The sequence below is a fragment of the Drosophila innubila genome (assembly GCF_004354385.1).
Source record: "Drosophila innubila isolate TH190305 chromosome 3R unlocalized genomic scaffold, UK_Dinn_1.0 2_E_3R, whole genome shotgun sequence".
NCBI lineage: Eukaryota > Metazoa > Arthropoda > Insecta > Diptera > Drosophilidae > Drosophila > Drosophila innubila.
This window is the reverse complement of record NW_022995380.1, coordinates 32447525-32591703: the sequence shown is the minus strand read 5'-3', so window position 1 is coordinate 32591703 and position 144179 is coordinate 32447525. Positions and strand designations below refer to the sequence as shown.

At 34.8% G+C, this 144179-nt stretch overlaps 11 protein-coding genes and 1 long non-coding RNA gene across 13 annotated transcripts; 8 read left to right on the top strand and 4 right to left on the bottom strand.

The window, feature by feature from the left end:
* The first annotated feature begins 32132 nt into the window (after window positions 1–32132).
* LOC117790570 (Down syndrome cell adhesion molecule-like protein Dscam2) lies at window positions 32133–53872 on the top strand. Its single transcript, XM_034630052.1, has 32 exons — window positions 32133–32339; window positions 32895–33037; window positions 33220–33381; window positions 33728–33877; window positions 33936–34056; window positions 34333–34450; window positions 34604–34827; window positions 40035–40162; window positions 40344–40444; window positions 40594–40798; window positions 43154–43285; window positions 43700–43849; window positions 43916–44061; window positions 44163–44298; window positions 44600–44719; window positions 44895–45047; window positions 45189–45708; window positions 46758–46968; window positions 47036–47291; window positions 47442–47585; window positions 47748–48056; window positions 48182–48337; window positions 48535–48714; window positions 48995–49369; window positions 49530–49655; window positions 50232–50547; window positions 50726–50889; window positions 50966–51214; window positions 51579–51800; window positions 52251–52446; window positions 53178–53423; window positions 53546–53872. The coding sequence occupies exons 1-32, from the start codon at window positions 32146–32148 to the stop codon at window positions 53583–53585; spliced, it is 6093 nt and encodes a 2030-aa protein (XP_034485943.1). The 5' UTR covers window positions 32133–32145; the 3' UTR covers window positions 53586–53872.
* Window positions 53873–67585: 13713 nt separating this feature from the next.
* Window positions 67586–68058, top strand: LOC117791504. The gene has a single exon (XM_034631282.1). The coding sequence runs from the start codon at window positions 67604–67606 to the stop codon at window positions 67910–67912; it is 309 nt and encodes a 102-aa protein (XP_034487173.1). The 5' UTR covers window positions 67586–67603; the 3' UTR covers window positions 67913–68058.
* Window positions 68059–73442: 5384 nt separating this feature from the next.
* LOC117792288 (eclosion hormone) lies at window positions 73443–75604 on the top strand. Its single transcript, XM_034632352.1, has 3 exons — window positions 73443–73517; window positions 75017–75129; window positions 75195–75604. The coding sequence occupies exons 1-3, from the start codon at window positions 73510–73512 to the stop codon at window positions 75377–75379; spliced, it is 306 nt and encodes a 101-aa protein (XP_034488243.1). The 5' UTR covers window positions 73443–73509; the 3' UTR covers window positions 75380–75604.
* Window positions 75605–75611: 7 nt separating this feature from the next.
* LOC117792287 (peroxidase) lies at window positions 75612–88687 on the bottom strand. The gene is made up of 10 exons (XM_034632351.1): window positions 88165–88687; window positions 83763–83921; window positions 81254–81336; window positions 79968–80058; window positions 78284–78672; window positions 78042–78215; window positions 76760–77690; window positions 76417–76695; window positions 76255–76351; window positions 75612–76042 (listed from the first exon to the last, which is right to left on the bottom strand). Exons 1-10 carry the CDS (start codon window positions 88173–88175, stop codon window positions 75995–75997), a joined length of 2262 nt encoding a protein of 753 aa, XP_034488242.1. The 5' UTR covers window positions 88176–88687; the 3' UTR covers window positions 75612–75994.
* Window positions 81546–83288, top strand: LOC117791989 (bifunctional arginine demethylase and lysyl-hydroxylase psr-1). The gene is made up of 5 exons (XM_034631939.1): window positions 81546–81737; window positions 82290–82481; window positions 82534–82845; window positions 82905–83034; window positions 83099–83288. Exons 1-5 carry the CDS (start codon window positions 81546–81548, stop codon window positions 83182–83184), a joined length of 912 nt encoding a protein of 303 aa, XP_034487830.1. The 3' UTR covers window positions 83185–83288.
* Window positions 88688–98826: 10139 nt separating the features above from the next.
* LOC117791311 lies at window positions 98827–99708 on the top strand. Its single transcript, XM_034631026.1, has 3 exons — window positions 98827–98913; window positions 99103–99228; window positions 99292–99708. Exons 1-3 carry the CDS (start codon window positions 98859–98861, stop codon window positions 99360–99362), a joined length of 252 nt encoding a protein of 83 aa, XP_034486917.1. The 5' UTR covers window positions 98827–98858; the 3' UTR covers window positions 99363–99708.
* A 1431-nt stretch (window positions 99709–101139) lies between these two features.
* On the top strand, window positions 101140–106715 carry LOC117791825 (leucine-rich repeat protein soc-2 homolog). The gene is made up of 3 exons (XM_034631719.1): window positions 101140–101292; window positions 103877–104402; window positions 104896–106715. Exons 2-3 carry the CDS (start codon window positions 104015–104017, stop codon window positions 106338–106340), a joined length of 1833 nt encoding a protein of 610 aa, XP_034487610.1. The 5' UTR covers window positions 101140–101292; window positions 103877–104014; the 3' UTR covers window positions 106341–106715.
* Window positions 106716–108869: 2154 nt separating this feature from the next.
* Window positions 108870–110613, top strand: LOC117792086 (protein CREG1). Its single transcript, XM_034632048.1, has 4 exons — window positions 108870–109105; window positions 109837–110271; window positions 110336–110417; window positions 110474–110613. The coding sequence occupies exons 1-4, from the start codon at window positions 109088–109090 to the stop codon at window positions 110581–110583; spliced, it is 645 nt and encodes a 214-aa protein (XP_034487939.1). The 5' UTR covers window positions 108870–109087; the 3' UTR covers window positions 110584–110613.
* Window positions 110614–110810: 197 nt separating this feature from the next.
* Window positions 110811–112121, bottom strand: LOC117792181 (protein phosphatase 1 regulatory subunit 7). The gene has a single exon (XM_034632205.1). The coding sequence runs from the start codon at window positions 112016–112018 to the stop codon at window positions 111014–111016; it is 1005 nt and encodes a 334-aa protein (XP_034488096.1). The 5' UTR covers window positions 112019–112121; the 3' UTR covers window positions 110811–111013.
* Window positions 112122–112493: 372 nt separating this feature from the next.
* LOC117792593 (transcription factor IIIB 90 kDa subunit) lies at window positions 112494–130916 on the top strand. The gene is made up of 7 exons (XM_034632794.1): window positions 112494–112737; window positions 112801–113169; window positions 113236–113340; window positions 128877–129026; window positions 129256–129482; window positions 129558–130476; window positions 130537–130916. The coding sequence occupies exons 1-7, from the start codon at window positions 112665–112667 to the stop codon at window positions 130692–130694; spliced, it is 2001 nt and encodes a 666-aa protein (XP_034488685.1). The 5' UTR covers window positions 112494–112664; the 3' UTR covers window positions 130695–130916.
* LOC117792591 (BTB/POZ domain-containing protein 6-B) lies at window positions 114247–122111 on the bottom strand. Of its 2 annotated transcripts, none has more exons than XM_034632791.1 (5): window positions 121718–122111; window positions 117244–117750; window positions 116646–116799; window positions 115899–116573; window positions 114247–115834 (listed from the first exon to the last, which is right to left on the bottom strand). In XM_034632791.1, the coding sequence occupies exons 1-5, from the start codon at window positions 122070–122072 to the stop codon at window positions 115282–115284; spliced, it is 2244 nt and encodes a 747-aa protein (XP_034488682.1). In that variant the 5' UTR covers window positions 122073–122111; the 3' UTR covers window positions 114247–115281. The 2 variants fall into 2 exon arrangements, with proteins under 2 accessions (XP_034488682.1, XP_034488683.1); XM_034632792.1 differs by lacking the exon at window positions 121718–122111 and adding an exon at window positions 119830–120131.
* Window positions 122397–126191, bottom strand: LOC117792598. Its single transcript, XR_004618188.1, has 2 exons — window positions 126108–126191; window positions 122397–122438 (listed from the first exon to the last, which is right to left on the bottom strand). It is a non-coding gene; the product is annotated as an uncharacterized LOC117792598 (long non-coding RNA).
* Window positions 130917–144179: the final 13263 nt, after the last annotated feature.

The following is a 144179-nucleotide window of genomic DNA, read 5'->3' as shown; positions in this document are numbered from 1 at the left end:
GTCTATTGACTTTTCATCCAGGAGCACTGTCTTATCAACATCTGCAGCAAAGGCAATTTAGCCCGTGATCAAAGAGTCTACCGACTTATCGTCCAAGCTTACTTTAGGTAATTGGCTTGTTTGGTTTTTAGGAGCTCTGTCTTGTTAGCATGTGCAGCCTAAGCAAATAGGTCTATCATCATAGAGTTTATAGATTTATAAACTAACCGAAGTACAATAACTAATTTTATTACTGGGAGCCCTGTCTTATTCTCCATGTGCAGTCTAGGTAAATTAGTTTATCGCCAAGGGGTCTTTTGACTTACCGTCCAAACCTACGCTAGGTAACTGATACGAATTGAAAAAGTAATGGCACGCATACCTAAGATACCATGCAATAATGCTACTTACAAAGCCTGGGCAACATGGCCCTTCACCAATGAGTTAACTGACTTACTGCCACCTACGATAGACAAATAAATTTATTTGAACTGCTCAAATGGAAGGCAATGCCTTATATCCTAAGACAATGTAATCTCCTCGACGCCTTAAGCATTGCGTGGACCCCACCGTGGGCGCAAGCGATGATTCTGATTCAAAACATACCGCTCTTATGGTACGCCATTTGGTATGTTATTGTTTCGCCTCGATTATATGTGATATTGCAACAGGCTATCACATATTGTTAAAAAAAAAAAAAAAAAAATAGTCCACGAAGAAGAAGAAGAACGCAGCAATTACACACACAATATGCCGCCACTGGTGAACTATGTGGCGTCCACGGCGGCAGAATATGCACCTGACGCACCTGCTGAAAGAGAATTTACACAAAAGAATCATTCATTTAGTTTCTTTAAAATATGTTTTATTAACATTACTTACCACCTTGAAAAAATTTTGTTAGTCATCCAGCGTGTATGTTTTCCATTTGCGGCTCGTATGCCAGCATTTTAATTTTATTATTTTATGCCCTGTATAATCTGAAAAGAAGCAAATATTAGTGAATTTGTATAGAGGAAATAATTGTTAATTTTACTGCTCATACTTACATTTTAGGACCCATTTTAATATTTTTAATTGCAAAATAGTCTCCTGACTTTACAATTTGTTGCCATTAATTTCTGAAAATGAAAAAAGAATAAGAAGAAGAATATAAATACATGCACATACCACATATGTATGTATGCATGTATAGCATCATTGCCATTCCAGCAAATATTTTACTTACCCTTGTCTTTGTATAAATGTTAATGTAAATGTTTTATTTGTCCATTCGTCTAAAAAATGCGATGTATCTTTCCCTGTTTTAATTCTGTTAAATAAATTAAATTAATGTTTACAATAAGTAACTTTAAGATAGTTACAGTAGGTGAACACTTTCAATCCGTACTCACCATAGGCAAACGCCTCACGCTCTGCTCTCATCTCACACACATGTACGCACTCACGCTCTCACACTTTTAAAAAAAAAAAAAAAAAAAAAAAAAAAAAAAACTATATTTTTACTGTTACAATATTTATACACGTTACTTAAAAAAATAAGCAAAGGGTATATTTTGTTCGTTGGAATGTATAACAGGAGAAGGAGGCATCTCCGACCCTATAAAGTATATATATTCTTGATCAGCATCAACAGCCGAGTCAATATAGCCATGTGTGTCTGTCCGTCTGTTCGTCCGTCCGTCCGTATGAATAAAAGGAACTCAGAGACTATAAGAGATGGAGATACCAAACTTTCACTACAGACTTCTATATACATCACGCAGATCAAGATTGTTTCAAATTGAAGACACGCCCTCCATCCCGCAAATAGCGAAAGGCCGTTCGCTAGATTCGAAAGATCGGACAAGTAGAACAGTAGTATTAACGTGCCAAAGTTCTTAAGTAAAAGTGTTGTGGGTTATTATTGTATATTGTGGCGGTAACCAAAGAGATTTAAAAGTTGTCCTAAAATCTTTGTATTAGGTTTCAACTAAGTCACAACAGCAACACAATATGGCATTCAAACCTTTTATCATTCTTTGCCCTTAAAATTCTCAACTATTTCTAGTCACGCAATGATGACTTTAAGTTTAAATTGTTTCAACAAGCAGAAACGGTACTGAGGATGAAAAATTAACATCTCTTGAAATCATGCTCCTTGCATTTATGCAAGTAGTGTGTTACTTCCACTTCATATTAGACATCTGCATGAATGCATCCAAATGGCCAAAAGAATCATTCATTATAAAAACCTGTACACCTTTTTTGTGCACAGTTTAAATGGGTGTGAGTGAGTGTTGTATAAATTGTCTGTATCGACAGCTGGTCGTCTCACTCACTCCCTTGCTGTACAGCAGTTAATGAGTACACTAAAACAAGTGTGTTTTTGTTACTGCACACTATTTTGTGCAGTAAACTCACTGTACAGTGAGTTGTTATTGATGACGCTTCAAACAAAATTTCTATGTTCGAGTGCAAAAACATTATTTTGTAAATGATAGTCAGAAAATCAGATTGTCTTATCCAAGAAAAATATAGTCAATATAGTTTTTATTTTTATAAATTTATTTCTAAAAATGAATCATTGTACAAAACGTTTATATTCGAGTGCAAAACCATTATCTTATTGACTAAATCATCATTGGTTGCAATTTTGCAGCGCTTATTATTAATAAGGTTTTTAGCAACCGAAAAGGCTCTTTCGGATGCTGCGCTACTCGCTGGAACGGCTAAAATTTTGCAGGCAACCTTAAAAGTTGGGGAATTGTTGTTTATTGTTTGCCCACCAATTCAGTACATTAAAGTCTGCACTATAAAGAATTTGGACATTTTGAAATGTTCTGTTTCATTGCCTATTATAGAATATGTATTGTTTTCTGTAGGCTGTGCATAGTCAGCGAAAATATCATCTATTTCGGGGTTGCACGGAATATCATTTGGTTCAGTGTTGTTTTTTAAAAACGAATCTATCATAATTTTTTCTAGACCTTTTAATGTTTCTTCCTTCTCTAATTCCGAAAATTGCGATAGCTTATTTGTGGGCGGAAACAAAAAAAAGGGCAATGTTATGAAAATTTTTAAATTACTCTGAACTATATTAATTAAACTTGACCTAAGAGCAAGCTTGCATTTTTTTACAATATCCACATCGTTACCATTAGGCGCGGATATTTTTTTTAACTTATTGATGTGAATAACAAGGTGTAATGTTGGATAGTTTACCCTCAAGCTTCTTTGAACACTCTTCAAAAGGAGCCAGAAGGTTTGCCAATGCGCTTACATCATTTAAATTAATTTCCTGAATTCTAATAATTTCATTTTTTTCAACTAATATGTTGGATAATTCCATCCAGTTCAACTCGATGGATTTAAACAGGTGGAATATCGTATTCCAACGTGTTGGGCAGTAGCTCTTTAAGGTGGTTTTTAAAAAGAAATTTTGACCAGACTTCTTAAAATACTTTACGAGTTTGCTGCAACGAATCACCATCTTCTCAATTCTGGCACCGCATCCACAGCTGCCAATTACATTGTGAATTAAATGATTGACACAGTTTAAAGTGTTTAGTCCACTAAATGCAGCCTTTATGTTAGCGCCTCGGTCGGTGACTATTATGGGTTCATCCATTAGCAAATCACACCCGAAGTCACGTAGAATGTTTTCAATTTTGCCTTTGATTCTGTCACCTACAAAGTTTTGGTTTTAAAAATTTATTCCCAAATAATCAATAAAATTTCATAGTTCTTACCGGTACAGGATTTTCCTTCCATTGATTTAACTGCAAGCAAGCGATTTTAAGGGTTCCTTCTGCGACGTAGTGTATCGTCAACGATATGTATGAAATTTTGTAGAAGTCGTCTGTCCATATGTCTGATGTTATGCCGTATCCGAATTTCGTGCCATCCACTATTTCTTTTTTTATTTCGTTAAAATGAAATTCGTAGAGAGCTCCGATGTTCCGTGAAATTGTTGTGGGATGTGGCAATAACGATTCTACATTAATATTTTCCCCGAACTTCGCACCAACAGATATAAAAAATTGGGCCATATTTTTGAGTCCTGAGTCGGCAATAATGTTGAAAGATCGCCCATTCTTAATTGTCCATTCAGTTGCAAGCTTAATGCACATTTTTTTGTTTCCACATCTGCATCAACTTCAGGATGGCTGCGCTTACGTGTATTCGCCATTAGGTAGCATTTGTGCTTCACTAAATTCGATGTGCTCTTATCAAATTTATAAACATTTTGCATGTATTGCACACCACTACATCAGGGTTCTCTATGCCGGCCTCATCGACTTTTCGAGAAAAGTGCCCCAAACTTTGCTCCGGCCTCGATTAGAGATGGCTTGAGTTCATCTTGCCAATAATTTTGCTTTTATGTTAGCTGCGTACTGCTTAAAAAGTGTCACCGCATTTGAGCTATCCAACGATGAACACTGGTTTAACATTAACAATTATGATGAAATACTTGAACCAAGTTGATAGCGATACATATGTATATACTATAACATACATACACTACCTTGCAAAAGACACTTACAAAGACAAAACATACATATATACATTACCTTGCAAAAGACAATTACAAAGGCGAAACGAACACAAATTTCTAGTAAAATAACACATTTTTTAATAAATCAACATGAATAAGTAATATATAATTTTATTTTGACAAAAACTTACACTTTCATTAGCATTTATTGCGCTTGGGTCGTTCTCTTTACCATCCATGTCTACGTCTTGCAAAATCTTAAAGTCAACTGTACCGTTGTAAGACACTACACTCATATTTGTATATGATGTACAACGTGTAGAAACAGAGACAAATATTGCACTCATCACGAAGTGTACTACATTTCTACTGCTCTCACCTAGAGAGAACAGTATAATGTTGTCCGATTCTTCACACTGGAAAATACTGCACAGCAAAAAATGAGTAGTATTTTAACAACACTATACTACTGTACCGTACTATGGTGTAGAAAATGAATGCATTCATGCAGATGTCTACTTCATATCGACAGTACATTTTTTCTAATAAAAAAATTTGTTTACAATACTTTTATATATATTTATATTAAGTAACGGGTATCCTACTGTTGGGATCTCGACTGTAGCCTTTCCGACTTGTTTTTAGTTCAGCTTTTCTCTAAGTAATAGTTTGTCTATATTTATTGCTATTAACCACAATACTTATCTTATTTGCGAATGAACGATTTTTAGCTAGCTTACAACTAAATTTCCAGCCACTTTTAACACACTCCTATTAGTATAGTCTGCTCTTTCTGCATTTCCAATATTAGAATATTTTTAAACTCTAATAGACCTTTCTTTTAGTGTCTTCTGCGCTCTTTTGGTTAGTCTGATTAGCTTATTAATATTATTTTTAGTTCAGCTTTTCTCTAAGTTATAGTTTGTCTTCAATTACTGCTATTAATCACAATACTTATCTTTTATATGCGAATGAATGATTTTAGCTAGCTTACAACTAAATTTCTAGCCACTATTAACACATTTCTACCTGTATAGTCTGCTCTTTCTGCATTTTTAGAATACTCCTAACACTAATAGATACTACTTTAGGGTTTTCTGCGCTTTCTGGTTAGTCTTGATTCCTAATATTATATTTTCAGCTTTTCTGTAAGTTATAGTTTGATATTAATTCGTAAGTGATTGATCTTTAATTGGTTTGCAGCTAGTTATCTTGCCAATACATCTATTAATTAAATAGCTTATTCTCTGCTGACCCTCATGCACATATGCTAGTCAAGGTTGTTTATGATGTATTCCATTTTGCTAGTGTACCACAGGCATTCCTTAGGCTGATCAACCAATCCTTAGCGTTGACCAACTATGAGTTGGCTGCAATTGTTGGCTTAATTCGTGCTTGCTGTCATTGATGGCTTGTTTCTTTTGAATGATTGTTTAAACTAAAGCAAGTGCTCGCCTTGGCAAAACAACCTAAGCAACGGGTGGTCTCCATGTAGCGCAAGCGATGTATCTGATCCAAAGCATACCCGACCTTTTCCTTGGTCCTCCTACTTGTATGCTTTGTTTCGCAATGTTTATATGTATCAATGCAATAGGCTGGTGCATATTGAGAACCCTATCCTCATGTATCTTAAGTTAATATTTGCTTTGGTTACGTCTGGGTTATCAGTCATACACAGTCTTGCTATCCCTTATTCTCTTTCAGCTTCTAATCATCTAAATCTTCATTTCTTGATCTGATTGGGTTTTTCTGGGTTTTCCCGATCCTTGCAATAAATGTTGGATCAATAGTTAATCCTCATCCCCACATTAGTTACTTTTCAATGTTCACAACATTCTAAAATTATACTACTAACTATTCTTTAATTGAATAAATTTGGCTCTAAGTTAATAAATTAACATACAAAATACTGTGTTTATTTTAATCGTTAATATTAAGTGGCGAAAAAGGTCTTATTGTGCCGGGCCTGGCAGTGGCACTTCCAAGCTTCTTGATTTTGACAGACCTTCAATGGCTGTAATTGTTTTGTGCTGGGGCTTGGGCTGGAGCTGAGCTGAGACTTCTGTTGACATTGCATTTCATTTTACTTGATCGCTTTTAAATTGTACTTCTTTCTGCTTGAGCTTAAATACTATTTAATGATTTGATGCTTTGGTTTGATCGGCCTGCTTGTGGTTACACTATTGCTGTATCCTGTTAATGCAGTCTATTCACTTTGTAGCAATGCGTGCCTGTAGATTACTAACACCCTGCTTTCTTTATCTAGGACAGCGCAATGCCTAATTACATTGGTAGTCATTAGTGATTTCTGACTTCTTCTTCGTTAAGTATGATTTGTAGGGTAGTACATGTGTAAGTACCCTTATCTTGCAACAGGTCCATCTTCAAAGAGTCTTTTGACTTTCTGTTCTAACTAACATTAGGTAACTGGCTTCTGGGAGCTCTGCCTTGTTAGCCTTGGCAAATGGGCCCATCATCAGTGTGTCTATTGACTTTCTGTCTAAGCCTACTTTAGGTAATTGGCTTGATTGGTTTTCTGGGAGCTCTGTCTTGTTAGCATGCGCAGCATAGGCAAATAGGTCCATCATCAGAGAAACTATTGACCTTTCACCCAGGAGCTCTGTCTTAAAACATACTTTGCAAAGGCTAATATGCCCATCATCAAAGAGTCTACTGACTTATCGTTCAAGCTTAATTTAGGTAATTGGCTTGTTTGGCTACTAGGAGCTCTGTCTTGTTAGCATGTGCAGCCTAGGCAAATAGGTCTATCTTCAGAGAGTCTATTGACTTTTCATCCAGGAGCACTGTCTTATCAACATATGCAGCAAAGGCGAATAGGCCCGTCATCAAAGAGTCTACTGACTTACCGTCCAAGCTTACTTTAGGTAATTGGCTTGTTTGGTTACTAGGAGCTCTGTCTCGTTAGCATGTGCTGCCTAGGCAAATAGGTCCATCATCAGAGAGTCTATTGACTTTTCATCCAGGAGCACTGTCTTATCAACATATGCAACAAAGGCGAAAAGGCCCGTCATCAAAGAGTCTACTGACTTACCGTCCAAGCTTACTTTAGGTTACTGGCTTGTTTGGTTACTAGGAGCTCTGTCTCGTTAGCATGTGCTGCCTAGGCAAATAGGTCCATCATCAGAGAGTCTATTGACTTTTCATCCAGGAGCACTGTCTTATCAACATCTGCAGCAAAGGCGAATAGGCCCGTGATCAAAGAGTCTACCGACTTATCGTCCAAACTTACTCTAGGTAATTGGCTTGTTTGGTTATTAGGAGCTCTGTCTCGTTAGCATGTGCAGCCCAGCGAATAGGTCCATCATCATAGAGTCTATTGACTTTTCATCCAGGAGCACTGTCTTATCAACATCTGCAGCAAAGGCAATTAAGCCCGTGATCAAAGAGTCTACCGACTTATCGTCCAAACTTACTTTAGGTAATTGGCTTGTTTGGTTATTAGGAGCTCTGTCTTGTTAGCATGTGCAGCCTAAGCAAATAGGTCCATCATCATAGAGTTTATAGATTTATAAACTAACCGAAGTACAAGAACTAATTTTATTACTGGGAGCCCTGTCTTATTCTCATGTGCAGTCTAGGTAAATTAGTTTATCGCCAAAGGGTCTTTTGACTTACCGTCCAAACCTACGCTAGGTAACTGATACGAACTGAAAAAGTAATGGCACGCATACCTAAGATACCATGCAATAATGCTACTTATAAAGCCTGGGCAACATGGCCCTTCACCAATGAGTTAACTGACTTACTGCCACCTACGATAGACAAATAAATTTATTTGAACTGATCAAATGGAAGGCAATGCCTTACATATCCTAAGACAATGTAATCTCCTCGACGCCTTAAGCATTGCGTGGACCCCACCGTGGGCGCAAGCGATGATTCTGATCCAAAACATACCGCTCTTATGGTACGCCATTTGGTATGTTATTGTTTCGCCTCGATTATATGTGATATTGCAACAGGCTATCACATATTGTTAAAAAAAAAAAAAAAAAATTTTACTTGATCGCTTTTAAATTGTACTTCTTTCTGCTTGAGCTTAAATACTATTTAATGATTTGATGCTTTGGTTTGATCGGCCTGCTTGTGGTTACACTATTGCTGTATCCTGTTAATGCAGTCTATTCAATACTTTGTAGCAATGCGTGCCTGTAGATTACTAACACCCTGCTTTCTTTATCTAGGACAGCGCAATGCCTAATTACATTGGTAGTCATTAGTGATTTCTGACTTCTTCTTCGTTAAGTATGATTTGTAGGGTAGTACATGTGTAAGTACCCTTACCTTGCAACAGGTCCATCTTCAAAGAGTCTTTTGACTTTCTGTTCTAACTAACATTAGGTAACTGGCTTCTGGGAGCTCTGCCTTGTTAGCCTTTGCAAATGGGCCCATCATCAGTGTGTCTATTGACTTTCTGTCTAAGCCTACTTTAGGTAATTGGCTTGATTGGTTTTCTGGGAGCTCGGTCTTGTTAGCATGCGCAGCATAGGCAAATAGGTCCATCATCAGAGAAACTATTGACCTTTCACCCAGGAGCTCTGTCTTAAAACATACTTTGCAAAGGCTAATATGCCCATCATCAAAGAGTCTACTGACTTATCGTTCAAGCTTACTTTAGGTAATTGGCTTGTTTGGCTACTAGGAGCTCTGTCTTGTTAGCATGTGCAGCCTAGGCAAATAGGTCTATCTTCAGAGAGTCTATTGACTTTTCATCCAGGAGCACTGTCTTATCAACATATGCAGCAAAGGCGAATAGGCCCGTCATCAAAGAGTCTACTGACTTACCGTCCAAGCTTACTTTAGGTAATTGGCTTGTTTGGTTACTAGGAGCTCTGTCTCGTTAGCATGTGCTGCCTAGGCAAATAGGCCCATCATCAGAGAGTCTATTGACTTTTCATCCTGGAGCACTGTCTTATCAACATCTGCAGCAAAGGCGAATAGGCGTGATCAAAGAGTCTACCGACTTATCGTCCAAGCTTACTTTAGGTAATTGGCTTGTTTGGTTACTAGGAGCTCTGTCTCGTTAGCATGTGCTGCCTAGGCAAATAGGTCCATCATCAGAGAGTCTATTGACTTTTCATCCAGGAGCACTGTCTTATCAACATATGCAACAAAGGCGAATAGGCCCGTCATCAAAGAGTCTACTGACTTACCGTCCAAGCTTACTTTAGGTAACTGGCTTGTTTGGTTACTAGGAGCTCTGTCTCGTTAGCATGTGCTGCCTAGGCAAATAGGTCCATCATCAGAGAGTCTATTGACTTTTCATCCAGGAGCACTGTCTTATCAACATTTGCAGCAAAGGCGAATAGGCCCGTGATCAAAGAGTCTACCGACTTATCGTCCAAACTTACTCTAGGTAATTGGCTTGTTTGGTTATTAGGAGCTCTGTCTCGTTAGCATGTGCAGCCTAAGCGAATAGGTCCATCATCATAGAGTCTATTGACTTTTCATCCAGGAGCACTGTCTTATCAACATCTGCAGCAAAGGCAATTAAGCCCGTGATCAAAGAGTCTACCGACTTATCGTCCAAACTTACTTTAGGTAATTGGCTTGTTTGGTTATTAGGAGCTCTGTCTTGTTAGCATGTGCAGCCTAAGCAAATAGGTCCATCATCATAGAGTTTATAGATTTATAAACTAACCGAAGTACAAGAACTAATTTTATTACTGGGAGCCCTGTCTTATTCTCATGTGCAGTCTAGGTAAATTAGTTTATCGCCAAAGGGTCTTTGACTTACCGTCCAAACCTACGCTAGGTAACTGATACGAACTGAAAAGTAATGGCACGCATACCTAAGATACTATGCAATAATGCTACTTATAAAGCCTGGGCAACATGGCCTTCACCAATGAGTTAACTGACTTACTGCCACCTACGATAGACAAATAAATTTATTTGAACTGATCAAATGGAAGGCAATGCCTTACATATCCTAAGACAATGTAATCTCCTCGACGCCTTAAGCATTGCGTGGACCCCACCGTGGGCGCAAGCGATGATTCTGATTCAAAACATACCGCTCTTATGGTACGCCATTTGGTATGTTATTGTTTCGCCTCGATTATATGTGATATTGCAACAGGCTATCACATATTGTTAAAAAAAAAAAAAAAAAAATATATCTCATGTGTGTATATCCACTTATGCATGGATGTAGACGTTCATACTCAAAATTGTGCTCCAGTCCAGTCCAGTCTATATATATATATATCTATTTATTTTATATAATTTTTTATATACATACATACATATGCCCATGATGCTCAGTATAGTAAATTTCATTCAAAAATAATTGCCTACTTCTTTGTGCTGTCAAACGTTAAAATTGGTCAAGTCAAGTCAAGTCAAGTCAAGTCAAGTCAAGTCAAGTCAAGTCAAGTCAAGTCAAGTCAAGTCAAGTCAAGTCAAATCAAATTGAATAGTGTTTCCCCCTCACTTTCTTATAATGGCCAATAACAACAACAATAACAATAAGAAGAAGAAGAAGAAGAATAATCAACAATCAAAACAAGTCGCTCAAAACGCAAATGCGAACAACAATAGTAATGCTGGCGGCAGCGGTGGCAGCGCTGTCAGCGGCTATATTGGCAATGTTGGGTTAGATGACTGTAGCGATACAGGTAGCAACGGCAGCGGCGGCGGCGGCGGCGGCTGCTGTGAGTCGGACGATGTCTCTGATGTCTCTGTTGTATCATCATCATCATCGGCAGCATCAGAGATACTTCGCAATCTATCGCCAATGAATCAAAATGCTGTCCACAAGCTCATCAATCTATTGCAGAATAGTGAGTCTGAGGATGAGGCAAACGCCATAATTGAGCTACTCGATAGCAACTCTCACTCTCAATCGCAATCGCAATCGCAATCGGTGAAAAGATCGATTGCTAACACTGGCGCCGGTTTTGTTTCAAAATGTGAAACAAATTCGAATTCAATGTCCATGCCTATGGACGATGATGATGCGGATGCTACTCAAATCACACAAGCTAATCAATTATTAAACACTCAAACCGATCAAATTGATCATCAAACTCAAACTTTAAATCAAACTATTGATTATGCTTCCAATTTGTGTGGCATCTCTAACATCAATTCAAATTCTGACGACGCCGCTGTCGCCGTCGTTGCCGTTCTCCCGTCGGCAAATTGCAATTCGTCAAACCGAATATTAGCTGCACCAGCACCAGCACCAGCAGCTACTACTACAACAATAACAACAACAATAACAACAACAACAACAACAATGACAGCCGCAACTGTAGCAGGTAGTCAAAATACATTTGCTGTTTTGCCGTCGGCAAAGCGTCAAAAATTCACCAAGTCACTTTCGCTCACACTTTCAGGCAATCATAGCGGCAGTGGTGGTAATGGTACTACTACTACTACTACTACTGCTACTACTAACGCCAACACCGATGAACGTGATGCCAATATGGGCGTTACTCATGTCACATTTGGCGAATTGAATAGCCAACAGAGTTCGGCATATTCAACAGCCTCGACAGCATCCACATTCAATTACATTGGAAACTCGCTGCCGTCGATGCCGCAGTCTCAAATATTAACTGCCCCTACCCCTGCCCCTGCCCCTGTCCCTGTCCCTGTCTCTGTCTCTGCCTCCGTTCCTATTGCTATTGGTAGCGGTAGCGGTTGCAATGGCAGTGATGGTCATCACCATCAGGGCTATAAGACAATTGTTTCAAAATTCAAGCAATCATTTCCCGATCAACAAGATCTGAGCGATACACGTCGCATCAATACGCGTGCGGTGACTCGCTCAAAGTCAAACAGTTCGCGTACCGAACAATTGGACGCCTCTAGACGTTTATCGATAGGAACAAAACGATCGAACCGCATACTTGACACTGATACAGCAACCACAACTACGACTGGTAATGACGATGACGATGACACCGACTACGTCATCGATGTTGATGATGATGATAATGATGAAGACGACTCTGATACCGATTCAAATTCGAATCGCCTACCTGCCGCCCCTGTTATCAGGACCAATGCCATACTTGGTCTTAGCGGCAACAACAATAATAACACCAGCAACACCAGCAACACTCGGTCTAAAAACACTACCAATAATAATACTCATACTAGTACAGGTACAGGTACAGGTAGAGGTACAGGCACAGGCACCGATGCCGATGCAATCAGTGTCACAAATCGGGCCAATCAACCAAAATCACCACAAATATGGATTGTGTACAAGGGTGATTTTATGCAATTGACAGGGAGAATCAATCAATCGATTGATCGCAACACGTATGTGATTAAAATTGGTGGCCCACACTTGATACGCTTCACACCGCAGTCTCCCGCAATCTATCGCTCTCTAATACAGCTCTTTGAACGGGAGCAACTTGAATACCACACATATCAGCCGAAAATTGAGCGCTCAATTCGTGTTGCCATCAGGGGCATACACTGTTCCACACCGGCCGACAATGTCAAGGGTGAATTGTTGAAATTAGGCTTTGCGGTGCGCAGTGTACACTTGCCGGTGTACAAAAATACCAGCGGCACTGGCACCTACACACCAAACCTATACTTTATTGAACTCGAGCCGAATGCCATTAATAATGGCAAGATATTTGAATTGAAAACACTGTGCCATTACTCGATTCGTGTCGAATGGCGACACAGGAGCGAGTCGATGGTACAGTGTCGACGCTGTCAAAAATTCAATCACACAGCAAACTATTGCCATCGCACACCGGTATGCGTCAAATGCGGCCTCGCCCATTTGACCAAAGAGTGCACAAAGGGGCGTGAAACGGCTGCCAAATGTGGCAATTGCAATGGGGATCATACGGCCAATTATCGCGGTTGCCCATATCTCATCAAACTGTTGCGAACCAAACAGCCCACATTGAATTCTAATTCAAACTCAAATCCACAACAACAGCAGCAGCAGCAACAGCGACAGGCAAATGCGCAGTCGCAGCCGCAGCCGCAGCAGCTACAACAACAGCTAACAAAAATCAACCCTCAAACTCGGACACAGCCCATGTCCCGCACACACAAGAAACAACAACAGAGACACACGCACGTCACCACACAATTACCAACACCAACACCGATAACAACAACGAGTATGACACCGACGCTGACTGAAAGACAAACACAATCGTCATCGTTTAGTCAACTGGCTTCGATAGCTCGCATTTTAAAAAGCCATTCAGAAGTCATTGCTGAGATGCAAAAGCAAATGCATGAAATATTTAAAATAATTTCTCCTCAATCTGCCGCTGTTGTCACAGCAACTGCAACTGCAACAGCAACTTCAACAACAACAACACGAACAAATATGGCTCCTGCCGCCGCTGCCGCTAGCCTTTCTTATGCATCCGTTGCAGCCATTGGCTCAACGCCCATATAGGAAATAATATACAAAAAACTCAAATCAACTCACATAGCTTATTCTTCTTCTTCTTCTTCTCCTCCCTTCTTCAATATCCATATTCATATATGAAAGCAAACAAGCACAAGTTGATAAGTAAATGTAATGCGCTCTTTGCACAAATAACAGGAATTTTTTCCCATTACCAAAATTTGAATTAACTTAGGTAGACAAAAAATCTCAGTATGAAACACTGTATAACCATTCACTCTCTTCTCTATTCCATAAAAGACAAGAAGATCTCTCTCTATTCTCCCTTCATCTTCCTCCCCCCCCTCGTTGCCGGCTTAACAACATGGCCTACAAGCGACTACAGCAGCGACGACGACAACAACAGCAGCAGCAGCGACTCATTCGCCGCCGATGCCATCGTCCATCTACACAGCTCATCCTTCAAGCAATATCAAAGTCCATCATCGGTCTACGCAATATTGCCGCCAATTTAAGCTTCACCATCACACGCGTCACAGTGGCCCGTCGCCGCCGCCGCTGCCGGCAGCAGCAGCAGCAGCATGTAGCATCGTCATCGCCGACGCTTAACAAACGAATCTCAAAGCGCACCATGAGATACAATTTTACACGCCGCATTCATGTCCATCGCCGCACACTCGTATTGGACCGAAGTACAACTGGCAACAACAACAACAACAACAACAACAGCAACAGCAACAACAGCAACAATAACAATAACACCTACAATTACATTTATCACACACATCTCAGCGGTGGCAATGGAAACGTATTTGCCATACAATATAATGCCATCCGTCGCCGTCATCGTCATCTGCGCATTCTGCGTCCCATACAACAACACCTGGCCGTCGTCATCATTGAAGCCATATACCGGCCATACAAGATCGTAACCACGATACGTCATCCACATGTGCCGAGCATCATTGCCGTCATGATATACTCATCAACCACTGGACTTGTCACCACATGCGTCTTCAATGTCCAGCAACCGGACTTGATAAATCTCAATGAATTTCCAACTCGCATTGAATGAGAAATTAATCAATTTTCTATTATCACCCATAGAGAACACACACACACACACACACACGCATGCACACATTCAGACTGCCGAGCATCGAACGAGCAAGCAAGCGTCCGTCCGTTTGTACGGGCCGTCTTCAGCCGACATAACCGCCGCCGCTGCCGTTCGCTGTCCCATTCACCACACACACCCGCATACCTGCACATATACACAATAACACATCGCCCGGCCAGCGCATCGTCTGGTCTGCACATCGCATCGCCCGGCCAGCGCATCGCCTGGCCATCTCAACACACTCATACCTGCACATCGCATCGCCCGGCCAGCGCATCGCCTGGCCACTTCAACACACTCATACCTGCACATCGCATCGCCCGGCCAGCGCATCGCCTGGCCATCTCAACACACTCATACCTGCACATCGCATCGCCCGGCCAGCGCATCGCCTGGCCATCTCAACACACTCATACCTGCACATCGCATCGCATCACAGCACACAACACAACACACACATCATAACAGCACACCGATTCGACTCCTGACCTGACCTGCACAATACATTCTGCACTCTATTCACCCAGCATCCCAGCCACACTGAGAGGGCCGAGATGCAATTGATCAAAACAAATGTTTTTGTTTTCTCTCCACGCTGTATTTCTTTGGACATTGGAGCAGCGTGGAATCTAAAAAACATACATTTCCACAAACAAGAAGATACTCTCAGAGGACCGTAATACTCCCCGATAATCACAATTGTTGGCTCAAGGCGCCCCCCGTCCACCATCATATATGTGGACATAATCCAGCATCAATATTGCGCCGAAGCTACACTAACAAAAATCTAATAATTCTATGAGCAATTTGCAATGTCCAATAATCAAATGCTCGCAATTATTGGAAACTCAAAAAACAAATCCCCGGCTATGCTTAGCGCCGCCTTAACATTAACTAGGCTACAAAAGCGGCATAGCTAAAAAGAGAAATTACTAGGAGCTCTGTCTCGTTAGCATGTGCTGCCTAGGCAAATAGGTCCATCATCAGAGAGTCTATTGACTTTTCATCCAGGAGCACTGTCTTATCAACATATGCAACAAATTCTAATAGGCCCGTCATCAAAGAGTCTACTGACTTACCGTCCAAGCTTACTTTAGGTAATTGGCTTGTTTGGTTACTAGGAGCTCTGTCTCGTTAGCACGTGCTGCCTAGGCAAATAGGTCTATCATCAGAGAGTCTATTGACTTTTCATCCAGGAGCACTGTCTTATCAACATCTGCAGCAAAGGCGAATAGGCCCGTGATCAAAGAGTCTACCGACTTATCGTCCAAACTTACTCTAGGTAATTGGCTTGTTTGGTTATTAGGAGCTCTGTCTCGTTAGCATGTGCAGCCTAAGCGAATAGGTCCATCATCATAGAGTCTATTGACTTTTCATCCAGGAGCACTGTCTTATCAACATCTGCAGCAAAGGCAATTAAGCCCGTGATCAAAGAGTCTACCGACTTATCGTCCAAACTTACTTTAGGTAATTGGCTTGTTTGGTTATTAGAGCTCTGTCTTGTAAGCATGTGCAGCCTAAGCAAATAGGTCCATCATCATAGAGTTTATAGATTTATAAACTAACCGAAGTACAAGAACTAATTTTATTACTGGGAGCCCTGTCTTATTCTCATGTGCAGTCTAGGTAAATTAGTTTATCGCCAAAGGGTCTTTTGACTTACCGTCCAAACCTACGCTAGGTAACTGATACGAACTGAAAAAGTAATGGCACGCATACCTAAGATACCATGCAATAATGCTACTTACAAAGCCTGGGCAACATGGCCCTTCACCAATGAGTTAACTGACTTACTGCCACCTACGATAGACAAATAAATTTATTTGAACTGATCAAATGGAAGGCAATGCCTTACATATCCTAGGACAATGTAATCTCCTCGACGCCTTAAGCATTGCGTGGACCCCACCGTGGCGCAAGCGATGATTCTGATTCAAAACATACCGCTCTTATGGTACGCCATTTGGTATGTTATTGTTTCGCCTCGATTATATGTGATATTGCAACAGGCTATCACATATTGTTAAAAAAAAAAAAAAAAAAAAGGCGAATAGGCCCGTGATCAAAGAGTCTACCGACTTATCGTCCAAACTTACTCTAGGTAATTGGCTTGTTTGGTTATTAGGAGCTCTGTCTCGTTAGCATGTGCAGCCTAAGCGAATAGATCCATCATCATAGAGTCTATTGACTTTTCATCCAGGAGCACTGTCTTATCAACATCTGCAGCAAAGGCAATTAAGCCCGTGATCAAAGAGTCTACCGACTTATCGTCCAAACTTACTTTAGGTAATTGGCTTGTTTGGTTATTAGGAGCTCTGTCTTGTTAGCATGTGCAGCCTAAGCAAATAGGTCCATCATCATAGAGTTTATAGATTTATAAACTAACCGAAGTACAAGAACTAATTTTATTACTGGGAGCCCTGTCTTATTCTCATGTGCAGTCTAGGTAAATTAGTTTGTCGCCAAAGGGTCTTTTGACTTACCGTCCAAACCTACGCTAGGTAACTGATACGAACTGAAAAAGTAATGGCACGCATACCTAAGATACCATGCAATAATGCTACTTACAAAGCCTGGGCAACATGGCCCTTCACCAATGAGTTAACTGACTTACTGCCACCTACGATAGACAAATAAATTTATTTGAACTGATCAAATGGAAGGCAATGCCTTACATATCCTAAGACAATGTAATCTCCTCGACGCCTTAAGCATTGCGTGGACCCCACCGTGGGCGCAAGCGATGATTCTGATTCAAAACATACCGCTCTTATGGTACGCCATTTGGTATGTTATTGTTTCGCCTCGATTATATGTGATATTGCAACAGGCTATCACATATTGTTAAAAAAAAAAAAAAAAAAAGCAGCAACAACAACAACAACAATAACAGCAGCAGCAGCAGCAGCAACAACATGAGCAACAACAAAATGTTGATATGCAAGTTGATGCTGTTGCTGAGCTGCCCTCAACACAACTCTAATTTTGTCATTCAAAATGAAAAGATCACTTTGCTAACTGAACTCTTGATTAAAGAGCAAAATCATAGCCTAGAATTGAGGCAACAAATGTCACAAATGCGATTACTGGTTGATAAACTAGTAGTTGACAGCAACAACAAGTCGCATTAAACACTGTTTTTGACTTTTATGCACGTTTGCCAATTTAAAATTCTATTTTTTACCCTTATCATAACGTAAAATTTTTTTTCCATTTTCCATATCGATAAATGAATGGATTTTTTTTTTACTCAATTATAAAGTGCTATAAAGCACAATATTAATTATTTATTATTTTTATTATTTTTTATCATTTTTTATTATATTATCATTTTATTATTTTTCATCATTTTACTATTTTAAACAAAATGCATTCTTCAAATGCAAGTACATTTTTTACAAATATATGCCATTAATGGCACACACACACACATACACACACAAACACACACACATACACACGCTCCTGTCAACCAGCCAGCCAGCCAGTCAGCCAGCCAGCCAGCCAGCCAGTTGCGCAATCCGTGCGCCTGTCTTTTTTGTATTTTTCTAAAAATGCAAATTCTTCAATGTGCTGGCCCACACACAGACACACACACGAGCTGTTCTTCTCCTGCCCGCCAGCCGGCATCGATTTTTCATCAATGCGCTGGCGCACTCAACAACTCAACAACTCATCATCGTTTTGTCATCGCTCGTCGTTTGTTTGTTTGCTTGCTTGTTTGTTTGCTGTTTTGCTGGCCAGCTCTGAATTCGATTCGTCTGGTTTCTTCAGCTTCTTCAACGTCAATCATCGAACAACATACATCGAACATCGTGCGGCGACACTTTCTACCGGACTCGACACCTGCCAGCCAGCTTTTTAATTTGTGCTGGCACACTCTACAAATATTTCAATTTGAATGTGTGTTAATTTCTGCCTGCCAGCCCGGCCAGCAGGAAATTGTATACAAATGTTACAATCGTGCCCTCAATATGTGCTGGCACACACACACACACACAAACACACAAGCGTCACACCGAACACAATGTTCAACTTCATCACCCGGCAGCCAGCCAGACATATATATTATGATGTGTCTTCAATGTGCTGGCGCAATCAATCAGTACTTGATAGTACTCGAAGGTATTTGTACCTTGTCCAGTTCCCGTCAGCCAGTCGGCAGAGATTTGCACTCAACATGTTGCAAAATCTCTCTACATCAATGTGCTGGCGCACTCTACATAGTAACAACAACATCAACAATATCAACAACATCAACAACAACAACAACAACAACAGCAGTGATCAACACAGTGATCAATACAATGATCGATGTGCCTGCCTGCCAGCCGGCCATTTTTGTTAACATCAATGTGCTGGCCCACACACACACACACACACACACACACACACAGACGTTCGACCATCGCTCGTTTCTCGCCAGCCAGTCGTCCGTCTGCCTGTTCGCTCGTTCGCCCGTTTCGCCCGCTGCTGCCGCCATTATCGTCGTCGTCGTCATCATCGTCGTCGTCGTCCTTGTCGTCATCGCCAGCCAGCCAATCGTACGCCTGTTGCGTCCATGTGCTGGCGCACTCAACGTCTTCAACGTCTTCAACGTCGTCGTCGTCGTCGTCGTAGCAGCGGCAGCATTCAAACAGCAGCAACAGCAAACAACAACAGCAGCAGCAGCAATCAACAACAATCAAAACAGCAGAATCAGCTAGCAACGTTTCGAAAACCGCCAACTTTCAGTTTGCTTTGTAGCTCAAGTATCAAATGACTTGAGCGACAAACTTGAAACGGTTGGCGCCATCGCTCGCCCAATGTCGTCCAACAAGCAGCGCCATCCATCCAGCTAATGCAGTTCAAACTGCTTTACACTTTCAAGCAGTGCTTGTATATTTTAATGCATGCAAGCAGTTTTTTACTTCTATTAAAAACTACAACACACACAATTCAAAACACAAAACAATTAAAATTATTTGTTAAATCACACACACACACACACACACTTGCACACACATTTTATATATATATTTTTAAGTATTCACACACTCAAAAAACACACACACACACACTTTATATTTTTTAAGTATTTTTAATACACACACACACAAACAAACAAACAAAAAACAACACACACATTCAACAACATGACTGAAAAAAAAAAAAAAAATGTCATATTATTACACCAATTTTTAAGTACACATAATCACAACACATATTTGAAATTTTTAAATCCCCCTTTTTTATAAAATGGCCAATCCATTTGGTTTGCCCGTGTCAAACAATAGTGAGGGAAGGCACAATGGGCAAAAAATAACAACACTAAACCAAATGCGTAATATAATATAATATTCCCATTTTTATTTGTAAATTTTTTAATTTATTTATTTAACAATAATATCCAAACTAGCCAAATGGTTTCGTTTGCCGGTCTCTGCAAATCTCAATTGCACACCGCAGAGTCTGCCTTGCATTTTCGGCGGCTCTGCATCTATTGGTTGCAAATTGTTTGCAGAGGCTCGCAAATTGAACCATGGCTACAATGCCACTCCCCCCCCCTACACACACCCATCATAATAATAAACAATTTAGTTTTTAAGTACAAATTCCCTCCAGTCAATTAATGACACCATTCAATAACTGCTGGCTTATGGTAAATATAATACATATAAATTTACTGATGCCGCACACTACACAAAATTCAAGTGAATTTTTTCAGCGTTTGACCCAGGTATGCAGGCTGTGGTGGGGAATTTTCTAGATTTTTTTTACAAACAAACTAACAAACAAAACAAAAAACAAACAATACAAAAACAATTTGCAATTTACAATTGAAATTTGCGGATGCTCGATGGCGATTGATGAGTGGGTGCATTTATTGGCCCAGCCCACTCAAATAATAATTGCGTCTTTTCGGGCTTCCGTATCAAACACACACACACATTTTAAAACTACTAATCACAAATTAGTACATGCCCTTCATATTTTGTTTGTGTTTTCTATTAAATCCCCTGCCCCCCCTCTATGCTTGCAGTTTCTTTGGTTCAAACCGATGCTGAGGGAATTCAAATTAATACTTGAATATCCAAACGCAACCATTTCTCCATTTTTCTTTCCATTTTTGTAATAAGCTAAGGCTAATTTGATCAAGTGGTCATATTTCTTAATAATAATTAAAAAATATTCTATTGTAAATTACACACACACACACACAGAAAATGCACGGCACAAATGTATTGCATACATTGTAGAGCCAAAATTGAAAATAATATGTAATGTAATTTATAAATGTAAAATGTATGTATATATAAACTATAATTTTTTAATTGTTTTTTACCCTAAACTATATGTACAATTACACAAATAAGAATAATATTGTTAATCCTAAATACAAATAAGAAAATGACACACACACACACACAAATTGATAATTATGGAAATTGAAAATAATAATAAAGAACATCACGCACGCACACACAGTGCGCTGATGTGGAGATATATAGATATGGAGAAAAAAGACACACACACGTGTACACACACAAATTGTAATTATGGAAATTGAAAATAAAAAGAACATCACGCACACACAGTGCGATGATTGAGAGATATATATATGGAGAAAATAAAAAAATAGCGTTAAAGAAGTTTATTTAAGAAATATAAAATAAGTTCTCCTCTTTTTCACGCTTCAATTCCGCGAGCGAAACGAGCCGGGGGTTGGTGAGTTGGTGAATAAATTAGTTTGCATCCCACGCTGCAATGCATCGATAGACTGGTTTGGTATTTTCCCGATAGATGGCGTGTTGCCAGACCGCCACACAAACTTGAAAATAGCGCCATCACTCGTCCGTCAACAGACAAGCAACGACACCCAATGGACCAAAGTGCGGATGTTGAGCGAGCATGTCGCAAAATGTTCGAAAATGAGCTTAGAATCGGGCATAAGTTTCGGCCCACGGCACGACAGAAAATGTAATGACAACAATTGTTGTTGTTGTTATGTTTTTGGTTGTGTCTTCCATTGTGTTGCGTTCTCTATGCAGTTCTACATTTGTGTATCTAGTGGCCCAGCCCACTCGAGTTGCAATTGAAATCTGAAACTAAAAACACACTCATCACAACCATTTTCTCCTTTATTTAGTTGTTCATTTATTGTTATCTAATATATATAAATTTTCTTTTTACTTGAAATTAACTAGTCACTTAAACTTAATTGTTTTTTATGCTTACATTGTGCATGCCACTAAGTTGGCTTAAAAAATCGCTGTAAAAAAATAGTGAGAAAATTAATTAATTCTTGTTAAATTTCAATTATAATTATACATACATATATAAGAAATATAAGCTTCACATATAGAAATCGAAATCGAAAATTACGATCAATTCCAAAAATACTTCATCAAGAAACTATGGGTCTAAAATGAATTCCTAGGTCCGCTCTGAAGCATAAAGATTTTACTATGAGGTATATTAATAAAATGAGTTGATTTATTAAAAAAAAAAAATTACCATATTTTCTAATAATATTGGGCATAATTATGATTCAGTTGCTTTAGACAAAATTTATTATTTTTTTTTATAATTTACAAACAATAGTGATTAAAATTAAACTTGTCGGAAAGGCTATAGTCGAGACAGGAACCAGGAATTGAAACCGCAATCGAAACCGTAACCTTTAACCGGTATTATGTTCTCTGGGCTATTCAATGTTCTCTTATGAACACAAAGGAAAAGTTTCGCGTACGCACATAGTATACATACAATAGCATACATAGATTAAAATTCAAATATATATAAAAATGTATCAATCTTGTCAGTGTTCCACACTTTGATTCACTTCTTAGATTGTCGTAGGTCAGGGTTTCAGCTTTTGATTGCTGTCAATGACGTTGGCAGCGATGTTCGCTGCTGGCGTCGAAAGAGCGCGCAAGCGCTTTGTCAGAGAACTGTCAGAGAACTGTATACAGATGCAACACGTGCTATTGCAATTGCCGTGAATTTAAATAAATTGCAAAGAGTGTAACATTTTTGTAGTTTCATGCGTATATATATCAGAGATAGCAGAGGGGATGAAGCTCCTTTGACAATAGTGGTAGTAGTGCTATGAGCGTCAATGTTGGAGGAATTGTTTTGAAATTAAGTAACAACTCAGATCGTTGCATTCCCAAAAATTATATAATTTGTATTCCTTGGTACTTTTTTCACGAATTGTGTCATGCACTATAGGTGTGGTACATTCTTTTGAACATGTCAATGAGCTGCGTCGATTTTGCTAGATTACTCATCCATTACTAAATAAAACATTGCTGTTTTTGAGACATATCAACTAACTTCAAAGACTGTGGTATTTTTTAATGAAAATTTGGTTATATAAGCCTATGAGATCATAAAGCTTCTGTTAAAATGATCAGACCAAAATCAAATAGTCAATCTTTTTGTAAATATATTTCTAACCAACTCTTAATTTTCCTTAATTTTTAGGCCCCGTACTTAAAAAAATGTACAGGGGTCTATTGGGTTTGATTTAACGAATATTTGCGTAACAGGCAGAAGGAGGCGTGGCAGACCCTATAAAGTGTATATATTCTTGATCAGCATCAATAGCCAAGTCAATAGCAAAGCAATATCCGTCTGTCCGTCTGTCTGTCTGTCTGGCGTGGCAGACCCTATAAAGTGTATATATTCTTGATCAGCATCAATAGCCAAGTCAATAGCAAAGCAATATCCGTCTGTCTGCCTGTCTGTCTGAGAGATAGAGACACCAAACTTGGTATGTAGGTTTCTCTATATTGCAAGCAGATCAAGTTTATTTTAAAATTCGGCCACGCCCCCTTTATCGCCCACAAATCGAAAAAAAAATTTCATATCCAAATTGTAAGAACAATTTAAAAGCTAGTGACACCAAATGTCATGTTGGAATGTAGAATCTTCAATACTGCAGGCAGATCAAGTTTGTTTCTTTTTTTAATCGGACCACTATACTATATAGCGCCCATAGGAACAATCGGTCGATAATCAAGTTTAGGTATGAAAAACTTTTTTGTTTAATGAGATATTGTAACCAAACTAATGCAATAAGCATATAACTTGGTTCTATATATCCTGTCCAAAGTTGGTTCAAATCGGACCACTATATCATATAGCTGTCATAGGACCGATCGGGCGTAAATCAAGTCTTAGTAAGAAACACTTTTTTTGTTTTATGAGATATCGTAACCAAACTGATATTCTATGCATTAAACTTGGTTTTATATGTCCTGTCCAAAGTTGGTTCGAATCGGACCACTATATCATATAGCTGTCCTAGGACCGATCGGGTAAAATCAAGTCTTGGTATGAACAACTTTTTTGTTTGATAAGATATCGTAACCAAACTAATAGAATATTCTTTAAACTTGATTTTTTATATCCTGTCTAAAGTTGGTTTGAATCGGACCACTATATCATATAGCTGTCATAGGACCGATCGGGCGTAAATCAAGTCTTAGTATGCAAATCTTTTATGTTTTATGAGACATCGTAACCAATCCGATAGAATATACATTTAAGTTAACTAAATATTTTGTACGGGGTCTCCGACAGTCGAGTATGCTCGACTGTAGCACCGGCCCACTAGTTAATACTCAAAGCGTTTGAAGTAAACGCGGAGTGTATATGCAACAATAAAGAAGTAACAGTTACTACACTCAGACATGTATGTCAAAGAGAACGAAAGGTAATAAGAGAATTTGAAAAGCCTTTCGTTCATATTGCTGCTGGCAGCGCAGCATGCGGTGTTCAATAATAGCACAACTTTTGGATACAGTAGCAGCACTGCCAACGAAGTGGTCGCCGAAGGGCAGCAGTCGACGAAGATAATCCTAAACGACAGACGCTGACGTTGACGTCGTTGTCGACGCAGCTGCTCAGTCTGTCTGAAATTGAGGATGCGACGCTGGCAGTATAGGACATAGCAGCGAGCTATTTTAAAGCTCAGTCATTGCCGGCGTTTCGAATTGTTTGGACGTGTTAAACGGGCAAAATTATAAGGCTTGTGTGTTATTGACATTGAGAGTATTAGGATTAGTTAAGCACATATGCACACAATCATTCACACACACACATATAAATGAACTGCCTAATGGTCAGCCTATGTGTGCGACTGCGTGATTTAGGCACTATTTTGGGATTTAATGAAAAAAATCATTAATGGATGCTAACAATTTTGACGCTTTGGGGCTGGAAAGGTTCCATTGGTGATAGTGGCCAGACCAAAATGAACGAGTGTGTATGTGTGAGTGCTAGCATTTGTAGCATTATGCTCGTCTGTGTTTTGGGTATAGTATATACTAAAGCCCAAAACTATGCAGAAGCATTTCATGTGCTGACATTTGTCACACACATCCCTTATGTGTATTTCGGGCCGCATTTTGTTCTTATCGTGGGTTTGACTGACTTTACGGGTTATTTGTCTTAACGAATGTGCTCATAAAAAATGTAACAAAAGTGGACTTTTCTGGTCTCCAATCGATCCGTTTTAGCGCTAGACACTATAACTACACACTAAAGAAAAAATAAATAAATAATGAAATGATTTGGGCGCTTAGCACACCAACAAAATCTGCAACCGTCTAAGAAGTTCGTTCTAAAAAGTAGTTTCTCAATAAAGTGACAATTGATTAAAAAAAATACCTTAGTGTTTATGAAAAGAATAAAATATAAATAAGGGAGAAAAAAAACAACTGTAACAACTATGACACATTGATTACTTAATTACAATAATGAAAGTTATCGGTTGTAAAATTAAAAAGAGAAGATAAAAAACGTATGATTTGAGTTAAAACATTTATGGTGTCGGGCCGAAAAACTTGCAATATAACAATCGTAGTGAAATAAAATAGAGTAGGCTGTCGAAATAGAGTGCAAAACAATTTAACAGAGCCACAGATTATAGACTTCCGTTTGGGCAATATTTGTAAATGATTATATTTATAAAAGTTGTGGATTTTATAAGTTGATAATTTTTTTTGCAATTTGTTGAATGTATTTACAGTCTGTGGAATACGTTTTGTTTCCTCTAATCAATTTTGCGCGTAAAGTTGTTTGAGTAATTGTGCGTACTGCCAAATATAATAAAAGGATTTTGGGATTAAACACCTTCAGTTGACACCGGCCATGTTATTTTTCCGAAAATATCGAGGTAAAGTTATTGAATTTTGTTAATTACAAAGTGAATACATCGTATTAAAAAGTGAAAAAAAATGTATGTAGCAGGCATATGGAGGCTTCTCCGATCACATAAACATTACATTTTTATTATCTGTATTAACAGCTTAGCGAAATTATACGCGTTTGCTTGTCTGTCTATTTGTTATTCTTATTCTAATTAGTTTCGTTCGATTTTAGTAAATTTTTAATACAAAAAACGTAATCAATTTGAATATAATATACTTTAATTTAAGAAAATAACTACTCAAAACAAAGTTAATTGGAATACCACAAAAAAACCTCTACACGAGGTAAAAGTCTAGTGACGAAAGCAATTTCTAGCCCCAAAATTTCTGATATCCAATTGTGTGACGAACAAAATTCAGTTTAATCTAAAAATATTAAATAAAAATATAAATTAATAAAAAACTAGTCGGCCGGTGCTACAGTCGCGCATACTCGACTGTCGGAGACCCCGTACTTACTATGGCAAAAACTAATAATTGAAAAAATTAAAAAATATTTAGTTAACTTAAATGCATATTCTAACATATTGGTTACAATGTCTCATAAAACATAAAAGATTTTCATACAAAGACTTGATTTTCGCCCGATCGGTCCTATGACAGCTATATGATATAGTGGTCCGATTTGAATTAACTTTGGACAGGATATATAAAACCAAGTCATATGCTTATTGTATCAGTTTGCTTTAAATGTCTCATAAAACAAAAAAGTTTTTCATACTAAAACTTGATTTTTGACCGATTGTTCCTATAGGCGCTATATAATATAGTGGTCCGATTCAAAAAAGAAACAAACTTGATCTGCCTGCAGTATTGAGGATTCTACATTCCAACATGACATTTCGTGTCACTAGCTTTTATAATGTTCTTATAATTTGGATATGAAATATTTTTTTTCGATTTGTGGGCGAATTTTGAAGCAAACTTGATCTGCTTGCAATATAGAGGAACCTACATACCAAGTTTGGTGTCTCTATCTCTTATAGTCTCTGAGATCTAGGCGCTCATACAGATGGACAGACAGACAGACGAACAGACGGACATTGCTTTATCGACTCGGCTGTTGATGCTGATCAAGAATATATATACATTATAGAGTCTGCCACGCCTCCTTCTGAATGTTACGCACATATTCGTTAAAACAAACCCAATAAACCCCTGTACTTTTTTTAAGTACGGGGTCTAAAAATCGAAAATTGGCATTGTGCACTGTGCGCATAAAAATTATTTTATTGCCCAGTGCCGAATGCCAATTTTCGCTTTTTTTTATTAATTTATATTTTTATTTAATATTTTTAGATTAAACTGAATTTTGTTCGTTTTTTTCAGAAATTTTGGGGATGGAAATTGCTTTTGTCACTAGACTTTTACCTCGTGTAGAGGGTTTTTTTTTGTGGGATATCAGAAATTTTTGCAATTGCTTTTGCTTTTGACATTGTAACTTTATCATTATTGCAGGCAGATAGTTAAATATATAAATTACGTTGTTGAATTTCTTTCATAGTTAAAAAATTTTTATCTTTAATTATAAAGAAAACTATATGAAAAAGTGGTTCCATTAGAACCAGCTTTGGTCAGGATTTTTAAAACTAACTTAAATGCATATGCTATCAATTTGGTTAAAATATTTTATTAAACAAAAAAGTTTTTACATACTAAAACTTAACATTGACCCGATCGGTCCTAAGACAGCTATATGAATTAGTGGTCCGATTTGAACCAACTTTGGTCAGGATATATAAAACCAAGTTAAGTGCATATTGTATCAGTTTGGTTGAGGTATCTCATAAAACCAAGCTGTATTTACTGCTAGTCGCCTTTCGCACCCTTCGTGCTGCTTTCGTCACTAGCGCGAACTGCCGTCCGCAGTGATAGTAAAAGCATAGAGTTTATGTAGTTAATTCTAATATTTCGTAATAATATTTAATTTAAATATTATTCATATATATTTTAGGTTTCAAGTTACTTGTTTAACAAAGTTTGAACCGCTCAATGAGGAAATAACTTTTGATTTTGTAGCATGCGAATGATTTTGTTATTGCAAATATCTAAATAACGAAGAGCTATCCAAATCAACCGTAGCACCAATTATAGTGCTCATCAATAGCTATAATAAACAATGCATACATTAGGTAACGGGTATAATTAAAAAAACACAACATTTTTTTAAACATATTTCTGTAATATTTCACTTAGGGTATTCACATAACAATGTAATTAGTAAACTTACTAGACCAAAATAATGAACAGCCCTTTTTAAGGTGCAAAGCTTTATATTTATTGGAAAAAATTTTTAGATTTTTAAATAATTTAATTTTGAGGTAATATTTTAAGGTCGCTTATCGACAGACGTTTCCAGCAAAGTCTTACACTTTGTGTCGCTTTGCAAGATTTTTCAGCTACTTTTTTTTAGAATCTCGCATTAATATTGTTGTTCATAAGTGTACGCGAATGTAGTTAGTTACATGTGGATAGTTGTTTAAATAATCCATAATTGAGTTGAATCATTTGATCAGGATAAACAAGAAAAATAATTTCGATAATCATAGGTCTCGGCTATTGGCTGGAGTGAACTAATTAAGACATTTTTAAAGGCTATGCACCCGTGTAACTAGATAAATTTGTATTTGCTTGACACTTCGCCTATGTCTGCGACAGTTGCCGCAACAAAACATTTATGTCAGCTTTACATTAACTGAAACCAACAGAAACAATAACTTTCTGAAGGCTTATCAACAATACACAGAGAGATAAAAAATTAAAAAAGAAAGACAGGAAGACCGGTGGTTTGTCAATGTGACAATGAAGCACCATGAACCATTGACTTCCTGGAGTCTGACATTGCTGCAACAACAATAGAAAATTTTCATAGCTTAGAAAAATACGTGCCATCATTATATTGCTGTTATACTACAATTTTCTTTACACAATTGCTTTGGACTGACTTTAAGTAGAAAGAATGGTTCCCAAACATTTGTAGGCACACTTTAAATGTTGCTGCCTTACAACTCGATGAAATAACCAGAAATATATCCTTACTGCTTATACGGGTGGCGATGAAAAACGTAATTATGTGGCTTTTCACCTCTTCATATCCGCTAACCGTCAACTGCCACCTGCCATTAGGCTTGATCCCGTTTCTGGCTCTTATCATTGTTTCACTAGCCACTTTTGTGCAAAAAGCTGCACTTAATGAGTACGCTGTCGTTCGTCCTATGTCAGTAGCGGATGCTCTTTGACGGGCGACTCGAATCATTGTGCTGTGAGTTAGCCAGAGAGTTACACTTTAGCCTACGTGTGTGTGAAAATGGATTGTTTTGCTTAAAAGTTTCGTGTGAAAAGCGGGAAAGCCAAACAGGAAATTGTCGGTTCTTTGCTGAAAAATACCTTTAAACTCTTGTTCGAAATACATGTGTTACACTGAAAGATACCATCAGAGTATACAAAAAGTTTTGCCGTTTAATTTAGGTTCACGAAGATTTTAGAGCCTTGCTAATACGAGGAGTCACACCCTCGTATGGTGTTATGTTTTGCTTTCGACTATTATGTTGAAAAATTATATTATATGAAAAATAATCAACTCAGATGCTAAATATTACAACGATCCAATTCCTCAGCACAAAAGATGAAAAATGTTCGTTGCGCCTCAGCAGGAAGCTACGGCGGATGCATAAGCGTTTAGCAACAGCCATGGCCAATACTTAAGTACTCATGGTATCTCCCTGCACTTGCAGATTACTTTGAAAGAAAATGTAACTGGGCTGCGTAGCTTTGTGTGTTACCATTTGGTGCTGTTCACTGTGTCATATTGCGCTTAAAGCTATATATGTATAATATGTGTATTAAGACTTTAGGGAAATACAACTTAAAGCTGCTTAAACGGAGTACTTCGCATACATTTTACGAACTCGCCATGGTATTACCAAGAATCGCAACTAACAATTATTTTAATTATTAAACTTTATTTTAACTTTCTTTTTGATAAATTTATGAAATAATTTAATTCAATAATTAAATTTTCATTTTTAGTTGACATTGGTCGCATTCACCAGAAATCATGCTTCCTGATCATGTATCACACAAATTTTATGCTAGTGATACTTCCTGGTGAACGCTTTAATACTTATTTCTGCCAACACCTGATAATCGAATTATCGATGATAAAAGTTGTGAACAGCGCAGATAGGAAATTAAAGTAAAACTATCTAATAAATTAAAATAAATTATATGTTATTGAAAAATTGCTGCTGCTATTGCACATTGATAACAAAGGAAACTTTCGATAAGCATTTCATGTATTTCGCTAAGAAAATCTGACGGGAGCTGAAAAGTAGCACAAAATAGCAGCCTTTTTTTATGATACATGCATACCTGATACATAAAATTTGGTATCATGATACGGTACCAGAAGTATCATAGGTATCACAAAAATTATCAGGGACCAAACCTGCCTGGTGAATGCGACCAATGATTTTGCAACTATTATTTTAAGCTTTAAAGTAAAAATAAAAAATATGCAAATTATCTTTAAATAAAATGAAGATAACAAACCTTCCGATTTAAGGCAATTATATTGTGAGTGCAACTCAATAACTAATATCAGTTTTAGTGTGAAATTCATTGATAAATGAATGCTTGCGAGAGCAAAGGATATGACATATATATTCAAAATTGTCAGCCAACAACTCTCGTCTATTAAAAATCAGGAGCAGTTACAAGGGACACACAGAAGTGTGGAGCTTAACAACTCATTAAAAATTAAAGGCAAACAATAGTACATACACGTATACTCGTACATAGACGAAAACGGACTGGTTCACACACACTTTTTGTGAAGACGACACCATCTAAGTGCTAAGTAAAGAAGCAAAACGCTTCCAGCAAATTTTCAATAAAACACAGTAAAATAAACAAATCATTTAAAATTCTCAATTAAATGCAAAGAACACGTGAGAGTCACATGAAACAGAGCAAGTTCTGTATTCAGTGTTGTCCTCGGTGAAAAGGTGTCAAGTTGTAAATATGAAAGGATTCTAAAGTGTCCTTATGCTTCTTCACAATTGGTATGGTGTCGATTCTTTACTGAGTTGAATTATGAGGTTTGTTTAGGCTCTGTGTATGATGTACCTGCATAAAGAGGCCCTCAGTTGGTATATAAAAATATTTGTGACTCTTGTTGGGGCTTATACCTTGGTAGACAGGCCGTCGAACTTGCCGACTTTGAATAATATTTATAATGAGTCGTTTATCATTGCCGTGAGTACGTGATGTACCATCGAATTGAATGAGAATAATTTTATGAATTTCATCGGCTCGTTAAGAAAGTACTAATGAAGCTAGTCTGCAGACAAATTTTTTAAAATTTAAGCTATGTTTTAATCTGACCGATCTGAAATCGCAGTGCACAATAAACTGAATGAGTTTAGCAAGCTAATTGCTATTATTATAAAGAACATCAATAAATTGAAAATTAATCATTTTGAAATAAAATGTCTTATACAGCTGGATAACTACGGAGTGTAACAACAAAATCTAGAAATACTAGGATTTTACTTGCAAATATACAGTACATATTCATAAATGGAATCGCTTATACCACATATATACAACGAAATGGGCTTAATAGTGATTCGATTTAGCCAAAAAGGTTGGTAAATTATTGCAGTTCTCTGTTATTTTGACTAAATCAGCTGTTGTTATTGTTGCTGTCATTCTTCAAAATTAGTATCTTTGAGAAGCAACGAGAACAGAGTTGACAAACTGTCGATGATAAGTAAAATACTTACCAATGCATTAGTAATAACCATATGAATTAAAACTTCATTTAATCTAAATTGATTGATTGTTACTAAGAAAACTCACCATTTGAAATAACAATTAAATAATTTGCCTATATTTGCATTGAATAATACAAATGTATTCCATATATTTTCTCTATGCAGTCAATAATGTTGTACATTCAATATTACATCTACGTGTATTGACTATTGCTATTTATGTGATGTTGCTATCTTTGACCGGCGAGGCAACAGGCGTATTACGTGTGCCCTCCTTTCTTCAGGAGCCCCCTCCTCACTTGTTATTTGGCAACGACACAGGTGCACAAGTAAGTTGTATGGCACATGGCAGTCCGCCGCCTGTGGTTACCTGGGTCTTGCGAGACGGCACCGTGGCAACGCAGGTACCCGGACTAAGGTAAGTTTTTAGGGTTTCGACAACAGTGCGTATGCGTTACAACAAGCTTTTGTTAATATGTAAGAGCTACAGTAAGCTGGTGTAAATATGCAGCAGAAGTCTCTGACGACTAGTTAGTGAAGTACACAATTCTGTAAGTGATTACAGGCAAATTAATTTTGGGTAGTACTATTATCATACTGGCAATTCACTTACTTATTCAATCTACGGCATGTGTTATTTTATGCTTGATTTAATGTACTTCTTTTACACGAACTAAAAGCATAAAATAAATAAAAATAATTAAACATTGATTTCAACTAAAAATTAAAATAAAATTTATTTAAAAATTTAAATTAAAAGTGAAAACATAAAAATCAAAGTAAAGTAGTAATGGTACTCTAAAGCAGTTATCAATTAAACAAAATACCGAGAATCGGGAATCAGTCAGGAATTTCTCGAAAGGTATCGGGAAAGTTAGGATAATGAGTACATTATTTACACGTAGTTTAGCCTGCTATTTCAGAAAACATGAAAAATAAAATGTTTTTAAGCAATACAATACCGTATTTTCAGAAAAATGTCTGGAAACGGTACATTACATTTTCCACCATTTTTGGCGCAGTATTATCGAACGGATGTACACGAGGCAACATACCGTTGTCGGGCTAGTAATGAGGCTGGAACAATATTAAGTCGAAATGTACAGGTGCAAGCAGGTAAGCAAGAAAGTAAAGTAGGTGACATTGTGAAAAATTGAAGTTGGCCAGCATCTAGACCTAACCAAAATAAAAGTCAAAATTTTTGTTCAATACATCATGATTATTAACAAGAAAACGAAAGGACTTAGATATATGTTATTTATTTAACCTTTTTTTCATGTATTTCTTACTTTTTGCAGTGTTGCGTCGTCAGTTTCACGTACATGTGGAAAATACTGAAGTTTATTTGGGAAATTCGGCATTGATTAAGTGCGCCATACCGGAATATGTGCGACCTTATGTGCGTGTGGCCAGTTGGCATCGTGGCGAGGACATACTGCTACCAGAGTCATCGGATGTTGGTAAGTGTGGCCACAATTTAATTCATGCAGTCGTACACTTACATATGTCAGTCCTGTAGTGTACTTGTGTGGGTGTTTATCCATTTTCAGAAATTTATTTATATATATTCGATCTGTTGTTGGTCTTGCTTTTACTTCTTGTTTTGTTCCTTTTGTAGTAGAATGAGTCCTTAGGGATGTTCTGTTGCTACTATTGCTGGTAGCGTTGACATTTATTGCAAAACGTTACGAGCACGCAGTGAGAACCTTGATTTTATTTTTTTCCTGTGGTTTTCTCTTTTTACTTTGTTGGTTGTGTTGTTCGCAATTTTATAAACTAGGACTCCTGGCATTGGTTTTATTGCAGCGGGTCGCTACGTGGTTCTGGCTACCACCGGAGATCTGTATTTTCGTTCTGTGCACTCCGAAGATGGCCTGGTAAAATTCAACTGTCTTGTTACTAATACTCTGAATGGGGACCGACAACGTAGTGATGAGTTCACGCTGCAGGTGAAACGTAAGTTGAAATATTGGGAGCGATGGAACTATTCACTTAATAACATTAATCATTACAGAGCTGACCAAGAAAATGGCTCCGCGAAGCAGTCAAAAACCAGTAATGGAAATTGAAGTGGAACGTGGTAACGATGTGCATTTGCCTTGCAATATTCAGGGCAATCCATTTCCCATATTCACGTGAGTACTATTGCCGTCACTGACGAGAACAGAGTTATAAAACGGGCAATGCCACAGGATAATTATGATTAATTTTTATTTATGTATCACTGTCCTTCTGTCCGCCTGTCTGTCCATCCGTATGAACAAAAGGATCTCAATGACTATAAGAGATAGAGATACCAAACTTTCACTCACAGACTTCTTTATACCCCACGCAGATCAAGATTGTTTCAAATTTATAAATACATTTAAAATATATTTAATGCTCAAATTTACAATAAACTTTAATTGCAGCTGGTATCGCGTTTCAGACTCTGCAGCGCTTTATCCTATACCATCGTCTCAACGGTTGATAATCTCGCGAACGTTGTTATTTATTAAAAATACTGACGAGCATGATGCAGGCAAATGGGTAAGTTTACCCTACACTTTAAAATTGATTTTCTCTCAGTAGCATTGTATTTTGCACGTACTTATACTTGCTATGTACTTTATGATTTTGATACATAATATATAAGTATTCTAACAGGTAAAAATACATTTTTGACTTGCAAATTCTTTGCAGGTTTGCCAGGCATCCAACCAGTTTGGGGAGCAGCGTATTGAAATTCGGCTCAGTGTAACTACGTTTGTTTCTGTGCACATACTGCCGCAGGTACAAATTGTCAATTCAGGCGGAACGGCAATTTTCAATTGCTCGACAACTGGCTCGACGACCGATGTCATTGGCTGGTTGCACAATGGCATACCGCTGCAAGCAAAAAATTCACTCGGCACCGGTCGAGAAAAGTAAGTACAAAATCGAAGACTTTTTCAAACATTATCTTTTTATAAGGATTACAAAGCCAAGTAGAAAAATTTGGATGGGGACTGCAATGTTCCTGTTTTAAAACACAGTCGAAATAACTAAACTGTGAGAGATCTCGTAATTATTGTGTAAATCAGAAAGAGGAAGCAGTTGTTAAAATGTAATAACGTTACAGAATGTTTGTTGTGGTTTTGGCGCTTTTTAGACCCCCTACATAAAAAAGTACAGGGTCTATTGGGTTTGTTTTAACGAATATGTGCGTAACAGGCAGAAGAAGGCGTGGCAGACCCTATAAAGTGTATATATTCTTGATCAGCATCAATAGCCAAGTGACACCAAATTTGGTCTGTAGATTCCTTAATATTGCAGGCAGATCAAGTTTGTTTCTTTTTTAAATCGGGCCACTATACCATATAGCGCCCATAGGAACAATCGGTCGAAAATCAAGTTCTAGTATGAAAAACTTTTTTTTCCAATGAGATATTGTAACCAAACTGATGCAATATGCATATAACTTGGTTTTATATATATTGTCCAAAGTTGGTTCAAATCGGACTACTATATCATATAGCGCCCCTAGGAACAATCGCTCGAAAATCAAGTCTTAGTATGAAAATCTTTTATGTTTTATGAGACATCGTAACCAATCTAATAAAATATACATTTAAGTAATCTAAATATTTTTTAATTTTTTTCATTATTAGTTTTTGCCATAGTAAGTACGGGGTCTCCGACAGTCGAGTATACTCGATTGTAGCACCGGCCTTATAGTTTTTCTAAATTTTAGTGTGAAAATCAATTGTTTTTATGAACCTTTTATCAGGCATAGCACATTTTGTGCATGGTATGTTTTAATCGACAAGTAGTAATGTAGTTAAATTGCAGACGTATATATATGTATGCACACGAATTTAATACTTACACTAGAATGTATTTGAATCAAGCTGTGAAACTGAGGACGTACACATGGCTCACTTGAATAGATCGAAACATCTTGATAATTTCATACAAATTACATAAAATCAGCATAATGCCCCTGTAAACAACCAAGTTCTCAATATATTCTGTATGCTGAATATATATGTACATATGTATAATAACAAGGTATGTACATATATCCATTGGTGCTGAAATACAAATTTGCTAGCCCCAAAAACAAATAGCTTGTTGGAGTAAACATCATTTAAGTTTTAAGTTTAAATATTTTAAGTTTAAATATTTTTTAATTTTTTTCATTATTAGTTTTTGCCATAGTAAGTACGGGGTCTCCGACAGTCGAGTATACTCGATTGTAGCACCGGCCTTATAGTTTTTCTAAATTTTAGTGTGAAAATCAATTGTTTTTATGAACCTTTTATCAGGCATAGCACATTTTGTGCAGGGTATGTTTTAATCGACAAGTAGTAATGTAGTTAAATTGCAGACGTATATATATGTATGCACACGAATTTAATACTTACACTAGAATGTATTTGAATCAAGCTGTGAAACTGAGGACGTACACATGGCTCACTTGAATAAATCGAAACATCTTGATAATTTCATACAAATTACATAAAATCAGCATAATGCCCTGTAAACAACCAAGTTCTCAATATATTCTGTATGCTGAATATATATGTACATATGTATAATAACAAGGTATGTACATATATCCATTGGTGCTGAAATACAAATTTGCTAGCCCCAAAAAACAAATAGCTTGTTGGAGTAAACATCATTTAAGTTTTAAGTTTAAATATTTTAAGTTTAAATATTTTTTAATTTTTTCATTATTAGTTTTTTGCCATAGTAAGTACGGGTCTCCGACAGTCGAGTATACTCGATTGTAGCACCGGCCTTATAGTTTTTCTAAATTTTAGTGTGAAAATCAATTGTTTTTATGAACCTTTTATCAGGCATAGCACATTTTGTGCAGGGTATGTTTTAATCGACAAGTAGTAATGTAGTTAAATTGCAGACGTATATATATATGCACACGAATTTAATACTTACACTAGAATGTATTTGAATCAAGCTGTGAAACTGAGGACGTACACATGGCTCACTTGAATAAATCGAAACATCTTGATAATTTCATACAAATTACATAAAATCAGCATAATGCCCCTGTAAACAACCAAGTTCTCAATATATTCTGTATGCTGAATATATATGTACATATGTATAATAACAAGGTATGTACATATATCCATTGGTGCTGAAATACAAATTTGCTAGCCCCAAAAACAAATAGCTTGTTGGAGTAAACATCATTTAAGTTTATGTATCTTTATGTTGTGTTTGCATGCGAGCTGTCCAGCTGTTGCCTTAGGAGATTCTCCAGAGCAGTGGTCAAGCAGGACACACGGAGTGTGAGAAAAGATAGAGAGAGAATATGGGAAATTCGGACATACGAGTAGCGAAACAGACGAGTCCTGGCAAATCAGCATAACAAATCAAGCAGAATTTTGTATGCTTATGTTAATAAAGTGAAATACAAATTTAGCCTGATTAAACCGATGCACACAAATAAGCCGTTTGTATGTATGCAGATGGCAAAACTATTTTAAATTTAACTAGTCGGCCGGTGCTACAGTCCAGCATACTCGACTCGGAGACCCCGTACTTACTATCCAAAAGCAGCCACTTCTAAAAATTAAATAATATTTAAGATAAACTTAAATTCTTATATATAAGCCTACATACAAGTAAATCCTTAACAGAGATTAAATTAAAACTACATGTTCAATGTTGTATTAAATTGAAAAATTGAAGCTCAAAATTTAATTAAATAATATATTTGAATCAAAAAAAGTTAACAGATAAGTTTCTTAAAAACATAAATTTACATAGTAAACTTATAAAACATTCAATTTACATAGAATTTTAGCATAACATTTATATAAATGTCAATACAAAATAATTTAAATAAAATGATTAAGCATGTATTCAAAATAATATGTCAATATAACATTTATAAATAATAAATTTAAAAAAAAATTTTAAATTAAATAATAATTTTAAAAAAATTTAAAAACAGCTAAGAAATCAGATGAAAAAAAGTTGTCCCCGGCGGGAATCGAACCCGCAACAAAAATCCAAAAAAAATTTAAATGACAGAGGCTTAACATCTTAAGCCACACTTGCACATATCATATCAAGTTATTGAAGACAAGGGGGCTCCGCCCCCTGCTCGCTTCGCTCACCAACCCCCGGCTCGCTTCCCTTGCGGAATTGAAGTGTGAAAAAAAGAGCACTTCTTTTATTTTTCTTGAATAAACTTCTTTAATGCAAAACTAAATTACTGTACTATTTCAAAATTTCGGACACTTGTTAATTTGAACAACCTAATAATTCGGACACTCAATTTTTAATCTATAAAATATTCTGTAACCCGTGCACCGCACTTATTGGTTTATACTGAAATCCAATCACATTAACGTGTTTGTACGTAAAAAAACAATATAGGTAAGAATAATTTGTGCAAATGATGGCATTAAAGCTGAAGTTTCAGCCATTTAAGAGCAAAGGGTCGTTATTTCTAACATTAGGTTTAATCGGCACGTTTTTATCAGTTTATTATTATTTTTTACTCCTGATAGATCAGTACCTGCTAAATGACATGATACCTTCTTTTACAAATCAGACTACTACGTTTTTTACTGTTCGTACGATGCAATTATTGTCAGTTATCAGTTATTTGAAATAGATTTGAAATGTTTTGTTGTTGGAAATTTCATGCCAAATGCTATAAGTAGCAACAAATGTATATTATATAATATAAATTTGTAAAAAGAAACGAATAATTGTATGCACGCGGCTTGATTTTTCAAAAAACTTCGATATTTGGCGTGCAAAAGCGAATCTGTGAGTTTGGTTAAGAAATTTAAAAAATTAAAAAAGTTTTTTATATTAAAGGTTAATTTGAAACCGATGTTCATATGGAAGCTATATTATATAGTCATCCGATTTAGACCAAATTTGAACAGGGTGTAACATTTAGTAAAAAAGTCATATTCTGTGAGTTCGGTTGAGATAGCTCAAAAAACAAAAATAATTTTCGTACTATGAGTTCATTTCTATCCAATTGTTCTAATGGCAGCTATATGATATAGTTACCCGATGTTCGGCAAATTTGGTCAGGGTGTAACAGGCAGTCTCAAATACACAATCTGTGAGTTTGGTTGAGATAACTCGAAAAACAAAAAAGCTAAGCTAAAAAAGCTAACTAAAGTTGAATCTGAACCCGATTGTTCTTATTGCAGCTATATGATATAGTAACCCGATTTTGACCAAATTGTGAAATATCCTGAAATTTAAATATATGTTAATAAAATGAAATTAAACTAGTGGGCCGGTGCTACAGTCGAGCCTACTCGACTGTCGGAGACCCCGTACTTTCTATGGCAAAAACTAATAATGGAAAAAATTAAAAAATATTTAGTTAACTTAAATGTATATTCTATCAGATTGGTTACGATGTCTCATAAAACATAAAAGACTTTCATACTAAGACTTGATTTTCGCCCGATCGGTCCTATGACAGCTATATGATATAGTGATCTGATTTGAACCAACTTTGGACAGGATATATAAAACCAAGTTATATGCTTATTGCATTAGTTTGGTTACAATATTTCATACTTAAACTTGATTTTCGACCCATCGTTCCTATGGGCGCTATATAATATAGTGGTCCGATTAAAAAAAGGAAACAAACTTGATCTGCCTGCAGTATTGAGGAATCTACATACCAAATTTGGTGTCACTAGCTTTTAAATTGTTCTTATAATTTGGATATGAATTTTTTTTCGATTTGTAGGCGATAAAGGAGGCGTGGCCGAATTTTAAAATAAACTTGATCTGCTTGCAATATAGAGGAACCTACATACCAAGTTTGGTGTCTCTAGCTCTTATAGTCTCTGAGATCTAGGTGTTCATATAGATGTCAGGACGTCAGGACAGACGGACATTGTCATATCGACTCGACTATTGATGATGATCAAGAATATATATACTTTATAGGGTCTGCCACGCCTTCTTCTGCCTGTTACTCACATTATCCCTAAAACAAACTTAATAGATCCCTGTTCTTTTTTTAAGTACCTTATGTAAAGAATTTTCGTACCCATTCCCAGTAATTTTAGAATCAGGGTTCTTTAAACTTCTTTTAGTAGTTTATTAAAGAAGTTTTATCATTTGCCAGCATACGATTCCTATCAAAGAGTTCATTACTGGTACAAAATGTTGGACGACGCGATCGCGGTGTTTATCAATGTCTCGTGGAGAACCAACGAGCGAGTGCGCAGGCCATGGCTGAGCTAAAGTTGGGCGGTAAGTTTCAAAGGACATACAGTGGCTCACAGTTTATTTTACCCACTACTCTGAAATATTCCAAATTCTAAGTGAATTAAGCAATAAAAACAAAACAACTTAAATATAGTGTGTCAAATAAGCTGTGAGCCAATGTAAGTATGTGTGAATGCCTTTAATAAGACACCTATGCGCATTGCAGACACTGTGCCTGAATTGATTTACACATTTATTGAGCAGAATGTGCGCCCGGGCCCATTAATATCGCTTAAGTGTTCCGCTAACGGCTCACCGTCGCCACAAGTAAGTTGAAATCCTTTTACGCTCTGAATATGCATTTTCATGACTTAAATTATTCAATATAAGGGAATGTGACCTTTTAATTTATGTTCAGATAAATGACTGATTATGCTCTTAAGAGCTCTTTATTGATTATGCATTTCTCATTGCAGTTCGCTTGGCTTCTGGACTCGCAGCCCATTATGGATGTGTCCCTGCATCATCGCTTTGCTATTGGACAATTTGTCGACATGACTGGTGATGTAATAAGTTATTTAAACATTTCACATGTGCGCCCAGACGATGGCGGTCTTTATAGGTGTGTTGCAAGCAATTCGATGGGCCACATTGAGCATTCGGCCAGGTTGAATGTTTATGGTAAGTTTTACAATTTTACGCGTCAAATTTTGTTTGACAATGCAAAGACTGATTTTTATTGTTCTTGAAATTTAGTGGGTATTTATAAGATAACTAAAATCCCATAAAGTCCGGTTTACGAAAAAATGTGATGTGACAAAAATATTCGGGAATCAAACTGAAACAAATGTAGGTAAAAAGGTTCTATTTCAGTTTATTTCTTTCGGTTCCGGTATCAGTACCGGTACGTAACGGTACAGAAAATCAATTTTGAATATTTTAAAATTTTAAGATGTCTTTTTATTATAAATAAACGAAATAAACAAACCTAGGGCAAACAATTTTTTTTGATTAATTAAAAAATATTTGAATGCAGAATGTATTTAGAGGGCAAATCATGATCAAAATGACATTCCGCTTGAAAATGGGTTCAGTTTTGCTTAAGTTATGACAGTTTGAAGTCAAAGTTTTTATCCAATTATTTAAAAATTTTTTATAAAAAAATTAAAGGTTTCAGAATCAAGTTTAAAGTGTTGTTTTATACTAATTACGATAAAAAGAGTTGATTAAAAGTGAAAACTTGAGATTTAAAATTTCGAGCTTTCAAAATTTCAAAGAGAAAATCGAATTTTAGTCGAAAATAATTAAATTTTCTAAATGAGCTAAAATTGAATACAGAATGAATTTAGAGGCCAAATCGTGATCAAAATGACAGTTAGAAGTTGAACAACTCTTTGACCTAGCAACTTTACCACAACCGTATCGGTTCAAACGTTTCGGTATTCGGTTCTTGACAGAGAATTTTCATTCGGTTACGGTTTCAGTTCCGGTACTAAAAATGAAACGAATAGTTTCGGTAATCGGTTCCGTCTCAGCAAGACGATTTATTCATGCTCTAATTTAAATTTGGTGAATACTTGCTCATACTATATGGATGGGCAGCCTTCCGACAGCCTATGACTATGCCATTGATTGAGCGTAAGAACCATATTTTTACTTCTACACGTGTATACAGACATATAGACGTTATACAACATTAATATCTGTCAAGCCATTATTAAACCCCGTACTTAAAAAAAGCACAGGGGCTTATTAAGTTTGTTTTAAGGAATATGTGCGTAACAGTCAGAAGGAGGCGTGGCAGACCCTATAAAGTATATATATTCTTGATCAGCATCAATAGCGATATAGTAATGTCCGTCTGTCTGTCCGTCTGTATGAGCGCCTAGATCTCAGAGACTATAAGAGCTAGAGACACCAAACTTGGTATGTAGGTTCCTCTATATTGCAAGCAGATCAAGTTTGTTTCAGAACTCGGCCTCTCGGCCCATTTTATCGACATAGAAAATTTCATATCCAATTTAAAAGCTAGTGACACCAAACTTGGTATGTAGATTCCTCTATATTGCAGACAGATCAAGCTTGTTTCTTTTTCGATCGAACCACTGTATCATATAGTGCCCATAGGAACAAACTTGGTATGTAGATTCCTCTATATTGCAGACAGATCAAGCTTGTTTCTTTTTCGATCGAACCACTGTATCATATAGTGCCCATAGGAACAATTGGGCGAAAATCAAGTCTTTGTATGAAAAACTTTTTTTTATGAGATATCATAACCAAATTTATAGAGTATGCACTTAAGTTAGTCTTATACATCCTTACCAAAGTTGGTTTAAGTCGGACCCCGATTTCATATAGCTGGCATAGGACCAGTCGGGCGAAGATCAAGTCTTAGTATGAAATTTTTTTTTGTTTTTTAAGATATTGTAACCAAACTGATATAATATGCATTTGACTTAGTTTTATGTATCCTGACCAAAGTTGGTTCAAATATATTATATAGCTGTCATAGCAATATTGATCGGGCGAAAATCAAGTCTTAGTATGAAAATCTTTTATTTTTTATGAGACGTCGTAACCAATCTGATAGAATACGCATTTAATTTTTTCCATTCTTATCTTTTGCCATAGTAAATACGGGGTCTCCGACAGTCGAGTATGCTCGACTGTAGCACCGGCCCACTAGTTATTCAGAAGGTTTGTCAGAAACCATTGGAAAAGGATGTTTTATTTTGAATATTACAATTTGCACAACGAGTTTATTAATGCAGCACCCGCGCATAATTAGGGTCGTCCTCCCATATAATTGCATTTTGCAAATAACTTTGTAAATTATTATTTTTCCACAAACTGTGAAATATAACCCAGTAAATATATGTAAGTTCTTTATCAGAATTACCTTGTTCGCTTGTTTGTCGGTCTTTCTGTCTGTCTTGTCTTGTCTCACAGTTTTAAGTCTAAGTGAGGTTGCCGAAAAAGTGTTTCAAAATGTTGTTTTTGGAATTGCTTATTTGTATGATATATATTTTGTAGGACCTCCGTATGTACGAGCCCTTGGAGCCGTAAAAGCCGTTGCCGGCGAAGACATAATTATGCGATGTCCATTCGCAGGCTACCCTATTGAACAAATTCGTTGGGAAAAGACGCATCAGGAGCTAACAACAAGTAAGTCCCTATGAATGCAAGCCATATATCGCAAATAATTATTATTTCAATTGTTCAAATTAATTTTACCTCTCTTTTTCGGTAATATTATGAAGAAATAATTATATTTCAATTTCATTATTAAAAATCATAGCATAATAATAATCAATTAATACAAATTATTTTTCAATTTATTTAATAAAATTTAAAATTTTCCTAATAATAAAAATCTTTTGCACCAAGTGGTGTACTTACTTACTAGTCCATATAAGCATAATAATAATTAAAAAATAACTTTAACTTTGGATTTTTACAATAAAATCAAAAATACGAGTTGTGTTTTAACTATATAAAACTTGAAATATAATAATTTTCTTTAATTTGAATAATTAAACTTAATATTTTGAATTAATTGTCAATATTCCTATGATTCAGGCCAACACTATAATCTGGCTTCAGTGCATGAGGGCGGGCAACTTGTCATTAAGAATGTAGAGCCTAGTCGAGATCAGGGCATCTACACGTGCATTGTGCGCAGCCGAGCTGGTGAAGAAGCACGCCGGGATGTGCAATTGAATGTCAACAGTGAGTTCATCTAGTTTCAACTGGATATCGTAAAAATATCTGCAATTTGGACTAATCGCATTTCAGGTCCCCCAGTCATTGAGCCTTTTAAGTTTCCAAAAAACCTTCAGGAAGGCGGTCGCGCTCAAATTACATGCGCGGTATCGTCGGGTGACATGCCAATCTACTTCAGCTGGAAAAAAGATGAACATACTCTACCTAGTAGCCTGCAAGTGAGTGCCAGTCCAGAGATACCGAGCTTTCGTTGTAGTTCGCATAATTTTCATTGTTAATGGGAATGCCGAAACTTCTGTGTTTGTTTTTTATTTTCAAGATAAATGAAAAGAAAGAAGAATTTTATTCGCTGTTAGTGTTCAAGGATATCAGCGCCAGACACAGTGGCAAATACACGTGTTACGCCAGCAATGCCGCAGCTAAGGTGAACTATACAGCGGACCTACAAGTGAGGGGTAAGTCGGCTTAGCCATCGAAATTTGATTAGAAGTTGATAAAAGTGTTGGATACCCAATCTGCTGGATCACTTATTTGGTATCTGGTGTACATATTTAAATAAATCACGCAGTATTAGTATTCCGGATGCGCCAGCAGTTAACCTTTTTCGAGGCCACACAAAAACACAAGAGCACAAAAGCCCAATAACCCATACACAAACACATTTGTACACAGTGCACAGCGAGTTGTAAATTTTTCAGTTTACTTAGCGCGCTTTCATTTGTTTCATTTTGTATGCAACTCCTTTTCACGTTTCAGTGGCACCACGTTGGAGCCATGAGCCCATGGATACTTCCATTATGTTGGGCAACACAATATCGATAAATTGTGAGGCGGAAGGATATCCGATTCCAACTATTACTTGGTTTAAAGGACAGGGTAAGTTTGCCAATTTGATGTCCAGCAGCTTTGTCTCGAAGCCAACGGCCTTAGTTCATTTATATTGGATGAGTTAAGCGTGTAGGCTCAACCGGAGTCAAGCACTGGATTATTAATAAGCTGAGTTGGATTTAAATTTGAGTAGCAATTAGTTAAATGAGTGAGTCTCCTACAGGCAAAGCCTTCAAGGACTTCAAATCATTGAGTATGCGTAATCACTCGCTTCTACTGAACCTGGCTACAGATAATGATGAAGGCTACTACATGTGCCAAGCGACCAACGAAATTGGGACTGGGCTAAAGAAGATAATACGCATTCATGTGAATGGTAATTGAAACTACATGGTTAACTCTATTATTATTTTTATTACATAGAAATGTAAATTTTTAATTTGAATTTTAACTGGTTTCCTCGTAGCTGTATTTAAATTTTCTTTAACGCTTAGTTTATAAATTATTTTCTGTACAGAACCAGCGCGATTTGAGCAGTCCGAACGAAATGTTAGCTCGCGTCGTAACGACCCAATAACATTGGACTGTCGGGCAAAGGGAGACGAGCCCATCAGCATTGTCTGGACTCATAACAATGGACGCGTTGATCTTAATAACTTTCGTTATAGCATTGCTGAGATGAAAAACGAGAGAGGTGTGGATTCGCAGCTGACTATTGCACACTCAGAACGCCATGATTCGGGCGCTTATCGCTGTTCAGCGGAAAATCCGTACGGACGTGCCGAGCAAATAATTTTTCTCGCCGTTCAAGAGCGACCTGATACACCGTCTAATTTAGAGGTTTTCGAAGTAGGTTCGCGCACCGTTAAACTCAGCTGGAGGCGTCCCTTCGATGGTAATTCGCCAGTGCTCAGTTATTTGGTACAGTATCAGCCGCTCAAGTATATGCAGTCACTCGCGGTAGGATCCGCAGGTAGGAACTGGAATACTAACAATGTCATCAATGTCACTCTGCCTTCAACGAGCATTAGTCGCAGGTATGTTTTATTTTCATGGCTGAAAACGGATCGTCAAACGAATATCGTATATATTTTTAAGAATTACAAAACCAAAGAACAAAAACTAAAAATAAAATTATATTAGAGTAAGAAAAGGAGGAAAAGAAAGGATCCATAAATTAATAAATTAAATTAATATAATAAAAATTAGGAAAAGTCATAATAAGGAATAATAAGAGGAATAAATTAGGCAACGTTGCAAACTGGTTCTAAACCGAATCTCGTAGAACTGGACGGTTCGGGTTTTTAAACAGCCTCAACCGGATCATGAACGGAACCCTTGAAATTATTTAATTTGCGAGCCCGAACCTAAACCGAACCGCTTTCTAGAACTAAAGGTTCCTCTCGAAAAAAAAAATTACATTTATGGTTTTCTAATATTACCGAATTATTTGAGACTTCGGATTAAAATAAGTCATATTTAACTCTTCAAATAAATTCAAATTATTAACAAAATTTGATTTCTATAAAAAAAATTTAATTAGTTAAAAATTTTGAGAAAAATGTTTTACGATACAAATATTTTGTTGTATGAAATTAAACCAAGGTTCGAACCCAAACCTTGGGTTCAGGGGGTATATTAACCAATTCGCGAACCAAACCGATGTCTTGCTCTATGGTGTGAGCCGCCGAACCGAACCTTTAACAAAATTTTGGAGGTTTACAGCCTTGAAATTAGGAAATATTAGTTAGGAAAACACAATTGGAAAATTGTGAATTGTGAAAATTGAAAAGATTTATTGAATTTTTACACAAGGTACACAGTATTTATATGCAAACCAATTTTCCTCATATTTATTTTTTAATAAGGTGTTTTCTAATTTTTATCTATCCAAATGTTTATTTCCCAGTAACAGAATTCTGAATTTTGGTGACCAAATATTTATTTCCAAGTAAAATGCTTCCTAGTTTTGTGTTCGCAATTTTAATCTATTAATTTGGTCATTCGTTTAAGGAATTGCTGGAAACTTAATGGTTGGGCTTAGTTACAATCTACTAATCTCGCAATATTTCTATGCTTTCAATAGTTATGATAGTGATCTACGCGAAAATGCTATTGTGGCAGGCCTCTCCCCAGCCACGACTTTTCTTATACGCATGCAGGCCATCAACGAGATAGAACGTAGCGCCTATACGGATGCGATTGTACTGAAAACACAGGAGGAGGCGCCCACAGAGGCTCCATCTAATGTACAGGTGCAAACTGGGGGGGAAAGCGAGTTGATTATAATCTGGCAGGTTGGTGCAATTAAATAATCTGAGAGAGCCGAAACTCTTCAGGAAATGTATCTGTAATCGCTTACAGATACCGCCCCGCAAATCGTGGAACGGAGAGCTTATTGGTTACACTATTAATTGCAGCGAAGAGAAGCAAAATATTAATTATATAAGCGTGGTGAATAATTCCCTGAAGTCAGTAATTGTCAACGGTTGGGCCACCACTAAAGCCACTCTGCGTGGTCTGCGAAAGTACACACGCTATGCAGTCACTGTACAGGCTCTTAACAGTTTTGGCTCTGGGCCCTGGAGCGCAACCATCTTGGGCACTACCGCAGAAGGTGGTAAGTATTTTGTTTTTTATTTAAAATAATCAAATAAGAGCATTATGGCAAATATTTGCTAAAAATTGTTCATCACCCATTTTTAATGAAAGAAAAAAAAACATTTGGTTTCTATATCTATTTTGTTCGTTACCGATTTAATATTTGCAGTGCCAGAGGCTGCTCCGCAAAATGTAACCTGCTCTGCATTATCATCGCAAAGTCTAAAGATATCATGGTTGGAGCCTCCTCTGCAACTCCATGGTGGCATCATACAGGGCTATAAAATTTTATATCGTCCAATAAAGCATCAAAGTAAGTATAATCTAATACTGTTTTTATTTCATTTTTTAATTTACTTAAATTATAACTCTAACTTGTGAATATTATTTATCTAACAATATTTGAAAGTAGTTCGCTGAAATTAACATTTAAGCTAAAGTTAGATCGAATTGTTTTTCTGTTACAATTTCGCAGTTGACTTCCCTACCAAAATGGAAATTAAACGCACATCAAACCTTGAAACTTATCTGCACACACTACTCAAGGCCACAAACTATTCAATTCGTGCTCTGGCTTACACATCTACAGGCGATGGCCTAGCGAGTCAGCCATTGTTTTGTCAAACCGACGACGATGTGCCGGATGCTCCTGCTGCTATTAAAGCTGCTGCCTTAACAGCCGATTCAATTTTAATTTCATGGCTGCCGCCAAAGAATCGCAATGGAATTATATCTCATTACACTGTGTATGCAAGAGAGGTGGGTCGCAAGGGACAAACAAAAAGTGAGTAGCAAATCTGAATATCATGACAGAAAAGCTTATATCTATGATTGTGTTTTTAAATGTTTTGCTGACCTTTAGATATAAGTATCTAATTATTTCCATTATTTGCACAACCATGTAAATAGCCCACTTGGTGCGAGTGGACGAGCACGGCTATCCGGTCACATTTGAAGCGCGCAGTCTTGCCGAGAATCAAATGTACGAGTTTTGGGTCTCCGCATCCACTTCGGTGGGCGAGGGTGAGCCTACATCTGTGGTCGCTCAGGCCACAAATACACGAGGTAGGTGGTGCTGCACTTTAAATCTGTTCAATAATTTGTATATTTGTAGTTGTATTAAAGAATATTGCCAATTTATTATAATTTTGATTTATATAAGTTTTAGCATTTAGTTGGGGATTGCTGACCAAATTAACCGTAAAATCCTCAACAGCCTTTTGTTTAACTAACTGGTTGAAATGGTTGTTTGTTTACTATAGCACCTGCACGCATTGCCTCATTTGGTCAAGTGGTGCATAAAGCGGTCGGCACAAGGCTCGTGCTTGAGTGCATGGCTGTTGGCAACCCTACGCCGCGTGCACGGTGGTTAACCCGTGATCGCCCTGTTACTTTCAGTCCATTTTATGAGGTCACCAATGAGGGCAATTTGAAAATACACCGTAAGTACATAGATTAAAATGTAAATTGAGCAGGGATCACAAAAAAATTATTTTAATTCGATTTTTTAATTAATTAATTATTAAAAATATCGATAAAATTGTTAAAAATCTTAAATTTCAATTTTTATTTATGTATCATAACATTAGTCTTATATTTAATTTTTCAAATGCAAATCAAAAATAAAAATTCTTTTTAAGTTTTTGTAATAAAAACGAAAAATATAGTATGTATAAAAATAAATTATTATAATTATTTTTTGTCGCTGCCCGTGCTTCTAAGGCGTTGAAGACAGTCTGTCCGGAAATTATTCGTGCACGGCGAACAATCTATTTGGTGGTGATGAAATACAATATCAGATGATTGCTATGAAGCCCCCCAGTGCACCACAAATCATCGTGCAGTACGCTTCCGCTGACAGCATTCGTGTCAGTTGGGATGCGCCGGAGGATGGTGGCGCACCGCTGCAGGGTTATACGGTTTCGTATCACGCATCCGGCGATAGTTGGGTACAGACTGAGCTGCTGCCGGAGAATAACGCTTACACTATAACTGGCTTGAAATGTGGAAATCAGTACATTATAAAAATGTCGGCTTATAATATGGTTGCCACTGGTGCGTCCAGCGAGGAAATTAATGTCTGGACTAAAGGAAAAGGTATATCTTCATGGATTTACATGTTTACACTTGCACGAACGAACAGTTTAAAGGCATTAAATTTTCAACTAACTTTCAAAATATTTCGCAATGAAACGAAGCGACATTCTGAAGATCTTCTACCTAACTTAATATTTATTTTCATTTCCATTATACACAGCATCCCAAGCACCAAACGGCAATGAGCTAATTGCCACAAATTCAACGTGCATAAATTTAAAGTTGTCTTCTTGGCACAATGGCGGTTGTGCCATACATCATTTCTCCATTGAGCACCGTCCACTAGGTTTGTTAACATTATACAATAATTATTTCAGGGGCGGCGTTATAGTCCTCTCTTGTTTTACCAACTATTCGCCTTATATATTTTATTATTGTAAACGTATGTATAAATAAAAAAATTTATGTGACTCTTTTGTTTACATGGGATTTTGAAATCTAACCGTTAAAAGCTTCAGTTTAGTTTATCAAGTATTTGTATTTATGGTTTATAAAAAACATATATAAGATTATTCACAGAAATTACAATTTACATGTATTTGAATTGAAAAAAATATTAAATGTAACATAAAATATGAGATTTTAAGATTCTGGCTTATGCTTTAATAACAATATTAATAAATAGAGCCATAAATTACCCCAATTATCGATTACTACTTTGTACATTTAAATTGGATATTTAAAAAATGTAAGCAGTTTACCACTTTAATATACATTTACCCTTACAATTATTTAACAATGTCAATAAGTAATACAATTTTTTTTGACTCAATACATATTTTGTCAAACCATATACAATATGATACTTTCCTTTTGACCGAAAAAAATGATTTTATTTTGCTGATTTTCTTTTGAATCCCAGGCGACATACGCTGGACAGTTGTTACATCGGATATTTCCAACGCTGAGGAAAATCGTGAAAATTTAATATTTTGTGACTTTCTGCCAGCTAAGTGGTATCAGCTGCGCATCTCGGCTACCAACGATGCCGGAAAAACCACGGAGCATTATCATTTCAGTACAACGAGCATTGATGGCATCACAATTTCACCACCTCCTGTGATTGCTTCGGAATACGATTTGATGGACAATCTGATAAATGCAACAAATCCAACGAACGGTGATTGGTTGGCAACGTTTATCGTTATTGTTATAATCACAGTAACCATAATAACTATGTAAGTACTATTTTATTGAGTAAAGTTGTTAGGTGCTAATCAGAACCAAAGCATTTATTAACTTGAATGTACTTTACGTTATCCAGATATCAGGGGATAAAAAGCGACAAAACCTAAATTTTATTTTCTTTAGCGCAATGGCTAAATAATGGTTTCATTGATTTGGATTTTCTTGCAGCGCACTAACTATTAAGCACCGCAGTACACTCTGTGGCCCTATAGCTGAGGGGTATGAGTCTCGAGCGATACCCAGTGATTACAAAGAGGAGCAAGAAAATCGTCGCAACCAGCAGGTTTACAGCGCCTCTCCGGTTAAAACAGTGGACAAAGGTAACGAGTCGGGTGAGTGTCGTTATTAGACTTAGAGCATGTTCAGCTGCAGGTCCAACAATTAAACGTCAATTTGTGACTTACTCAGAAATGTACGAGATTTCGCCATACGCAACGTTTAGCGTGAATGGTGGAAGGACTGGCGCACCGGCGAAGACACCAACACGTGGTCTGGCGGGACAAACGCCACATGACTACACCATGCAATTCAAAACATTTGGCCACCCAGAAGGGGAGAATCTCAATGCAACGGCCTACCCGCTGCTACCCAACGCGAGCTTTGGACATGTGGTGGAAAGGCCAAGTTGGTACAAGCAGCGCAATTATAATACCGAAGGTAAGATGTTTTATGTTTTTATACAAAAATTGAGAAATAAAAAACATTTAAATAATGAAAATTAACGATTAAAATTTATTATTACTAAAATTAAGAAATAAGAAACATTTAAATAATAAATATTAAAAATAAAAGTTATTTTTCAATTTAATTATGGCTATATGTGTCCTAAAAGAGCATGTGATGTATCATATGAAAGGTATTAAGTCACAAATGGTGAATTTTATTACATTTTCAAAGTACAAATTAGAGTTATTTTAAGAATTTTAATTAAAGTTTAAATTGTATTATTTTTTTATAATTTTATCGATCAAGAGTCTTACAATTAATTTTATTAATTAAAGTATTCATTTTTTATCTTAAGATGAATCTACCCTGAGCAAATCTATGACCATTGTAGCTGGTTCGCAGTGTGGTCATTCGAAAAAATCAAGCGTGGGCCGCCACACTAAAATCGGTAGTGCTGGAGTGGTGGCCGATTCTGAGTCTGACACGAGCATAAGCCCCAACACGGAATTCTCGAACATGCCTACCTATCGAGTTCCTTGCAAATCTACTCGAGGAAGTGATGGACGCGTTGTTGTTGGTGTGTATTCTAAATAGAGATTAGAGCCATTATTAGAACCGTAATCCTTAACCGGTATTAACTGATTAATATTGGTAACCGTAAATAAGACCCTAGCCGGAAAAAAAAACGTAATATCCGATTATTAACCGATTTTTGTTTCGGTTCAATAAAGCATTTATTACAATTACACTTTAACGTCTAATAATCGTTATAAAATCATATTTATTTTATTAGATGAATCTTTTTTAATATAAAAGAACACTTTTTTTATGTACCGAAATCATACCAAAATATACAAAATACTGTTAACCGTTACGAAACCGATATACAAAGATCTTGCATAACCGATAGACCGAAACCAAAGCATAACCAAACCCCTTACTGAAACCGATACTCGTTTCGGCTTAAAGGCTGATCCTAAACATAATTTTGATATCTCAATCTGCGGCAATGACTGCTTTCTTTCAGAAATGTTTCAGCCCGATTCAAGCACAGAATCGAATAATGATCAGTTATCGCCGGCTTTGGAGCGAAGACTAAATACACCGCGACACGTTGGTATGGCAGTAGTGAGTAGGAGCGCCGTACAACGCAGCCGGAAGAATGCATCACAGCTAGGCAACCAAACGTTGGAGCGACGAAAGTGCCCTGATAGTAACAACAGGTAGTTCAGGTACCTAAACCCTAACCAATCCGAATTGAAAATAAAAAAAAAAAAAAAAAATACAAGTTGAATTTAGCAATTAAAAACTATGGGGGTGCGACAGGGATCCTAACCTACAAAATCATATACATTTTTGTTTCACTAAATAAAAGATTTAATTCTAAAACAAAGAAAAGATTTAAAAGAACATTAATTTCATATATTTTGTTGCGACAGAGATCTAAACCAACAAAATCTTATACATTTTTGGCTCAAGAATCAAGAACATTAATTTCATATATTTTGTTGCGACAGAGATCTAAACCAACAAAATCCTATACATTTTTGGCTCACTGAAAAAAAGATCAAATTCTAAAATCAACAATATTCATTTCATATATTTTGTTAAAATAGGACCACTTTAAACTGTACTAGAAAAATAAATCTAAAAAAAAACTAAGTTCTTTATATAAGAATAAAACTCATGAATTGATAGAAAATTTTAATTATATTATATTTTTATGTGAGAAAATTAGTTGCACTTTTATAAAAGAGTACTTGGGTTCAGGGTAGCCTACTGTCGAGCGTGCTTGACTGTAGCCGCACCTCACCGCGAGCGAAGCGAGCTGGGGGCGGAGCCCTCCTTTTTTTTAGTTGGTTTGATGACTGTGGCACCCCTTTTATATTAAGTTATTAAATATATTGCTAATTACTTCAACTTGATAAACACTATTTTCTATTGGCCTTTACAGTGTAGGCAGTGGAGGAGCGACCACAGCATCGTTGGACGCTTCAATAGCCCCTATAACGATCGGCGATTTGATAGGCGGTTTTCGACCACCGGTTGCATTTAATGATGCACGCGAATTTGGTGACCAGGTTGAGTCTGAACGAGAGCAACGCGCTTTGGACTTAGAAGTGCAACGCGTGATGGAAAATACCAGCGAGGCTCAGCTAGCGAAAATGGATCGTGAAGAACTTACATCACTATTAGCAAGGTAAGTTAACCTTACATATAATATCGCTACCTTCAGTGGTTGACTGAAATATGTTGCATGGCTGTAGTGTCTACCAACCTTGAGCCTTGAACCGCAAAAACTAAACAGCCTGCGACCTCTAGATATCACGAGAAGAAGGAACAGGAGTTCCGCAAAACGTAAATTTAAAGACTGGGCAGTTGCAAATACCACAGATCATTACATCGATACCGATACAATTACACACTCAACTGTGGCATTTAAATGCATTTACTTAATCATTAGTCATTAGAATCTTGCTAATACAAATTAAAGACTATGCAAATCTGAATGTAAACTAATTGACTATATAAGTATAAGTTCGCTCACTGCGGTAATATTTTAAAGTTGTAAGTGATTTTTGTACATCCTTTTAACGTCTGCTTTTTTGATAAACATAGATTATTTAAATAAGACTTTAACAAAAAGTAACGGTGTTTAATTTACATAAAATATAATATTAATCAAATTTATATAAAATACCCTATCCGATTTGAAGGTATGTTTGTACTTTATCTAAATTAGTATGTATTTATATACTTGTGTGCATAAACAAATAGAATGAAAATATATATAAATGAAATAAAGAAAAGAGAATGATTTAATAAATATAAAATGGAGTTGAATAGTAAACTTTTCACTTCAAAACGACTAGACCAATTTATATAATTGTTCAATATATTTGTGACACTCCAGGTAAGGTTTTTCTTACTCATTGTGTTAAAATGGTTTTAATTCAACTGCAATTTATTTTGCAAGTTAGTTACCTGACAAGATGAGATGCATGGAATCCCTACCAGTATTCTCTAGTTACCGAAAATTTCAAAATCGATGTAATGTATACACTTGACCTGAAGTGTATATATATATACATATATTTGTGTGCATGTGTGTGTATGAGTGTATAAGAAAATCTCTATGTATATGCTTGCCATGATTCTCGACGGCAGCACTTATACAAATGCCCATGATTGCCGGCTAAAATCGATTTCAATTAGCTAAAGCTGCTGACTGTTTGTCTATACAAATGAGCTTTGAGTGTCGTAGGGATAAAGTCCGTTGCAACAACAATAAAACAGTAACAGTAGGTGCAGTAGCCACATTGACAATGACAACAATGTCATTTAAATTCATAACCTGAAAATGCTGAATGTTAGCTGTACATATGTCACGATTGCTCAAATTTACTTGTAATGCAGATACATATATACACTCAGAAAAATATGCCATTCCAAAATTAGATACGACCGTACTTGAATTTATACCGTTTCGTTCTTAAAAATTTAAGATTGCTGTGCACTAAAAATCATGAATTAAGTATGAATCGATCATTAATTTGGAAATCTGACTTCACATTCCTATGGCAGCTATCCGAAATAGTAATCCGATTTTATCCAAACTTAGTCAGAATATACAAGACCGTGAAAAATATATAATCCGTGAGTCTCGTAAATATGCCTCCAGAAACAACTGAGTTATTTGTAATAAGCTAGTTTAAGATTTTTTTGTACCTAAAATAGTTTTTTTCAAGATTGAGAGGAAGTTAAAAATAAAAACGTTTCGTACTAAAAACAAGTACGTTTTGGGATATTTCTTTTTCATTGTCGCACCTTAGAATTCTCAACTGGTTATAGCGACGCAAATATAATTTACCTTAAGTAAATTGAATTAATTGCAGATGATATGACCAAAAATTATTTTAGTGTAGTTATATATTCTCAATCACCTTTTGAGTGCGATTCCTTGCAATATTAATCAATGTATTTTCATAGCAAGAACACTTGAAATCGAAAACAAATATATGTGTGTTTGCCTGTCTCTTGGTTCCGTGACAAATCAAACAGCAAATTCAGCAAAATGAGGCAACTTTAGATGACGCAGTCTTGGCAAATAGCCGCCGCCTAAGCCATTTGATATTCATATACACGAGCTCATACATATATACCTACATACATTAATACACACATACATATATACAAACACTTATGTATGTGTATACGCATATACACAGATGGTATTAAGTTAGAGTGTACACTCAGAAAAAAAATATTTTAACCTTGAAATTTAAGAATGTCGCCTTTGAATTGTTCTTTTATAATAAAAAATATATTGCTTTAATATACGTATGAGGCTAATCCTTTCTGAAATGTTAAATATAATTTTTCTGATTTAAAGGGCTTCGGATCCATAACAATCGAAACTTAATTTCTAAAATCCAGAAATTAAAATAAACGTGGTAAATATTTCTAAGTCTTAGAAATTTTACTACAGAAGAATTAGAAAATATTTTCTTATTGTTACCGTTACCCTCTATACTTGAGAAAACACTTTTATTGGAAAGCAAAATCAATGTATTCTTTAGAAAAAAAGACGTTTATTCATATTTTTGAAATTATACTTCTAAAAAAACGCTTTTTAGGGCAATTTTTTCTATAAATTAGAAATATGTAAATATATATTTTTCTTATTATTATTAAAACAAAAGCGAATTTTAAAGCGAGGGTAATATTTTTTCTGAGTGTAGGACAGTTGTGAATGCAACAGCCAGTTCGGGGTGGCCTTTACGTACATTATAAAGACATGGTATAAATAAAAAATATAAAGAAGTGTTGCAAATTCAAACAGTCAAGCAACCCCCACCCCACACCCCCGACCCGCTCACTAGTCAGCCAAGTGCTATTCATGAGGGACTCACTTAAATAAAGTGCTTTTGCATTGCATAGGGTGATAGGGAGTGAATACAACCCGCAATGTGATTCTGGCAATTGCAATTGCAGTGTCTGCTTGCCTAAAGCTGAGCGTCGTAATTATTTGAATTACCACAAGTTCAACTCACACATAAGGTGGTGTAAAATGTACGGTATTTGTATCTTAATAAGTTACGCAAATCCCATACAAATATTTTGAAAGCTTTTTTGGCAGAGTTAATCATCCGATTTGCTTATTTCCGTACCATTGAAAGGATATAAAGAAATGCAATAGTGTCACCAAAGTTTTCCTCTATAAACGTTGTTTTAAAAAGAACAATCAGAGTTAAAGCATATTAAAGCGAATGTCATCCGGGTGGTCGATTTTAAGAAAATCAAACACAACTGTACTCCGAACATGCACATAGCAGCACTCAGCACAATCATAGTATAGATACTGTAAAAAAAACAACAAAAGAAACAAAACAAAACAAGAGAAGAAACAAGGACAAAGTGATGAAATAGACACACCAACATATCTTGAATGGGACTTTTTACACTTGACTGCTTTTGCAATGTGTATCGCATTATACCGGAATCGGAAATTTGTAGTCGGACTGGGCACAGCTACTTGCTTTGTTCAATGAATGAACAGTTTCCCCCGTTGCCTCATATTAAAGAAGAGAACGACTGAATAACTATTCGATATACCCAATATTAATGTGGAAGTTATGCAATGTAATAGAAGCTCTATCATTATGTCTTTCTTTTTTACTACGCATACAATAAGTACAATAAATACTTATATTAGGCATATTAAAACGTACTTCACATGTAGCTTTACTTATCTCGCTTCTTATTGATAATTTTGGTATCAATCGCAACAACAGTTGTCAAAGGATACTTTTGGATATATAGACTCTTTTATTTGCCTGGCCAAATGAAAGCGCTTGAAGCATTGCAAACCAGCAAGAGGCGTGTGTGTGTAACGTTCGTCTGGATTTATTTATTTACTCTAATTAAACAAACTGCGCATTCTATGGGGCGGTTGAAGTACGGACGTATATGGGTCGATATCGCATGTAATTTGCTCAGTTAGATAGTAAACTTTCTAATGGGAATCATTAAGAAAATGTATCAATCTTAAATTCCCTGTATTGTATGGACGAATATTAAAGCGAGCCTCTTTGCCAGTTAGAATTTGAATTGGCTTCAATCAAATCAGTGCATTTAAATGGCATTAACATCCGCGGATCTACATTAAATAACGTCATTTGCACCGCAAGGCACAAGAGGGACCAACCTGGATAAACTCATAAGAACACTACACTGACAGAAAAAAACTAATAGTATTAAAAAATACAACTAGATTTGATGTTTTATGTGAGATTTAAATGGGTAACATGTTAAATTAAAATATAATAACTTAACATAATGATTCCTAAAATGTAAAGCTAATATGTAAATTTATAGTAAAACCAAAGAGTTTAATGTTTCATGAATTTATGTAGTCATGAATAAATACGTAGTTAAAAAAATATTATATTTAAATATTATAATACTTAAATTAAATATGTAAGCATAAACTAATTAAATTGAATATGGAAATTTAATATGACATTTTTTTGAGTGCTTACTTTAAGCATACCAAAATCATATTTAACGCTAAATGGTATAGCAAAAATAAAATTAAATAAAAGTGTAAAAGTTAAAATCAGTTTTCTTGGTTTTGTTGCTGGAAAGGACTATCGCTGATGCTGTAACTAAATATAAAATGATAAGACGCCCAAATTGTCATATACACGTATACCTCAATATAGTTTTGTTGTCACAGCCATAAGCAAAATGTCACTTAATCACTTAATTTATGATAGAGCACTGAGGTGACTGTTGTGAGCAGCTATGTTATATACTCATAATATCATAAAGCAATATTGATGTTAGAATATGCTCTGCACGAAAAGATTGCTACTTAACAGTAGAAGCATTTTAAGTTGCCGGCGGAGCACATACTAAGCTTCATTTAGTAAATTGATGCATTGATTGATGCATGTACTCGTGTGTCTACCCGCATTCACACATACATACAAGTATATGCAACTCGAAATGGTTTGAAAGAGCCGCAACCGAATAAAATTCAATCTTTGCAATTCTCTTCTTGTATTTTATGATGGATGAATCCGCAAATACAAGTGCACCACTGCTACACCGACTGAGATTGGAACTCCGACCCATCTTCTACTTCAAACTTCTCCTGTTAGTTCGACTGGGACTCAAAAAGCACTCAGCTAACAACAGTAGCTCGTACGTAACTCCGGAAATGGCAAAAGACATGGCAGTTAGCTCAGCAGACGTATAGCCCCTGCCCTTATAGCCTGCCCCTTATAGCCTGCTTCACTCACCTCCGCTTCAGCCTCAAGCGGAGCCATTTGCCCTGTGCACTGCATCAGCATCAACATCAGCACATTATTGGATGATTTATTGACGTCGATATGCTTAGTTGAACAGCACACAGCGACAGTGAAAAGAGAGCTGCAATTTTTGGTATCTGCGTGTGTGTGCGTTAATATACACCAACCAACGCACACGCACCAGTGCTGCCATAGCGGCCTTTTCCCGGACAGATTTGTCCCTATTTAAAATGAATTTGCCTAAATTTTTCTGAAACATCCCCTATCCGGAAATCTGTCCTTTTTAATTTCTGTTTTACTTTTAAATATTCACCTAAAATATATATTTTATATTAAAAAAAAAATAAGTGAGTGGCATACATGTTAAAGTTGACTCGATTTACTTGTAAACGAATAAAAAAAAGTTTTCCCAAATTTCGGGAATCGTGATTTAACACTTGCAGTAACGAATATTATAAATATCCGTTGTCAATTTATCTTTTTTTTTATGTCTATTTACAAGTTTTTAAAAGTATCGAAAAAAAATTAAATCATATATTTTCTTTGTTCTGGGTTCTTACTCTTTGTTTTTATTTTTTAGCATAGCATAGCATTGTCAAAAATTGACAATATCGCGGCAAAAACAGCAACAACACAAAAACTTAAGCATGGTATTATTCGTGTGTACCTAAAAACTATGAAAAAATTTAAATTTTGAGATTTGTCCTGGTTTTCTGTCCTTTTTTAAAATATTTGTCCTAATTTTGTCCTTTTTCCGGAGTCCGTCTATCCTGTTTTTCTTATCGACTTATGGCAGCACTGACACGCACACACTGACATACGAATAGAGACACGCGAGTACGAAAAACTGCAGAATATGTTAATGTTGCTTGATTTGAATATGCCACTTTTGAGATAAGACACGCGTATAGATTACGTGGATTGCATTTTGGAGATGGCAAAGCTCAAATCATTGGATTATGAACAGAATTTGCGTGGAATTGTGACGCAAATTATATTTAAATCACTGCGAACGGTAGATCGCGCTAGTGACGAAAGCAGCACGAAGGGTGCGAAAGGCGACTAGAAATATATACAGCTAATTTGGAAAATTTGCTATGACTGTCCGACCAGATCGAGTTATATACCGATCAAAAGGTTTAGTCCTAACTTACAAAATGGCATACTAAAACTTTTTCTAATTCACCTGGGTCACCTGTAATTGAATTTATCTTTGCATTACTCTTGGCCAACTAATATATTTTTCAGTGGGCTTAGCTCGATGTTTACTTGAAAGTTTTCATTGCAATGAATATAAGTAGAGCCCCAACATCAATTAATCAACAAGGTAATTTATTTCTGATAGCATTTCAAAGAGGAAATCAATACGAAACAAATATAGGTTACTGTTTCGGTTCCGGTACGTAAAAAAAAACTATTTTGGTAAGAAGTTATATTTCAGTTTTTTTGAATTTTCGAAATTTTTAAAGGTCTGAGATTTATGTTTAAAGTGTTGTTTTATACTAACTACGATATAAGGAGTTTATTATAAGTGAAAACTTAAGATTTAAAATTTTGAATTTTCGAAATTTCAAAGGGGGGACCCTTAGCATCGAAATCAATGTCTAGTAGAATCTTGAGCAATATTTTTTTTTTTTTGAATTTAAAAAAATTTAAATGCAGAATGTATTTAGAGGCCAAATCATGATCAAAATGGCATTCCGCTTAAAAATCGGTTCAGTTTTGATCAAGTTATGACAGTTCGAAGTTGGTCAGACTGCGGATTTAGCCACTTTACAAGTCCAAATTTTTGTTCAATTTCACATGATTTTTTACAAAAAAATGAAAGGTCTCAGAATCAAGTTTAAAGTATTGTTTTATACTAATTACGATATGAGGAGTTGATAAAATGTAAAAACTTGAGATTTAAAATTTGGAATTTTCGAAATTTCAAAGGGGGGACCCTTAGCTTCGAAATCAATGTCTAGTAGAATCTAAAGAAAAATATTTTTTTTTTTTTAATTTCATAAAATTTAAATGCAGAATGAATTAAAATGCCAAATAATGATCAAGATGGAATTCCGCTTAACAATCGCTTTAGTTTTGATCAAGTTATGACAGTTTGAAGTTGGTCAGACAGCGAATTTAGCCACTTTACAAGTCCAAATTTTTGTTCAATTTCACATGATTTTTAACAAAAAAATGAAAGGTCTCAGAATCAAGTTTAAAGTGTTGTTTTATACTAATTACCATATAAGGAGTTGATTATAAGTGAAAACTTGAGATTTAAAATTTTGAATTTTGGAAATTTCAGAGGGGGGACCCTTAGCTTCGAAATCAATATCTAGTAGAATCTAGAGGAAAATATTTTTTTTTTAGAATAAAAAAAAAAATTAAATGCAGAATGTATTTAGAGGCCAAATCATGATCAAAATGGCATTCCGCTTAAAAATCGGTTCAGTTTTGATCAAGTTATGACAGTTTGAAGTTGGTCAGACTGCGAATTTAGCCACTTTACAAGTCCAAATTTTTGTTCAATTTCACATGATTTTTAACAAAAAAATGAAAGGTCTCAGAATCAAGTTTAAAGTGTTGTTTTATACTAATTACGATATAAGGAGTTGATTATAAGTGAAAACTTGAGATTTAAAATTTGGAATTTTCGAAATTTCAAAGGGGACCCTTAGCTCGAAATCAATATCTAGTAGAATCTAAAGAAAAATATTTTTTTTTTTTAATTTAATAAAATTTAAATGCAGAATGAAATAAAATGCCAAATAATGATCAAAATGGAACTCCGTTTTAAAATCGGTTTAGTTTTGATCAAGTTATGACAGTTTGAAGTTGGTCAGACTGCGAATTTAGCCACTTTACAAGTCCAAATTTTTGTTCAATTTCACATGATTTTTTACAAAAAAATGAAAGGTCTCAGAATCAAGTTTAAAGTGTTGTTTTATACTAATTATGATATAAGGAGTTGATTATAAGTGAAAACTTGAGATTCAAAATTTTGAATTTTCGAAATTTCAAAGGGGGGACCCTTAGCTTCGAAATCAATATCTAGTAGAATCTAGAGGAAAATATTTTTTTTTTAGAATTTAAAAAAAATTTAATGCAGAATGTATTTAGAGGCCAAATCATGATCAAAATGGCATTCCGCTTAAAAATCGGTTCAGTTTTGATCAAGTTATGACAGTTTGAAGTTGGTCAGACTGCGAATTTAGCCACTTTACAAGTCAAATTTTGTTCAATTTCACATGATTTTTAACAAAAAATGAAAGGTCTCAGAATCAAGTTTAAAGTGTTGTTTTATACTAATTACGATATAAGGAGTTGATAAAAGTAAAACTTGAGATTTAAAATTTTGAATTTTCGAAATTTCAAAGGGGACCCTTAGCATCGAAATCAATATCTAGTAGAATCGAAAGAAAATATTTTTTTTTAAATTTAATAAAATTTAAATGCAGAATGAATTAAAATGCCAAATAATGATCAAAATGAATTCCGTTTAAAATCGGTTTAGTTTTGATCAAGTTATGACAGTTTGAAGTTGGTCAGACTGCGAATTTAGCCACTTTACAAGTCAAATTTTTGTTCAATTTCACATGATTTTTTACAAAAAATGAAAGGTCTCAGAATCAAGTTTAAAGTGTTGTTTTATACTAATTACGATATAAGGAGTTGATTAAAGTGAAAACTTGAGATTTAAAATTTTGAATTTTGAAATTTCAAAGGGGACCCTTAGCATCGAAATCAATATCTAGTAGAATCTAAAGAAAAATATTTTTTTTTTAAATTTAATAAAATTTAAATGCAGAATGAATTAAAATGCCAAATAATGATCAAAATGGAACCCCGTTTAAAAATCGGTTTAGTTTTGATCAAGTTATGACAGTTTGAAGTTGGTCAGACTGCGGATTTAGCCACTTTACAAGTCCAAAATTTTGTTTAATTTCACATGATTTTTTCCAAAAATTGAAAAATTGAAAATCGAAATTTCAAAGGGGGGACCCTAAGCTTCGAAATCAATGTCTAGTAGAATCTAAAGAAAAATATTTTTTTTTTTAATTTAATAAAATTTAAATGCAGAATAAATTAAAATGCCAAATAATGATCAAAATGAATTCCGTTTAAAATCGGTTTAGTTTTGATCAAGTTATGACAGTTTGAAGTTGGTCAGACTGCGAATTTAGCCACTTTACAAGTCCAAATTTTTTCAATTTCACATGATTTTTTACAAAAAAATGAAAGGTCTCAGAATCAAGTTTAAAGTGTTGTTTTATACTAATTACGATATGAGGAGTTGATAAAATGTAAAACTTGAGATTTAAAATTTTGAATTTTCGAAATTTCAAAGGGGACCCTTAGCATCGAAATCAATGTCTAGTAGAATCTAAAGAAAATATTTTTTTTTAAATTTAATAAAATTTAAATGCAGAATGAATTAAAATGCCAAATAATGATCAAAATGAACCGTTTAAAAATCGGTTTAGTTTTGATCAAGTTATGACAGTTTGAAGTTGGTCAGACTGCGAATTTAGCCACTTTACAAGTCAAATTTTTTTCAATTTCACATGATTTTTACAAAAAATGAAAGGTCTCAGAATCAAGTTTAAAGTGTTGTTTTATACTAATTATGATATAAGGAGTTGATTATAAGTGAAAACTTGAGATTTAAAATTTTGAATTTTCGAAATTTCAAAGGGGGGACCCTAAGCTTCGAAATCAATGTCTAGTAGAATCTAAAGAAAAATATTTTTTTTTTTTAATTTAATAAAATTTAAATGCAGAATAAATTAAAATGCCAAATAATGATCAAAATGGAACTCCGTTTTAAAATCGGTTTAGTTTTGATCAAGTTATGACAGTTTGAAGTTGGTCAAACTGCGAATTTAGCCACTTTACAAGTCCAAATTTTTGTTCAATTTCACATGATTTTTTACAAAAAAATGAAAGGTCTCAGAATCAAGTTTAAAGTGTTGTTTTATACTAATTACGATATAAGGAGTTGATTATAAGTGAAAACTTGAGATTTAAAATTTTGAATTTTGGAAATTTCAAAGGGGGGACCCTTAGCTTCGAAATCAATGTCTAGTAGAATCTAAAGAAAAATATTTTTTTTTTTAAATTTAATAAAATTTAAATGCAGAATGAATTAAAATGCCAAATAATGATCAAAATGGAACCCCGTTTAAAAATCGGTTTAGTTTTGATCAAGTTATGACAGTTTGAAGTTGGTCAGACTGCGGATTTAGCCACTTTACAAGTCCAAATTTTTGTTTAATTTCACATGATTTTTTCCAAAATTGAAAAATTGAAAATCGAAATTTCAAAGGGGGGACCCTAAGCTTCGAAATCAATGTCTAGTAGAATCTAAAGAAAAATATTTTTTTTTTTAATTTAATAAAATTTAAATGCAGAATAAATTAAAATGCCAAATAATGATCAAAATGGAACTCCGTTTTAAAATCGGTTTAGTTTTGATCAAGTTATGACAGTTTGAAGTTGGTCAGACTGCGAATTTAGCCACTTTACAAGTCCAAATTTTTGTTCAATTTCACATGATTTTTTACAAAAAACTGAAAGGTCTCAGAATCAAGTTTAAAGTGTTGTTTTATACTAATTACGATATAAGGAGTTGATTATAAGTGAAAACTTGAGATTTAAAATTTTCAATTTTGGAAATTTCAAAGGGGGGACCCTTAGCTTCGAAATCAATGTCTAGTAGAATCTAAGAAAATATTTTTTTTTTAAATTTAATAAAATTTAAATGCAGAATGAATTAAAATGCCAAATAATGATCAAAATGGAACCCCGTTTAAAAATCGGTTTAGTTTTGATCAAGTTATGACAGTTTGAAGTTGGTCAGACTGCGGATTTAGCCACTTTACAAGTCCCAATTTTTTTTCAATTTCACTTGATTTTTTACAAAAAAATGAAAGGTCTCAGAATCAAGTTTAAAGTATTGTTTTATACTAATTACGATATGAGGAGTTGATAAAATGTAAAAACTTGAGATTTAAAATTTTGAATTTTCGAAATTTCAAAGGGGGGACCCTTAGCTTCGAAATCAATGTCTAGTAGAATCTAAAGAAAAATATTTTTTTTTTTAAATTTAATAAAATTTAAATGCAGAATGAATTAAAATGCCAAATAATGATCAAAATGGAACCCCGTTTAAAAATCGGTTTAGTTTTGATCAAGTTATGACAGTTTGAAGTTGGTCAGACTGCGGATTTAGCCACTTTACAAGTCCAAAATTTTGTTTAATTTCACATGATTTTTCCAAAATTGAAAAATTGAAAATCGAAATTTCAAAGGGGGGAACCTAAGCTTCGAAATCAATGTCTAGTAGAATCTAAAGAAAAATATTTTTTTTTTAATTTAATAAAATTTAAATGCAGAATAAATTAAAATGCCAAATAATGATCAAAATGGAACTCCGTTTTAAAATCGGTTTAGTTTTGATCAAGTTATGACAGTTTGAAGTTGGTCAGACTGCGAATTTAGCCACTTTACAAGTCCCAATTTTTTTTCAATTTCACTTGATTTTTTACAAAAAAATGAAAGGTCTCAGAATCAAGTTTAAAGTATTGTTTTATACTAATTACGATATGAGGAGTTGATAAAATGTAAAAACTTGAGATTTAAAATTTTGAATTTTGGAAATTTCGAAGGGGGGACCCTTAGCTTCGAAATCAATGTCTAGTAGAATCTAAAGAAAAATATTTTTTTTTAAATTTAATAAAATTTAAATGCAGAATGAATTAAAATGCCAAATCATGATCAAAATGGAATTCCGCTTAACAATCGCTTTAGTTTTGATCAAGTTATGACAGTTTGAAGTTGGTCAGACTGCGAATTTAGCCACTTTACAAGTCCAAATTTTTGTTCAATTTCACTTGATTTTTTACAAAAAAATTAAAGGTCTCAGAATCAAGTTTAAAGTGTTGTTTTATACTAATTACGATACAAGGAGTTGATTATAAGTGAAAACTTGAGATCTAAAATTTTGAATTTTCGAAATTTCAAAGGGGGGACCCTTTGCATCGAAATCAATATCTAGTAGAATCTAGAGGAAAATATTTTTTTTTTAGAATTTAAAAAAAATTAAATGCAGAATGTATTTAGAGGCCAAATCATGATCAAAATGGCATTCCGCTTAACAATCGGTTTAGCTTTGATCAAGTTATGACAGTTTGAAGTTGGTCAGACTGCGAATTTAGCCACTTTACAAGTCCAAATTTTTGTTCAATTTCACATGATTTTTTACAAAAAAATGAAAGGTCTCAGAATCAAGTTTAAAGTGTTGTTTTATACTAATTACGATATAAGGAGTTGATTATAAGTGAAAACTTCAGATTTAAAATTTTGAATTTTCGAAATTTCAAAGGGGGGACCCTTAGCATCGAAATCAATATCTAGTAGAATCTAGAGGAAAATATTTGTTTTTAAGAATTTAATAAAATTTACATGCAGAATGAATTAAAATGCCAAATATTGATTAAAATGACATTCCGCTTAAAAATCGGTTCAGTTTTGATCAAGTTATGACAGTTGGAAGTTGGACAACTCTTTAACCTAGCAACTTTACCACAACCGTACCGGTACAAACGGTTCTTGACAGAGAATTTTCATTCGGTTTCAGTTCCGGTACTTAAAATGAAACGGTTAGTTTCGGTACCGGTACCGGTTCCGGTGTTATTCACTGATTTCAACTGTTGTATGGTCAAGGGCGTGGCCAGGCACGGCATCGGGCAGCTGCCATCGACAGCCTACAAAATGAAGAAAAATATATAGAATATTTTTAAGTAATTTATTTCAAGGGCAAAAATTAAAATAATGTGAATATAACCTTCAGCTAAACGATAAGCTGAGAACTGTTTTCAACAATATGCTAAGAAACTATAAGCAGAATTGATTTCTAAATGGGTGCTTCTGGCTTTTATTTACTCTAAACTCCTTTTGATATAAAACTTTATGTAAATAGGGTATAATAATACGTTTTAATTGGCAAGTAATTAATAACATAGAGCAACGAAAACGGTCTTGCATGGAATACATTTTAAAATCACATCAAACAGTTGTTGTTTGTGTCTTAATGTGATTATATATAAGTGAATGCAGATACAAATTAAGGTAACTCAGGGTCGGGGTCAGAGTATCTCGTAATCGACAAAATTTCTCTTCATCGTGTTGCTTATAAACGGATATTTAAAGCAGCTATTTGAGATAAAACTTCTAGTATGTATAATATATTCAGAGTCTTTATAATTAGTCAGCCAAGTATAAAAGGGATAAGCAAGGGTGTTTCTGCTAAAAAGCGTTTAATATCGGACAGTTTAACGAACTGTTCATAAAAAATTTTGAATGAGGGAATTTGTGCACGCATAAAAGGAGGCTTGATAGACCCCATAAAATGTATATATTCTTATTTAGAAGAACATCAAGCGATATCCTTTTGTTTCTATGCAAACTGGTCGCAGGGCTCTACAAGGTCAAACTTTTATAAACGTTCTTATCATTAAGCTTAATTTGTCAACTAGGTAACCTACAGTTTATTACACAATCAGAATGAACACCAAAACCAAAATGAAATAACACAAAATGCAATTTATTTTAGTACAAAATATTATCATTTTTAATTTATCTTCAATCAGAAAAAGAAAACTAATTTATTTACAAAAAAAAAAACCGTTAGCTAGTTAAGTATTTATATCTTTGTTGTTTTTGGAGGTATCTTAACAAAACTCACAGTTTTTTATATCCATGGTATTATGTATACTGACTATGCTTAAAATTGAACTATTGGTTTAGATAGTTCTTATAAGAATCGACAGTCATAATTTTCATCAAATCGATTATACTTAATTTAAGATTTTGGTACACAGCAATCTTAAAATATTTAGAGAAAGAAAACGGTTTTAATTCAAGCACGGTTGTATCTCATTTTGGGTTGGCATATTTTTCTGAGCGTAGTTAATTGAGTAAAACAGCATTAAAGTTTTTAGTGTCAAATTAGTTAAGGATGACACATTCGGTTCACATTTCTTAGTATATTCACATTATTTTATTTCATATACTTATGGCGTTAATCTACTATGATCAAACCATCAAAGGTTCCTATGAGCTTGTAATGGCTGGCCTTAGCGAATCCTCAAGTGCTATCTCAATTCATGAACTGGGTAATTATGTATCCCATCAAACACAATTTCCACGCAGCGTGTGCTACAAAATAATCAAGGAAGTCCTAGATAAGGGCTTGACATGCAAATCTATAAGACAAGTGGGCGATCTTTATATTACAGTACCGACTGAGCTCTTACCCAATGCGAAGACCAAAGAACAATCAAGATTTAAGAACGTGAAAAATTTAAACCAAAACAAGAATTAAATTTAAAATAAGATAAATAGTTGCAGATAATCGAACCAATGCGATGCTAAGCGTAGCAAAGTCAACAACCGACAGAAATAATTTACTTAAAACTCTATAATCATTTTAAGTATGAGTCAAAAGTGCTGCACAAACATTTTATAAAAATTAAAAGTTATCTAAGCTATGGCGATAAGCCATCCAGACTTCCAAAAAGAAGAGCAAAATTAAACCGATGCTGTTACTTCAGAGAAGTCTGCCAATCAGAAAGTTAGTGAGTGAGACAAATGTCAGGCTCCCTTTGTCTGCCTGCTTAACACTTTGTCGTGGCAATTGACATCGTGTCTCCCTTTGTGACAGTCAAATGTGCTCCCCTCAAGAAGAATTTTCAAGTACCTTGCATTTACAATGAATCATTGACTTTATGCAAGGGCGTAGGCAGGGGGGTGCAGGGGGTGCTAACAAACTTTTAATTTTCTCTCTAAATTGAAAGCAATGGTTTCTTTTTTTCAGGAACACCAACAATTGCTTTTCGGTTGCTTTATCGCTGCTATAAATTTGTAGAGCACACCTGATAGTCATTTTTATTTTATATGAAAATCAATTTTATTTTATTCAATAAATTTGGGGCATAGAATATTGCTTTTTCTATGCTTTTTTAAGAAAATTTTTAGAACATGCCTGAATGCTCTTTTAAGATTATGTATTGTAAGTGCGCACATAAAACTACTCTCCGAAAAAGTCCTAACTTATATAGTTTTGCAAAAAATTCACGACTACTCATTACTAATGATAGTTGAATTTTGAAATAATTATATGGCAGTCGACTTCCGTGACTTCGGAAATACATATTGTATATCAAAAATATGAAATCACTGACATTTTGTAAGCTCCGAAAATATCAAATTCTTTAAATCATTTTATTAAAAAATCTCTAAAGATTTTTGGTGTGTTTAATTTAACTTATGCTTTGCAATAAATCTCTCCATCACATTGTCGGAGTAAGGTCATGTAGTGTGCATCGTGAATGTATAATTCGCATTACATATACAGTGCATTTTACCGAAGTACTGAGTCTACAGGTTTTAAGATAGATTTGAGACCAAAAATCTGCATAACATTAGAACAATTAAAGTCACGAATGTAGACAGTGCTGGGACACACAGCTATAATCATTAAGGTAACTTTAAGCTTAGTTGCTTTAAGATTGCCATCTTCAGCCAGGACTGGTCAACGCCAGGAATGCTCTGCTATAACAGATGCTCTCGACAATAGCATATTAAGGCGTAAGGTAAGTGAAAACTCGAATAAAAAGTATGCAGCTCAGCTCAGGGAAACTTTTACAAAGCAATTTCAAGACTACTTTTGACCAATGCGAGCAGTAAATATCACAAGCGGCGAAAATGGCAACACCTAACAATAAAGCAGCTGTGGCCGTGAGTCGAAATTGATGTCGGACTGCTATTAAAAATAAAATATAGGATACAAATACAAAAATTTAGCTGCCTATAGTTGCTGAGATTGACGTGATTAAACTGACAGACAAGTTGATGCTGTTGATACACTTAATATTATATTTTTGTTCTTAAATACTTAAGATAGAAAAAAATGCCGGCTTTGATTTTATAATTGGTTTATTTTTGTTTTTTTTTTGTTATATAAACATGTCAGAAAAAGGCTTGGTATTTTTAAAAAATAATCCTCTTTAATTCGTTTTTTCTTGGTGAGAGTGTGATTTGAGCCTTCGCTTTTTTTTTAACTGAAGCGGCGACCCTAACCAGAGCGCCATGGGAACATGATACATTTTACATGAAAATATAACATATTTAATTAATAAAGATATTAGATAATTTTAGTATCAGATTTGTATTTTTATATTTTTTTAAGTATTTTGGTCTTAACATAAGCTAATTTTAAGAACACAATATGTAATTGTTTTCAGTGTACTAATCAAGAACATATATAATTTATAGGGTGTGTTTCGCCTCCTTCGCTGTGTTACATGTATATAATTTAATAGGGTATAAATAAGAAGCATTATGCAAAGGATGTAAAAGGATTGACAGTTCTGAGACAGACATTTACATAGCCTCACAGATGGGTTGGCATTAACTCACAAACAGAAAACAACTCACAAAGCACCTGCACCCTCAACGGGTGCCTTAACACAATGCCGCTACTTAAGTTGTTCTACGTGCACGAAGGACACACTCGCAAATAACTGCGGGGTAGCTTTTAATTATCTCGTTATTTTTTAATTGCCGGCATTTCAATGATTTCATGTTGAGTAAGTATTTAGAGCTGACAGTCCAACCTCCGTTCACACAACAAGTTGTCCTTATGTAATACAATTTATAATATACCCCTTTGTTTTGAAATTAGACCCATATTTAAAAGCAATCAGATAATGTGAATCTAATAAAAATGTTAATCAAGACTGTTAAAACTCCATTCAATTCTAAGTTCGCAACGATTTTCTCGACTACAAGCAAGGACAAGTATGTTTTTTTTTTCATCTGTAGCCAATTCACAATTTTATTTTTCCAGCTATGAATAAAAATTCTATATCATTATAATTTAATTTTTATTTTGTAATTGTATTTTAACTTAAATAGATTATTAAATTTTTCCCATCAGTCGACTGCTTTAAGTCGGCTTTAAATAAGTTCATATATAAAGAAAATAAATATATAAATAAATTATAAACTACTTAGATTAATTTTTCTTTAACTCCATTTTTAATATCATTCATTCAGTTTTTGTCCCATGATTAGAGCCGTTTCGAGAGGGGCAAGGGGGGCAACCGCCCCGGGCGCTAAGATATTAGGGGCGCCGATATTTCAAAAAGAGTTTGAACTAAAAAAAATTTGAGGGGTTGAGCCTGAAATTAAATAAATCAGACAACGAAAGGTGCGAAAACAATTTTAATATGTGGCTACAGATGATAGCAAAAACATACCAGAAATTGCTACATTTCGAATTCCATTTTTAGAATCAATCGACCCCATCATTTAGAAACTAAAATTGAGATTTGATGCACTTTTTATTGTTTCTGATGATTTTAATTAATAAACAGGACTTTAACACTAAATCCAAATTGGACAGTGAGCTTGAAAAGCATACAATGAATTTGACAACGATTTTTTAACGATTCACATCACATCAGCATTAGCACATCGTTTATTTAGCAAACTTCAAATAAATTTCAACCACTTACGATCATCAATTGGACAAGATAACTTAGCAGTCTCCGTTTGCTATCAATCGAATATCTTCAAATATGGGTAAAGTAATTTATGATTTTGCTTTCATAAAATCTAACAATTAATACCTCAATTTGAGGGACCTTAAACCAATTTTACAATTTTAGAAATAACAAACTGTTATAAAAATTAAAGTTTAAAATTCTTATTTTTATAATTTATTTTTAAAGTATGTATTCAGGATGTTACTGTTAAATTCAGACAATATGCGGATGAAATGGCAACGACTCAGCATTTAAAAAGTCAAAGAAATCTAAAATATTTGATTTAACTATCGAGCCAATTATCATGTTATAAGTTTTCATTGCAGTAACATTTAATTAATTTTAGTAAACATTTTTGACAGTGGGGTTGTCAATTTAATATGTTTTTAAAGGAATTATCTTTGTTTTGTTTATTTGCTTAAAAAATGTGTTGCTAATAAGAATTGTAGGGGGTGGAGGGGGCGCCGACAAAATCTTTTCCCCAGGAGCAACTTTTCGTCGCAACGGCGCTGCCTATGATTGTTCATTCGATTGAGTCCCATTATATTAAGTTATCGTCAGTTTTGATGTAAAACAGTTCCAAATCAAAGAAATAGGTGGCGTATTTGTGTTTTGCAATACAGACTAATTGCGGACCAAGTTCGTGGCGCCACCTAGCGGAGATTTAAAGTGATTTCTGTTCTACTAGCAGAGTTGTCGCATTACAAATAATCGAATCGGCTCAAGCAGTGCACAGCAAAAACAAAGCAGTTCTTGCAAGCAGTTTTTTTTTAATTTAACCATAATTCAAACGAAAGAATTATCAACCTCTTGGTAACATTTTGTAATTTTTAAGTGTTTTCCATTTTATTATATATAGACAATAAATAAATAAAATAAGATAAGTGACACCTCGGTGAGTCCAATCTGACAATCCCAATAAAAATATTTCTTATCTATTTGAAGACAGTTTTTTTATATGTATAACAAATTAATTAGAATACTACAAGTGTTAGGGCATTAATGTTTCAGTACCCCGTAAAAATCAAAACATTACTTTTAAAATCAAACACACTGAACAAAACGTAAACTCTTTGAAATAATAATAATTTATTTATAGAGTTTTATTCCAAACTTCAACATAAGTTTGCATGTAAATATTTATTTAATATTTAAATAACAATAAAATAATAATTAAAATATATAATAATAAATAATAACCAACGAAAAAATCTCCATTACTTAATAATAATAACTTGTGAGATAAACAATTGGCATTTAGTTTCTAGGTCCGTTGAAATCAAAGTAGTTATTATGCCCTATAATAAATTATTACCCTTCTGGACATATCAAATTCTAAAACTATATAAATTAAATGACGAAGGAGACTCAATGGAGGGATGCACACAAGACAGGATCGCGTGGAGCCTATATGCCTATAAGCCAACCCTATGAGCTTGGCAAGTTTCTTATTTTGGCCCTGTGAAATAAGGTCCCAATGAAATTATGACCAGAAAAAAAATGAAATAAGGCCCCAAAAAATTATACAGGAAACAACAACAACGATCTTTAATAAAATTTGGGGTGTTATTATGAAATAGGACCCCAAAATAAGAAATGAAATACGGCCCCCAAACTAATATTTGGAGTCCAATATATTTTTTTATTTGGAATTATAGTTAAATGTTGTTTTATACCAAAAGTTTCTAAATAAAAAAATGGCTCCAAATAGAGGAGAGAAGTCACACGGAGCTAATTCAGGTGGAATAAGCTGACTGCGGGACAATATTGATCAAGCTTTTTGTCAAAATGGCCACTAAAAACATGGGAAGGATGAGAGGGCCTTTTCTCATTCTTGAAATTTAGGTATTATTTGATTATGAAATAATTCCCCAAATTTGGGGCCTCATTTCATTTCTTCTTTTGGGGCCTCAATTCCTTGGGGCATTATTTCCTCCAGCCTCTTATTTCCTGCTTTATTTCACATATTTGTTTAACCCGTAGTCACTTCCACAGTTTCACGAAAGAAACGCAATTAAACTTGATAAGTAACATCAAGCTGGTAACCGCTGTGAAAGCCACTCAAGAAAAGTGACAGCGGAAGTAAGTTTCTGATTCTGTTTCTGTTTCTGCTTACGTGCAAGCTAATATTCAATTATGTGTTTGTTACTGAGATAAAGTGATTAATTTGCGCACAACAAACAAACAAATCCAATGAGCCCCTGACAACAACTGTCAAGTTATACGAGTAAATATAAATACACCAAGATCTTTGCTTTCCAACAACAGTCGCACTAGAACCAGTTTTCAGCAAACAAAACCATCGTCAACGTTCGAAATTCACCAACAAATTCACGCCCACGATTCAGCGAAGCCGCATCCAGCTTTTTTAATGAACCGGTGAGTCTCAAGTACTGCTTATGTACATACGTCACCAAATTAATTAGACATAAGCAACTGTCGGTTCAGTTCAGTTCAGGTGTCACGCCCACAAAATGACAGAGTGACGTATAAACTGCGTTTAACACTTAAATTACTCATATGTCTGGCGCGTGTTTTCGATTCGCTTGAATAACGTATAATTTATTTGAAATGAAATTAACATAAATATAAATTTTCCCACGATTTACAAACTGATTAATAAATATATAATTATTACTGTTTTTATTTCTGAGCACAAACTGAATAAATTTATTTTTAAAAGTGTGCTCAAAACAAAGGGATGCTACCGCCGACACGGTGTATATTATAGTATAGTATTTAAAGCGTAAATTGGTGATTGGTGATTGGTGATAAACCAGTCTCTGCCTGTGACAGTAGCGTGTCCGGTTGGGACAAAAGAATTTCACGCATTTTTATTGGAGTGTAACTTATTATTATTGTCTTGTCTGCTTCTCTGGACTCGTCCAACCAACTTAATTCTACGTTGTATAATTTTAGCTGCAGTTACAGCCCCACTAATTAATGAACGATCAAGCGACCAATAACTTGGCTGTATTAAATTTGCATTAATTACAATTTTAGCGCATGACATCGGTTACAACTCGGCTGAGTACTTTTCCTTGATACTTCCTGCTATTACTTTCCGTACGATTTTCTTAAAAATGTGTATCAGCTTTCTTTCTAAAAGTGGGGGTTTTGTTGATATTAAAGACTCTTAAAAAGAAAGAACTCTCAATCTTTTAAAAACTAAAATGATAAGTATTAATAGTTGTATTTGCGGAAAATCCAATTTATTAGATGTATATTTTTAAATAAGTTCTGAATATGAAAATAGTTATTATTACGATGGAATATCTCCTTTAAAATAAAAATAATTTTGCACCAATAATTTTAATTTTTTTATTATGTTATTATTGTCCAATTTATTCTGACACTTTGATAGTCGACTTTGTTTGTCGTTTATCATAAATATTTATAAGTATACGCTCGTATGTAACAAGGATTTTTTACATTAAAAAAAACCAAAGTAACTAGATTTTATATAATACTTTAAAATCCTTGTTGAGCTATTACAAATAATCTGTTCTAAATAGAAAAGTAATTAACATACGAGAGAGCAAAACAAATTACCACTTTTTTGTATTTAAATTAACGTTTTATTTTATTTTTTTAATTTTATCTGACGCACTCTCGGACTATCTGAGACCGGCTTAAAGCGCTCTTTCAGCTGTTGTCGCTGTCGCTATTTCAGACTTCTTGACTTTGTTAAGCTTTCGCACATACGTTTGGGTCGACTATAAAATAAAAAGACAAACGAGAGCTTAATTATTTCAATATAGCACTTGGCACTTAACGGTCGCAAACTGAGCATTGCTATTTTACATAACTTCCAATTCCAATTTATTAAGAGGTCATATAACATTCATCAGTTTGATATATATTTTGATAATTATCAGTATGTGCACCAATAAGAACCTAATGATGCTTATCATTGCAATGACAACACTATTTTGCCTGCTACAGCTTGGGGATACCCTCCCTTCCATTGGACACTACGGCAAAAGATTCGGTAAGCCTAGACACAACATCAGCAATTAGCAATTAGTTTTCATTTTATTCCTATCTGATTTTTAGATCCAATGAGCGGAATTGATTACATACAGATTTGCCTCAACAACTGTGCTCAGTGCAAGAAAATGTTTGGGGATTACTTTCAGGGCCAGACGTGTGCCGAATCTTGCCTTAAGTTCAAAGGCAAAGCCATACCAGACTGTGAAGACATTGGATCCATAGCTCCGTTTCTCAATGCACTTGAATAGACGCATTTAATATACGTTCGCATTAGTATAAATCGCTTATCGAACGATTTGGTGATGACCATGGTACCCTGAAACTGGATAGCTCTAAATAATTTTATAACTTGAACTACTTATCCAAAGATTCAAATCTTTGATATGTTTAGCCTAATATTACCAAAGAAATTCTTATTATTAAACAATTTTATACTAATAACTAAAGAATAAACACAAGCAATTAAATCGTTATCGACTTTTTCAATTTTATTTAAATGGTAAATATTTTGCATTTATAAAACCTACAGCAAAATATAATTAATGATTACATAAGGCCTTCGGTGTTTTGAATGACCTTCATTAACTTATCCTGTATTTTTGCTATATTAAAAAAATACATATATACAGAAATTATGGATAATGCATGAAAATGTTGGAAATATCTAATTAAAATGGCAGTGTGAAATTAAAACTGACTGTTTTCAGAATCATTTTTACAGCAGAAATTTTGTGGTAGCGATGTGAGACTAGAAGTAGATTAAAGAGACTAAATGGCAAAGAATAATAGAATGGATATGGAAAAGTATGAATAAGAATTTCAAATTTGTGCGGTGTGCATAAAAATAATTCAGCATATGAACATTACTTCCTGAAGTTAAGAATTGTGTCGGGGATTTCGTTAATGTAGTTCTGAAAATAAAAAAAATACACATACATATTTTGTTTACAACGAAATTAAACAAGTATAAAAGCTAAAATCGAGGTGCTCGACTGTAAGATACCCAGTACTCAAATATTCGCAAATTATTCAAAATTATTATACGGACGAACAGACATTTTAACAAATTCAAAAGCCTCTGTACCCTTTGGGCACTGGACTATAATTTCCGAGTTTTACTTACATATACAGACGGGTCCAAGCCGTGACTGCCAAAGTCTGCCCACTTGCTTAGATCAATGGAGGGTATAATGCCGCTCTTGCATGGCACGCGTGGATTGCTATTAGAAAAATGTAATAAAATTAATAATAATAATCAAATGTTAGACAAAAGAATTTGATTTACATTTCATGATCCGGCAAGACCATGGGGTAGATCTGCACTGTATCAATTAAATCGGTATTATCGCAAATTAAACGTGAAAGCTTCGCTTTGCGTATCTCCTGCAGCTGTTCGGGTGTAAATGACGAAGGCTGATTCGGTAATTCATACCAGAAGCGGTCGCCGCGACGTAAGTAACTCATCTGTGTGGCAATAATACAGGCAAAAGTTGGTCCCAACATGGAACCAGGTAATGATTTTTCAGACACACCGCCAGACCACAAATCAATGTCAGCAGGATTTCTAAAAATGTCAAAAGTTTAGTGAAGAAAATATTGGGTTTCATTCCTTTCCAGTCCGTACTTACTCAAATATGCTGCCATAGCGTAAAACGGTTTCATTCGGCATGGAGCCATACATTTCATCCCATGTGCTTGAGGTTGGCAATCCGCAGAACTTACGGAACTCCATATAGCCGGGTATGCCAAACTCACGGCCACGCTGCATATTGAATGACACCAAGTCCATGCCGAAGCGTGCACCCTCCTTCTTAAAAAGATGATTGGTAACTTCCTGGGTAATCGAGTCGTCCATGGCTTGTGCCACCTGATTCATTAGACCCATAAAGTATTCATCCAGCACCCCAGCTCGATACAAGTCATAAGGACGACGGATTAGATCTGATAAACGCTTGGACGCAATAAATTTGTGGGCCTTAGACCATCGCTCTACCGCAGTGGGCAGTAGAGAATGGCCAAAGCGAAAGGCGGCGCCAGCAAAGGAGTCAATTATGCCAGGATTCACATTTTGGTCATAGCCATCCCAGTAACCATCTTTTTGCAATACCAAACCAAACTTCTCCATTACTTCTTTACCTAGGAGTATAGGCAGAAACTCATTGAATGTTACGTGCTGGACTATGGCAATATTAATTCGTCGCGCTTCCTGGAAAAGCGTCTCGTCATCCCAGTGTTGGTTAACGTGTGCCAGTCCCGTTGCGAGTCGATTGTGCTCTCGTGCCATCAATGTGTGCATACACGTCAATACAAGTTGTTCGTTAACGCGAATCTCACCGCCCTCAAAGCAGTACATGCTTTTATTGGGTCGCGTGCAGCCCTCGTCGGGTATATCTAGTTTAAGTGGTAGTAAATCCTTTAGACCATATTCTTGAAATACGGGATTCATTCGCATCAGACCGCCATATCCAGTTCGCAATTTGCGTGCAAAAGATTCTTTTACACCATAAACGGTGTTGGCATCAATAACACCAGTCAAGGTGTTGAACTGCTGTCGGGAACCTGGAATGGAATAAGGCACATTATCAAGATCACATAGGCTACTGGTGATGGAAAATTAAATAAATATATTATTACATTAAATTGTTTTGTGAAAAGCAGGGACTGCAAATAATAGTTATTTTAATTATTAAAATTAGTTTTAGCTCTGTTTTTCGGTAAAATCATGAAATAATAATTAAATTTCCACTTTTATTTAATAATCATTGTATAACTCTTATTTTCAATTATTAAAATATTTGAACCAAGTGATGTACTTCCAAAATCTAAAAACGTATACGATGTGTGGCTCACAACCTTTTATGTGATACATCACGTTATAGCTTTTGTATAAAAATTTAAGGTTTTACTTACCCAGGCGACAGCCAGGTCGGGGCGATGGAAACCCCCGCACGAAATCTATGCACTTAACATTAAATAAGCGATAAAAGTAATCATCGTCCGGGATGCGTATCTCATTGCAATATGGATGCTTTTGGTGTAGTGCACGCTTACAGCACTCTTCCGGATCATTTCTATTGACAGGATCTGCGTTAAGAGTGATTTAATATTTTAAGTTGCTCGAATTATGAATATAATATTGCTGTGCAACCTACCCAGTGGCGTGCCCGTCAGTGTAAAGTCGTGATCCATGAACTGTCCCCAAGCAATGACCATAACCGTGCCTGCGTGATCGTGATATCCATCATCCGGATGCATTGTACGCGAAACCACGCGAGAAAAGGGCAAATCCCGGCCAGTTACCGAAATGCGGGGTGCGTTGATGCCATCTGCATAGAGCGGACCGATGAGGCGTTGGAAAGGAGAATTCGCAGCGCCCCAGGTGGGATGATCAATGTTATTACAAAGGCCGTCAAAGCGCCGATATTTTCCCGGTCGACACTCAACGCCCGCAAAGAACGGGGGACAGACCTCACGAATAAGCGTTTTAGAAGTGTCAATTGTAGGCAATCCCTTCTCGATTTCCTCATAAGATAAGCCGTACCTGAAAATAAATTTTAAATTAATTAATTTAATGAGAGTGTCAGATATAACTTAATTTATACATTTAGCGTTATTTTGTAAGATTAATGAAAAGTATTAAGAAACTAAAGATTTATAGTCATTAAATTAAATTAATTAAAATTCCATTACTTTCACTAGCGGCTACTAAAGATTTATCTAAAAGAAAAATGTTAAAGTAATCAATATTTACATCAACTTTTAAATAAGCTACAAATTTTACATTTCTCCCATTCTCCCAACTTAAGAGGTTTTTAGGGAATCGATCTTGTGAGTTTCTTCTTAAAAATCTGCATTGTATTGAAAAGCCATAATCACAAGATTATACAACTTTAATTGCATTGTCGACAATCTTCTAAACAAACTTGTATTTGTTTTGCCATTGGTGTCGGATGAGCTGATCGCAATGGAAGAGGAAGTCATGTATGCTGCCGAAGACCCAAGCTGCGATTGTAATTGCAAAATTTACTATGATCCACACACAGCCTTGCCAACCTGCTTACCGCCAAAAAACTAGTACTATTCGAAACTACAAAACTTGTAATACTCTTTTATATTTTCAGCTGCATTCTTAACATATCCAGTACCCATTTAAAATTGTCTATAAAATTATTTTAATACAATTGACATCTATCCACATAAGGTGCAAATAATGTTGGTTTGCACTTTCGTTTATAAAACTATAGTATACCAACTTATGTTTGTCATCCTTCAAGTAAATATCTGATTTAAATATTTAAGACCAGTGAATAGTGTATTTTATTTTCGAGCACACTCGACTTGCGCAGCCTTACTTGTTAAGTTTTAGTGTGCAGTAGTTACACACTATATGTACACTATCTCTGCCATCCCGAAAGTTGCTTCATTGCATAATTCATGTTTATTTACATTTAACGCAGCGAGTACAACAAATACAACAGTACTAACAAATGTATGTATGTACGTAGACAAGAAAAAATGCAGTTGCACCAGTTGGTCGTTGTAGATTCGGATACACTGTCTGATGCTGGGCTAAACGCAACAGGGTTCAAGTGACTACCATCTCAGACAAAGTAGTCGACAAAAAACTTCATACTGCATTTGTCAATTCCAGTTCAATGTATATTGGCAGTCGCAAAAGTCTGTTAAGAACCTTGAGACCAGTCTCAAAATAATACATTTGACAGCACGATTTAAGTGCCATGCCAAACAATACTTGGAAATCAGTTAAAAGGACTATGGGCGTGACAACATAACTTTCAAATTCGTCTATCGTTCATTAGCGATGCATTTACTTACGTGCGTGCCAACTGAATGGAAATGTCGAGCAAAAGTTCGCCAACAGTGGCCAACTCCTCAGGCTTCCAGTCAGACTTTGGTTGGGCCACATCTGTAGGGGAGAACCAAATATGTTAACTATTGATAGTACTTTCAAAAACTTCACTTCTCAGAAATTTCAAACTGCCATAACTTTGTCAAATCTTAACCGATTTTCTTGCGAAATATCAATTTTATCTTATTTGATTCTGCATCAAAATTTAAATACATAATTTTTTGGCGTTACTGTCCATATTTTCATGCTTTCGGCCACCGCCCACTTTTCCATAACTTCCCGTTGACACTTCTCAGAACTTTCAACTAGCATAGCTTTGTCAAATCTCAATCGATTTCCTTGCGGAATATCAATTTTATCATTATTTGGTCCCTATTTTTATTCTGAATCAAAATTGGAACAATCAATATTTCTTCCTTCACTGTCTATTTTTCCCATAGTTCGATCACTGCCCCTCTCTCCATACTCTTCCCTTGACACTTTTTCATCATCTTCAAATTTTCTTAACTTTGTCAAATCTCAACCAATTTTCTCGGGGAATATAAATTTTATCAGTAATAGGTCCCTTTTTTTATTCTGCATCAAAATTGGAAAATTCAATTTTTATTCCTTCACTGTCTATTTTTCCCATAGTTCGATCACTATCCATCTCTCCATACTCTCCACTTGTCACTTTTTCACCAGCTTCAAACTTTCATAACTTTGTCAAATCTCAACCGATTTCCATGGGGAATATCCGCTATTTTCATTCTGCATCAAAATTGGAAAATTAAATTTTTCTTCCTTTACTGTCTATTTATTCCATTCGATCACTGCCCCATACTCTTCCCTTGATACTTTTCACCAACTTCAAACTTTTATAACTTTGTCAAATCTCAAGCGATTTCCATGGGGAATACAAATTTTGTCATTATTTTCATTCTACATCAAAACTGGAAAATATAATTTTATTGACGACCACTGTCCATTTTCTCCATACCTTCCTTTTGACACCAGTCACAACATTCAATCTGCCATGTCTTTATCAAATCTGAACCAATTTTCTCGCGAAATATCAATTTTACCTTGTTTTGACCTGTGAGTTGATTGTGCATCCATTTTGGAAAATATAATATTTTTACCCTTACTGTCCATTTTCTCCATACTTTCCCATTTGCAAACTGCCATAAATTTGTCAAATCCTTACTGATTTCTTTTGACCTTTTATTTTGTTCTGCATAAATATTGAAAAATATAATTTCTTTTTACTTACGTATACGCTTGCGTGCGTCCATGTAAGCCGTATTGATGGCATCATAGGTAATGCAAGTGCCCGCACCACCGCTATATGGATTCCTGCAAGACATAGATAAGGATATTTATTGGTAATAGCAATTTGTTCCTTTCACATGCTAACCATGTACCATCTGCAGCTGCCACACAGCTTGCGCACTGTCAGATAATCACATTATTGACAGTCTAACGCATTAAGCAGTGAGTTACTTCGAAATCGTCATGCTGGTAGCTTTTTTGCTCAGTTCGATACAAGACTTGGCCGTAGCAACATGGAGAAGGCACGTCACAGGCTGAATAAAATTTTAAGGCAACACAAACGAACTTCGTTGAGTGCAACAATTCAGGAGATGAGACACAGAAACTGTGGGACTTCAAGCCTGATAAAGGTGGCTAAAAGTATTTGGTGGTTCAGTCTAGCCCTATATTTGCTGAACTACTACCACACTGAGTTGCAGGGGCAGGTGAGAAAAATCAGCAAAAAAACATGTAAAACAGAAGATTGCGTAGTATTTAAATATGAAAATATTTAATTAGAGATTCATAAAATTTTTTCATATAAGAGCAGAAATCTTCATAAAAAACATAAACGATAACTAATATTTTTATGTTTGTATTTAAAAAATGAAAAATAAAAGCTATTTTTTAAATTTGTATTTTGGTTATATTTGTCCTGTGATGTATCATATAAAAGGTATTAAGTCACTTATCGTGAATGCTTTAAGATATTTAAAGTTCCCCACTTGGTTCAAAAGATTTTTACATTTACTTTTTATTTATAAAGTTATTTTTAATTTTTATTACAATAATTAAGAAATAATTTTTAATTTGGTTTACTCTTTTCAAAATTGACACATAGAGTTACATAATGATTAAAAAATAAAAATTGAGATTTAATAATTGAATTAAATTATATCATAATTGTATCGAAAAGAGAGCTAAAACTTATTTTAATAATTAAAAAAAAATTATTGCTTGCGATCCCTGCTATAATATGTTACATTCCTCATTCGTAGCGTTGCGCTCTGTCAGTGTCACGATCTTTAAGTTACTTGTTTCGCCCGCCGGAGCGATGTGATTTTTGTTCCAATGTAAAAAGTGTGCCACATCTTAGGGACCTTAGTCCAGCTAAGTTTGAAGCTGATTATGCGTACAGTGGTGCCCCTGTTATTGTCAGTGATGCAACGCAAAACTGGACAGCGACAAAAGTGGGTATAACTTTATTTAACGAAAATACATTCTAACGTTAATTAAGTTTAGATTTTTAGCTACTGGTACTTTCAAAATGCTTACCGTAAAGCTAAGCGCAAGCAACGATTAAGCCGATGTCAGTTTTTGCCCTACAAAACAGGATTCCAGGACATCTACGAGGCCCTGGACATGCCACAAGACCGTGTCGAGTTAGTGGAGGGTGAAGCTCCTTGGTACTTTGGCTGGAGCAATTGCCATGCTGAGATAGCCGAGGAATTTCGAAAACATTATGACAGACCCTATTTTCTTCCCAATAACTCCGAGAACAAAGCTATTGACTGGATTTTCATAGGAACATCAGGAATGGGCGCTCAAATGCATGTAGGTGTAACATTTTCAATTAAAAACAAAAGCAGTACTAAATATCTTGTAACAAACAGATTGATAATGTTCGATTACCCTCTTGGCAAGCTCAACTGGCAGGAAGCAAGCGCTGGTTGCTGGTACCACCACCCGAGTGCTACTTTCAGTGCCGTCGCTTCGAAGTGACTGTGCGACAGGGCGATATCAGTATGCTTAGATGAAACAATATACTTAGTACTTAGAATGCAATCTAGCTTTTATCATCTTTCAGTTAATCTGGATACTAACAGATGGTACCATCAAACCTTTGTACAACCTGGGGCAGTCAGTATCACTATAGGCGCCGAATATGACTAACTCCGATCGAATATAAAAATTAACGAACTATATAAAAATACCTTAAGTAATTTGTAAAATTGGTGAAACCCGTGTCCAATTAAAGTACGGTGAAAAAAAATAAATGTCCGCAGTTTTACCAATTTGTGCACAATGGAAAATTTAAAATGCAACAGAAATAAATGAATGCCTCAAATAGATTTTACAAAATCTCACCATAAAATCGCTCTAAAACAGTCGATTTTCTCACTAAATTTTAGTAAATTGCCCTAAAAACCCCAAAGGTATATTTTAGTTTTTTTAAAAGTATAAGTTTTTAGTATACCTAACCCTGAACATTTTTGTTTTGGGTAATACTTTTTATGTTTAAGAACAATATTTTTCCAAATTAAAATCTATTCTAAATTTTACAACAGTTATATTTTTATGACGTTTTTCTTAAATAGAGAAAATACCTTTTCTGAGACAAAAAATTTTATTTTGATGATGGTGCTGTTAATAATTAGCACTTAGCCATTACAACAGCAGTGACACGTCAAATTAAATTTTAAGACAAAAAGTTAGCTGTCAACTCGTTGCCGTTAGTACGTCATACTTACAACATTCCGCGAAACAAATTCACATTGTAGTCGTAGACTGAGGAACGACCCGGTCCAGCCAGCAACAGGGCACAGTCTGATCCATGTGGAGACTGTAGTTGCTGTCCAAAATGATGATACTGTGCAGCAACAGCGGTCAAGAAGCCCAGAAATAATATTCTGTAAACAAAAATAAGGTTTATTTTACTTTTATCATATATATTCTTATGTCAATTGTTATGCATGAGTATCTGTCCGGAGAGCCCTGCAACTAGACTATATTAACCACAGCAGAAACATATATATAATTACTTTATTTAAGTTATATTGTATTTGGCTTGTTATAGCTGAGAGAATTACGTACCCTGTTTTTAATCAAGTAACTTTGCGTTAACGGGTATTAAGTTAAATGTTTGACAATAGGACAGTGTTATTACTATACTATATATTTTACAGCTATAAGAAAACGTTATTATTAATTATTTCACAGCTATAAGAAAACATATTTTCTGTCAATTGTAAAAGACTTATTATTAGTATTGGCATTGATTGTAAATACTGACAGATGCCACATCAGTGAAAGTAGTTTATTTGTATAGCTTTGCCAGGTAATTGTGTTGCTTTGAGTATTTTATGGAAGAGCTGCAGATCACCCTATGCCGCTTTTATATAGACAAAATTGGCGTACTTAAATCCTTTCACTTTCAATTATACATTCAATTTTTAAGTCTTTCATTTCATTTTCAAGTGAAACGTGGTACTACGAAGATATAACGATTTCATCTCTTTTTGCCGGTTTCTCTTGTAATTTAAGAAGGAAGTAGGGCTGCAGCAAATTTTCGTTAATGACACACTCCGAATCACACTCTTGAAAAAAGATAATACTATCTGAAAACTATTCGTGCCCTTAGTGATTATATAATTTTTTGAATTACGAACCACTTTCACAAAACGCATTTGAAAGAAACACAAATCAAATTGGTTCAAGGTTGCTCATAAATATGTCTCAATGAGTTGCTTGTTCGAACCACTTGCTTTTTCTTTATGTTGTCCAGCCGAATTAATTAGAATGCAGCAAAAGACAGACACCTACGCAGTCACGCCTGTTACTCGAACTGGCCTATACTCTGAGACTTGATTGCATGCATTGAGGCATTGAGGCAGCATTCGACCAGCAAACCCAGACCACTGGGTAAGTCAATTAATTGTTGCTCGCCTTCGGGGCGACAGCTTTTATGAAAGGCGCTCACGCATAGTCAAAAATACCCAACGTCCTCCGGGCTTAAAGCGAAACAAAAAATACATTTTTGTACATTCACGCAACGTTTAATTTTACACCTGCCTGAAAAAGTCAATTATATTTGGTTGGTGTCCGCAGCTAACAGTTTTTATACAACGCACAACTTCAACTTATATAACAATCCTTCCATTTTTCAATAGTAATCTGCATTTATTTAACTCAGCCGCCGTTGAAACTACACTCTTGATCAGACTCGAGCCTATTTGAAATGTATATCTTCAAACCTAAAAATATGTCTGAGACAGAAGTCAGTTGTAAAGCGAAGAACATCCATCCGTAAGTGCTAATTGAAATTTTATGTCAGGCTAGATATCGATATTTCAGAAATCAAATATTTGAATTTTAGAGCACTCCACTAATGAATATGTTTTCACCATACCAGCTATAATATAATAAGCCTTAGTTACGTTGTGGCTTCCATTGTTGTGGCATGATGTTTGCATGATGCCCATCGTAATCTCAATCTCAGCTAGTATTCATAAAAGACTCATATCGTCTAGGCCCTGGGGTGAGCCAAGCACATAGGGTTTTTGTTAAGCTTTGATTTTTCCATTTTGTTGTGATGTTTCTGCTTGCAACATATCGCAGTATTGTCTTTATAGTTTTATGTAGATACATTACTACATAGCAATTTCAATTCAAGTGACGGTGTTGAAATGAGCACATTTTACCGTGATGAATAACTTTTACTTAAAAAGACTCAACTGATGTGTACATTTAATCAATGCTCTAAACTCCGTAATATGTTGAAACATTTTTTTTTGGTTTCTTAAATTATTTATCATTAATTAATTTTAAAAATTTAGTAAATATTATACGTAAAACTTAAATCTTATGATTTATATTCACGCACCTGATAAGCGAATTAAAGAGATCAGCTGCACAATTCATATTCAACTCTCACGGTTCACTTACAAATATAAATAACATTTATTTGACACATATATTTGGAGCGATTTTTTAACTGTGATGAGGATTTCAGGTAATTTTGTTTAATGCGGTATTACAAAGCATCATCAGTAACAAATAGTTTGATGCCAAAAATGAAATAATTCAGTCTGTAAATCAAAAGTAAATGTGGGACCAGACCAACATTCACTTTGAAAATCGAAAAGTCAAGATAGTACTCAAAGCACGTCAATGTCAGGCAAACAAGCAATTCGCTCCAATATATCTGCATTGAAGAAAAAATCACATGATTTGAGTTCCATGCGAATTTAGATGCTGCCGATAGGCAGTGAATTGGAATTATTCGAGTAACTGTTGCGAAACTTATATGCAAAAAGTAAAAAAGGAATAATTTCAAAAACAGTTTCCAATGCTACAATGTCTATTGTTGTTGTACTTGTATTCAGCACGTTAAAATTGGAAAAGTATTGATGTCCAACTAATGTATTGGACATACTCATTATTAATACCTCTATCGACATTTAAAATAATTCTAATTGCAAGAAATCATGCCATTTAAAAATTAGAATAGTTTTTCAAAATTGTTTAAGTGGTAAAAATACAATTTAAAACAACTATTTGCTAAACTACTAGAATTGGCTTTATTTGTGATTTATTTCCAGTGTACCAACTTCACACTGAAGAACTTCAGCCTTGACACAATTTCAGCTCGATGAGCGGTATTACATACATGTCACTGATTTTTCTGACTATGTGTACACTTCTGCAATTTCTTGCCATCTGTGTAAGCCATTTTACCCGCTCTCTAAAGTCACAATTACATTTTCATTTTAAAGTGTTCACACAAACCGGATCTCAGGCAAGTCACGCGGCAGATGCAGCCCAGTTTTAGTTTTAGCTTTAGTTGTAGTTGTAGTTTTAATAAAGTCCAGTCCGGCACCGGCAGAGCAGTTGCAGCAGGAAATCAACATCATTTTACACTTTTGTCTGTTAGAGCTTGTCTTCTACATTTAAGGAGAAAGTAAAGTAAAGTGAGCACACGCAGACGTAGGCGCAGACATTTGATGCCAGCCTGGAGACGAACTGGTTAAACATGAAATTCATTTCAACATCTCAACATCAGGTAACTATTTGGCCAATTATATAACACAAGTTGAACTTTGCAATTGCAATGTTAATGTCCTCACGAGCGTGCGCTTACTGTTTAACCTAATCTTAAGCTCTATCCTTATTTAATGTTTACCACCCTTTTTCTATAGTTAATGATTACCTTTGAGACACAAACCGCTTTCATACAATGTGTACCGTAGAATCACATAAAAAAAAATATAAGGGAATCTACCCGGCTTTGAAAAAAGACAATTCAGTTCCGACCCATCTCTGAATTCAAGATAAGCTATAAAGATCAAAGACCACAATTCTAGCAATATCATTGTTACTAATATTTTCTTTTTATAAAATAAAGTCAAACCGAGGTTAATATAAATAGGTGTGGAAAGCGATATGTGTGAGCAACGAAGCCTTATAAATGTTTAATGTTATTTTTTTTATCATTTTAGGCTCAAATTAAAATTTTTAGCTTAGAGTCGTAATATAATAAATAAACAAATACAAACGATTTCCAAGTTGTTATGTTTAATTGAAGGTAATCAGCTGAACTATTAATGATATCTTAATTAACTAATCATATTTAAAAAATCATAGGTAAAAATTTAAACTAATATTTTGAAGCTGATTATTCACAAATGTTGTAGTTATATAATAAAGGCGTAAAAAAAAATAAAACACAGTTGCTCAAAAGTAGAACTAAAAATTTAGACTGTCGTCTAGACCAAATCTCAGGCATTAAAATGTTTTATTTATTTAACGCCACTGTTGAGCATACAGAAATTTCTCCGAGAATGAGAGCTCGCCAGTCAAGTGACACATACATGTAAAAGAAACGGTAAACTGTCAACAGAAAGTTTTCATAATGAAGCGGCAGGTACATATATACAAAGTACATACAAACAATACATAAAACCAGTAGAAATATTGTACTAGGGTCCGTTGTTCTATATGGAATTCAGCAGAGACGTTTTACGTTCGGCTTGAAATTAACTTGAAGAATTTGAAAAGTTGACGTCCCATTAAAAAAGTAAACTCATGTGCGTCACAGAAAAAAAGATAGAAGTACATTCAAGTAACCGCAACGAACTGAACGAGGCAACATACCTTAAAATCATATTGTTGACGTTGCACGTTGTCACTTGGCTATTGATCGTTGTATGTAGTTGTTAATGACTTTTTTAAATGCGTATTTGCAAATTTGTTTTCGCATGCGAACACTACAGCTGCGATATAATCCAATTATGGTCAGCGAGACGATAAACGATAAAGTGGAACGTGAATCGTTGCGACAGCCCACGCAGTTGTGATGATGATGGTTTCTCGGCTTGGCCTTAATTATTTGTAGTGATAGTTGGCCAAGTTAGGTGCAGCATGCCAGCTGCCACAATTTGACCACTGCGAAGCGCAATCGCCTCCAAGTTTGTTGCTTAAGTCTTTTGTTTTTTGATTACTTTAATTCTTTCTAGCATCCGATCGCTTAAGGGTTTCACTATATTTCTTCAACTTCAGTAATTCACTGCACTTGCTGATCGATTCTTTTCCTTGTGCACACTATGAAAAACAGCCAGCAGTACCGTTAGCTTCAAACCGAGCTGCCACGGCGTGTGTCCATCAAATAACTGAAATCTCCGACTCAATGCTGCCACACAAAACCAAATAACTTACCGACTGGAATACGACTGTGGCTGCGTCAACATCAACGTCTACGTTAGCAGCGCAGCGACGGCGACAACGGCAGCAACAACGACAGCGAACGTGATACCAGACCAACAACAATCAAGCAGCTGCCAGTGAGACCGGCAAAACAAACGAACAAACAACCAAACCAAACGGCGCCATCGAACTTCGTCGATGCAGCGCTGAGCTCAACTTTGTGTTTGGCCTTAAATGTGACGTCTTTGAGTATAAATTTTAGCTGTGAACTAGTATGGCCATTATCAACGTGTGTTGAGTTTACTGTGGTAGCTTTCGTGCAGTGATGTGCCATATAAGGTTTGTTGCCCAAGTCTTTTGTTTTCGTATCAGCTCACATTTGGCATGTAATGAGAAAAATCATTACACCATTTTGTGTATTTAAATAATTATTTTCAAACTTTAATTTAAAAGTTGCAAAATAACACTTATTCTTTGATTTATTATTATTTTATTATTTTATTAAAAAATTATATTTTTTATTTTTATTATAAAAGTTACACATAAGATTTATAAGATAAAAATAAAAAATATAAATGTTAAGTTGACTACCTTGTGAACATAGCCGTGTATTTACATAATAATAAAAGGTAGGATCCCTTATATTCGTCCTTGAGGGTCATGTTAAGTATCATATGAAAGCTATTAAATCATAGAAAAAGAATATTTTTTTTAAATTTAAAGAATATAGCACATTTTTATTGTTTAATATATGGTAAATAGGCATGTGTGGATAAAAAATATCTGTAGCTCAAAATCAAATTTAAATAAGCAAAATAAAAAACATTTTTCTCTAATAATCCACTCAAATGACGCATTGAATGGCTTATATTAGTTAAAATCTGGTTTTACTGTGCAAAAGAATAAAAAGTTCGAGCTCGAGCGACAGTATCATACCATGCACCAATGTAATAAGAACAATATTTTAATACAAAATATTGATATAACATTGCCTCGCATCCCCCTGTTACATACTTTTGCAAATAGTTAGTATACTCTTGGCACAGAGTACCTGTGATTATAGGTACGCATTTTTAAAAAGTCGTTTGTACTGTGTTGCTGTTCTTTTATTTAAGCTACTGCGCATTAAGATCAACATCATCGACCAGGTTTTTACAGTCCCGCATTTTGTTATTAGACCCCGTGCTTAAAAAAAAGTACAGGGGTCTATTGGGTTTGTTTTAACGAATATGTGCGTAACAGGCAGAAGGAGGCGTGGCAGACCCTATAAAGTATATATATTCTTGATCAGCATCATTAGCCAAGTCGATATAGCAATGTCCGTCTGTCCGTCCGTCTGTATGAACACCTAGATCTCAGAGACTATAAGAGCTAGAGACACCAAACTTGGTATGTAGGTTCCTCTTTATTGCAAGCAGATCAAGTTTATTTCAAAATTCGGCCACGCCTCCTTTATCGCCCACAAATCGAAAAAGAAAGTTTCATATTCAAATTATAAGAACAATTTAAAAGCTAGTGACACCAAATTTGGTATGTAGATTCCTCAATACTGCAGGCAGATCAAGCTTGTTTCTTTTTTTAATCGGACCACTTTATCATATAGCGCCCATAGGAACAATCGGTCGAACATCAAGTTTTAGTATGAAAAACTTTTTTTTAAGAGATATTGTAACCAAACTGATGCAATAAGCATATAACTTGGTTTTATATATCCTGTCCAAAGTTGGTTCAAATCGGACCATATCGGACTATATCATATAGCTGTCATAGGACCGATCGGGCGTAAATTAAGTCTTAGTAAGAAAAACTTTTTTGTTTTATGAGATATCGTAACCAAAATGATATTATATGCATTAAACTTGGTTTTATATATCCTGTCCAAAGTTGGTTCGAATCGGACCACTATATTATATAACTGTCATAGGACCGATCGGGTGAAAATCAAGTCTTAGTATGAAAAACTTTTTGGCCATAGGAAGTACGGGGTCTCCGACAGTCGAGTATGCTCGACTGTAGCACCGGCCCACAAGTTTTTTTTTTCAGATTGCTTAAACTTGTTGTAAGTTTGCAGGTATGTATTATTTACACGCTGCTTTAAAGTAGAGCAATTCATTAGCAATATTCCTAAATTTCTTGCTTGCAATTATTAACACACATCGCTGTTTGCTTTCTTATCGCTAGCCTGAACATCTCACAAACTAACAGAAAGCTTGTTTTGCAAAAATTGATTATTATCGAACCTTCAATTTGGTCAATCATTAAGTGAGTCATTGTACCCAAAAAAAAGCCACCGAGTTGCAGCCAATTTAATTAAGTTGGTGCAGCTGAATAGTTACCACAACAACTGTAGACAACCTTGCAAGCATTCTTGACATGTTCAAGATATTTACAAACGCACTGCATGTAGACTTGCTGCGTTCACTTTTCGATTGCTTAAAAATGTCAAATTTTGGCACAATGATATTTGTTACTTTTATCACTGCGATTGAGCAATGGTTGTTGTGGTAAATGCATTTAAAAGTTGCTGACTACATAGATCAACGTTTATTGTACTAAAAACGTATTACCGATTGAATTACAAATTATTTAGAATTACTGGTTACTAGCACTGGCTAAAATACCTGATTTGTGAATCTCCAGATGTGGGGAACATTTTAAAATTCAATTAATAAAATAAGCATAATTTTTTAATTTACAAAGGTGTCACTAAATTACACAAATTTTAATTCAATTATTTTAATTGACCGTTTTGTTAAACTTATAATGGTTGCATTAAATCATATACTTGAACTGTGGAGAAAGGGGTCTTTCGACCAAAATTTATTGAGGTTTTGATGCATCCAGATTCCATTGGAAGATACATTTAGTAAGGAGCGTGGCAGTCAACAGTGCGGGGTCCTGAAGCAGCTGGAACTCCAACCTTGTAGCAGCTTTGTTGACGTCCGATTGGGATCGGACGTAGTGATCCAATCACAGAGGATGAAATTGCCTGAGCTCCAGAGGCAATTGGTCGTTGTACAGATTGTGACGAAACAACAGGTCTAGAGGCTTGAACCGCTGGACGGCCAACAACTACACGTTTAGCTGGAGTTGCAGGCGCAATGGGTCGCTGTACACTTGGTGCCAAAACTGCAGGTCCAGGGGCTTGAGCTACTGGACGGATGCGCTATAACTCCAAACACCAAACAACTCAGCATGAGAATTAAAGTAGTCCCCATTTCTTGTTTTTTTTGTATTGAAAATAATATTTTTAACAAAGGACTTATTCGCTTCTCGAGAGGCAACTGATGCTGGCCTAAACCAAAGCCAGAGATTTTATAGTTCCGAGGGCACAAATTAAGTCAAGAGACTATATTTCATCTTAATACTTAATAATAATTATTGCGTATTATCAGGCAATTTGTCACTCAAAAACATTAGGTCAAAGTATGTATCACTTCAATTAACTCTGTTGTAAGTACTTAAATGATATTTGAACAACTTTTATACAGAATCAACAATCAAGTTGTTGGTAAATCGCTACAGATGTATAGCCCCTGTAAAATTCTTTTGAAATGGATCACTAAAAATTATATAAAAAATCCGCGTCTGCTGATCCTGATAACATAAATTTCAAAATTATAACTTGTTGGGATTAAGAGTCAAAAATCCCTAGTTACTAGATTGACAAGAAGAACTGGATATATTCCATATAAAAGTAGCTCGATAATTATTACAGTTAATTAATGTGATTAATCTTTTTGAACAAATTATTACTGTGTTACCTGACAGATGGCCTTTGTAATGAAGTTTACTTAAGGTTTCTATACAATTTTAAATATTTATTTTAATTCAATATTGTGGACTCGAAACTATAAAATCTCTGAGTTTGGTTTAAGCCAGCATCAGTTGTCGCTCGATCAGAAAATAAGTCATTTGTTCAAAATATTAATTTCAATACAAAAAAGGAAGAAATGACAACTACTTTAATTCTCATGCTGAGTTGTTTGGTATTTGGAGTCTTAGCGCATTCTCCTGCATCCATATATTTGCCGCCTGGTGGAGCAGTGAGTGGACGCCCGGCTGTTGGCCGTCCAGTTGTTCAAGCCCCTGGACCAACAGTTTTGGCACCAAGTGTACAACAACCAATTGCGCCTGCAACTCCAGCTAAACGTGTCGTTGTTGGCCGTCCAGCGGTTCAAGCCTCTAGATCTGTTGTTTCATCACAATCTGTACAACGACCAATTGCCTCTGGAGCTCAGGCAATTTCACCCTCTGTGGCTGGATCACTACGTCCCATCCCAATCGGCCGTCAACAAAGTAGCTACAAGGTTGGAGTTCCAGCTGCTTCAGGACCCCGCACTCTTGACTCCCACGCTCCCTACTAAATGTTCTCAATGGAATCGGGATGCATCAAAACCTCAATAAATATCGACCTACTGACTCTGACTAACTCTATTACTTTTCATGTACTTTGAAAGAGATTTTTAACACAATGTCGATAAAATAAATAACATTAATGTATGAAAAGAAATTGTAAGAAGTAAGAAGTAATAAGAATAATTGCAGTCGAGCTGCATTAAACTATGCATACTCTATTTTGGCGGTATACATGCATTTGCTCATGATCCTAATCGTGCTCAATCCATTATGTTTTGGTAAGTAAAAGATGCCAACCATGATCAAAACGACATTTCGTTTGAAAATCGGTTCAGTTTTGATCAAGTTACGACAGATTGAAGTTGGTTCAGTCTTTAACTTAACAACTTTACAAGCCATAATTTTTGATCGATTTCACATGATTTTTTACAAAAAAATTAAAAAATAAAATTTAAAGTGTTGTTTTATACTAATTACGATATAAGGAGTTGATTAAAAGTGAAAACTTGAGATTTTAAATTTTCAAAATTTCAAAGGGTAGCCCTTAGCATTGATACCGGTACCGATCGGAACAGACCGAAAATATCTTTTTAAATTAAATTAATTAAATTTGAATGCAGATTGACTTTGGAAGCCAAATCATGATCAAAATGACAACCCTTAGCATTGATATCGGTACTGACCGGAACAGACCGAAAATATCTTTTAAAATTAAATTAATTAGATTTGAATGCAGATTGAATTTGGAAGCCAAATCATGATCAAAATGACATTCCGTTTGAAATTCGGCTCACTTTTGATAAAGTTATGGAAGTTTGCAATTGATTCCGCTTCAAAAATCGGTTCAGTTTTAAACACTTTTTGACAGTTTGAAGTTGATCAGACCTTTGACCGAGATATTTTACAATTCAAAATTATTCTCCAGCTGGCCTTGATTTTTATGAATGGTAAAAATTAAGCATAAAAGATATTTTTAAATCTCTCTGTTTAACAGTGAGCTGAGGTGAAAGCAGCTGCAGAGTAGTTAAAAGCTTCTTAGATGTGCATGTTTATTAGTACTATTTTAAATTGTGTGTTTATAAAGCAATTTTGGATTTTAGATTTTATTGAAGAAATTATAGAAATTAAATTAAGTAGAGATTATTGGTATCTATATTTTTGGGTAGTGGGGTCAGCATTTCGAAATTTATTGAGGTAAATACAAATTTCATTGAGAGCATTTAGTAGGGGGCGTGAGAGCCAACAGTGCGGGAGCCAGAAGCAGCGGGAGCTCCAACTTTGTAGCTACTTTTCTTACGGCTGCTCGTGATTGGGCGTGAACCATCAGCCCGGGATGTTGAAATTGGCCTAGAAACAATTCCAGGGGCAATTGCTGGCTGTAAAATTGGTCTCGAAGCAACAGGTCCAGAGACTTGGGCAGCTGGACGGCCACCAACACGTCTAGCTGGAGATCCAGATTCAATTGGTTGCTGTACTCTTAAAACCAAAAGAGAAGATCCAGAGGCTTGAACTGCTGGGCGACCACTAACCACACGTTTAGTTGGTGGTAAGTTGGATGCTGAAGAGCCTGAGATTACTTCTGGTGCAACCGAGCCTTGAACAGCCGGGCGTCCAACCACTAGTTCACCAGGTGGTAGATAGGAGGATAAGGGAGGACGGGCTACTACACCATACACAAAGCAAATCAGTAGCAGGATGGAAGTGGCAGCCATTTTTGGTAACTGTATTAAGTTGAACGGTTTACTGAAATTAAATTTTTTGACTTAACTGTTGGTTGGAAGACAACTGATGCTCTCTCGGTTCAAATGCGATGCTTTTATACTTAAGGTTAGGTGTGATTCTTTCGCTTACTGAGAAATCCATATTATAAACTAAATCCAATTAAAATGCTTTCTACTAAAAACACATTAAAAATTTAATTCTAATTAGGTCATATATATTTAATCCTTTATTCGGGATCACAAAAAAATATCAAACACTAAACTGAAATAAAAAAATACTACCCGTATTTTTGAAATGTTAAGTCTTATGCCCTTTGAACCTAAAGATCGAGAGGTTTTGCAACTTAACAGCAGGCGATAAATGTAGCAAGATCTTAGATTGTAACTAAAGCGTTATAATATTAAGTTGGTATTAGTAGTTCATTAATTCCTAAAATATATCTGATATTTTCTCGTGAGGCTTTGAAATTTTTAAAACGACTTGCCAAACTGGGTTACGAATAAACGCCGTGTGTAAAATTTGTTTTCTCTGCTTGAAGAGCATATTAAAATACATATATTATTTTGCTGTAACTTATATTAATCTGCAAGTCCATATCCTAAGTGATCAAATCTGTTGTACAAATCGTTTGCTCTGAAGTTTTCAACTCAACAACATAGTTTGTAGGACTGAGTGCAAACTTCTCACCTCCTATATGGAGCTGAACATCTGGTAGCTCTGCTTGCTTACAGCTTACCACATAACTATTGTTATCCACCTTGGCCCCAATGGCTTCTTGTAACTTGTCGAAGACTCGTTGCGGCATCAGAATCAGTGACGTACCCGTGTCTAAAATGGCATTAACTTTACCGTCGATTTGCTTGTTACCAACAAATACACCTGACATCTCCAACTGCCAGTATCCAAGCTTCGAGAGCGGCACATAGTGCAGTATCGGGAATACCGTAAAGCTCTCCGGTTGTGTGCCGTAGATAAACAGAAAAAATGCAGTGCTTCAAATGACTCTGCTGACATAAAAGTTCAAGAAAAGGGGTCGAGTCACTCCAAGCAATCTGTCCGAAGCCTAGACCCACAATGCCATCGAAAGTCGTACCTAGTAAAGTTAATAAATTAAATTAAAACTAGATATTGATATTTTAACATGTAAATCTATACACAGAAAAAAAAACAACTTCTAAAATCAATCAGGAGTTCCACAGAAAACGAAACAAACCGAAAGTCTCTCAAATCTAAATACATTTTAAAACATTTTTGGTTGGTTTCGATTTGTGTGGCCCCCCTGAATAAGAGTTTTTTGAGACCAAATTACTATTACTAAAACAGTTAATCTGAAATTGTCTGAATTGTACTTCACAGAAATCTTCTTAAAATCAAAATGTTTTCTCTAACTATAAGAATTGTATGTTCTCAACGCATTTTTTAGACCAAAATTCATAAGATCTGACACCAAATTAGATGATTTAATTTTTTAAGCCAAAAAAATCGATGATTAAACATCGATATTTTTTTTTTGGCTCCATTTCAAATTTCAATTTCAATTAGCCAAAGGATTTCGGTATAAAATGGCAATAAAATTAAAGGATTTTCATTATTGTCTGTCCTTGACTTCTACAATCTCTGAACACCACCACCAAACTATAGCTTTGCTAAACTTTTTGAGCAGTGAATTGACGCTTTTAAAATCACGCTTATAAAATTGCGCTCATGAATGACACTTTGAAATGACGCCTTATAAAATGCTCCCATCAAAAATCGATGTCTATGGTTTAAAAATCATCGATGATTTCAAAAATTTCGAAAATATCGATGAATCGATATTTTAGTCGATTTTTCTCCAGCTCTACACCAAATCTTCATTATAGAACCAATTTTTTTATCAGTGTATTTTTATTCACATATATGCAAATTTTTTGTGAATAAGTGATATAGTAATAACTGATATATGTGGTAATAATATAATATATAATTGAGGTCTATTAATCGACTTTGCTAACGAGTTATGCATATATGTATATCTATATATAGACTCTACAAAAATTGATATCACGATATATCGATTTGTTTTATATCAATAGTCGTACCGGTAAATGTTGGCTGGTAATGCGACATCGTCTCGCCAAATATAAAATATTTCGCGATTCTCCAGGACAATCTAAAGCATGTTTGAGGTCAAAAAACTGTTCGATAGCTGACTGCGTATGGGCTTTTCGTAAGCCTTCAATGAAACTCGCAGCACGCGATCTTGAACTGAGACTTGAGTGGGCATGAAAAATAGGAGCTCGTATAATAATATTAACAAAGTCTGTTTCATCTTGAGTGGAGGTTTTCAACTTTCATTTTTTATACTCTGAGCCCATTGAAAATGGGGGAAAAGGATATAATGCGTTTGGAATGTATGTAACAGGCAGGTGGAGGCGTGGCAGACCTCATAAAGTATATATCTTCTTGATCAGGATCAACAGCCGAGTCGATCTAGCCCTGTCCGTCTGTCTGTCTGTCCGTCTGTCTGTCCGTCCGTCTGTCCGTCTGTTTGAACGCGTCGATCTCAGAGACTATAAGAGCTAGAGACTTCAAAGAGAGAGACTTTTTATTTAGGTTCCTGGATACCATACGCAGGTCAAGTTTGGTTCCAATTTTGGATGCCACGCCCCTTCGCCCACAAATCGCACAAAATGATTTACAGGCGCAATTTTTAAGATATCACTCCTTAACTGAACCATCAGGTGGGAAGTAAGTCTATTAAACGACCCTGCAAATCTCAAAGCGATTGACCCATAAATAGAGAAGATATTTCGGAATTACATTTAATTCAATAATTACATTTGCATGGCAAATCGAACGTGCGAGCGAGACAGGATGTATACGTTTATATGCAAGGCGCGCACAAGCCAGTACGAAATAGTACATAGTACATATAGTAGCAAAAGTATTATGGATATCATGTAATGAAATTGTTGATGATTAATTTATGTATATACATATATACAATTAGATTAAAATATAATTGTGTTAATATATAAATATGTATTTTTGCATGGCAAAATTCCTTATGACGTCACAATTTTCAATATAGTCGGGCAGAAGCTGATTGCTATGCATGAAATTGTATGAGAGGAAAAGCGAAAATTTTGCAGCATTACTTTTGCATCTTTGCCGAACACTAAAAGCAAAATAATTAATTTAATTATTAATATTTCCGATTCCTCACACATATATATAATAAGTATCTGCTTATTATCATTGTAAAAAAAAAAAACTTAACATTTTCCGCTTTAAAAATCTCATAAAATTTAACATTGACTTTTATTTCAAATTTGGCGCGCACTGCAGCAGCTATAAACATTGTAAATAATAATATTTCCCAAATTCAAGGTCGGATCTATTCCCTATGTGTACAAAATAATGAATTTTTGTGTTTTTTTAGAAGTAATAGACAACACACAGTTACGATTATCTGATTCTTTCGACAGTAAATCATATTTTTTTTATTGTAAACAAATAACATTAGTCAAACTTATAACTACTAAGTACAGAACTATTTAACAATTGCAATTTTGTTTATTTATTTACTTATTAAAATTCGACAGAGGGAAATCAGATTACAAATTTGAGCTTAAGCTTAAAATTAAAATAGTAAATGGAAAGCTCAAAAAACAAGCCAAAATCAGATATATATTTCAAAATAACTATAAAGTAGAAAGCATTTGGTATTATTAAATGGACTTGGAATGAAAAAATTAATTATTTGATAAAATAAGTCAATGCCAGGAATTCAGAGTTCATATGTGTCAATATGTGCCTATGCTTAAATATATCCGGTCTACAAATTCTGTAAAGTATATGAACAATCGCCAGCAGTTGCCAGATACAAGTATTTTTATAAATTAAAATAATATTGACACAATTCTCGAAAACAAATAAGCAGAGTTAAAATATGAATATTTAACAAGAATGTTTTCATATGATTTGTTCAATATAAATGTTGTTACAAAAAGTGCAGTAAACGATCAAGTCAGACACTCGAAATGAAAACTGCACTAAGTTTTGACATTAAACTTGTTGTAATGTTATTGCTAGCTGGAGTTGGTATTATTTATGGACAGTTACATACTTCGCAAGGTTACTCAGTGCTTCAAATAGATTACATTAAAATTTTAACATTATCAGTTGTTGTATTTTAAAAACTTAACGTTTAATATAAAAAACAGAAAAGAATATATGGAGTTTTGGGAAGTTCAATTGAACAAGAAAGTTAAAAATAATTTTAATAAATAAAGTACTTAATTTTGCGATCCTTAATCTTTACAGTGCCCCACAAATGTCACGATGTGTGTCCAACAAGTTATCGTGTGGTTTGTGCTCTCTATAACGGATGCTTGAGGACATTTGCCAGTAGTTGTGTGATGCGGATGTACAACTGCAAGTATCAGAAGGGTAAGTCAAGTCACAGCAAATAGCTAAGTCCGATAAATAACATACATTTATTGTATTTTAAAGATTACCGGATCATATCGCAGCGAGCATGCGAATTTATTAGCAATGAAGAGCTTCGAAATTTGGAGCTCTAGAAATGACAAGGTTGCAACAGAAACAAAACCGGCGCTAGGTGCCGCCACAACCCACCACAGCGCATGCGTTGCAAATAATCGCCAGGAAGTACATATGTATATGTTCTTAAACTGCTGTTTTTATGTATAGCCCTCTGGGTAAACTGTAGTATCATCACGTCACAACTGAAATAGCGATTATTAAATTTTAAAGCAAATTTCCATAGTTTTCAAATACATTTTTTAAAGTTCAATTGATTTACGGTCTTCGTCGTTGCACACAGTAATCAAAATACAATTACAGAACGTTAGCATAAGCATTTAAGTGTAGGGACAAGTGTTACATATATACATACGTACATAGACATAACATAAAAAGTCAAAGTGAGTTTGTGAGTAGGCAAAATTCCAGCAACGGAGCACAAAAAGGGAAGCGTACTTATTACCAACAGCTCCTTGAGTAATGGGCAAATAAACAGGTTAGTTATTTTAATTGGTAATTAATTTATTGTGCATCTTATTTTTGATTCAATAAAATGCTTGAAAGTTTGTACATACACTTTAAACTCGTCATTTTACACGTCATAATTAAACAGCTTCGAAAAACCCAATCATATGACCACCATAAGCCCATATTTGTACATATGCACATGAGTGAGCTATGCATGTACACCTGCACATTGTACAATGTACATACAGCTATACACATACATACGTTTGCGACATACAGTTGGTGAAGAAAGTGGTTTGACAACAAAAAACTTCTAAACAATTTTTCTCACCATAATATATATATTTAATGACTTTAAATTTGATATAAATATTTTAGTATTTGCTCTACGGTTTTCAAAATTTCTTAAATTAATTTACATTTTTTTTGTTAAAACTCTTTGTTTTACTTAATGTTTTCCTGCTACTAAATAGCTATAACAAAAACCTAGATCTAGCCCACAAAAAACTTAAATGACACCAAATGGATGAAGAGGGTTAAAGATCTACAAAAAAAACCTGTCATTGCTTAAACTGCGACGTTTACGTTAATTTGTATGCTGATGCAAAGTGTGTTTGTTTCAATTGCAATCTAGCAAATGTCCAATAAAATGAACTACAGTTCGATCGAACCAAGCGATATAAAAACAACAATGAATATACACTTGTAATTTTTAAATATCAAAAATCACTGCGGACGGAAGTTCGCGCTAGTGACGAAAGCAGCACGAAGGGTGCGAAAGGCGACTAGCAATATATACAGCTAATTTGGAAAATTTGCAATGACTGTCCATAAATTAATACTTTTATATTTTATAGAAGAGAATAATTTATCTTATTATCGTATCGTCATTATCTGAGCCATCAATTCTTTTTTTGAATATCGCTGTTAATATAAGTTCTTTATATCAGAAACAATTTTATATATTTGAAAAAAGCCGCACTTCAAAATAACGAATCGTCGCGTTAGCGACATCTATTGCATACTACGCAAAACTTCTCGTAAAACGAAACAAACCGATAATTGATTACAAACGGGGCGCAATTTAAATATTTTTTTTTTTTTTAACAATAATTTGTCAAAAAATTAACAATATAATGAATATTTTTAATTCTAAATTAAGTTAAATAAAGTTTCTTTGTTGATTGCAGCACTGCTACTACATTTGTAAATCAGCTGTGCCGACTCGGTCTCGGCCGGTGCTAGTTTTCTAGCTATTATTCTCATCACAATTTCAGCGATTTATCGGATGCTTTCCAGCCAGAAATAACTTTTTTTTCCTCTAAATAGTTGGCAGCACTGGTTCTTTATATCAGAAATCAGTGGCGTTGAGAATCTTTCACATAATATTTATTTGCTCAGTTCGTGGCTGTCGTATTAATTATTTGTTTGTTATTACAAAATCAAAAAGAAGTTGCAGAGACAACACTATTGTTTTCAATGGCTTTTTGACCTAAACTCGTAAGTGTTATGTTTTGTTGTTGTTATTTGTGTATGTGCGACGAGGTATTAGAGATGAGCATGTGATTTCGAAATCACAGTGATTTTGAGAAAGTAATACAAAAAATATTACTTGAAAACATATGTGATAAAAAGAAAATGTCAATATACATATATGTACATCAATTTAGATAAGCTTTTTTAAGACAAGATTCAAGTTCCGAGCTGTTTCTTATGACACGCTTTAAGAGCTTCACCTGTTATGAAGAAGCCTTATAAAAAAACAAATTTCACCCTCTCTACATTTCACTGTTTTTTTTGTTGTTTCCGTCCCACAGAAATTTTTTTGTAGAATTTTCGCAGAATTTACATACAATTAAAATGAGTGCCCCTAATTATCAAGGCAGATTGAAGAAGCAATGCAATTTTTGTTGCTATGAATCAGAATTTGTCAAAAATTGTTGTTGTTGTAGTTTGTTGCCTTCTTATCACATAATACCCAGCAAGCATTTTTAGACCCCGTACTTAAAAAAAGAACAGAGGTCTATTAGGTTTGTTTTTATATCAAATTGTAGTCTTTTTCAAGGCCTCATAATCGTAAGTGCGCTCGTTTTCTGATCATAAATACATTTCGTCGAAAGAAAATGGTACTCTATCCGCAACTCTTTAATATGAGTCTTAACCCGTTTATTTAATCAGCTTTGAGCTATTTTCGAGTATATTTCATTATATCATTAAAAAAAATAAATCACTTTTGAGCATATGCATGAGTCGTTTTCGAGTCTTCTCTAAATAAGATAAGTCGACTCGAAAAAGACTCATTTTGAAGTGATTAAAAAAGGCTTGCTGGGAATCATTTGGTTTACACAAAGCGCCACTATTCACGTTTTAGCATAAGAATATGACATTGCATACCGCAATAATTTGATTTAATTGTATACAATTTTACTATAACTAAGATCTTCAGGCGTTGTTGTCTTTGCCATTTAAATTCTGCTTTGAAATTTTAGCCCATCATCTGGTATTTAAGAAACGCACGACAGTACGATACCCTGTGCCCAGGTTCTCTTTACTGAAAGCTGATTCTTCGACCGATTGTTCTTATGGCAGCTATAGCATGTAGGAAACCGATCTAAACCAAATTTGGCCAGATATTATAACACCACCTTAAATGTATATTCCATGAGTTTGGTTAGAATATCTCAAAAAACAAAAAAGTTTTTCATTTTAGGACTTGATTTTCGCCCGATCGGTCCTATGACAGCTATCTGATATAGTGGTCCAATTAGAACCAACTTCGGTCAGGATGGACAAAACTAGGTAAAATGCATATTCTATCAGTTTGGCTAAGATAAACATAAACAAACTACTTTTTCATACACAAACTTCCTTTTTGACCTATCGTTCCTATGACAGCTATATGTTATAGAGGTCTGATCCAAAAATAGAAACAAACTTGATCTACGTACGGTATCTAGGAACCTACATACCAAAATTGAAGCCTCTAGCTCTTATGGTCTCTGAAATCCTCCACGTCTCCTTTTGCCTGTTACATACATTCTGCCAAATACAAAATACCCTTTTTCAATGGACGCAGGGTATGCAAATCTACAACTTTAAACAAATCATACAATCATTCGTTATGCTGCATTATTACACATAATTTTATTATTTTACCTAATATAAGAATTCATTATTTCATCTAATATAACAAAAGATATTTAACATTTTTATTTCATTATTTCATCTAATATAAGAAAAGATATTTAACTTTTTTTTTCATTATTTCATCTAATATACAAAAGGTATTTAACATTTTTTTTTCATTATTTCATCCAATATAACAAAAGTCTTATATTTAAGTTTTTTTTCATTATTTCATCTAATTTAAGAAAAGATTTATATTAAACAACTTATAATATTAACATTAAACTTTTACCATTTAACTAAATAATATAGATACATTAGCTTTTTCCTCTTCACCCTCCTGTAGTGCCCGCCAGGTAAATGTCCATACTCGGTGGGCTCAGATGAGTAGCGCCTTGCACCATGAAGGGAATAGTTTCGGCCGGCTGCCTCTTGTTTCTCCTTACGAAGTTTTGTGACCGTTCTAATGTGTTGCCGGTATATTTGTAGAAGTGTATCGTAGCAATGTCCGCAGACAGGCGTTATCCTTAGCAACTCGGGATTACATATTTATGTGGCTCTCTCAGTTGATGCTTGCCTAGGCCGCAGTATCAACTGATTTTAGTACGCGTGGCTGCTTCTGACGGCGGAATAATTCACAGCCTGCTCTTTCCCGCCAAAACTTGGGAATAAAAGCTAAAAAAAAAATAAATAGCGGGCTGTTTCAAATTGTGATCACAGTATTGACCAAATATTGTTTTACATCCAAATACCTAGTGAGACCCCAATCTAATTTTTACTGGTAAATACATCAAAATTTTGTGTTTCTTTATTTTTCTTTTTTGCGATAAGACCGGCATTATAGATAATTATGAAACTTACCATCAGTTAAAAATTTTAATTGAATTAAATTGTTCTTTTAATTTATTGATTAATTCAATCGTTACATTTAATTTGCTAATTTATTGAATCGTTACAGGCAAAAGCAACGAGTTCCTTTGGCTTTGGCCGCTGTTGTTGTGGTCGACATCTTTGTTATTGTTCTTGTTGTTGTTGTCGCTTTGGATTACTTCTGGGCAACATATTGTCGCCGACGACCGCAAGACTGGGCAAAATTATGAATTTGTGTTCCTCTGCTGGTGCAACGGCATCGAATACATCGCTATCGTCTACGGGGCATATCGATAACAACGGGAGCAATCTGTCTGAGGTTACCCATTGCTTTGGTGGAGGCGGAGGAGGAGGAGGTACATCGGACCCATCTACAATCAACGGTGGCGAAGGAAATTTACCCAGCGGAGGAAATTTAATCAGTCAAACACCACACTACGAAAACAACACTACAACCACAACAACAACAATAATGCCGCCCGAGACGCGTCCTAAGATGGTGACGGTTAAGCATCCGGAATCAAACAAACCCAAACCCACGACGAAAAAGATCGTGAAAAATATTCAGGCGGATCAAGATGTTATAAAGGCATTGCAACGTTGCCGTGATGAAGGTATGCGGATAATTAGTAATAAAAAAATATGTTAAGCTTATGAAGACCATATTGATATTATGATGAATGATTCGACGAAATGTTAGGTCTATTTGCTAGTAGGAAAATAGTCAAAGACAAAATCAAAATTATTTTAAATTTCCTTATGACTTAATTCCTAAATTATATTTCCAAATTAAATGCTTTCTAGTTAAGTTTACCCAAATTTTTATTTTCAAATTTTTCTGAGTAATATTTTGAACAAAATATTTTGAATTTTGACTTTTCCCAATATTTGTCTTTCCAATATTTTTGTTTCCTCATTACAATTTTTATTTTTTAATAACATAATTTCTAATTTTGGTTTTCAAATTTGTATTTCTGATTTAAATGGATTCTGGTTTTGTTCTCCTTATTATTATTTCGCAATTTTCGTGTTTCGAGTAATATTTTTCGACATTCGTATAGGGAAAGAAATATATACTCTATTTATGAACATCTGGTTTCATTTTAGGTATTAAGCGTTTGGATCTCAGCAAATCTTCAATAACTGTGCTTCCCAATACAGTTAGAGAATGCGTCCATCTTACCGAGCTCTACCTGTACAGCAATAAAATTGGTCAGCTGCCCACGGAAATTGGGTGTCTAGTAAATCTGCGTAATCTGGCATTAAATGAGAATTCACTGACATCGCTGCCGGAATCGTTGAGGAATTGCACACAACTGAAAGTTCTGGATTTGAGACACAACAAGTTGGCTGAAATTCCACCGGTCATATATAAACTGCGCTCATTGACCACGTTGTATCTGCGCTTCAACAGAATTACGGCCGTGGCCGATGAACTGCGTCAGTTGGTCAATCTAACAATGCTGAGTCTGCGTGAGAACAAGATCAAAGAGTTGGGCAGTGCAATCGGTGCTCTTGTTAATCTGACCACGCTGGATGTATCGCACAATCATTTGGAGCACTTACCGGAGGATATTGGCAATTGTGTGAACCTTAGTGCATTGGATTTGCAGCATAATGAGCTGCTGGATATACCCAATAGTATTGGTAATCTCAAGTGTCTAGTACGCTTAGGATTGCGCTATAATCGCTTGAACTGCGTACCTGTTTCACTTAGGAACTGCAAGAGCATGGACGAGTTTAATGTAGAGGGTAATGGTATTACACAGTTGCCGGATGGCATTCTAGCCAGTCTGAGCGCATTAACAACCATCACATTGTCTCGAAATCAATTCACCAGCTATCCCACCGGTGGACCAGCTCAGTTTACCAATGTGTATAGCATTAATCTGGAGCACAATCGAATTGACAAAATACCCTATGGTATATTCTCGCGAGCCAAGGGCTTAACCAAGCTGAATATGAAGGAGAACATGCTGACCGCTTTGCCCCTGGATGTGGGCACCTGGGTGAACATGGTGGAGCTTAACTTGGCCACAAATGCACTACAGAAATTACCAGATGACATCATGAACTTGCAGAACTTAGAAATCCTCATACTGTCTAACAACATGCTTAAGAAGATACCCAACACAATTGGTAATTTGCGCAAGCTGCGAATCTTGGATCTGGAAGAGAATCGCATCGAAATCTTGCCCCATGAAATTGGCCTTTTGCACGAACTTCAGCGGCTCATTTTGCAAACGAATCAGATTACAATGTTGCCACGGAGTATTGGACACTTGAGCAACCTCACACATCTGTCCGTCAGCGAGAACAATTTGCAGTTTCTGCCAGAGGAAATTGGTTCGCTGGAGAGCCTAGAGAACCTCTATATAAATCAGAATCCGAGCTTGGAGAAGTTACCATTTGAGTTGGCACTCTGTCAGAATCTGAAATACTTAAACATTGACAAATGCCCACTTGGCACCATTCCGCCGGAGATTCAAGCCGGCGGTCCCTCTTTGGTTCTACAGTGGCTCAAAATGCACTCACCCTACCGGCAAATGTGAGATGTCGATGGCGTCTGGCGAACCGTTTTCGTGGGCAGCGATTGTTACTATCAGTACGAGCTGAAGACGGTAAAGCAGACGCAGGGCAACCAGATGGAACAGACTAAGGAATCGATCAATAACTAACTCCCTTCCTGGCTCTATCCCATAACCCCTTGCCCCCGACCCAACCTAACCCGAACCGACCCGACTGGAGTGCGTTGACTGGCAAATAATAGCTTTAATAAATCGTATACCAATGTCCCGCGTATTGTTAAACTGTTCCGATTTAACTTTACTTTATTTTTAAGTTAATTTGTTAAAATTTCACTTGCAAGCTGCTTAGCAATATACAGTGGCTCCCAGCTAAATTCAGATATAATGCATATAAAAAATTATACTACATTTTTTTGCTTAAAATTTAACGTTAATTAAAAAAAACAGTGTTTTAATTTTAATTATATATCTTTCCCATTTAAAGACAAATTTATTTACAATTTCCAGATATAATGTGTTGATTAATATATCTTTAAATTTTATTAAAGTTTCTTTCCCATTAAAAGATAAACTCGTTTAAGATTTGTAAAATAATATAATCAATTTTAAAAAATTACTTTCATATTTTGCTTAAGCTTAAGAATTAATTAAAATAATTATCATTATCATTAATTATCATAATCATTAATACCTCTATCCCAATAAATAATAAAATAGAACCTAAGGTTCGTGGGTAAAAGAAGCTGAGAGTCACTGTATAGTTTTGTCCTTATCGAGAAAGTTTTACTTGACTGTTTCCAAACTAGTCATACAAATTGATTTTATCAAAATTGTATTCAATTGTTTCATTTTTAAAGGCATAAACAAATTAATTGTCATAAGGTGTAGCTAAATGAAATGTTCATAAACCACCCAAAAGTAAACGCAAGCGCCAAGGAATTGTATGAGAAAAAAGTATATACAAATAAATATAAACGAACATACATAAGCTACAAAAAAAAATATATATATATAACATAAAAAAAGAGTATTAAAGTAATTTTATTAAAATCGAGTTGAAATTGTACACTTTCTGAGCGCTTTGAGCAAGTATTATAACTCATATTAAAGTGCTCGTTGAAATGATGCACTTTATCAATAATAAATGCATGTAGACATACATATTTATGTACTTAACGTAACAAACTTTGCTACTTTCGCGCAAATCAAGTATATAAAATATATATATATATACTTAACGTAAATTATTATTCGCACATGCATTTTATGTATGTTAAAAAATTGGTGTTATCTAGTCGAAATAATACAAATTTAATGTACTGTCAATATGTGTGTGTTAAATATATGAATTTTTTGAATAAATATTGGGATTTCGTACGTTTTTTTTTTTTTCGAAAAGTGTATACTTTGAAAATTCAGTCCGTTAAATGTCTGATAACATATAAGTCCCATATAAAGCACGCAAGTAAAAATTTATATTGAATGTATTACTGCATCAAACAGTTTAAAGTGTATTTATCATCATTTGATTTACTTTGTATACGAAAATTTACGTTTTTTAACATAGAATTGGGCAACGTAAATGGACGTTAAATAAATAAGCAAATATATATAAATCTAAATCAACGAAGACAAACTTGAACTACACACATTTGTGGTTATGTGGTAAAATTTTCAAAAGCTCATAATTTGAAAACAATATGTATTGATATTTAATTTGGTGTTAGCTACATCAGCTAAATATATATAAAAACAAAAATTTTAATAAACATTAATATTTTTAAAGTGAGCATAATTCGACAAAGTTAATGTAACAAAAATAGAAATAGTTAATGTAAACGTTTACAAAACTTGAGCAAAATATAAGTACATAAATATTATATATGAGAAATATTATATAAAAATTCACACATAAACATCCTAAATAGTATATAACGTGATAAATATCACGGTGCGCAGCACAGCATTATTTTAATCATTGATTAACACCGTCTTGAATGCTATATTTTAAAAGTCCGAATTAACTTCAGCTTTTATAGCTTTCCACTTGTGAAGCTCCATCATCTTGCATTTCTTCCGATCTTAAGTGACTCTGTTATACAGTTCACTCAGGAAATCTAAAGAGCTACCTGAAATTTGATATTAAACCACAACCATCATGTTATAACCCAAAAAGCTAACATATCTTACAAAAAGAACCGACACCCCATTCCGAATGGACTTTATAGTTTCACTGTAATATACTTATAACATTACATATGATATAATGATATTAATATACGTGCTATATATGTGTAATATATGTGCTAAGATAATGGAAAAAAGAGCAAAAAAAAGAAAAGTTGAGATAACCACAAGAAAAATTCATAAGTTGAATTTATTTGAAATATAAGTAAAAGCTATAAATCCATAGATTACCAAATCCTGGACAACTCAAATGTTATGATTTTCCAAAGCATACCAATACATTTAAAGAATAAACAAAATGCTAAGATTCATTGTTAAATAACAGTTGAAAAAATCGAGCTTATAAGCTCTTGTGCTAAAGCACATACTCGTATGTTTGACTATGCATGTGTGTGTGTGTTAAAGCAGAGAGAGTAAGAGGAAGGGAGAGGGAGAGTAAACAAATGTAGACTCTCTTCTCTGTTAGCGCGATAACAAAGGTGCAAAGGCAATTCTGAAAGTCAGTCTGAAAGAGGAAAAGCAACGCACAACAACGACATCCAGAAAAGAAGACAACACAAGACAATAGTTTTAATTCTCTATTAATGATAGATAAACAGAAGGTAAGAAATTTAATGTGGAATGTAGGAAATGTAACTTAAAAAAATAAATATCTATTAATAAAAGTGAACGAGTCCGTCAGTTTGTGTACTGCTCTTTGTTCTTTATAATGCGATGCAATCAACTGCTTTACATACATATTATATTTATATTATGGCTGTGATAACAAATGTCTTTAAGTGAGACCTGTCTTTCTATCTTTCCCAAACTTATTGAACCACATTTTTTTTTGTTTAGAGACCGAAACGATTATAATTTCTTATTAAAAAAATTAGAAAATAAATATTATTATATTTATTAAAATTAATTAGATATTATAATAAAAAAATAATTATTATATATCATTTTTTATAAAAATTAAGCAACTAACTCTTATTCTCAATTTTAAATATAAAAAATCAAAGTTATTTTTAAATTTTTATTTTAGTTATATTTTTCCTATAAGGGCATGTGATGTATTCTATGAAAAGTATTGAGCCACACATCGTGCAAGTTTTTAGATCTGCGATGTAAGCAACTTGGTTAAAAAGTTTTCGAAGTGAAAGTTTTATTTATAGTTTTTTTTTTTAATGTTTATCACAAAATTATTTTTTTTTTGATTATTAAAATTGAAATTTAGAGCTGTATTATGATTTGTAAACAAAATCTAAATGCGAAAAAGAGAGTTAAATTAATTTCAATAATTAAACTAGTTATTAATTGCAATCCCTGATTTTATTAATGGTTTTCGTAGGTCAATATGTTATTGCTCTTAGTGTTCGCCAGTTTGTCAGTTGCTGGCAATACTCTGGCTTACTCGGCTCTTCGGGATGCTCAAATTATCGCCGAGTTTAAGCAGGAATTGGAACTGAATCACGCCAAGATTGCTCGGGAATTGGTACATAGTGCCAATTGGGCCTCGGTTGGCACGATTTCAACAAACGAAGTTGTAAAAGACTATCCTATGGTTAATATTATATCAATTGATGACAATAATGCAAGTTTTATCTCCACGGGAATAATTCGCTTTCTGCTAACCGACTTGGATTTTACGGGAATGGACTGGCAAAGCAATAACAAAGTTTCCTTTATGTTTACGGATGAACAAACCTTAAATTGTACAAATGCTAAGAAAGATCCGATGGAGCCCACATGTGCCCGAACTATGATCAGTGGTCAAGTGAAAAAGGTCTGTCGGCTAACTAATAACGGATTAGTAAACTTTGTAAAAATAACTATCATTATTTTGACAGCTCTCAAAGAATTCGCCAAGTTATAACTCTGCTCTTGACGTATTTATAGCTCGCCATCCCCCAGCGAAAAATTGGATTAAAGGTAATATTTAGAAAAATAATTTAGTACCAATTTATAATGTTATTCTGGTATTTCAGAACATAATTTCTACCTGTGTGAGTTGGACATTCAAAATATATTCGTACTGGATTTCTATGGTGGTCCGCACCAGGTTAAGGTATCCGACTATTATGCTATTAATATTTGAGGAGCCCACAATCATTGATAGAGGCCAAAACAACATAATTTTTAAAGAAAATTTTGAAATACATTAAAGGTTTCTAAGAAATTTTAAAGTATTTATTTTAAATTGCATCTTTAAAATAAATATATATTAAAGATTTTAAAAACAACGTGATTTATAAAGAAAACAAAATATTTTTAATAGATTAAAGCGTCTGAGACACTTTTAAATGTTTGAACATTTATTTTAAATTGCATCTGTTATTTATTTCAAATAAATCTAAAATAACAGATAGAAAGATAACGTGATTTATAAAGAAAACCAAATGTTGAAATAAAACAAGCTATTTTAAATGGATTGAAAATATCTAAGTCATTTGTAAATGTTTAAATATTTATTTTAAGACGCATAATGCATTTAATTATGGACTTTCCATCTCTCCATCTGCAGTAGGTTACGCCGGGTTTCCCCCGGGCATCACACACAATGTGGCATCGATTTTCTGCAAGTGCGGCAAAATGTCTCGCAATTTGGACCGATATCGGATGTCGGTGGCCACCGGATTGTGTTCCAGATAGATGGTCTGCAATGATTTGTTCGATTTGAGGACTTCGAGGTTCTTCCAGTTGTCAATGCCGTTGTCATTCAACCAGATTTCCTCCAATTGATCGAGTGTCTCCAAGTTGCCGATCGTCTTCAATCGATTCTTGGATAGATCGAGTGTATCCAAACTTTTGTTCTCACACAGATTCTCAATAGTTTCAATGCCATTCTCTGATATGTACAACTCTTTTAAATTAACCAGTTTCTCCAAATTTTCAATTTTAATAATTCGATTGGCTTGCAGACTTAGTATCTCCAGATTGACCAACTTATCGAGATTTTCGATTTTTGCAATTTTGTTTTTGCCTAGAAAAAGCTGTCGCAAGTTTACCAACGTCTCGAGATTCTCAATTTTCTTCAACTTGTTGTCTCCCAATTCCAGCATTGTTAGATTGGTCAACATTCCAAGATTCTCAATAAAATTGAGTTTATTGGCCACAAAATACAGTTTCTCCAATTTGAGCAGATTATCCAAGTTCTCGATTTTGGTCAGACGATTGAAGCTCAGATCCAAAATTTCCAGATTCTCCAGTTCATCTAGATTCTCAATTTTCGAAATTTGATTATCGTAAAGTTCCAGCTCCACCAGTTTCTTTAGTGTTTCCAAGTTCTCAATCTTCTTGATGAGATTCCATCGCAGATACAATCGCTCTATGTTAATGAGAGGCTCGAAATTCTCCAGTTTATCGATGCGACGATGATTCAGATCGAGTTCATAGCATTCGGGATCGATCATCACGATTTCCTCAATCGATGCTACCATCTCTCCGGGAATTATCTGCATTCCGGCTGTTGGCTTCGCCCCTCCTCCTCCTCCACTTTTAGCCAATGCACTGTCGCCGTCAGCCATATTCATAAGATTAATTATGATCTATATATGATGATTAACAAATTTACAATGTTTTAAATGCCGCCTGGCTTACTAGTCAATTCTCTTGTTCTTTATTCCGACAGCTGTTGTCAAGTGCTGGAAAATTGTCAAATTCTTTTTACAGTGATGCATTATTTCTACGCTTGGTATGCAGCTCAAAATTCTACCAGTCAACAAATTATGTTCTTGTATTTATTTATTTTATTATAAATCTACTTATTAATTCATTCATTTATTATTTACTTATTTCTTGTTAGACTATAAGCAGCCCATACAACGAGATATATATTTCAATTTACGAGTGCTTCTATTATAAATTTGGCGACATTTTGCTTTACATACTTTGTCAGCGTACTTACCTTATCAGTTGAGTTGTATAGTTTCGTTCTGAATAAGTTCATATGAACGGTTAATTAATATGAGCGAGTGTTCTTTGGTTCTTTAGTTCAGTTGAGCGGCACATTAAAATGAGCGAGTAAACTTGCTCGGCAAATTGAACTACAAAACAGCTGTTTATTGTTTGGTGTTTTAGCGTACTGTCAAGTCGCGTGCAACATTCTTTTTAATTTAAATTAAATCATGATCAATTAAGGAAATAAGTGTTTGTTTTTATTATTCTGATTCTGAAATCATGTCTAGCGGATTAAAGTGTCGCAACTGCGGCTCCAATGAGATCGAGGAGGATAATGCGCGCGGTGATCGCGGTAAGAGAAATGTCGCATGGTATTCGAATAATAATAAACAATGTTTCGATTTATTTAAAATAGTATGCATGAATTGTGGCTCTGTGTTGGAGGACTCACTGATTGTCTCCGAGGTCCAGTTTGAAGAGATGGGCCACGGTGCCGCCGCCATCGGTCAGTTTGTTTCCGCCGAATCCTCCGGCGGAGCAACCAACTACGGCTATGGCAAATTCCAAGTGGGATCCGGCACAGAGTCTCGTGAGGTGACAATTAAGAAGGCCAAGAAGGATATCACGCTGCTCTGCCAGCAGCTGCAGTTGACGCAACACTACGCGGATACCGCCTTGAACTTCTTCAAGATGGCCTTGAACCGACACTTAACCCGTGGCCGCAAGAGCACCCACATCTACGCCGCCTGCGTCTACATGACCTGTCGCACCGAGGGGACCTCACGTAAGTGCCCCCCTCCCCCTCTCAAATGAGTACCTATTTAACTCATTTACTCTTCTCCCTTTATAGATCTACTTATCGACATTAGCGATGTTCAGCAAATCTGTTCCTACGAACTGGGACGCACCTATCTGAAGCTATCTCATGCCCTGTGCATCAATATACCATCCGTGGGTGAGTAAAATTTTTTTAAATCATATTTCTATTCATCTATTTATTTATTAATTAATTAGTTTATTTATCTACTTAAAGCAAATAATATTTCTACACGATATAACGTTATTTTTATATATTAATTTAGCGATATTAAATATTGAAATTTTGAAATATAAAAATAAAATTGGAGTTCTCTATACAACTTGAAAAAAATGACCCGATTTTCAAGTGGAATGTTATTTTGATCATGGTTTGGCTTTAAAATTCATTCTGCATTCAAATTTAATAAATTTTGTGTACAAAAATATTTTTGGTCTGTTCCGGTCGGCTTTGATACAAATGCTAGGGGTCCTCCCTTTGAAATTTTAAAAATTTAAAACTTTAAATCTCAAGCTTTTACTTTTATTCAACTCCTTATATCGTTATTAGTATAAAACGACACCTTAAACTTGATTCTTAGGCCTTAAATTTTCTTGTAAAATATTATGCCAAATTGAACAAAAACTTTGTCTTGCAAAGTTGTTAGGTCAAAGGTTCGACAAATTTCAAACCTACATCAAACGTAAACCATTTTTCGAGCGATATGCCATTTTGATCATAGTTTGGCATCTAGATATTTACTTCGATGTCATAATTATAATAAAACGACACCTTATAACTTTAAAACGTTTCAAAATGGATGTGGTGTACCGTTACGTACCGGTACTGATACCGAAACCAAATAAGTTATTTTCGTACGTATTAGACCCGAAACCGTAATCTTTATTGATTTCCTTGCTCAAAACTAATGAGTATCGTTAAAGAAATCAGAAACTTAAGTATCATGCAGAGGTTGCACATATATTAAGATTTTGGTGCGAATCATTTTTTTCAAGGTCCATTATAAGTTGACTTTTTTTTTAATTAAAAGTAAAACGAAACAAAAATAATCATTATTTTATTTTGCGGGTATTCGTTTTTAACTTTACATACTTCAAGTAGATTTTTACCACAAATAAGTATACAGTTATAGGTTTTGTTAATGTGTGATTCTTTTCTTTATGAGATAACTTTAACTTAATGCTCATTAAAGAAACGTTGGTTTTATTTGAAAATCAAAAATCAGTACAATTCTAAAAAAAAAAAATATAAATGTATTGTTGCGTATCGCAGCTTTAAAATATTAGAAAAATCAATTGTATATATAAAGAACCAATTAAAAATAAATTTTTCTTTAATTGAACAGTACAAGGTAGAGAGAATTTGTTTGATCATAAATGAATATTATATGTAGTTTGAGGGCTTGGCAGATTCCCAACTTTATATATTGTATATTATATGTTTAACATGGCTTTTTCAAATTCGTATGCATACTTTAACATGCCTCTATATATTCTTAAAGTGTGTATACATATGTTGTATATCTGCATCTGTATCTCAATCTATATATATGATTAGTATATGCTGGCAAAAAAGTATGTTTTTAGTTATCCTTATACTGACTGATTGCCTGGTGTTCAATTGCTTATTGAAAGTGTCTTTATTTACCTGAATTTGAATCTGGCAACATTTCAGGTTTGCAAAGCATAAGCTTGAGTCTACAAAATAGCTGACCAGTATTGATTTAAATATTTATAAGTAATTTCAATCTCTTTGGGTTTACTTCTTTTAGTTTTTAAAACTTGCTTGTATGCATTTACCAACAGGCGTTATATGTATGCATTTATGTATGCACATATAGATCTATGTACTAAAAAATCTAGAGCATTCTACTGTATTATGATGGTATAGGTATGTGTATAAAACTACATATACATATATATTTATATTGTGTATAATAATATCGCGTTTTTAAAACTCCAATTTGTTTTGTTGTATTGCACTGAAAACCCATGAGTTTCTATTTTGTGTGTGTTGTAGTTGTTGTATTGGTCTTTTCTGTTGCTGTTGTTGTTGTTGTTGTCGATAGTAGATGTTGCATCAGGTGTTGCTTCCATCGCTGCTGGTCGCGGTACTATTATGAGATGGCAACAATTCATCTATAGGATTGTTGGCATTGTTACTCCCGGACTCAGCTGATGATCCAGTGACACTGACATTGGCAACCACTGGCATTGTTCCGATTAAGTTAGCGCCTATTGAGTTTGTGGGCGAGTTTAGACCCGTAGCTGTAGTTGGTCCATAGAAGATCAATTCAGGAATTTGACCGCCCTGGACGCCAGTGCCATTTGTACTCTCTGAGGAGCACTGGAATTGGAATGTGACATTGCCCATTAGCACTTCGGACATTCCCTCCTGGCCAAAGAAGCTTAATTCATTGCCATCGAGTATTACTGAGGCAGTATAATAACATTCTGGTTCGATTTGTATGGGATTCTCAAAGAAAACGTGAAAAGTATTGCTTGAACCGTCTGAAAAGAATTTGGTGTCGTTCTCGGCTAGAGTGCGACCCAAACGCTTCAATTCAATCTTCACATTGTAGTTGGCCGCACCAGTGGAGGAGCCGTATAACCCAAAGCCCACAATAAAGATTCTATAAGAGAAAAGTACGCTTATTTATGTATTTACTAAGATTTGATTTTTACTTTCTTACGCACCTTCTATCCACTGAGAATTGTATGGAATCACATCGACCTCGATATCGCCACTGGTTTGAACGATATGCACAGGATTGAAAACGATGGCAAACTTGAGTTTTGAGACCTGCACGCGATCGCGTCGGAAAACTGAGATTGGGCTTCTCTTTGGCCGTAAAGTGTAAGAACATATCAATTGTTTCCTGGGATGTGAGCATGCCAGTCTGGGCTACCCCATTGGCAAACTCCTCCAGTGTCATAGTCGGTATGCGTATCATGTGTAGAGCCTGTCCCAAAACCCGTCGTTTGTTTGCCGACGTCTCATCGATGCTCATCTTCTCGCATGCATTCATCGCCCAATTGAGAGCGGCCTCAAATAAATGGATCTCCTTGCAATTGAGGGTCTCTCGGGAGAGGATTGACTCGAATGTCTTTAGGTCAATGTCTACAAAGTCCTCGGACTTAACCGCCATCTCGGCCTGGGCATCGATCACTTCCCAGCAACGCTGCATCAGTTCGGGCTCCTCGAACAGACGCGATTGACTGAGAAGTAGGCAGGCGTTTTTTGCCGTCAGCTTGACTTCCAGATAGTTGACGCAAGCACGCGCCAAATGTGGCACAATATATTTCTTGGCAGCATACAATGTGGCCAAAATATGCTCCGGCTCCAGTTTGATTTCATCACAATATAGATACCTAGAATTAAGTGAAAGCAATTGAATTATTGTTACTTTATTTGTTGATCTTGACCAAACACTTGGCACTAACCTTAACAATGTGAGAAAAGCTGTGGGCTCTACATCGGGCACTTTGATCTCCTCCTTGTTCTCCGCCAATCCGCCGTAAAACATGGCATAGAAAACCGAGCTGCCTGTGGCAAGTATGTACTTGTGTGCGGGAATAGTTTGAATCGGATCGAAATCTACGGAATTACATTGCAAAAATTAATTATATCAAACAATTTTGAAATATTTTAGGTTTTTTTTTTTTTCAATTAGTACAAAAACTAGCTAAAAAAAAACCTTTCAATTAAGAAAAAAAGATATATATTAGTAAATTTACCAAAAACAAATATTCTGAGTACTAAAATTAGGATAACAAAAATTTGGAAGACAAAAATTTATAAGTCAAAAATAAGGAAAGGCCAAACTTAAGAATAATGTTATTAGGAAGATAAAAATTAGGAAAAGTCAATATTAGGAACTATGTTAAGGTCTTACATCGCTAGTCAAATCATACGTCGAAAAATAAATTGAAGCTTTTATTGCATTTTTATTTCCTAATATTGATTTCCTTATTTTTATTTCCAAATTGAGTTTTCATTTCTAAATTTTTGTTATATGAGTTATTTTTTGGACATTCGTACCAAAGTCACTGCCCACAATGAACCGGACATCCGAGAGGAGTTCGTTGTTGAACATGGCCGCATTCCGCTCCAGCACCGTCGCCTTGCTCGCCTGCCAATTGGGATCGGCGGTGTCAATTGCATTGGAGGCGCCGACGGCGGCATAACTGTTGTTGCTGTTACTGCCAGCTGCACACACATATGACCCGCTGCCGCTGTTGACGTTGACTGCGGACGTTGTGGCATTTGTTGCTGCTGCATCCGTTGAGCTAGAAGGTAGACAGAATGTGGTGCCACCACTATTGCTGCCGCCACTGTGGCTGCAATTGAGAGCAACTGGCGATGCTAACGGCGAGGTTGGTGCACTTATCGGTTGGGTTATTTGAATATTGTGATCAGCTGCACTTCCTGAACTCGACCCTGCAACTGGAGAGGTGTGTGTGGCGCCGCGTTGTGGTTGTTGCTGGTGCTGCTGATGATTGTGTGGGGGCGAGTGCAAGAGTCCGTTGCCATTGTTAAGCGTTTCCACTGCAATTCAGAATTTATCAAAATATCAAAATATTTATTTAAATGTTGAATATTATTATTAAGTTTGTTAAAAGAAGCCCATAAAATGTATATATATCTGGGAATCAAACCGAAACAAATATTGGTTGCGGTTTTGGTTCCGCTACGTTTCGAAATAACTATTTCGGTAAAAGGTTATATTTCAGTTTTTCTCTTTCGGTTCCGGTGTCAGTACCGGTACGTAACGGTATATCAAATCAGTTTTGAAACATTTTAAAATTTTAAGATGTGTTTTTATAATCAATTTGACATCAAAATAAACAGACCTAGGGTACAAAACTTTTATTAAACGAATGTAAAAATATTTGAATGCAGAATGTATTTAGAGGTCAAATCATGATAAAAATTGCATTCCGCTAAATACTCGGTTCTGTTTTGATCAAGTTATGACAGTTTGAAATTGGGCAGACTTCGGACTTAATCACTTTACAAGTCCAAATATTTGTTCAATTTCACATGATTTTTTAGAAAAAAATTAAAGGCCTCAGAATCAAGTTTAAAGTGTTGTTTTACACTAATTATGATATAAGGAGTTGATTATAAGTGAAAACTTGAGATTTAAAATTTTGAATTTTCGAAATTTCAAAGGGGGGACCCTTAGCATCGAAATCAATGTCTAGTAGAATCTAAAGAAAAATATTTTTTTTTTTAATTTAATAAAATTTAAATGCAGAATGAATTAAAATGCCAAATTATGATCAAAATGGAATTCCGCTTAACAATCGGTTTAGTTTTGATCAAGTTATGACAGTTTGAAGTTGGTCAGACTGCAAATTTAGCCACATTACAAGTCAAAATTTTTGTTCAATTTCACATGATTTTTTACAAAAAATTGAATGGTTTCAGAATCAAGTTTAAAGTGTTGTTTTATACTAATTACTATGTAAGAAGTTGATTAAAAGTGAAAACTTGAGATTTAAAATTTTGAATTTTTGTAATTTCAAAGGGGGGACTCTTAGCATCGAAATCAATGTCTAGTAGAATCTAAAGAAAAATATTTTTTTTTTAAGAATTTAATAAAATTTAAATGCAGAATGAATTAAAATGCCTAATGATGATTAAAATGATAAAGTTAGGACAGTTGGAAGTTGAACTAGAGACACCTATGGAGGTTCCTCTATATTGAGGCAGATCAAGTTTATTTTGTTTTTTTGGATCGGATCACTATATCAAATGGTTCCCATAGCGGTCAAAAATTAAGCGTTAGTGGGAATTTTTTTTGTTTTTTGACATATTTTAACCAAACGGATACAATACGCATTTAAGTTAGTCTAATACATTCTGTCCGAGATTAGATCAAATCGGTCTACGAAATCATATAGCTGCCATAGGACCGATCGGGGGAAAATCATGTTTGAGTATGAATTTTTTTTTCGAGGTATCTTAACCAAATTGCATTTATGTAAGTCTATCTAACTATTTTTTAATTGCTACCAGTCGCGGGTTTTTCCATAGTAAATACGGGGTCTCCGACAGTCGGGTATGCTTGCTATAGGCCCTAGCTTATTAATAATTTAGTAAGGTCTGCAAAGTGGATTTTTTTAAATATTCAACAAGAATTACAAGTAAAATTTTTAAGACAGAGCCTGATTGATAATAATATACAAAATGCATTAACAATATTAATTTTTATTGCAATTGTTAATTGTTTCTCTTTTGTTGGCCTTAGTTCTTGAATGTTTTGTAGCACAATCTATTGATAAGGAATCAACAAGTTAACATTAACAATAAACAAATTTCCACTTCAACACATACATACAAATAATTATTATTATTAATAGTTAGATTTAAGTTATGAACTAGGAACCTAACTTAAACTGTAGCATGGCTCCTTCGTAGCCTTCAGCTAGATATATACATATATGTGTACATATATATGTGTACATACATGTATATGTATCTGTGTTTGTTTACAAAAATAGTCGTCGCATGTTTTGTGGAAAATCAATAACACGGTGGTACAGGGTGCATGTAAAGAAGAGGAGGGGGACGAGAGACTTCACTGCTTTTAAATTTATTGATTGATTTATTTATTCATACCATTTATCCAACCAGAGTTTAGCTGAGAATGCGACATTGATTCCTGATTTCGCTTGTTGCTCGATTTCAATGAGAAGCGATTCAAGGCGTTGTTATTGTTGTTGCTATTATTACTTAAGTTATTGCTACTGCTGGCCATGATAATGTTTTGTATTTTATTTGTATATTGCACAGTAATTGCAGAACGCTGATTTCCATAAAACAAAAACAAAAAATAACTACTTTTGTACTTTTATAGAGCACTTTTGCCAGAAAAATATTTGTTTTTCCATCCAATGTGTGGAAGATTGCCACCCGGTGCAAAGGCTGTCACCCTACAAAATATCCCGATCTGGTTTGATTTTTTGTACTTAAAAAACAAGTACATTTCCGAAATTGGGTGTTTTTCATTTTTGTACTTAATTTCGGATTTTTTTTTTATTTTTTTTTGTACTAGAGTATTTGATTCTTAGATTTTTTGATTTTTTTTTAGAATTAATTTTTCTAGCTTCTCTTCCCGAGGACTGACGAACTTCATTAAATTGTTAACCTTAATTTTGTCTACTTTCTAAATTTTAATTTTCATCAAATTATTAATATTCTATTAAGTTTTTTGCATTTTTAAATTTGAAATTTTTATCAGTGCTGGCAGCTTGGCCGTCAGTGCTGGCCACTTTTGATAGGTACTCCGATAGTAGCGATAAGACTGTGGTGGTAGGTCGATTGACAATTCACAGTCCACAAATACAAACAACATCCACAACATTGATGCACTGAACTGACTTGTTTCATAGCCACGAGGCTGTGTTGCGCGCGTGTGTTTTGAATTTAAATTAGTCTTTAAGCAGTTTGGAATTAACGTCAGTTTCACAAGCTTTTTAGAGCGATCGTTGCTCATTGATATCATTGATGCGACGCGGCTAATATGTATTTCCGTCATGCCAATTGGAAACGCCAAAAGTGTGCTCGCATATAATAAAATATACGTGACATTTACATTTTACCATAGCCTTGTGCATCTGTCCATTCAAGTTTGCAACCGTTATTACCTTTTAAATTTAAATTTGGAATTTTAGCTTAGGTATTAATTATTGATCAGCTGTACACATTTAATTTGACCATCAATATGAACTTGAAACTGATTTGGTTGCTTGTCATCGCTGAAGGTTTGTTTATTTCTTTGCACTCACACACATATACAATCACTCATACCCACTCATAGATACAAGCAAGCAAGAAATTTGTACATTTTTGAGAAATGTACACACAAATCCAGTTTTTAAAGCCGTTTGGACCAAGCAGAAAACTAAACTACACTCCGAAAAATATATAGTTAAGTTTAAGTACCGTTTTGTTCCTAAAATTTAAATTTAAAATTTTAAGTATAAATCGGTGTTAACTTTAGATTTCTAACCAAACTTAGTTGGAATTTATATGACCATGACAAATAAAAATCTGTCAGCCTCTTTAAGATACCTCCAGAAGCAAACAAGTTTATTATTATTCAAGTAAACTAGCTTAAATATTTGTGTACTTTAAATAGTTTTTTTCAAGATTGAAAGAAGTACATTTAGAAACTAGTTCCAGATTTTTGTGTACTCAAAATAGTATTTTTCTATTTTTTTGTACTTGACATAATCTTAAAACGTACTTAAGGTACCGCAGAAAAATCTTATCTTAAGATTTTCGGCCGTGCGAAAACCGAACTTGAAATGACATCTTTGTGCTCAGTTTTGGAAATTCCGAAGTTGGACAGCTTTTGAGATCGTTAGTACTTGAGTATTCGCTGTTTAAGTACGGAAGTCTTGATTTGTTTTTTTTTTTCGAGTGTACAGATATTGATGATCTTTGTGCCAAAACAGTTTTTAATTGCCCGCTTAATTTCGTGTTCGTGCATACGAGTACTCACTGTTGTAATGTTGTTGGTGTTGTTGTTGTTGTTGTGGATCTTCCGGCGGTGGCTGCTCCTCGTTTTCAATTTCCGTATCCGTATCCGATTCAGTTTCATTAACACGGACAGCGTATTCCGGCTCATAGCTGTGCGCATAGGCGCTGCCCCAATGTCCGGTAAAGTCGTCCTCCTCGAGGGTCAATAAATGATCCAGCACTTTCACGCCCCGTTCGAGGGGACCGTGAATCTTGTTAACTATCTCGGACAGACGCAGATTAAGGCCCCGAGGAGGCGTTGATGTTGTAATCGCCGCCCAGTAGAACAGATGACGTCCAAGATGACTGCTCAGATGGTTTGCAAATGCTTCGATCATCTTTGTAGCCTCATCACAAACACCTCTGGCATATTTACACTGACAGAAAAAACGAATAGTAAAATCAAAAACAACTTATTTAATTCTATATGTTAGATTCAAATATAATATCTTTAAATTAACTAAAAAGAAAGTTAATATGAATATAGTTAAGTTAAAATTGAATATATTAATATTTCAATTATTTTTAAAGTGCTTACACTTTAAATACACTAAACCCATACTAAACGCAAAATATTTATAACAAATTGTAAATATTTATAACAAATTGTAAATTAGAAAATTTTCCTATCAGTGTACATTTACATTTCCTTAGTTTCCTCCCTTCCGTCTCCGCCTCCGACTCCCACGGTTTTTACACTACAACTAATCAGAATTAAAATATATTTCAATTATTAAAATATATTTCAACTCTCCATTTTCATAAAATTATGAAATAATAATTAAATATCAATTTTTATTTGAAAATCATATGATAACTCTTATTTTCCGTTTTCAAAATAAAAAGCGAAAATAAAAATTATTTTTCTATTTTATAATTTTAATTTCCTAATAAATTTTGATAAATAGTTATCGTTAGTTAGTATTACGTGGTATGGGTGATTTATTTATATTTTTTTAGTTGATAGCGATGTTGCACTTTCACTTCCAGTTCCAATTTCAATTCCATTTTCAGTTCCCACTTCCCATATTAATTTCCACTCGCATTTGGCGCTTTTCATTACCTACAGGAAGTCGACGAAATTTTCTCGGCCTTCACACTCTAAATTAGTTGTTATCTAAGTTTGCGCGAAAGATACAGATACAGATACTGGTTGGCACCACTGCAGACATACAGTTAGTCAAGAAAGTCTTTTGACCAAATAAAAATGCACAAATCGAGAGTAAAAAAAAAAAATTATAAAAAAGGTATGCTTTTTACAATTTTTTAAATTTTTCATATTATCAAAACACTTTCTTGACCAACTGTATGTAAATGTGTGTACATAGGATGATATTGTAGGTCTGGAAAATTATACAAGCGGTTACTTTTAATTGCCTGCAATGCAAAGTCCGTAACCAAAACAAAACGAAACAAAGCCGTGACATAAAACACACCACAATAATTTTTGTAGTACTCGTACTCATGATGTTAACGTCTGTCTGTCTGGACAGGTGTGCTTACCGATAATCAGCTTTGAGCCGGTGACTCCCCGAGAAAATCAACAAAATCAATGAAATTTGGCATGGGATTATTCCCGGACATTATCTTAGAGATCAGCTGTTTATGTCAGTATCTATTTATTTCTTTAATATGATTTGATTCCCAGCGCTATAATCATACCTTATAAATTCAAGTGCTAGTCACTACAACTGATTATGATTTTTCTATTGTAGTGCTTTGTGTTAATATTGTATTTATAAATATAGATTTATTTTTATGTATTTTTATTTTTTAATTGATTTTCTGTATTGTCCCTTGACTTTTTATTTTACCAGATTATAGACTGCTTATAGCTGCAATTTGTGTTCGTCTTTATAGGTACTTTTTCCATTTGCTTTATCAGGCTTTATTTGTGCTCCGATTTGACTATGCGCATTTAAAATTTGCCCCTTGCCTAGTTTATGCATTTGTTGACTGTTGATCTGACATTGATTGTTGTTGCATTTGGTGTTTCACTGCCTCTATAATTGTCAAAGTCGGCTCACATCGGCGGTTCCGAGTCGGACCACAAATAACAGGCGTGGAGCGATGGAACAATGGAGCGAGGACAGACCCAAGTGACCCCAAAATATAGCTGGCAAAACACTTTCAATTTCCTCATTACACGGGCAGAACAAAGTAAAGAGTTGACATTTTCATGGCTTACCGCGGTTTTTGTTTAGTTTTTTTCTTTGCTGTTGTTGCTTCTTCACTCGCTCATATGCTTTTATTTTGTTTTTAACCAATTTCGTAACCGCTGCGCTTTTTGCTGATTGACAAATTTTACTAGGAAACAGGGTTGAATTACCGCAATACAGTTAAAAGTCAGCTTATTTATATATTTTATAAAACGAATTCAATCTTTATCAGCCCATAGGGTTATATCTAAATTCTGCCTAACGAAAAACAATAACGAAAGTTTTGTAAGGTAAAGTAACTATATTATGCAATATTTTCATTATGTCTAGTATACCTAATTAATATTAATAATGAAAACCACGTACAGCAGATTCTCAATTGTCAATTAATTTCCATTTTCTGAGTATCTTGTAAATCTTTTATGAATTTCATACACCAGTGTGTGTTGTGTGTCGATTAGATACATTTAGATATTTTATGCCTCGTTTCGAGTGCCCTTAGGAAGTTTTGCAATCATTTGGGCCGTCAACTGTCGACTGGACTATGCGGTTTATACTCTTTGATTTGCAGATAATTTTATAGACATTAGTGTGCAGTTTTTTCTTTACAACAATCTACTTGGTTTTTATACCCAGTGAATTTGTGCAAATGGTTGTTATAGGCATATACAGATATATTTTTTTAAATTATCTCGACTTGTCTGTCGCTGTATTCTAATTTCATATTTCTGAATAAATATAAAAAATAAATACTAAATTAATTCAAGTTTTTTGACACGTTCCCAACTAAAACAAGTAAAATATATTAGAAGCATAAAGGGACAGACACTTAGAAGAAATTATTAATTGACACGAGGTATCTACAAATCGAATACTTTTGAGCAGAGCACTCTTAATTGTTAATATTTCTTTATATGCAATTACTTTTGTATGCATCGTGTATCTATGTATCTTTTTTGTAAGTCATGCTGCATTTTGTCTAATGACTTGCTGACTTTAATTTTTTGTTGCGTAATTTTTAAACATTTCATAGTTTTTTGCAACTAGTCTAAGAATCAGTCTTAAAATCAATACAATGTGTTATTCCAAATACGTTTGAAAGTTTAAGTTCTTTCGAATACCTTGGCTACATGATTGTATTTTTACTCAATTTATTAATATTTAAATATATGATTTATATTTATACTCTTTGTGAGTTTCTCTGCTAAATTTTGATTTCGCTTTATTCGTTATTCAAAAGACTTTTTGTCATATTTTTGTGTTAATTAACATTCAAATTAATATTCAAGCTTTTAGCCACTCGCATCTCGACTAGAATATTAACCAGTTATTGGCAAGGGAGTAAAGAATAAACTTTTTCTTCTTCCACAATCTTTTGTGTAGAATAGAGATAAATGTGTGGGCTTTACGCGTTTTGAATTCACTGTAAAATCATATCTGATCAGTTTTAAATTTTTATTATAAAGACAAGCAAGTTTTAACTATTGATTCACATCCAAATGAATAAAAACTAACAATTGACAGTTGAAGAGTTGTTCAGAACTCTCCTTATGAATGAACATTTTTATGAATTGGTTATAATAGTTTTGGATTGATGTTTAGTTAGTTTAATTAGTTACTCGAATAGTCGCATTCTTATTTCTGATTTGAGTACTCGTCAGACTTACATAACTTTTAAACGGCTGTCAGCGCTTAAATTTTATATTGTTTGACTTGACATCAGCCCTTTTTATATATATATACTTTATATATATACCTTTCTATAGTTGCTAACGCTCAACTGAGTGACATTAAGCTTAGACCTGGCTAAAATTCATCACTTATTTAGATAGATAGTCCATTGTCATAAAATTGTGCTTTTATTAAAATTAATTTGTTATTAATTTTATTTGCTTAAATTTTTTCTAAGCAAAAAATTGCCATAAAATCGATTAATTTGCGCGAAAGGGTCAGTATGGGATCTATAAGGGCGCTGCGAGATAAGTATAAGATATTATCGGTGAAATTACGACTTCACTTCACACTTAATGTATTGTTGTTATTTTATTTCTTTTTTTTTGTATTGCAGTTTTAATTTTGTAGTTTTTTTGCACGAACTTGCCGGTTTGCCGACACATAAATAAAAATGTCAACATAAGAACGCACACTTTACAATTATTATTATTTTTACAACAAATACAAACAATAATTACTAAGAAAATAAAAGATGTTTACTTCTGATTTTTGCGCATGCGCGTCGATTGTATCTTGTGTTTTGTATTTTGTATTTTGCTGCTGCCGTCGTGCTCGCGAGTCAACGAACGAATTCGTAGTGACTCGAAAACGACGAACACTTGACGTCGTTGCTCAGGTGTCTGAGAGTGTCTGCGAGAGAAGTACGATGAGACTACGATCAGATCTCAAGAGAGCCTTGAGATATTTGACTCGTGAGTCGCATGGGATTTTTTGATTGTTTTTTGTTGAAAATTTAGTAATTATTTGTGGAGTGTGAATGAGATTTGTTTACTTTTTTAATTCCATCTATGTGCCACTCTTGCCTGGTGTTAGCTTTAGTGCTTTATTTTCAATGCTTTTTCATTAGGTTCAATAACTTAACATAAACCGAATACGTACACTGATAAAAAGAATGTTTAAAAATTTCTTATTTAAAAGATATAAATTTTTATTTTTTCTAGGCCACAAATATAAGTATGAGAATAAATATTCTTAGGTAGCCAAGTGAACAAATAAAATTAATTACGTTTTTGTTTACGAAGACAGATCTTAATTATTAATTATAATCGTGGCTAAATTAAATATCGATTAAACTACAAAGCATAGTTAATCGTGCTATTGAAAACGTTTACCAAAATTACGAACATTTTACAAGAGAAACAAAGTGTTTTTCATTAAGACAAAAAGGGGTTTTTATGGGTAAGGGGAGGGGAGAGGAAGCTGAAAGAGTAGCATGCTTAAAATGATAATTGCTGTCATGACAAACGCAAAAATAAAGTTTAAATAATAATAATTTCAGTGGGTACCGCAGTTCCTGCAATAAGCGCCATTGGGCGGATAGTAGTGGGACATTAAGAAACCATTAGCAACAGCAGATATCGTGAACGCCCTCCCACTCCCCCCTCCGCCCACCTCGCCTCCCACCCCGTCGAGAATGGCACTCCATAATTGTCCAGCGAGCAACCGGCAACCGTCAAAAAGTGGGCAAAACGTTGGGAGCAGCAGCAACTGCAACAGCTGCTGAAGATGAGTGGGTACAGTGGGTACCAAAAGAAGAGGGTCAATGCAGTCAGCAACCAACAGCAGCGACAACAGCATCATTTTTCAAGTGGAACACTCAACGGCACTCGTAGGAGCATTCGCAGGAGCAGGAGCTTTCAATGAGTGGGCAGGAGGATTGAGAAGAAGAAGGGAGGACAGAGGGGAACTAAGGCATCGCCGCTTGCCTCAAATATGCGCATTCATTAGGGTTTAATAAATATTTTTTCAAGTACTGTTCATGGACTTTGTGATAAGCTTTCGAGCAAGAATGGCAAGGGAAGGGAAGGAGGGGAAGGGATTGTTGTGGTTGTAATTGCTGTCGGCGTTTAACAGCTGCCACTGTCAGTGTGTCAAGTTGTGGCATCGAAAAACAAGAGGAGGAGAAAAGGAGAAAAAGGCTAATGTGATACTCGTATCGCAGATTGAACTCTCTATAAATGCAGTTGCCCCACTTTGTTAGCGGTCTCACTTCTTGTGTTTCGCATAATGAGCAACAACTTTAAATATGATCCCCACACGAATGTCGAAAAATTAAACAAATAGCTCCAAATTTTATACGAAAAATAAAAACAAGAAAACCAAAACCAATATTTTTAAGAACGAATTTGCAAAAACTTACGAAAAGTCAGAATCAAAAATAATTTTATTAAAAATCGGTCGATTTTTTTTTGAGTTTTAGAAACAAAAAACCTGTAATAAAATTTTTTTCAATTGTTTATAAATAACTAAAACAGAGGAGCGTCCATATATATATATTATTTTCAAACTTTTGTTTCTTAGTTGAATTTTCTTATTTATGATTCCTTTTTTAACCTTATTTTGGTTTCTTAAAGTTTTATTCTCTGTTTTTGTAATTCCTAATTAGATATTTGGACCTCGTATGAGGTTTCTCGCAATATTTGTAAATCGATTACAGCAAATTTAAAACCCATAGCTGACGATAATTATAATCTGGCTTAGAGTGCATGAAGTACTTAACTCTGGTCCCCGTCACACGAACTTCAAATATTTACTCCGTCTCACTTGGCATAGATCGTTGCAAGGTTGTTTATGTTAATTGTAGTGGTACTATATTTATTTGGTTTTCATCTTTGTATGTGTTTGTGTTTTTGCTCTTCGCTTCTTTTTTTGCGCATCATTTCGATTTTCCAGTGTACCAGTTACTTCAAAGTTTATTTGTTTATTGGTTGCGCGTTTGTCACTATTTACTGCACGTTGCTTTGGCAACAACTGCCTAATATTTTATCAAACTTGAACAGAATAAAATAAATAAGGTTCAGCATAAATTGTTGGTAAACACATGTGGGAAATCTGTCATTCAAGTTAACAAGTCCAAGACTCAAAAATCTATCGCATGCTATAAAATCGCGATCTCTTGTTGCCTCTCTTTTTTGTGGCTATCTCTTGTTTCAGTGCTCAATGTCAGCGAATTGTAAAAGTTGAATGAATTATATATACATACATATTTATGTGCTTAAGCTTGTTTTTGCTTTTGTTTTTGTTTTTTCGACAGTGTCTGCTGCCGCATGGCTAGAGTATTGGGTATTTTCAATTTCATTGGTTAATGCCACTTTGAAGGTCACTAAACAAGTTCTTCTACTTGTTATCATTTATCATTTTGCGATGGCAATGAAGTTCGAGCTTCGAAGTACAAAAACTCTTACTGCTCGACTCAGTTAACATTTAATTAAACTGTTCCTTATTGCATTATTTTGTTATCTTTTGCAGATCCCTGTCTGTATATCATGCGCTTCGCGAATCGACTACAGTTGGGCGCCAAGACTCACGAAGTCTCTATGACGGCACTTCGGATTGTTCAGCGCATGAAGAAGGATTGCATGCATTCGGGACGTCGTCCTACAGGACTTTGCGGAGCAGGTTTGTTATTTTTCCTGTTGTTGTGCATTTACACAGAGCTGAGCTTAGATAAAAATTAAAGTTGGGTTTGATCAGGAGATTGCGTAAAATTAATTATTTTATATATTAAAATTAACTTTAACTCTCGTTTTTGACAATATTTTGATATAATAAATAATCAATTACAAAATCAAAAACAATTACATTTCCATTTAAAATAAAATATCGAATAAATTCGGACTACTTATAGCACTACTGATCGCCGCACGGATGCACGAGTTTAGCCGCACCTTGACAGATGTCATCGGTGTGGTGAAGATTCACGAGTCGACACTGCGCAAGCGTCTTTCCGAGTTTGCCGAAACACCCTCGGGAGGCTTGACCCTGGAGGAGTTCATGACCGTCGACTTGGAGCGTGAGCAGGATCCACCCTCGTTCAAGGCGGCGCGCATTAAGGATCGCGAGCTCATCCAAAATGTAAGCAGAATTACAATTACAATTACACAAAGAATTATCATAAAAACGTAAATATCTCCTCGCCTCAACAAACAGATGGGTATTCACGAGTTGACGGAGCTGCAGATGCAGATTGATGCACATTTGGAAAAAGATTTGGACAAATATAGTGGCAGTATTATGCGCCAATTGACCAAGGGCAAGCAGGCTGAATTTGGTTCTTCAAGCAGGTCGAAGAATAATATTACAGATAGCGAGCTCGAAATGGAAGAATCAAGGCAATTCATCGAACAATCGAATGCTGAGGTGATCAAAGATATTATTGAGAACAATACAGACGAGACTAAGCCCCAGGGAGCCATGCCTAGTGCTGTCATCGAAGGACTGCGTCCTGACATCGAAGCTATCTGTCGTGTCACCCAAAATGATCTTGAGGATGTGGAGCGCGCTAAACAACCCGCGGTAACAGAGCTTTTTACAGATGACTTAAACGATGATGAGCTGGATCAGTATGTGCTGACAGAGCAGGAGGCAGTGACCAAGCTGGACATGTGGAAGAATTTAAATGCGGAGTATTTACGGGAGCAAAAGGAGCGCGAGGAACGACTGGCAAAGGAGCGCGAGGAAGGCAAACCCGAGAAAAAGAAGCGCAAACCACGGAAAAAAGTCATCGGTCCTTCATCCAGTGCCGGGGAGGCTATCGAAAAGATGCTGCAGGAGAAGAAAATCTCAAGTAAAATTAACTACGACATTTTAAAGACTCTCACTGAGGGCATGACAACGGTTACGGAGGACGGTGAGTCTGCGGGCGAGCTGGCCAAACCGAGAACCTTGGAGGAACTGAAGCAGACACCCGTGATTTTAGATGAAACTCCCATCACGAGCAAGAGCCGTGCCACACCGGCATACGATATGCCAGGACCCAGTCGAAAACGTCCAAAGATCGAAGCAGCTCTATCTATGAGTCAGTCCAAGGAGGAAGTGGATGTTAAACCAGCAATTGCGCTGGAAACAGGTGACTACATACATTTGCTTCAACTAAGTGAATCTTGTACTTATATATAAACTCTTTTAGACGAATTGGACGAGGATGTTGATCCCGATGCCGATGAGGCTGATGCGGATGCCGAAGCAGAGACTGAGGCGACCCTGCAGGATATGTTAAATAAGGGTGCTGATGATGGGGATGATGATGAGTATGGCTATGGCTTCGATGAAGAGGAGGAATATTAGATCTTCACATTGCATGGCAAACATTCTCTATGGGTATTTTTATCTACCATAGATCTGACAGTTTTTAGAGTGTAATAATTGATCAAAATCTAATTTAACGTGCTGCTACTCGTATTGGTGACAATACGCATACCATTAAGCATACCTTACACACATTTTTATATTAAAATCACACTAAAAGTAAGTAAAATCGATTTATATATTAAACAATAATCAAATTCACATTATTGTTACTTTGTTGTTACTTTATCAACAAGTTAAAAGCCCAGATTAATCATTTTTAAAATTTAATTACAACAATTTTTTTTATTGAGTGCTGAAAGTAAAATATGGTTTTATGCATAATCAATTTAGAGGTTGGTAAAAAGGGGTTTGACATAGTTATCCTAATACTGATGATATGAGATCCCTTTAATCTTTTAAAGTTAAATGTCTGTTAAACAATTATCAAAATTGATAACCCCAAAATCTGCATAATCAAATTTACATGCGACTTAAAATCTTTTTAAATCAAATTTTTTCTTAAAATTAATTTTGAAACTGAACTTTTTTTCAGACAGAATCTATTTGAGTATCAAATTATAACCAAAGTGAGTGAGTGAGGGAGTCGGGAATTATTAAATAGTAAATTATAATCAGTTGCAAGTCGTAGCATAACTAAATTAACCTTTGATTTTTTTGTGACTCCTGTTTCTTATTCTTTCTTGCTGCACATGTTGTTCCTTGTTTCTTGTTACTCTTTTTCTGCTTTAGCAGCCATTAAATCATTGCTCCCTCTTACCTTGCGACCTTAGCTCATCCATTTACATGTTTAAGTCGTGTTGCCATTGCCTCCAGGCTCGAGTGGAATATAGCAGCGGGATGAGGATGGGGATGGGGATGGACCAAGGAATGGGAATGGAGCTGGACTTGGTGCTACTCTCTTGTTAGTTTGCCTCTAATTGTTGGCGCTGTCGTGGCGCGCCTCAGAGTGCTGCAAATAAATATTTCACTCTTAATCATGTTTTGCCCTTACTGCGTTGTGTTCTTGCTTTTGTGTTAGCTGCTGTTATTGTTGTTACTGTTACTCCCCAGGCGGCCAGTCAACTAGCCGACCATGGACTTCACTACGTTCGGATAACTTGGCTTTAGTTTGAACAGGAAGTTGGAAGCCTGCTGAGTGCTAAGAGCCTAACAATAAGTTGTTGCGTCTTTAAAGCACTTGTCTTTGCGATTTTAAAGTTATTATGTTGTAATTAATGTTAATTTAGATGCTTGCGTTTTGAAGTCCAACTAATTAGATGTCTTGTCCAAATGTTTTACTCTTTTAGGTATCTGCTGTATTTAAACTTAAACTGCAACAAACACTATGAAATCTCTAAAGTTAAAAAAAAGTTTTATAAATTAAGCAGTTGTATGATAAAGGAACTCAGCTATACTCGGTAAAGTAAAAGTCTTTAGTGAGTACGTTGGTTTTTGTTTATATACACATATTATAAATGGCTTTTCCTTATAAATAGTTAACGTAAATTTTGTATATGAAATGCTCACAATCCGAGCCTGTCGCTATAAAAAAAAATTGGCAGGAGCTTTCACTTTCATCATGATTTGACCACTAAATTAAATCTGCATTTAAATTTCGTTCCTAAGAAAAACCGTAATAACTATGTGAAAACTTAACGAATATCAATGTTATCTTCTTTTAACCTCCAATTTAATTCTACATCAAAATTGGAAAATCGAATTTTTTGCCCTCAATGTCTTTTTTTTTCGTGCATTCAATCACTGTCCATTTTCTACAAATTTTCTCTTTGACAATGTCATTGTTATCATGATTTGCCTTTTTAATTAATTCTACATTTTAATTTTGTTAATTTAATATATTTAATATACTTCATATACGCCTTGGCATCATTTCAAAAACTTGTAAATCTTATGTGTATCAAAACTCAACCGATTTTGCGTTTCAACAGCTCTCAGCCCTGAACTTAAACATTATGTTCTGCATTTAATGGGCAGCATTTGCACAAGCTCACAGCTTAAAGCTAATCATTAATTAAACACACTTCCATTGGGAGATTTTAGAGCCGCTGAAGCGGTGGGCGTGTCTTGGCTTATAACCAACTGCCAATGACCAACTTTAAATTATATTGTCAGATGTCTGCACATGTTAATTCAGCTAAATGTGACAGCAAAATGGCAATTATAAGACAATTCAAATTGCAAGACACATAAGGGTTAAGGGTGGGCGGCAATCACATTAATTTAGTCTTTATGTTAGGAGAAATGAAAAAGCAGTTTAAAATATCTGCAGCTAGATAAGCGTTATAACAAATTGTGTTAATTAAATAATAAGTTTCCAGTTTTATTTTACATGTAATACTAGTGACGCAAACACGAAATGCATTAGTATGTAGACAAATACATATGTTAGCCTAATTTCTGCGTTAATAAGCAACAAACTTCATTAAGTTTGAGTACTTGACAGTTATTTTCCATATTAATTAATATAAAAATCTTCAAGGGCTAAAATTTGAATTGAATCATTTTGTTAATTCGGTTAAAATGGTATTCATTTCAAATAATTATACCCATGTAGAGAGTATTATGGCTTTGTGTTGGATTGAACTTAGCACTATACTAATATATGCGAGTCATGGAGTGTGATCGACTTCGAGGTAGTGTACCCACTTATATTCTTCTATCTAAATTAATGTAATGCTAAGACATAAAGTCGATTGCTTCTGCTATCAAATCTACCTGTTTGCTATTCAGAGCGGCTGCTCGGTTCTGATAATGATATTGGTGTTAAGTTTAAAGCGACCAAATGGCCGAGGACTGCGTATACTTGATGGTTGATTAAACAACAGAGCAATAGCAGCTAACAGACAATTTCCAGCTCCATACCAGGTATAACAGCAGCTCACACACACACACACACACAACACACACCCGCACACATACACTCGTACACATACGTAAATAAATCACGCACATTTTGACCTGCATGCAAATATGCAGGAATAAAGTAAATAAACGCTTACCACCCACCATTATGCTGCTGTCTGTAACACACACACACACACACACACACGCCATGTTAACTGACTGTATTGGCACACTCAAAAAAAAACATTCCAAATTTCAATTTTTAATTTCCAAAATTTTTTGGATGTATATCTTAAGCAAGTATTCAGGATTATCATGTTAATCTAAGACAATATGCAGATAAAATACCAACGACAACATTTAACAAGTCAAAGAAGCCTAAACTTAAAAAAAAGAAAAGTACAGAGCCTTGAAGCTCAAAATAGTTTTATTTATTTTTTTTAAACCAAGTAAAATTTAACTAGAGTAGTTAAAATAAAATTATTAAAAAGTGTAAGACCCCGAAACACCCAAACAGAGCAATCAAATTAGTATTGGAATTTGTTTTTACTGAAATCAAATTAAAAATCGTGCTTAAATCAAGTAGAATCTCGGATTTTTTTTCTGTGTATTCGTATTCGTATTAAACATGAAGTAGCTGGCAAACTCTGCATGGCTATAAGTGCAAAACACGAATGCAATTACCTGTGATGGCGGGGAAACGCAGTCAGAGGACGACAGTCACTCACACATACAGAAAAACATATAGACACACATACAGACACACAACTTACACTGGCTTGCGCCTGCATTTATGGCAGAGGCTTGGCATGTTTGACGCCGCAAAGTAGGCAACGATAATGGCATAAATTCAATGAATAAACATAAAATGGCAAGCACATAAACAGCATACGTGTGCGTGCCTGTGTGTGTGAGAGTGGGCGGAAAAGTAGCAACAACAATAACAATAGCATGTGTAACAACAGTATAAGCAGTGGAAAAATATGTATTAGCGCAAAGTTTACTAACAAAATTAATTATGCGAATTAAGCGTAGTGAAAATACAGTAAGCAAGTTAACCCCAAGCCACACTAACACTCTGACACCCAGACACCATGCCTCCCTGCCTCCATCCCTCCACCTTTTCATCCCTCCATCCGTAACATGTGGCGCATTTTGTGCCGTGTCACAGGCCATAGTATGTACAGACCTGTGCAAAATAATAACAGCATTTGTGATAGCGGAGTTTGATCAAAAAAAAGTATTAAAATAAAGTGATCAATTAGAATTTATGTACCGCAATGTCCTTATTTTGTAATCTTGGTAAGTTTTTTTTTGGGATAATTCGAAATCCATCTGGATAATAAAATAAATAAACAATGTTTCGACAATTCCTACTGCAGTTTAAATTCAGTTTAAAAAATTTATGGTATGAGTATAAAGTTAGTTCTGTATATAAAATATGATGGAGTTTCAACACTTTTGTTTTTGATCATTTCGACATTATTAAAATTAAATTATTATCTAATTTTTTAAATAAAGACATACTATGAAAATATTATTATAGCAATTAATTTTGAATCCAATTAAGTACACACTTGTCATTATTATTTCGCACATGTCTGTATGTATGTTTGAATAGCAGTCAGTAGGGGTACTCGTACTAGGCATTGTTCAATTTATGCGTGCATACTTCACTTTACTCCACTCCCAACTTGTTGTTTTCTGTAGTGTTTGCCAGTTAGCAGTTTGCGGACACTAAAGTAGGCCAAGTACCCGGACCAGGGCCAGGACCCGGACCCAGACCTGGACCCGGATTCGAAACAAGTGCAAGCCACAACCGCCTGGAAGTTGTTTATTTAAGTGTAAAACTCGAATGCAACGCTGTATGAGACTCTAGACCCACTCTGGCGACGGACGAGATAAGCAATATGGACCCTAATAACCGGCGGAATTGTGATTTCCATAATCATAAATCGGCTTGTCATTGCCCCTTTAAATAATTGATAATAAATGTCGTGGGAGCTACGTGAAATGTTGCAGCTTTTTAACTAGAAACAAAACGAGAAGAGAAAAAACGCAAAATATTACAAACGGCTTTTGGGCGCCATTGCTAGCCGTACGAAATAAAACAAAATGGCGACGCTGCGTTGACGCCATTTTGGCGTTGCATTGGGCTGCTTGACGCCATGCCAAATTAGCTAAGAGTCGGGACAGTCATTTAGTTAATTGCCGCACAATACTGTCAAGTGGACTGTGCAATCTCTTCCATTACAGCAGTAGCTTCAAAAAAAAAACATAAAAAATACAAAGAACATTTTTTTTATAAGTTGTATCATAAATTTGCTTTGTAAGGATTACCAATTAAATTAAAAATGGATAATGCTTGAGTTTTTAGTACATTATGCGAATATTTTTCATATTTTATTCTTATAAAAATGATTAACTGGAACTTAAGGCGGGTAATTCTATTCGTCAGTGCAAATATCGTATAAATATCTAAAATTATGTGCTTGATTTTACCAACAACAACAACAACAGCGAAGGTACAAGATGCATTCAACGTCAAAACAATTAAATAGGGATGCCACGAGTGATTGGCGAAAGTAAAAAACGAGGCTGAAACAATTGGTCAACTCACTTGAAAAAAGTAATGATAAAGCAGCTTAATAGCCAAGCGGACAGCAAGTCAGCTAGCCAGTTAGACAGTTAGTCAGTTAGCCAATTCTCAACTGCTTGCTCACATTAAGTGGGCGTGGTGGCTTTCTTTCTATGCTAAAACGTTTTTATTTTTTATGGTGCCTTTGCATCATGCTATACTCTTCCTTTTGTTGTTGTTGTTTTTGTTGTTGTCTCTTGTCTGCTGCCTGTTGTCTGATGTTTGTGCGCTTGTTTCTTGAAAATAATGACTGCACATTAAGTATACATCTAACATGACAAACGAAGAAGCGTATATTCACACCCACACACACACACACACACACACTCACACACACGCATACACACATACTTGAATGTCGCCCTGTAACAAAGGAAGCAAAATGTCAACAAATGACAACAGAAATATGATGCAAATGGCTCATGTAAGTGCTTATAACATTTATAAAAGGCAACAACTTACAAATAATGCAGTAGCAACACCAGAACAATATAAAAGGAATATCTACCTCTCTTTCTGTTTTAAGTTCTGCTACTGAGCTCGGCTTTATAGACGGATCCAATCTTCTGCTTTCTGAAATAATAAATTGCAAACTACCACCCAGCTTTGTTGGTTTCGCAAATTATACTCAATTTTCTTAAAAATTGTATATAAGTTTAAATGGTCATTTCAAGTCAATACAGTCCAGATGTTTTTCATTCCATTACATGGAACAGTATAGGATCGAAATTAAAAGTATCAGCAAAATAGCGAAACGTGTATTTGTCTTCAAATTGGAGTATCTAACCAAGTCGAATTTCGGCTTAAGTTAGGTTTTCAGTTATGTTTGTATTTAGTTTTCGGTTACTCAAATCTTTGTTTGTGGGATTCGTAACGGTTTCTGGTTTTTTTAGGGTTTTGGCCTCAAAATATCGGTTCGATTGCAGTTACGTTTACCAATTTCAATCGTTAAATACTAGTTAAAGGTAACGGTTTCGATTACGTTTTCAATCCGTGATTTAAATGGAGTATTTCTTAGTTGTGGGACTAATTGAACAATTGAGCTGGATGCATATTTGCAAGTTTGGCCACATATTCCTTGATTGTGGCACATACTCGTACTCTTATTTTTCCTGTTGCTAATCTGTGTTTTGTGCGTTAAATCAGCGACCTTATCAACATTATTTGTACAAAATAAACCCAAGCAAAGCCCAAACAATTTTGCGATTTGTGGTCAGCAGAAAGGCGAGACCTAAGCCTGCCAGTCAATTGGTGAACTGGTCAACTAGTTCCTCCAGCTGACTGCTCAGTTAGCTGGCTAGTCATCCAGTTGACCGCATTGATATTCCATGCTTGACTCTCCCCGTTGTTGCTATTGGCCATGGATGCTAACGATAGTTGTCCTTAAGTCAATCCACAAAAACACACACACTTAGAGATGGGTGTACGATGTGGACAGTGCCATAGGAAAATTTTTATATAAGTATGTGTAGCGAAATATGGCGAAAAAGCTGAATCAACGTTGCCAAGTTGAATGTTGAATGTTGAATGTTGCCAGAGCAGCGAAGCTTTGTGAACTCAAACTATTTACGTTTAATGAAATCAATTCACAAGTCACGTGGCTGCCGGACAATAAATACATCAGAGTCCATTTAATAAAATCATGATGTGCACTTTGCTATGATATATGTAACACACAACCACATATATGCACCATCATACTTGTATGTATCGATTCTATATTGTAAACAACTTCTACCTCATTGGAATGCCGCATACAGCTCAGCTGGTGATATAAAAAATATATATATATATAGGCCGACCCATTGCTCAACATATAGAATGCCTTGTTCATCCCTCAATTATGTGGCAACGATTTCGGATTCCGAGAATGTGTGCCTTTTTTCCTAATCCAGCTTCAATTGCGCGATAAGTGCATTAGCTTATTAGTCAGCAAAACTTAAATCAAAATTCACATATGAACCTGTAGTAGCTTTAGTAATTTGATCAGTCTGTTGGCTTAATTTTTTTGGCTGTTGAATACGTGTAAATTATTTGAAAATATTCATACAGTTCCCACAAAATTTTTATAATCTTTATAATGTGGGAGTAAACCGAAAGAAATTAAATTTGAATGCAGAATGAATTAAAAAGCCAAGTCATGTTCAAAATGACATTTCGTTTAAAAATCGGTTCACTTTTGAAAAGTTGGTCCAACCTTTGACCTAGCAACTTTACAAGCCAATTTTTTTGTTCTATTTCACATGATTTTTTACAAAAAAAATTAAACCTCTCAGAATCAAATTTAAAATGTTGTTTTATATTAATTACGATATAAGGAGTTGATTAAAAGTAAAAACTTGAGATTTAAAATTTTCAAAGTTTCAAAGGGGGGACCCTTTGAATTGATATCGGAACGGACCGGAACAGACCGACAATATATCTTTAAATTAAATTTGAATGCAGATTGAATTATGAGGCAAAACCATGATCAAAATGACATTCTGTTTGAAAATCATTTTTAACAAAGTTATGGAATCTCAAAGTTGGTTCAACCTTTGACCTAACAACTTTACAAGGAGTTGATTAAAAGTGAAAACTTGACATTTAAAATTTTCAATTTTCAAAGTTTCAAAGGGGGAACCCTTAGCATTGATATCGAAATCGAACGGAACAGACCGAAAATATCTTTTTACACAAAACTATTAAAATTTGAATGCAGATTGAATTTGGAAGCCAAATCATGAGCAAAATGACATTCCGTTTGAAATTCGGTTCACTTTTGATAAAGCTATGGAAGTTTGAAGATGGTTCAACCCTTGACCTAACAACTTTACAAGCCAAAATTTTTGATCGATTTTACATGATTTTTTACAAAAAAATGAAACCTCTCAGAATCAAATTTAAAGTGTTGTTTTATACTAATAACGATATAAGGAGCTGATTAAAAGTGAAAACTTGAAATTTAAAATTTTGAATTTTCGTAATTTAAAAGGGGGGACCCTTAGCATTGATATCGGAACGAACCGGAACAGACCGAAAATATCTTTTTACACGAAATATTTTAAATTTAAATGCAGATTGAATTAAGAGGCCAAACAATGATCATAATGACGTTCCGTTTCAAAATCGGTTCACTTTTGACAAAGGTATGGAAGTTTGAAGTTGGTTCAACCCTTGACCTAACAACTTTACAAGTCAAATTTTTTGATTGATTTCACATGATTTTTACAAAAAAAATGAAACCTCTTGACAAAAATATTAAAATTTGAATGCAGATTGAATTTGAAGCCAAATCATGAGCAAAATGACATTCCGTTTGAAATTCGGTTCACTTTTGATAAAGCTATGGAAGTTTGAAGATGGTTCAACCCTTGACCTAACAACTTTACAAGCCAAAATTTTTGATCGATTTTACATGATTTTTTACAAAAAAATGAAACCTCTCAGAATCAAATTTAAAGTGTTGTTTTATACTAATTACGATATAAGGAGTTGATTAAAAGTGAAAACATGAGATTTAAAATTTAAAATTTTCAAAATTTCAAAGGGGACCTTTGCATTGATATCGGAACGGACCGGAACAGACCGAAAATATCCTATTACACGAAATTAATTAAATTTGAATGCAGATTGAATTTAGAGGCTAAACCATGATCAAAATTACATTCCGTTTGAAAATCGGTTCACTTTTGATAAAGTTATGGAAGTTTGAAGTTGGTTCAACCTTTGACCTGGCAACTTTACAAGCCAAATTTTTTGATCGATTTCACATGATTTTTTACAAAAAATGAAACCTCTCAGAATCAAATTTAAAGTGTTGTTTTATACTAATTACGATATAAGGAGTTGATTAAAAGTGAAAACATGAGATTTAAAATTTTCAATTTTCAAAATTTCAAAGGGGGGACCCTTTGCATTGATATCGGAACGGACCGGAACAGACCGAAAATATCCTATTACACGAAATTAATTAAATTTGGATGCAGATTGAATTTAGAGGCTAAACCATGATCAAAATGACATTCCGTTTGAAAATCGGTTCACTTTTGATAAAGTTATGGAAGTTTGAAGTTGGTTCAACCTTTGACCTGGCAACTTTACAAGCCAAATATTTTGATCGATTTCACATGATTTTTTACAAAAAAATGAAACCTCTCAGAATCAAATTTAAAGTGTTGTTTTATACTAATTACGATATAAGGAGTTGATTAAAAGTGAAAACATGAGATTTAAAATTTTCAATTTTCAAAATTTCAAAGGGGGGACCCTTTGCATTGATATCGGAACGGACCGGAACAGACCGAAAATATCCTATTACACGAAATTAATTAAATTTGGATGCAGATTGAATTTAGAGGCTAAACCATGATCAAAATGACATTCCGTTTGACAATCGGTTCACTTTTGATAAAGTTATGGAAGTTTGAAGTTGGTTCAACCTTGACCTGGCAACTTTACAAGCCAAATTTTTGATCGATTTCACATGATTTTTTACAAAAATGAAACCTCTCAGAATCAAATTTAAAGTGTTGTTTTATACTAATTACGATATAAGGAGTTGATTAAAAGTGAAAACATGAGATTTAAAATTTTCAATTTTCAAAATTTCAAAGGGGGGACCCTTTGCATTGATATCGGAACGGACCGGAACAGACCGAAAATATCCTATTACACGAAATTAATTAAATTTGGATGCAGATTGAATTTAGAGGCTAAACCATGATCAAAATGACATTCCGTTTGACAATCGGTTCACTTTTGATAAAGTTATGGAAGTTTGAAGTTGGTTCAACCTTTGACCTGGCAACTTTACAAGCCAAATTTTTGATCGATTTCACATGATTTTTTACAAAAAAAATGAAACCTCTCAGAATCAAATTTAAAGTGTTGTTTTATACTAATTACGATATAAGGAGTTGATTAAAAGTGAAAACATGAGATTTAAAATTTAAAATTTTCAAAATTTCAAAGGGGGGACCCTTTGCATTGATATCGGAACGGACCGGAACAGACCGAAAATATCCTATTACACGAAATTAATTAAATTTGAATGCAGATTGAATTTAGAGGCTAAACCATGATCAAAATTACATTCCGTTTGAAAATCGGTTCACTTTTGATAAAGTTATGGAAGTTTGAAGTTGGTTCAACCTTTGACCTGGCAACTTTACAAGCCAAATTTTTTGATCGATTTCACATGATTTTTTACAAAAAAATGAAACCTCTCAGAATCAAATTTAAAGTGTTGTTTTATACTAATTACGATATAAGGAGTTGATTAAAAGTGAAAACATGAGATTTAAAATTTTCAATTTTCAAAATTTCAAAGGGGGGACCCTTTGCATTGATATCGGAACGGACCGCAACAGACCGAAAATATCCTATTACACGAAATTAATTAAATTTGGATGCAGATTGAATTTAGAGGCTAAACCATGATCAAAATGACATTCCGTTTGACAATCGGTTCACTTTTGATAAAGTTATGGAAGTTTGAAGTTGGTTCAACCTTTGACCTGGCAACTTTACAAGCCAAATTTTTTGATCGATTTCACATGATTTTTTACAAAAAAAATGAAACCTCTCAGAATCAAATTTAAAGTGTTGTTTTATACTAATTACGATATAAGGAGTTGATTAAAAGTGAAAACATGAGATTTAAAATTTAAAATTTTCAAAATTTCAAAGGGGGGACCCTTTGCATTGATATCGGAACGGACCGGAACAGACCGAAAATATCCTATTACACGAAATTAATTAAATTTGAATGCAGATTGAATTAAGAGGCTAAACCATGATCAAAATTACATTCCGTTTGAAAATCGGTTCACTTTTGATAAAGTTATGGAAGTTTGAAGTTGGTTCAACCTTTGACCTGGCAACTTTACAAGCCAAATATTTTGATCGATTTCACATGATTTTTTACAAAAAAATGAAACCTCTCAGAATCAAATTTAAAGTGTTGTTTTATACTAATTACGATATATGGAGTTGATTAAAAGTGAAAACATGAGATTTAAAATTTTCAATTTTCAAAATTTCAAAGGGGGGACCCTTTGCATTGATATCGGAACGGACCGGAACAGACCGAAAATATCCTATTACACGAAATTAATTAAATTTGGATGCAGATTGAATTAAGAGGCTAAACCATGATCAAAATTACATTCCGTTTGAAAATCGGTTCACTTTTGATAAAGTTATGGAAGTTTGAAGTTGGTTCAAATTTTAACCTGGCAACTTTACAAGCCAATTTTTTTGATCGATTTCACATGATTTTTTACAAAAAAATGAAACCTCTCAGAATCAAATTTAAAGTGTTGTTTTATACCAATTACGCTATAAGGAGTTGATTAAAAGTGAAAACATGAGATTTAAAATTTTCAATTTTCAAAATTTCAAAGGGGGGACCCTTTGCATTGATATCGGAACGGACCGGAACAGACCGAAAATATCCTATTACACGAAATTAATTAAATTTGAATGCAGATTGAATTTAGAGGCTAAACCATGATCAAAATTACATTCCGTTTGAAAATCGGTTCACTTTTGATAAAGTTATGGAAGTTTGAAGTTGGTTCAACCTTTGACCTGGCAACTTTACAAGCCAAATTTTTTGATTGATTTCACATGATTTTTTAAAAAAAAATGAAACCTCTCAGAATCAAATTTAAAGTGTTGTTTTATACTAATTACGATATAAGGAGTTGATTAAAAGTGAAAACATGAGATTTAAAATTTCAAATTTTCAAAATTTCAAAGGGGGGACCCTTAGCATTGATATCGGAATCGACCGGAACAGACCGAAAATATCTTTTTACACAAAATTAATCAAATTTAAATGCAGATTGAATTTGATAGCCAAATCATGATCAAAATGACATTCCGTTTGAAAATCGGTTCACTTTTGATAAAGTTATGGAAGTTTGAAGTTGGTTCAACCTTTGACATGGCAACTTTACAAGCCAAATATTTTGATCGATTTCACATGATTTTTTACAAAAAAATGAAACCTCTCAGAATCAAATTTAAAGTGTTGTTTTATACCAATTACGATATAAGGAGTTGATTAAAAGTGAAAACATGAGATTTAAAATTTTCAATTTTCAAAATTTCAAAGGGGGGACCCTTTGCATTGATATCGGAACGGACCGGAACAGAATATCGTATTACACGAAATTAATTAAATTTGAACGCAGATTGAATTTGATAGCCAAATCATGATCAAAATGACATTCCGTTTGAAAATCGGTTCACTTTTGATAAAGTTATGGAAGTTTGAAGTTGGTTCAACCGTTAACCTAACTACTTTACAAGCCATAATTTTTGATTGATTTCACAAGATATTTTACAAAAAAATTAAATCTCTCAGAATTAAATTTAAAGTGTTTTTGATACTAGTTACGATATAAGGAGTTGATTAAAAGTAAAAACTTCAGATTTAGAATTTTTAGTTTTCAAAATTCCAAAGGGAGGACCCTTAGCATTGATATCGGTACTCACCGGAACAGACCGAAAAAACTTTTTAACACAAAATTTTAATGCAGAGTGAAGTTAGAGGCTTAATAATGATCAAAGGGACAATCCGTTTGAAAATCGGTTGTGTTTTGATAAAGTTATGGAAGTTTGAAGTTGGTCAGATCTCTGATCAAGGTCAGAGGTTTCTTTTCATGCATCAAAAGTGCTTAGCATACAAAGTTAATTGTAGTTGTAGTCAATATGCGTTCCATTTTCAACGGGTTTAATTACTTAATTATTTTTCTGCTGCTTCCTATCGACTTGAATTATATACTTTTACTTGTCCATTTTTAATGATTGCAATGATTTTCCATCCAATTACAGTAGGTAGAGCGGAAAAGTTAGCAAAGAAATATTTGTATTTGGCGATATTCTTTTGTCGATCGCCTTAGCCTAAGTTATACATATGTGTTGTAGAAAATATGTAATGAATAAAGTTTCAAAATAATTTGAATAATATACCACAATCCCAATATATG

Coding starts and splice junctions, on each gene's coding strand:
- LOC117792591 (XM_034632791.1), bottom strand. CDS start 122,072: ATGATCGAAGCATTTGCAAACCATCTGAGCAGTCATCTTGGACGTCAT. Junction 116,800..117,243: donor CATTGTGGGCAGTGACTTTG/GTACGAATGTCC, acceptor GTAATTCCGTAG/ATTTCGATCCGATTCAAACT. Junction 116,574..116,645: donor GCTTTTCTCACATTGTTAAG/GTTAGTGCCAAG, acceptor ACTTAATTCTAG/GTATCTATATTGTGATGAAA.
- LOC117790570 (XM_034630052.1), top strand. CDS start 32,146: ATGTTGCTATCTTTGACCGGCGAGGCAACAGGCGTATTACGTGTGCCC. Junction 34,057..34,332: donor AATCCATTTCCCATATTCAC/GTGAGTACTATT, acceptor CTTTAATTGCAG/CTGGTATCGCGTTTCAGACT. Junction 47,292..47,441: donor GGGCACTACCGCAGAAGGTG/GTAAGTATTTTG, acceptor TAATATTTGCAG/TGCCAGAGGCTGCTCCGCAA.
- LOC117791825 (XM_034631719.1), top strand. CDS start 104,015: ATGAATTTGTGTTCCTCTGCTGGTGCAACGGCATCGAATACATCGCTA. Junction 104,403..104,895: donor GCAACGTTGCCGTGATGAAG/GTATGCGGATAA, acceptor GTTTCATTTTAG/GTATTAAGCGTTTGGATCTC.
- LOC117792287 (XM_034632351.1), bottom strand. Junction 80,059..81,253: donor GGACGCACGCAAGCGTATAC/GTAAGTAAAAAG, acceptor TCTCCCCTACAG/ATGTGGCCCAACCAAAGTCT. Junction 76,696..76,759: donor CGCTATGGCAGCATATTTGA/GTAAGTACGGAC, acceptor TGACATTTTTAG/AAATCCTGCTGACATTGATT.
- LOC117791989 (XM_034631939.1), top strand. CDS start 81,546: ATGGAGAAGGCACGTCACAGGCTGAATAAAATTTTAAGGCAACACAAA. Junction 81,738..82,289: donor ACACTGAGTTGCAGGGGCAG/GTGAGAAAAATC, acceptor CCTCATTCGTAG/CGTTGCGCTCTGTCAGTGTC. Junction 82,846..82,904: donor GAATGGGCGCTCAAATGCAT/GTAGGTGTAACA, acceptor TGTAACAAACAG/ATTGATAATGTTCGATTACC.
- LOC117792086 (XM_034632048.1), top strand. Junction 110,272..110,335: donor TCAGTGGTCAAGTGAAAAAG/GTCTGTCGGCTA, acceptor TTATTTTGACAG/CTCTCAAAGAATTCGCCAAG. Junction 110,418..110,473: donor AGCGAAAAATTGGATTAAAG/GTAATATTTAGA, acceptor CTGGTATTTCAG/AACATAATTTCTACCTGTGT.
- LOC117791311 (XM_034631026.1), top strand. CDS start 98,859: ATGTTATTGCTAGCTGGAGTTGGTATTATTTATGGACAGTTACATACT. Junction 98,914..99,102: donor ACAGTTACATACTTCGCAAG/GTTACTCAGTGC, acceptor TAATCTTTACAG/TGCCCCACAAATGTCACGAT. Junction 99,229..99,291: donor CAACTGCAAGTATCAGAAGG/GTAAGTCAAGTC, acceptor TGTATTTTAAAG/ATTACCGGATCATATCGCAG.
- LOC117791504 (XM_034631282.1), top strand. CDS start 67,604: ATGGCGTTAATCTACTATGATCAAACCATCAAAGGTTCCTATGAGCTT.
- LOC117792593 (XM_034632794.1), top strand. CDS start 112,665: ATGTCTAGCGGATTAAAGTGTCGCAACTGCGGCTCCAATGAGATCGAG. Junction 113,170..113,235: donor TCGCACCGAGGGGACCTCAC/GTAAGTGCCCCC, acceptor CTCCCTTTATAG/ATCTACTTATCGACATTAGC. Junction 113,341..128,876: donor CATCAATATACCATCCGTGG/GTGAGTAAAATT, acceptor TATCTTTTGCAG/ATCCCTGTCTGTATATCATG.
- LOC117792288 (XM_034632352.1), top strand. Junction 75,130..75,194: donor ACACTACGGCAAAAGATTCG/GTAAGCCTAGAC, acceptor TCTGATTTTTAG/ATCCAATGAGCGGAATTGAT.
- LOC117792181 (XM_034632205.1), bottom strand. CDS start 112,018: ATGAATATGGCTGACGGCGACAGTGCATTGGCTAAAAGTGGAGGAGGA.